This window comes from Carassius carassius, chromosome 35 (genome assembly GCF_963082965.1).
Source record: "Carassius carassius chromosome 35, fCarCar2.1, whole genome shotgun sequence".
Taxonomy (NCBI): domain Eukaryota; kingdom Metazoa; phylum Chordata; class Actinopteri; order Cypriniformes; family Cyprinidae; genus Carassius; species Carassius carassius.
The window spans coordinates 7,524,870-7,669,048 of record NC_081789.1 but is presented as its reverse complement, the minus strand read 5'-3'; the positions used below and the strand labels follow the sequence as shown (position 1 = coordinate 7,669,048).

At 37.1% G+C, this 144,179-nt stretch overlaps 3 protein-coding genes across 5 annotated transcripts; all 3 read left to right on the top strand.

Annotated features, from left to right (window-relative positions):
- Window positions 1-14,761: 14,761 nt before the first annotated feature.
- LOC132115940 (adenosine 3'-phospho 5'-phosphosulfate transporter 2-like) lies at window positions 14,762-22,021 on the top strand. 3 transcript variants are annotated; one of them, XM_059524378.1, is made up of 10 exons: window positions 14,762-14,894; window positions 15,894-16,118; window positions 16,242-16,363; window positions 16,625-16,779; window positions 18,720-18,827; window positions 18,970-19,067; window positions 19,157-19,249; window positions 20,834-20,945; window positions 21,070-21,139; window positions 21,342-22,021. In XM_059524378.1, the coding sequence occupies exons 2-10, from the start codon at window positions 15,906-15,908 to the stop codon at window positions 21,490-21,492; spliced, it is 1,122 nt and encodes a 373-aa protein (XP_059380361.1). In that variant the 5' UTR covers window positions 14,762-14,894; window positions 15,894-15,905; the 3' UTR covers window positions 21,493-22,021. The 3 variants fall into 3 exon arrangements, with proteins under 3 accessions (XP_059380361.1, XP_059380362.1, XP_059380360.1); XM_059524377.1 differs by having other exon boundaries at window positions 14,764-15,267; XM_059524379.1 differs by lacking the exon at window positions 18,720-18,827 and having other exon boundaries at window positions 14,763-15,267.
- An 81,063-nt stretch (window positions 22,022-103,084) lies between these two features.
- On the top strand, window positions 103,085-117,492 carry eef1e1 (eukaryotic translation elongation factor 1 epsilon 1). The gene is made up of 4 exons (XM_059524376.1): window positions 103,085-103,228; window positions 104,242-104,439; window positions 114,043-114,138; window positions 117,301-117,492. The coding sequence occupies exons 1-4, from the start codon at window positions 103,145-103,147 to the stop codon at window positions 117,442-117,444; spliced, it is 522 nt and encodes a 173-aa protein (XP_059380359.1). The 5' UTR covers window positions 103,085-103,144; the 3' UTR covers window positions 117,445-117,492.
- A 20,559-nt stretch (window positions 117,493-138,051) lies between these two features.
- On the top strand, window positions 138,052-142,973 carry bloc1s5 (biogenesis of lysosomal organelles complex-1, subunit 5, muted). The gene is made up of 5 exons (XM_059524375.1): window positions 138,052-138,181; window positions 138,539-138,621; window positions 138,907-139,036; window positions 141,664-141,722; window positions 142,686-142,973. The coding sequence occupies exons 1-5, from the start codon at window positions 138,160-138,162 to the stop codon at window positions 142,857-142,859; spliced, it is 468 nt and encodes a 155-aa protein (XP_059380358.1). The 5' UTR covers window positions 138,052-138,159; the 3' UTR covers window positions 142,860-142,973.
- Window positions 142,974-144,179: the final 1,206 nt, after the last annotated feature.

Here is a 144,179-nt window from a genome sequence, read left to right as displayed (position 1 = left end):
CTGATCAGCATCTTTATACACTATCAGCCCTGGGCTGCAATTTCTGCAGGATGCTTTTATAAATGAACATAATCAGAGGTGAGCCGGCACTCTCTGATTGCAGCAGGAAACAGAGCTGAGAAACTTTACTGGATTATGATGCCACTTGAGAACTGAGCGCGCGCACATGTGCTACTGCTGGCCTACAATGCAGTCCTTTTGCTATTGGCATTCTGCGCCTGCACTTTGTCTTATTTCACTAAAATAATATAATTGTCCCTCATTTTATTGCTTGTAAAGCCATCTCCTTTCCGCAGGCTATGTAGGTGATCAATGTACCGTCTAAATGAATCAATTCTTGCAGGAATACTGTTTGTTTGGAAAATGATCCTGACCAGGACAGGGGGGACGATTGTGCTTGTATTAGTTTAGTGGCTTGGGTTTTCATGTTCGCCCACAATGCATCGGGAATGACTCCATTTTTCATGTTATGAGTATTTTATACAGCAGCCTCTCCGTGTAATACACTATATAAGTCATTACTTAAATAGAATAAATAGACGTGTTTGTTAGTCTTGGCGTGCCACGAGCCCATCGGCCTTCACTTGAGCTATGAGAGGAAATAAGAACTCAGTGAACTAGCAGCACTGAAGTGCCATCAGCTTCACACATACACGCTTATCGGAGCGATTGTAATGGTGACACGCAGACTGATGCTTTATCTTGTCTTAATTCTGTGGGTTATATGGAGGTAATCCATCATGATCGGACTACGCAAACTGAAAAAGCCATGTTTTAATACTTAAATGTGCATTTGGAGTGTGTACAAGTAATGAATAGACTAATAAATGTATGTATGTATGCATGTGATATCAAACGATTAATTGCGATTAATTGCATCCAAAATAAACGTTTTTGTTTACATAAAATGTGTGTGTACTGTGCATATTTATTTTGTATATATAAATACACACACATGCATGTATATATTTAAGAAACATGTTATATTTGTGTATTAAATATATTTATATATAATTTAAATTATATAAATATAAATATATACATGTTAATATTTTCAAAACATTTACTGTATGAGTGTGTATTTATATATACATAATAAATATACACAGTACACACACATGTATGTAAACAAAAACTATTATTTTGGATGCGATTTGGAAAAGCACTAAAGAGGCCCACTACTTGTGGTTTTCCAGTGGCTTCTTGTGGAGTGGCGATGGCTGATATAGTGATACCTGCTACAATTTAATTGTATTAATTTAGATATTTGCTGAAATTAAACAAATAGGTTTTACTCAAATCCCTAAAAATGTTTAAGAAGAGAAATCAGTCAAAGGGGAAATCAGATATTGGCTGTTGCTAATAATCTCTAAATGGTCAAATATCAGCTGATTATTTAACCTGTCAGAATATTTTTGTTGTTGCTGTTTCTTTTATATTTGCCATTTGTTAATCAAGTGTCTTCAGAATTAATACATTCTAAACTTTCTATTATATATTTATATACGTACATACAGTATGAAAGTGCACACACATAGTAAATTAAATCGAATTAAAAAAATTACATTTATGCATTTAGCAGACGCTTTTATCCAAAGCGACTTACAGTGCATTCAGGCTATCAATTGTTACCTATCATGTGTTCCCGAGGAATCGAACCCCCAACCTTGATATACCAATGCTCTACCAATTGAGCACTACAATACACAAGTATTCTCACCTCATTTTAAGCACATTTTATGTTACATTTGTATTGTATGCAGTGTGTTTGAGTTGTGTTATCACTTGATTTTCAGTGTAAAATGTCTCCTCGAAAGACGTCACTTTGGATAAAAGCGTTTGCAAAATGACTAAATGTAAATGTAAATACTGCAATAGAGCATGTCAAATTCTTTAAGCCTTATCAACTTATCCAATTCAAATCACTAAATGCACAAAAATGACTGGAGAAATTAAAGTTATTGATTTGCTCTTGTGTTGGTGATTGCTCATTACCTTCAGAATGACTTTAAGTGTGTTTTATTCAAACAGTCATACAAACCCTGTACTATATTGTTGTTGTACATGATGTTATACATTTCCCTTGTTTATAAAGTTATATATCCTCACCCTCTCTCCATCGCATTGTGCCGTCCACTCGCTCTTGGAGTAGCACAGGAAGTGAAACTGTAACTCAGAGTTCACATGTAATTGGTTACGGTCACGCTACCCAAACAGGAAGGAATCTGTAACTGATTAGAATTCTTCCTCCTGCAATAATAGTCCCAAAATTAATTATACTCCGGCTCTATTCCCACTATTTCTTTTCCTGTTTTGAAGCTGCTTCATAGAGCACAAATCCCAAGACTGCAAGGCCAACAGACAGACATCTGTCACCAGAACAGACAGACGGACAATCTGCATTCAGCCAAAAAGCACTCAACACTCTCATGTAACACGCTTGGCTCATGGGTTAGTTCATGTTATGCTTATGTTATGAAGCTGTATTCATGAGAAGTTAAAATACTGGATCAATTTGATTTCAGAAAGTGCATTTATCATAAAGGAATAGCATTAAATAAACTGGTAAGCACTTGTGTCTTGAGTTATTGTGTGAGCAGGAATAGCCAGCTGTGTCAGTAGATTGTCAAATCACAAACTCTGACTGTTATACAGTAAAACATATTATGCACATAGTATATTAAATATGCTACAGAGTCAATCGATCATTTTTTTGTATATATATATATATATATATATATATATATATTTTGAGAATTGTGACCTGAGATTATTCTATTGTTCTCACATCCTGGCTGCAGTAATCGGATTGCGATGGAAATGCAAACAAGATTTATGATGACAGGCTGGTTTGGGGATGTGGAATTGCTATTAGAATGTTTTTCCTTATATGTTATTTCTCGTATTAAGGTTCTTTTGGTCCTCAAAGACATAAAGAGTCAATGTGGACATGTTTTACACAGTCAAATGGTAAATCAAATTCAAATTTGGGAAAATATCAGCTATTACACAAAACAGAACAGCTAGTGTAAGGAAATGTGTACAATATGCATGTACAATATACACTTGGTCTTATATAATATTAAGATTTTGAAAATTATATTGAGTAAAACAGTGTTATAATTGCACATAAAAATAAACTATAAAAAAGTATTACCCACATGAGATTTGACATAAAATACAATTTACATCATGAGGTTATACAACCAAAATGTAGAAGAAAAAAACCACCAACAAAACATAGAATTGCTAATTGCCTCCTTTATTGTGTTAGTTTCATTTTACATTTCATTATACAGGTGTTCAAATGAATAAAATACAATTAATTAAAGCCTCATCATAATTAAACCCTCATTTATTTAGTTTATATTTTTTTCATAAATGTTTAAGCGTCTTGCTATAAATAAAATAAAATATTACAGATGTATTATCATTTGTACCATGTCAAAAAAATATTTTATGTTTTACTGTTTATTTTTTGCTTAATAAACAAAAACACTATAAAATGTTAGCAGTAACAAAACAAATCAAATCACGTGGAGTATTTATATCACTGTAGCTGTTCTTAATGTTTAAAAAAGCACTTATGTTTAACATATGTGTAAACATCTGCAAACATCTCAACGGTCTACATATTTAAGCGGCGCATGTAACGTAAGTCAGATTGTCAGAGATAACCGGTTATTTCAGCTGATGTATACTGACTTTACAAAAACAGACCATCAAGTTTCCATTTCCTGTATATTACAGAAGCATTTATGTTAACAAAATAAAATCAAATAAATAAATAATTCAATCTCACACAACATTGAAAATCATCACTTACTGATGCTTTACTTTACCTAAACAGCTCTTTCAGCATGTGTTGTCTGTCATTGGGGTTGAAAATTGGAGAATGGCTTGGAAATTGGAACCATCTCGAATGCAGTCCTGGAGAGAGGAAAACAAACTTAAATGAGATCATGCCTGCCAAGACGCATTTCACCAAAGGGCAGAGAGGAAGTAGGAGATAACGCAAAGGAGAAGCCAATTAATGCTGATCTGTTAAGATTGTTTTGTATACGATATGTGTGTGTGTGTGTGTGTGTGTGTGTGTGCTTCAGAGCATACAAATAAAAAGTACTTTTGATTAATGTTTTCGCTCTCTAAAAAAGCCCCTATATCAGTCTCTGTATTTTGTTCTTCTTTCCTTTTTCTTAACTATTACTCTGTGAGAAAATAAAATGAGTAAATCTGAGAAGGTTTTAAGTGTCTGCTGTTGATATTTGTGTGTCAAGAGCTGATATTCAATAGCCGATCTATCATAATGTGTTTTAGATGTGGTATACCACAAATCCATTACTCATGAGCTATTCAGAGTATTGAATTTCATTGAGGAATCTTAACAAGCTCAACTTTTACTTCAAAGAAAGTCTTATTAGGGAGATGTGATGATATGATGTTATATTAACAATAAAAGACTAAATTACAATCAACACTGAATGTGAACTAGGGTCAGCAGATGACTTCTCTCTATATATCATGGAAAATGCAGGGGGGCGGGGTATAAAGCTGTATTAAACTTTATTGTTTTGATGCTTCAAATAATTTTCTGTCTTTTGTGACCCATAAGACCACATCCATGGTTCCCAGATATTCTGGTCTGTATATGGCTTGGGTTACTCCTTTAATGCAAGTCAATAGATTATGCAAGTATTTATTTATTTATTTTTTATTCCTTTAATTAACAATAAAACTAAATTCAGATGAGAAACTGAAGTGATTTGTCGCAGTGTCTGTTTTTCTGAATTTATACAGTTCTGTAACTGACTTCAAAGTCTTCAAAGAATTCACAAATTCGGTTTACGTACAGTACATCTTCCTAGAGTGTGGATCCACCTGCACAAGAATCCACAACGTTCAGTAATAAAAGAGAGCGATTCTCCGAGTTCACATTGGCGGTGAAGAAAATGTGGACGGGTAAGAGTAGATGTGTCTGCTGATGTTGATTCAGTTTAACTTACTTTTACCCTCGCAGGTATTTAACCCAGTGAAAGTTACTGAAAGACTGTGATCAAGATATGCACTGCACGCCAGAGGATGAACACAGATGGGAACATGAGAACAAATGGAGCTACCAGCACCTGTCAGGAAGGAAGCATGTGCCCTACAGAGAAGAAAGACAAGATAGACAGGCCTTCCGACTAACACACACACACACACACACACACACACACACATACACACACTATTCTATTGCCAGCTACCCTTCGTCAAATTTTGACACCAAAGGGTTCTTGTGTCAGACCTTCATTGCAAACACACTGTTCTCCCACAATTCTCTATTTTCAGAGATCTGACACTTTGACTTAGATTTGAAATGCATTACTTTATACTGACAACATTTATTCTGCAGAAATATGTTAATAACCACAAATTGGCATTCCTTTTAATTGTATTTAGCATGTTTTAAATGGTCACAATGTTTTTTTGTTTAAAATCAAACAGTATTTTTAAGGTTTGTTGTATTAAATATAAAAAAATATCAAGACTTGTTTCTGAATATGATCAACAGAGTTTGTTTTATGTATTAATAAAAAAAGAAAAGAAAAGAAAAGATCAAGAAAGCAAAACCTTAAATCATCTTTGATTCAGTAGATTTTATTACATACAGGACTTGACAAATAGAATGTGTCAACAATTGCATAAAGTTTATTAATATTATTAATGGAAATAATTCAGTGCTAACAATACAATCTAGCATTTTAAGATTATGGTACTGTAGATTTCTAGTTTGCCACTCCCAGTATACCAGAGCCACAAAAATCATAATAATATTATAACTACCGACAGTCTGTTGCAAGTCCAAAAATAATGAAATATTGAGGCCTTTTTGAAAAGTAGAAAGAATACAATATTTATTGCAATATGTGACCCTGGACCACAAAACCAGTCATAAGTGTCAATTTTTCAAAATTGAGATTTATACATTATCTGAAAGCTGAATAAATAAGCTTTCCGTTGATGTATGGTTTATTGGGGTCGGACAATATTTGGCCGAGATACAACTATTTGAAAATCTGAAATCTGAGATTTTTGCAAAAAAAAAAAAAAAAAAAAAATCTAAATATTGAGAAAATCACCTTTAAAGTTGTCCAAATGAAGTCCTTAACAATGCATATTACTGATCAAAAATTACGTTTTATTAAATTTATGGTAAGACATTTACAAAATATGTTCATGGAACACATGATACAATGATTTTTGGCATAAATGAAAAATGTATAATTTTTACCCATACAATGTATTTTTGGCTATTGCTACAATTATACCCCAGAGACTTAAGACTGGTTTTGTGGTCCAGGGTCACATATAATTATATCCAGTATCCACTGATAATCAAAATAAATGCATTTAAATAAAGTACAAACTACTGAAATAAGAATAAAAGACAGGGGAAAAACATACAGCATTCATCAATGTTAAATTAAATGTTTATATTCAGTCATTTGTCAAGATTACAGTTCATCTTTGAAAATTGTCTTTTATAAAATGTCAATACAATTAAATTCACAAAATGCATCAGAATGATGCCAATGTTTGCCTAGCTGCTGCATGAATCAATAATTAATCAATCAATAAAGAAATACATAATATAATGCATATAAAAAGCTTAATCATTACATAAAAATGATTTATTTATTTGTTGTATGTTTTTTTTTTTCAATAATCAACCAGTATCAGGGGATATTGTAATAAAATAATCCTGAGAATTTAAACACAGTACTGAATGCATTAATGTATTATTAATATTTAAACTAAAATCATCAGAGTCTGTCATTAGAACTCATAAAATCTATAAGAATCATCTCACAGAGTTTGTAGTGTTTTAAGTGATAATTATAATAAATTATTTATGATTTCATATGGATTCACTGCAGTAGCATACTGGATCATTTACAGTTTCTTAGAAGTGGTTAGGACTAAAATTTACACACATAAAATGATTCTGAATATTTTTCCACATTGTGATACCGTGTGTGTGTGTGTGTGTGTGTGTGTAGATGGCTCTCCGTGCTGATGTCCCACCGTGAGATGGAGAAGGCTTTAAAATACTGTCTGTGTGAAATGTAAAATTTATGAATCCCCCCCATGTCCCTTCTTGATTTATGTGAAATAATAATACACTATTTAATGCTTAAACATGGCTGCGAGCAATCTCTGGCTATCAAGATGTACAATGGAGTAATGGCTGCAAAAGACAAATCACCCTGTGCACTGAGGATGCTTGTTTAAAGGTGCACGGCAGATATATTAAACTATATGTAATTGTACACTAACTCCACGCTGTAGGCAGAGAGAGACAGAGAGATGCAGATGGTCATTAATATAGTGAGAGTGAGACAAGGGGGTGGACACATCTCAGATGGGCTCATCTCTCACGATGCCGTCTACAGACGTCTGTTTACTCTTAGTGAGGAAACTCTACTTGTAAAAAAAACAAAAATAACCCTTTTTACGTCAATAAGAACCATTGTTGGGGGAGGGGGTATATAAACATATATAATATGAATTTTTACAATAAGTCTGAGCATTCTGGATGATTTAAGAGCAGAAATTAAACCTTATTATGAAATCTTACTTTAAAAACTTTTTTACATTGTCATATTGTGGTGCGTCTACTTTTCTAGGCATGAGAAGTTGGTATTGCATTAAGATTATGGCTACTTTCTGAAAAGCTAAAAGATAGATGCATAATACCTGCACAGAATTTAGCATTCATTTCAATGGCAGCTGCTCGGCTGACGCAGGCCCCTCCGGATGGATGCGATCTGACATCTAACATTTTTGCTTAAACAAAACATAATATAATATAATATAATATAATATAATATAATATAATATAATAATATATAATATAATATAATATAATATAATATAATATAATATAATATAATATAATATAATATAATATAATATAATATAATATAATATAATATAATATAATATAAGAATACGTTTTGTGGACAGCTAATATACTTGGGACAATTGACCCATGTTAACCAGAAACACTTGATATGCACATGTTAGTTATGTAATGACCCTTTCTGATATCATTGTGCATATTGTGCAAAAGTTACCAAGTTTATCATCTTTACTCTATTTTCTGAGTTTAAATGTTGGGTAGAACTTAGTAAAGTCTAAGTATGTGACTTTCAATTCACCATTGTAAGTGCAGTGCTGTAAACATTATGTTTATCTTTTTACAGACCAAGGGATGTCATATTTTATTTTATTTTTTCTTCATCATAACTGACAGCATGCCATATATGCTGTACAAAAGTTGCATTGAACCCAGCTCAGCGTTTAAAACAAATGCCCCAACTAAAGTATTAGCACAGCCTAATTCAAAAATCTGAAAAACAAAACAAGAGAAACATACATTAACCATAAAAATGACATGACTAGAGGAATATAAACAAAGAATTATTCATACTATATTTTCCTAGTGCTGGGGAAAGAAGAAGACAACACAAAAGCGCTAAATAAAGAACAATAGAAATGTGAAATTACACCACATCAAAATGTATTCTAATCTGAAATCTGATACTGATTTATGGATCTGTTGTGCTTAATTAAACATCATTACAGTTAGCAGCTCCCCACAGATTTGGACTTATAAAGAGTTTAGGCACTTTGTTGTGCAGTTTGTGGGACAGTTTATCAGACCTCAGGAAAGTAAACAGTGCAATTATGAGCCCATATGAAACCACAGACAGAACTCTGAGCACTTTGTGATTATACACAAACACAGGTGATACACACAAGGGCTCTGTTCCAAAAAACTATGCTGGCATTTCAAGACATCATAGTCACACTATCCAATGAGGGGAAAATAAGCTCAATGCAGTACCAAAATAGATACCAAAAAAAGATATTTTACCCAATATTAAGGTTAGCTGTAAATTAATAAATAAAACTAATATTTTTGGAAATTGGAAATATGTGTATATATATATATGGGTTGCACAATCAAAACTCAATATATCAAAAATTATCCATATAAATTATATTAAGGTAGCGGCCTATTTAGACAGCATACAGCATGGAAGCCCACTAGGTTTTAGATTAGAGCCTATGTGTTCCTGATCCTCCCTGGTGTGTCTTTCCTTCTTCTTTCTCTGTTTTTCTGTCTTTATTTCTCCGTGTCTCTACCTGTCCATGCCAAGACAAACCTGCTAAAACTGGTGATTGAAGTGCAGCTCTGACTCCAGTAAACCACAGGTGCTGAACTCTTTTGGCAAGTCATAAAACATCATATGCATGTTTTGTGCTGTCAGTGAGCTCTTTAATTTCACCCCCCCCCCCCCCCCCCCATATCCTTCCTGACCACACGATTCATTCTGATATGTTTATGAGGTGGAGACATCCAGAGTGTCTTTCATGAAATCAGTCGTCTTCAAGCTCTGAGGTCCCGCTGTGCCAGCTGAGGGGACCCGCCCCCATACACCCTCCAGCCCAAAATGCCAATCCTCAAGCTGTCAATCAAAGCCACATTAAAGCAGCGTGACGTCACACAGCTGAGCGTTCTAGTCACCGGGAACACAGAGATGGCCCGGGGCAAAACTAAACAAACTTCCATTTGCCACTTTGAACAGTTTAACAATGTGTCATTGTGTGGATAATCCCTGGGCTGTGGATAAGTGTATTATATTTTGATTTTAGAATAAGCATGAGTAAAAACATTGTGATACTTACTATTGTGTTTGTACAAGAGTATAAGTAACACACGCACAAATTTCAACATATTTAGCAGTGTTTGCTTAGGCAGACTTTTTCCCAAATATTGAACTTACTGATGAAAATGTCAGGAAAGTCACCTCATACTGTTTGTGCTACATATATGAATTATAGCTCAAACTGTGCAGCTTGCCTTATATTACATTTGTAAGCAACTTGAAGTTCAAAAAAAAAAAAAAAAAAGAAAAAGGAAAATCCTTGAAACGTACACTGAGAAACGACATGAATCATATCTAGAGACAGCTGTTTCGGCTCGACCTAGTAAGCAACTCGCCAAAAACATCCTAGCATTGCACTAAAAATACTTAGCAATTATGCAGCACCACAATCACTCCCAAAATCCTAGCATTATGACTTTTGCATGTGCAGGAAGAAAATAAATCATTAATATAATAGTCATTTTATCAAATATTTAACCATTTGATATCTAAACAATGACAACAAAAGTTTCAAAATTTCTAATTTAGGTAACTAGATGAAGTACTTTATAAATCAAACTTTAACAGATACACACAAATTACAGTATGTGAGGTATACATAACATTCTGTATATTATTTTTGAAATATAACTTTTAATGTCTTTTGGGGCTCGTTTAAATTTAAATCACATTAAAGCATGTAAGTCATTGGTAAAAGGAATGTCTGCATGTGATATTATTCAATAACGTTAAAAGAGTTTTGTTCTGAATATTATTCCCCTGGCTGCCATCATCTCAAATTTCATCTTTAATTGCTCTTTATTTTTGCAGCATTGAGCATTCAGCAGAAGTCTGCTTCCCCCTCCTGGTTGTTCTCAAGAAACAGTTCACAGCAACAGAAGCTGCGAGCTGGATTTCATTTTGTTTTATGATGCAGCCGAACGGGGAGCATTTGATGTTGAGTATTTGTTAAGTTCCGTCTAAAAGTCTTAAAGAAAAGACGGGGGTTATCAGCAGAGCTCTAGAGGTTCGTATGACATATGACAGGTGTCTATGCAGAGAGAATGTTATTGCGTTGTGTTTTGGTGAATGAATCCATGTCCACGAATCCCTTAGTGCCAAGAGACTACAACAACATAGAGCATCTTTCAGAACACTCACTGGTGGTTTGGCGACTAGGTTAGTGGTTTAAGATCCTCAATATTTTCAGGCACAGTAAACTGTCATACAGTATTGCACTTTTAAATAAAAAAAAATGTTTTTAGAAATATGTTGTAATTATATATATATATATATATATATATATATATATATATATATTTTTTTTTTTTTTTTTTTTTTTTATGGTACCTTTAAACTGAGGGGGAATAAATCATAATAGTCTGTATTGCACCAGGAAAAATGTCAATCTAGACATCTCAGAAAAAGTATTTCATTGTTGTCTAGGATATGCTGTCATTTCCTCTTTTGATCAAAAAGACATCAAATATACATTGTCAATACAGTCCATCTTAGAAGAGCTATATCAACACGGCCGAGCTTTCCTATTTGAGTGAGTGCTGACCTCAAATAGTTAAGAGTAAGAGAGAAGGACAGAGAGGCTTGCAAAAAAAAAGAAAAAAGTGAGAGTAGAAGCCCAGCAGTTCAAAGAAAACAACATGAGAGAGGATATGAGCACTTTGAGAAGTAATATTGGGCCGATACCATCTGTTTCAAAGTCATGCAGCAGGATTCAGACAAGCACAGGAAGAGGACAACAGAGACGGCCCTTTAGCCCTGGATAACACAGCCAAAATAGCTTATTAAGAAACTTCCAATTTAATATGAGATTGGGCAACATTAAAGGGTTCCTGCTGCAAAGGACCTTTCTCCCCAGTTGTTGAGAAGAGAAGCGTTATATAACAAATAAATTTGAGGATTATTTCATAAAAGGGGCGCCAGTGTAATTTCTCCTTTGGTATTTTCAATTTTGAAGGTGGCACAGTTAGAATGGCCAGAGATGTATGAGGTGATTTCACTCTTCATGTGGGAAAGTGAGTTAGAGACGGGGAGAGGAGCGGCTGCTCTGACCGTATGCTCCAAATCTTTTATTAGTAGCTGTATTGTGAAGAAACAAACTATATAGATTCTACACTTAATTTGGTCTTTTTTTCTGACTGTTTTTCTTTGTTTGCTTATTTGTTTGTATGTCTACTGCTATCGTAATATAATATAATATAATATAATATAATATAATATAATATAATATAATATAATATAATATAATATAATATAATATAATATAATATAATATAATATAATATAATATAATATAATATAATACAAGGTATATTAAAATAAGATAATACTAATAACACACACAGACACACACACACATATAAAATATATTTAAAAAAAAACACTGAATTTAGTGTCACATTCTGTTGTACATGCATTATAGGAGAACATGGCGCATAAACATTAACGCTCAGATTTTTGCATTATATATAGCTATACAACTTTATCTGCATGGTGCATTCACATTATTATATCTGCTTTACAACAAATCTTAACTTCATTATTGCTTGTATACATCATAACATATATATTATATTATTGCCCAGCTATAACATGCTAAAGATTACTAGAGGACTTTTCTGTGAAGCTTCTGTGAAACAGTTTGTATTGTGAAAAGTGCTATGCAAATAAATTTGACGACTTCAATTATTAGGAGAACTATTCCTTTAAAACATTGGTGCTTTCCTTAATAATGTCTTGCTCCTCACATTTGTTGCAGACTCATCCATGATCCCAACAGTCATTAGGTCATCTGAATTCTAATCAGATCCATGCACAGATTCACTCAACCATTCAACTTTCCCAGAAGATCCTACTGATTTGCTGAGCTATACAGGCCTCATTGGATCCAGATTTTGGTCTTTGAAAAGCCACCGCATTCCCTTCCGCATGCAATGTTTTATGTATTACTGGTTATTTGATCTGGTCCAAGACCATTATGGGAATATGTACCTTTCTGAATAATCAATAAATAGCCATTTTATTATTTAGAAGGATCTGGTGTGAAAGGCTGCAAAAAGTAAAAGTCATTACACAAATCCGTCATTGTTGATAAATGAGATCACTTGTAAAGTTAGATGGGTGGCATGCATGTGGACGGTTCTGTGCATTGCTGAATACTATTAGCGGGCAGTAAATATTGCACAGGCCTCTCCACGGGACTATGATTCGGCAAATGGGTGGCAGAGAATGGGCAGTAAATTCGGAGATTAATTAACCCATTGAATTCTGGACATTTCCAGGTCTCCATTCTGGTGACCTGTGGACGTAAATGGGACGAGCCTGTCCTCGGCAGAGAGCAGAGAGTGAGGGCTCTCGTCCGGAAGAATGAGTTATTAGGAGATTTTTTTGAATAGATGGAAAAATTGTAGCCTGGCTATTTAGTGTCATAAAGTGCAGCCAAGCCAGCGCAGGGGCTCCTCGGGACAGAAGGCAATAGCATTCCAATCAAATCTCAGACGGATGAGAGATGGGCCTGTCCACTCTGAATTTTTATATTGTGGAAGGGGCTGGAAAGAAATAATGCTGTCCGTGAGTGAATTAACCTCTCGCGGTGGATGGAAAGGCCTCTGTCATCTATAGGGGAAGCAGAGGAAATGAATGGGCAGAATAGAGGCTGGGCGGACTGGGGGGAGGGGTAGATAGGATCATAACCCCTCACCAGAGATGGACCGTCCGTGGCTGTGGCTCGGTCACATCATGGGTTGTAGACGAGAGTGAGCATGTAGTTTACTGCTTGAGCTTTTTGTTGATATCAGTGATCAAAATCACTTTGTTTGATTTTTGCATGACATTCATTCACCTACATGCAAAACTAGGATGTAAATACACCAAACGCACTCTCCTGTCAGTCTGGACAAACAGGTTAAACAGTTCAGCCAGGAAAACTTTAGCAGAACGCACGTTGTGTAGCTCTCTCTATATATATAATCAATGAAACCAACACATGAAATAAAGCAGGTATGAAATTATCAATTGTTCATCTGCTTTATTGACAAAACTGATCTTTATTTCAGAGATCGGTGAGAATCGTTCAGAAAATTAATGCTTCAAATGTTTTCTACCTGAGTGGATTTTCTTGTTTTACGTCCTGATTTGCATGCTTATATACTATGCATTAAAAGTATGTGCTTCTTTGGTGATGGGAAAGTAGGCTACATCCCTCTGGGTGTGGGGAAAGATAGTGCACCAGCGCTTTGATATACTACCAGGTCATAAAATTGCATCTAGATAACAGAACTCGTTGTAACATGCTGTTTGTGGTTGAATGTTAGCTTTAGCATCTAGCGAATGTCCATCCAGTTACCTTGAATTTCATTACTTAATGTTAATGTACAATTTTTAAAAAAAGGGAAGAAAATTTACATTCAGTGTGAAATTTGGAATGCATAAAATCTTGCACTCATAAGGTGTGCTAAATTTTTCTGGGTTATAAGCACAGCTGGTACAGACAGCACCACCCTTAGGAAAATTAACCATGGTTTTACTACAAAAAATACATAAATAAAAAAACACTTGGTTTATTATATTTCAATCATGGTAACCACAAATTAATCATGGTTTCGCAACACTAACCATACAATAGTTGAACCATGGTAAAGTAAAACTGTGGTTATACAAGTGGTGATCAATATACCAAAATAATAATAATAATAATAATAATAATAATAATAATAATAATAATAAATAAAAAAACATGGTTTCCATAGTTTAACTATAATAAAACCATGGTTAATGTGTGGTTGTGTGTTTATGACTTGACTCCTAATTAAAAATGCATTGTAGTTTTATTATTATTATATTTTGCTTATCTACAGTAACAATTCAGCCAGAAAACAGCCCTCTCCAAAGAAAGAAAGAAAGAAAGAAAGAAAGAAAGAAAGAAAGAAAGAAAGAAAGAAAGAAAGAAAGAAAAAGTTCATATTTATTGCTATATAAATAATTTTTCATTCTTTATGAAAGAATAACCTCAAATCTGTCAGTGCTGGATGTTCAGAATGACACGTGTGTGTTCAGTGACGTGTCTTGAGGTCAGAGTTCACCGGAAGCTGTTGGCTGGTGCCGGGAGACAGAAAAACACAAAAACCTTTAGAATCATCGTATAGTTTGCACGTTGACATACGTCTTTATGGATGAAGGGTTTGTTTTGTGTTCCGTTCGATTGTATCGATGTGAGGATGTCTGTATCACCTTGAGACGAACGCTTAAAACTGCTTTTAAACCCGGAAGTGGAGCAGAGCAGCATGTTTTAGCTTAGCCGCAAACAGTTTTTATCTCTTCTACATTCCATATGAGAGAGCGATTTTGTTTTTAAACACTGATCTCACGCTCATTCTGCACGTTAAAGCCACAAATCGAGCCTGTCATGCGTGCCAGTGCTGAGACGCGTCGTTTATCGGGCTGTGAGATCAGTGCGATACACTCGTTCAGATGTCAGATACTCATCACTCTCACTCATCAATGTGATTCTCATTAAACTGTTAATTACTCTGATCTTCTCTGGGTCATTCGGGTAAGATTGTTCTTTTTTTTTAATAATTCAGTGTACTGTGAATTCTGGATATGTTTTAGCTCAATGGTATATTAATTTTATAATATGTGTATATACACATCACTCAATAACAGGTGTATATTAAATGTGATAAAATAGTTGTGTCATGCTACCACTACTTCATATAAGGGTATTTGTCCCTTATCTAAATGCTTATGTTGTGTTTAGGTGAACAACAACAAAAAAATTAAAAGCTTTGCTCTGCATTGTTTATATGCGCAAAAAAACTTTGCATTTAAAAAAAAATGTTGATGCAAACTAAGTCATGATGTACTAAATACTGTTTACTGGTCTAAGCTTCCACTTCATTTTTTAGTACAAACATTTATTAGCACTATTCATTTATAGCACAGCTTTAAAGCAATACTTAACGCAAAAATGAAATTTACTCACCCTCAGGCCATCCAAGATGTAAATCAATGGGTGCCGTTGGAATGAGTATGAGAAACAAATAAAATACATAAATGTACAAGTTAATGGCTACCATCATCTATTTGGTTACCCACATTCTATAAAATACTTTAATAGTAGACAGCGAATTTAAAATCTGTAATTTCAGATTGTGGATGAATTGTTTTGAATTTCAGGAGCCTGCAGACATGAGTGGTAAATTTGGGCTTGGGAATTACAGCTCGAGGAAGCACATCTCCATATCCATGCCCTCATCCACAGAGGTCATGTCACCTCATATCAAATCTGTGGAGGAGCTCAGAGTGCTGGGCATCAACCTGAACAGCTTCAACACACCGACACAGTTCTTCATCTGTGTGGCCGGCGTCTTCCTCTTTTACCTCATCTACGGCTACCTGCAGGTGAAATTCTGTCCCATCGATCTATTTGTGATTGTTGACTTACTTTATATTTGTGTCTGCAGTGATGCTAAACTCGTGTTTTCCTTCGTGGAATTGCTAACTTGTGAGTCTCTTTGTTTTCAGGAGCTGATATTCTCATTGGAGGGATTTAAGCCATTTGGCTGGTATCTGACTTTAGTGCAGTTTGGATTGTACTCCTTGTTTGGTTTAGTGGAGTTGCAGCTTACTCAGGATAAAAGGAGGAGGTAATTTTTGGGGCTGTCGATAAATTAAAAAATAACCTTGTTATAATAGAAAACTAGCTTTGGGTTTTGCAACCAGCTGCAGTATTACTGATACCTCTACTAAATATATATTATATAACATTTTTGGGGGGATAAAATGTTATTTATTAGCAATTGCAGAACTTTAAAGTTATACCAACTTTCAATCACGTTTTATCATAAAACTAGTATTCACATAATTAAGAAAAAATAAACTTAATAGAATGCTTCTTCTTTTTTCAGGATACCATGCAAAACCTACATGATCATCGCTTTTTTAACAGTTGGGACCATGGGCCTATCCAACACTTCTTTAGGATACTTGAACTACCCGACACAAGTCATATTTAAGTGCTGCAAACTCATTCCTGTCATGATCGGAGGAGTTTTTATTCAAGGTACATCAGATCATATACTAGATTGTTATGCTGCGTTCAAGTCCTCCTGGGAAGTTCGTACACATGAGGTGGGAGGTCGTGCTTACGACGGCATGTGCGTTCAAGTCACTTTCGTCGGAGCAAGATGGAGGAGTACTTTCTCTTAATTAATAACACAAAAATACAGCAAAGAAAGAAATGTGCATTAGGTATACTTCATTTTTTAATGTTTTAAATTAAATTATGAAGCCACTGCCAACTTTGTTTTGATCATATTATGCGTCGTCGATTAACTTACTGCGCTGTAAATAGAAAAGCCTGACAATATCACAGCTAAATACCTTTTAGTATTGTATATTCCGCCCCCCACTCGTACAGATCAGGGCTTAAAGAAAATCCCGAGCTCCCCACTGGTATTTACGATATTGTGGTGGCGTTCATGTGCATTCAACTCGTAAATACGATCTATACGAGATGACTTGAACACACCATTAGTCTTTCGATGTCTTCACATTCAGTGCAAACTGAAAATGTGACTAACTATATTTATATTGTAAAAAATAAAAAAAGTATATCAAACAAATGTTGTTCATTTAAACATTTTAAAACAAAAAACAACAGTTGTAAACATTAATAACAAGAAGAAATGTTTCTTGAGCACCAAATCAGTTTATCAGAACAATTTTTTGGAGGATCATGTGACACTAAAGCATGGAGTAATGCTTGCTGAAGATTCAGCTTTGCCATCACAAAAAAAAAGTGTAATATACTTAAATATAGTATAAAATATACTAAAATTAAACCAATATAGAAACTGTAATGATATTTCACAATATAACTGTTTTTACTATAGGAATTACTGTACTCCATAAAAAAGCAAATATAATTTATTATAATCAGTGCATCGGTGTACACCAGACGTGTTTCTTCCATGGAACACAAACTGATAATTTTTAACAGCTCATTGAAAATGTAGTGATCAAGCTCCAAAAGGGACAAAAAAGAAGTATGATTAAAGGAGTTTGTATGAGTTTTGGACTATTATTACAAGTCACCTGCGACTATATGATGCCAGTAGTTAGCATATGATTATTCAGAAATATTAAGTAGGAGATTTTAAATCTTCAACAGAGAAGTTATTATGAGTGAATAATGACTAAAATTTCAGACTAAACTTGAAATATAGGGTAACACTTTATTTTGATGGTCCCCTTTAAAAGTTCTGTTGACTCAACACAATAAGGTTTACTAATTTGTGAGTAAAATAAAGGTTTTACATTTTCTGTGAACAAGTTCCTTGTTCTTATGCTATTCCTTTCATTGGCCAGTGTTGTTTTGGAGTTCTTCACTTTTCTTATGCAACAACTGGATTGGAGTTTTGATATCCTGAACAAGAAAGAATGAAACCCTCTCTTTTTATGGGGATATTTAGATTTTTTTCTGTCTCTCTGGCATCATGGACCTTGCGTCCCCCGAGGCTGGTGCGTAAGATCAGCGGGACGTTGGTTGAGGATGCGCTCAAGATGCCAACCCATCAAAGCTGGATGGAATCAAAGTGATGCACAGCAACCTGCTGCATCACCTCCAACCCCACGGCTACTACCTGTTTGAGAAAACTCTTCGGCCTTTCTTATGTCGTCTTTTTTCTCAGTCTTTGCATTTTCACGTCCAACCTCAAACTCATGCTTGCTTGTGATGAGTTGAAGAGTCCAGCAGAAAAAGACAAAACTCCATCTCTCTCTTCAACATCACTTCCCCATTGAACTTGTTCAAAGATCTTTGTAAAGCCAACCTGCAGCCAGTGTCAAACCTGCAGCCAGAACTCAAAGGACCCAGACAATAAGGCCCTCAGCTTAGCAGAAGATCAGATGCATGTTTATGCGGCTTTTGTGATGTGTGTGAGTTGATCCATGTCAGAGTTTCTTGGTTTGATAGAGCTTGTTGATGTTGTGTGTTTTTAGGGAAACGCTACAATGTTGCAGACGTGTCTGCTGCTCTCTGCATGAGTCTGGGTCTGATCTGGTTTACACTGGCAGACAGCAAGATTGCCCCAAACTTCAATGTAACGGGTACAGGACTGCTTCTTCTTCAGTCTGTTGACTATGAGAAACAAACTTTGCTCAAATCTATTCAGCTGTCTTAAGAATAATCTACTGTCTGCATTTTTAATTGAATGAAACTTTTAGAATGTTATTCTTGTTTTGTTTCTAGGGGTAATTTTTATATCTCTGGCCCTCTGTGCGGATGCAGCTATTGGAAATGTGCAGGAAAAAGCCATGAAACTTCATAATGGGACCAATTCAGAGATGGTACAAGTTATTTAGAATTAAGCCCATCATAATATGGTTTGTCTCTCTTGTGTGCAGGAATATTATTCATCGTTGTCCATGTGTTGCAGGTTTTATATTCCTATTCTATTGGTTTTGTGTATATTTTGCTGGGGCTGCTGTCTTTTGGGGGGCTTGGACCTGCTGTTTCCTTCTGCTCTCAGGTGGGTTTTAACACACACATATTTTACAGTAAAATACACATTCATTTTGAATAATAATTAAAAATAAAATGTCCACATATCGTAGTAATTAGATTTTTGCACCAAAAACATGGCAGTTTTTCCACCCTTCTTCTGACTCTTAGAATTTACCTGGGTGTATATGGGTGATGTACCCTTAAGGCTATTGTATGTAAATAAAATCTTTTGTGATTGGTTTGCTATGTATAGTTAATGCTATTAGAATCAGACATTAAGGATATTTGCACCTGGAATTGATTTTCAGGGGTATTTTTGACCTTCTAAATGACAATGTTTTAAATGCATCTTTGTTGTCTTTTGTGTCATATACCTGCATTTAACCAATTACTTTAATACAAAAACTACCAATTTTATTTTATTATCAATACAATTTTATTAACATCAACAAAAGTCATCTTTACACTGGAGCAGAAGCTGACATGGTATGTTTATTTACAACTAAATGTAATATCCAATCTACACTTCTACTACATTCTTTTACAAATTTCACTTCCGTCACGAAAGTCATAATCAATTTACATTATCCAGAGGCATATTTTTTCCCCACCTGTTTTGAATTTGTTGAGCATTTTTGTTAATTTTCAACAAAGCAAACAGGACAAATACAATATATTAAATAAAAAATTAAATTTAAATTAAATTACATTTATGCATTTAGCAGACGCTTTTATCCAAAGCGACTTACAGTGCATTCAGGCTATAAATTTTTACCTATCAATATATCAAATCGTTATCGTGAAATTTTAGTCATATAGTCCACCACTAAAATGTAATAGAAAATGCCTATTTATTATTTATTTTTATGTTCGATTTTATTATATATATATATATATATATATATATATATATATATATATATATATATACACAGTGCAGTAGTATCTTTAAAATAGTAGTGTATTTCTAATTTCTACTTTTTTTTTATAAACACAATAAAAAATCACAATACATAAAAAGATTGTTTTATCATTATAAATCATAAATATCACAATGAAATGATTTATTGGTTTTATTGAATGCTTGATTTTTACTGTTCTGTGGCGTTATTACAATATAATGCTCATATTTATTATTATCATTATATAATGTTTGATTTTTACTGTACTGTGGTATTATTACAATAGCAGTACACTTCATGTTTATTTATTAATCACTGTAAATATCAAAACAATTACCATTTTACAGTTATTTTGAATCTCCCATAAACAGCAGAAATAAGGCCTATGAGGAATTTGGTTCAATTTTTTTATTTTTTATTTTTATGTGTTATATGATATATATATAAATGTGAATGTAAATTTTAAAACTCATGGTTGTAATTGCTTTTCTAATTTTCTAATTGGTGCATCCCTTGCAGCAACAATATTTTCATATTTATTGGTTCATATTAACTGACCCAAATGAAACTAACCACAAAACTGGCATACAAATCTAAACAATGTTTACACAAGCACAAGACTCATTAATTTCAAAGGATCAGGAACTAGAAGTTTTACATGACATGAGCCTGCAAATCACTGTATTTTTAATGTTTTACTCACTCAGCATCCAGTGACGACATACGGTTACGCATTCTTATTTTCACTGACGGGATATTTTGGCATTTCATTTGTCCTGGCTCTGATAAAGCTGTTTGGAGCACTGGTTGCTGTCACAGGTAAGATGAGCCCTCTCTTTTGAAAGTATTTTTGGGATGGTCATTCAAATTTAGTGAATAAAAGAAAGTGAATTAATGGCCTAACTTAACCTTTTTATTTATTTATTTATTTTTATCTCGCCAGTGACTACGGGAAGGAAAGCCATGACTATTGTGTTGTCATTTCTGTTCTTTTCAAAACCTTTCACTTTCCAGTAAGTGAATCAGAATATCTGCTTTCATAACTTATTGTGGTGTGTTTCCAAATGAAACAATGCTGAGCAAATAATGTAAGATGAGATTTTATTTTATCCATCAGGTTTTGATTGGGTCAGTTTTTTAATGTCACGTTGAGTGTTGGTAATATTAATGTCATATTTCTGTTTTGTTGAGAATGACACACTTGTTCTTTCACAGGTACGTCTGGGGTGGTCTTCTAGTGGTGTTTGGCATCTTCCTTAATGTATACAGTAAAAATAGAGACCAAATGAAACTTCCCTCCTTAGCAGAGCTCAGAAAACTAGTGCTTAGCAGGAGGAAGGTGCGCCTGCTGTCTCAGGACGTGTAGGAGGAAAAACTTGAAAATTTAATTCATGTGCTTCTCCTACATTCTACATCAGCTGATGCACAGGTGTCCTTTGGAGTCTGAGATGGGTCAGATGACCTCACAGAGTCGAATCGGCGCACATGGAGCATGGGGATCTGTTTGAATCAAAGGGACCATAAACTAGAGCCAAAAAAGCAAAGATTTGCACTGGACAAAGGTGGAGCCTCAAGGTGGAAACGGTTTCAGTAGAACATTACTTTTTTTTAACAAATCATGTCCATATGAATGTTGCCCTGATGGGAGCCAGTGACATTTTAAGTGAATAAATGTCACCTGTATGTGCCGTAAAAAACAGCAGCAGTTGACAAACAAGTCAGGACTCTGTTTTTTGAGTTAACTGCAACTGCACAGGTGAAAAGAACTCAATGATTCTGTCTGTTTAAAGGGCTGACATTCAGAAAAGGATCAACTCATCAGCTGCCATATTCGCTAACTGTTTGTTTGGTGAAAGGGTGGCTGTTTTTACATTAAAAACAAACTAGGAAGTTGATTCAGACAGTCTGGAGTGTTTTCATGAATAATGGCGTCTCTTATCCATTGGCTCCAGCATGGAGAGTTGAAAGGCTGCCAAGCACTTCCTCAGATGTTTGGCCCTGCGATCGCCCAGGGCCTGTTTGATTAGTAATCCTGGAATAAGATAGCACCAGAAAGAAAACAAACACTGTGCACAGGGCTTGGCTTTAGACCTAATTTAGTTGAGCAGAACGTAACACATTCTTGTGTGTGTTTGTGTGCACGCATATGTGGTTTGTGCGGGTTTGTGTGTGCCAAGTGTGCGACACTTTCAAAGCCTCAGGGAAATGATTATTGTGCAGTTGTTGCCACCCTCTCCCTTAGAGACACTGCCAGTTATAAAACACAGCATTAGCACAGATACACAAAAGGACTAGCTGCTGTCTGACTCGTTTGGATTTCCTGAGCAGAAAGTCATTACATTTTTAAAACTGACCATACAAACTTATCACAAAGCTTGAAATGTTACAAGATTATATTAATCAGGGTTTTTATTATTATTATTTATTTATTAGCTTTTTAAATAATGAAAACATCATTGGATGTAACAATATACTTTTTAAATATTTAAATTAAAAGAAAAGTAAGAAATTAATGCATGTTCTGAAGCAGTCATTATTTTGTGACTACATTTGTTATATAGAGGAACATAAATGACTGCAACTCTAAATAAACTCTAATGGGTTAATTCATACACACACACACACACACAAAATTACATTTTTGTCATTCTGACTGTTTTACACATTTTCATGTCCATATTCTAAGTCGGTGCTTTAAACTTTTCTGTGGAACGTGAAATCATGTTTAGCAGAGTGTCTAAGCTGCTCATTTCTTTTCAGTTAAAGCTTCCATTTGCTTCTACCAGCTTTAAGTAACCAGTTGTGTAAATGAGCATGAATTTACGTTAGTAAACTCATGTACAGTAATTTGTATGTAGCTAGAGCAGTCTGAGAGAGTTTGTTCTTTGTCACTGTTTGTGCATGCCAACTTTCTTCTAGCTCACACAAATGTTCTTTACAACACAATCCATTTTATTAGTCCATTTAGTTTTTATTCACTGGCCTTGATTTTCTTTTAGATACAGTCATTGAATATTATGTGTATATTGAAATATACAAATCAGTAAATAAAAATATTTCATTTCACAGTAACATAAAGAAATAATAATAATAATAATAAAAAATAATTTTAACACAATACGCAAATTTTAAGGCTGCTTATTTAAATTCATATTAAGCAGTAGCATAACTGTGCGCCTTCAGGACAAATGATTTAACCCATTTAAGTAACAAGTTACAGAATTTACTAGTAGGGGACATATATTTGTGAAACCCTTTATATGGGCCGTCGAGCTGCAAAAAAAAAAAAGGACAATAAAAGTATATTAAAATAGTCCACGTTCTAAGTAGTCATGTGTTCTAAATTTGAAATCCAAAACAGAAAAGCAAAAAGTTTAAATGTCACTCATGTTTTCATAAATTGAAAAAATCCAAGAAACATAAGAACCAGTGGTGTTGGAGTTGAAGAAAGATTTTCTCTAAAGTTGACATGATTCCATGGTTGTTTTTGACATGTTGTTTGTCATACAGTTTCTGTTCCAGTAGGATCTGTATGACTAAAAAGAAGATGCCTAGAGGTGTTGCCAAGATGGCTGTCTTGTCCACTTTTACTGATGAGGGTCATCTGGCACTGAAGATGAACATCTGTGAGAACATCTCTCCTTGTTGTCATCTGCTGATGTCCAGCTGGCAGTGGAGCTTCTCTGGGTCATTCTATAGTACTCCAGCTGACGGGCGCAACTGCATGTTTTCTGTCTTTGAATTCTGCGTTTCAGTCAACAATCTAATGATGGACAACCACAATGATGTTAAAATGCTCAATTCTAGAGTACGATTAGTAATTCATAATTCCACAAAGCTGACTTGTTTCAAATCAGCACATCTAGGGTTGTATAATGTAAAACACACACAATTTTACCCAGTATTCTTCAACCTGTTCAGTATAAACTAGATTTATGCTTGTATTGCCTTGTGGCCTATGTGGTCCTGTGTGCAAAATTCAATAAATACAGAAAACATTTACGTTAAAAGTGAAACATTTAAACATCAGTTATAAACTGGAAGAGAGTTGTTACCTCTCTTCATTTTAAATCAAACCCATTTTAAATGCAGCCTGTTTGTCAAAGATAGATCGTGTCTAAAGGTCCATTTAGATCGTAGTACGTTAAGAAGCCCCAGCTGACCACAGCTAAAAGAACCATTTATCTTATGAAGAGAAACACTAGCACATTGAACAATGAAGCCTTAAACCCATTTGAAGTGTGAGAGTTTCATTCATCAAACAAAGTCTTTGACCCTGTATACACTCAGAACACACAGAGTACAAACCATTTAGTGGCCTCCTCCATTTCTTTACATCGGGTTTTGCTTCAGTATTTATTTACTTGTATTGGGCCCAACATGGTACTGAAATACTTTGTAAAACATAAAATCTAAATTAAACATTTAAATTTATTCAAATTGTCATGATCCACTTTGGCCCAATGATGATGTTGTATATATAAACAAAGTTGGGTTTGCCAACAATTCTCTTATTTTAATATCTTGCTCTCCCTTCAAAGCACAATTATAGGATTAGTTGCATTTCATTATTTGCATTTAGCATTGTTTTTCTCCCCTGCTGTCCCTGTCAGAACAAGACCTGCAAATACCAAACAAATGCACTGAAATTAGCATATTAATGTAAACCAGTTTGCATGGGGTGTGTTTATATATAGCCTGTATACAAGAGTATTCTCTCTACCTTTCTATCTTCTGTTGCTCTTTTGCTCTCGCATAAACTGAGATGTCCGCCCAGCTCTTATTAATGTATCGAGTCTACCTGGGTTCAGTGACCTCTGCCCCCTCTCCACTGGCCTCCCTTCATAAATAATGGGGGACGTCTGCAGCTCATCACCTCAGTAAATAGGCTGCTGTATAACTCCATATAACCCAGCCACTCCAATAGCCCAGCAGGTCCCGCTGGCAGCCCATCCATTACCAAAGGGCCATGGATGTATTGTCCTTGGGCCGGGGCCTGACTGGGCCAGCCGGGTGAGAAAGAGTGGCTATGAGCTTGTAAAAAAGGATAAAGGGGGGAAATAAAGTGGTGGCTGGGTAGAAATGGACTAAAGTAGGTCACAGGACTGCTTCAGAATTGAAGGTAAGTGGGGTACCAGTGTGTGATATCAACACAGTTAAAGTGCATCAAACCTGAGAGATGGAGATGAGTCAGATTATTTGAGACGGGATGGAGACATTAATTTAAATCAGTATAACTACTTGAATTACTTGGTGTCAGAAGGTAATAGAAATATGTAACATAATACAGGGACAAATTATTTAATACTTTAATACAAATTATTTAGTACAAAATCCTTTGTTGTTAATGACAGCTTCAAGATGCCTCCTGTATGGAGAAACTAGTCGCATGGATTGTTCAGGCGTGATTTTGGCCCATTCTTCCACAAAACTGTATTCAAATCTTGAAGGTTCTGTGGGCCTCTTCTATGAACTCTGATCTTTAGTTCTTATGTTCTATTTGATTCAAGTCAGGTGATTGGGTGAGCCATTCTAGCAGCTTTATTTTCTTTTTCTGAAACCAATTGAGAGGCTATGTGTTTGGGATCATTGTCTTGCTGAAATATATATATATAAAGAGAGAGAGAGAGACTTTACAATACTTATTTCACAAACTAAAAAAAAAAAATTTCTTACTGACCCTAAACTTTGAATTTGTGTTAGTTTTACACATACATAGATTTATATATATATATATATATATATATAAATCTAAGTCAAATCTATGTCATATCAATCATAACGGTTTTGCCATTGGTTTTAGATACATAGAAAATAATTGCTTCAACTTCAATGTATATTATAAACTTTTCTAGAAAAAATTGCTCCCATCACAACAACTGTAAATATTAATCTCATGAATTCTGGCCTGTGTAAACTGCCTGCTTTCGCATGAACGCTTTAGTGTGCGTGTGTGTGTGTGTGAGAGAGAGAGAGAGAAAGAGAGAGAGAGCAAGACAATATTCACATGATGTATCTTGCAGATTTGCCGTGTCAGCAGCTGCGTTACAGGAATGATCTGCACACACTTCACTCCTGACAGGACTCAAAGTGCCAGAGCCGGGAGAATATTCTGCTCTCTCTCACTGAGAGGAATTCTTAATAATAAATATCGCACTAATAATGAATGGACCAGTGGCTGCAGTTGTCTTGGGGGCATAATATCTAATTTCCTCTCTCTGTTTCATATCTCCACTCCTTCATGTCAGTACAGTCTGTCATTAAAGCAGCGCAGGTCTGTATCGCTCTTATTTATTTTTCAAATCAGTGTGTAAATCTCAGCCAGGCCCTTGTTACAGATGAGTTCCAATAAATTATGACAGACCGACCGACAAATCCAGAATTTCAAACAGCTCTGCCATAAACGGGGTGGCAGACGCTCAACCTGGTTAGAAAATCCTTCATAACACTTCAATTATATTCCCTCTAAATGAATCGTGATGCATCTAATATTCTCCAGCACACTGGAATCCCAGACATATGGTAAAGCTTTTTTGTTTAGCAGAGATCTGAGACCTTGAAGTAATTTGGTGCTGTACAGGATTCATATTTAGTTGTTTTATAAAGAGTATCTCCATTGCCAAATTTGTCTCAGCGATGTGTATAAGACATACACAGATGAGTATTATTTATAGAAACAAATCAGTACAATTTGATATATAAAACTGAAAATGTATATAATTACATAAGCAATACAATACATGGAGCTATTATTAATGTCCTCAATTCTGGTCCTTAGGCAATTTTGTATACTATATCATTCTGAATGTGGTTTGATAATGGTAATCACAGGTAAAATGGGTCTTCATTAACATGCTGGATAAAAATTAAGTTTTCATTAAACTTTAATGAACTAGACTTTAAAAGAAATATAGAAAGCACAATAAATGGAAGTGACATAGGTTATTAAACTCATAGGTGAAAAATAATGTACCTTTAATTTACCTCATTTTATCCTTTTATGTTATGGGAAAAATCTACATAAATATTCCTTAAACATTGCTACTTTTCTGTTTCACTGAAAATAACAGCATATAGTTTTGAAACCACACAAGCATGAGTTTTCAAATGAATTTAGATTTTCCACATGATTATCCCTTTGAGAAAATTACATTTTAGATAACTCTTGAACCAATGTCTACAGAGATATGACACGTGCAAAAAGAGCACAACAAATTCAGAGAAATAACTAGTGGGAAAATCGAATCTCAAGCTTTGTTGACCCTCACAAGCTCATCTGCCATCTCGTATTGTTCCTGACAGTGTGTTGTAAAGTCCTCTCCTGGGCAGATCACCACACACGTGCGTTTAAGCAAGCCTGGTACCTGAGCATGGAAATGGCTGCCATCAACACGGAATATGTTGCTATCAGAGCCCATAACATCAGTGCTCACCTCTAGCCTGACACAGCCTGACACACATATGTGCCACAGCAGGGTCAGCGCTTGCTGTGGCAGCTTTGAGGCCAAGCTCATCAGACAGCACGCAGGGGAAGGTGCTCCAGTGCGTTACAGACAGAAACAACAAAGCAGGTATGGAGAAACGTGAAGATGCATGTTGTTAGAAAAGCAGAAGAAATGATGATAAACAAATGGCAACAGCAGCGCTGGTGTGCACAGAGTTTTCTGTTAGCACAGATTTGCCCTGACAGCGCATGTAAACAAAGCAGAGGCCCAGTGAGGCCGAAAGAAACTACAGTATACTAAAACAAACCGCACAGCCTTCACAGAATGCATTTTTTTAGTTTTAGCAAAAATTTAATTTACTGTCCAATAAATATAACTGCTGTCATTTACTTATTATTTTCTCAGCCTCATGTCATTCAAAACATACAGCTATGAAAACAAAATTAAGAGAAAATTCCTTCTCTGGATTTACTTGCCATGGGTCTGTTTTATTCTCTAACATTTCTAATAAAATTTAACATTTTAACAAGGTAAAATTTCTTCAAAATTTCAAATAAAACAAAGTCATTTAGAGGTTTTTTTTTGTTTGTTTGTTTTTTTTTCATAGAAAACAACAATTGATAAAAATAATGGTCAAAATGACGTCAGCTATATGTTGATTGATTGATTGATTGATTGATTGATTGATTGATTGATTGATCCGCCATACCTTTAAATTCTCAAATCATTCATATGCATATTCAGACTGCATATTGCATTAATTCAGAAGTCATGCAAGAATCATTGTGTTGTTTGGTCTCTGACATCAAACATAGCGCAGCACGACTTAAACCATTTTCGTTTGCAGTAATGTAAAAAAAAAAAACATCCAGTCAAAATTTCAATTAAAAAAGTTAAATAAAAAACATGTGTCTTGAATTGTTCTAGGTCAGTCACATAAACAACAAATGCCATATGTATTGCTGATTTCTTATCTGCCAATGCAGACATGCATGCTATAAAAATATTTCTTCATAAGTTCTGTAATATAACAAAGGAAACCACCTTTGTATAATATAAGGCCAACGAATCGCTTTAATAAGAAATAACAAATAATCTGGTTGTCTTCAGCGGCGAACGGAAAGCAATTTAACGCATCAGTGGCGGTTGGCTATTAATTTGCGTAGAGATGGAGAGGGGACTCTGGGAGCAGGGATTCGAGGGACAACATGGTTGCTTTATGTATCATTCCGACTGCAAACAAGCAATGTGCACGCACAGTCTTTTTTTAATTATAGAGCCATTTCTCTACAATGTAAATGCTAGCATGGGAGAGGTATATTATGGTGAATTAATAAAAGGCTCTGAGATAGGGGCCCATATGGCCTGTCCTTGGGGCAATGCATCAATAATGGCTGCCCTCGGGCTGGTTTGCACGCAGCACCACCGACTGAATGTGAAATATGTGTATACAGTAATTGGTTACAAAGATTGTGAACCCCACCCCCACCACCCACTTCCTCCTCAATACCTTTATCTTAGAGAGGAGGTGCTCATGCCATCAGACTGCTTTTATTTTTCCCCCACGTCATCACCATTACATCATTAGACTTAGAATTTTGTTCATTGACAAAGACCAGAATTCAACTCTAGCTATACCATGAACAGGAAGACTTTTTGACATCAGAGAATCCTGAACATTGGCATTAATTCACAGATGATGGGGGCCGGAATAGAAAAAATCTTATTGTTTGGAACAGTAAATGTTTAGTGAAGTCAAGATCCCCCCCATAATAAATTATGGATAGTTCACCCAAAAATGGAAAATATGTCATTAATTACTCACCCTCATGACGTTTCAAACCCGTTCATCTTCGGAACACAGTTTAAGATATTTTAGATTTTAGTCCGAGAGCTTTCTGTCCCTCCATTGAAACTGTGTGTACGGTATACTGTCAATGTCCAGAAAGGTAATAAAAACATCTTCAAAGTAGTTCATGTGACATCAGCGGGTCAGTTAGAATTTCTTGAAGCATCGAAAATACATTTTGGTCGAAAAATAGCATAAACTACGACTTTATTCAGCATTGTCTTCTCTTCTGGGTCTGTTGTGAGTGCGTTTACTGCAGTGTAGTGATATCTGGTTCGCAAACAAATCATTCGATGTAACCGGATCTTATTGAACCAGTTCACCAAATCGAACTGAATCATTTGAAATGTTTCGCATCTCCAATAAGCATTAATCCACAAATGACTTAAGCTGTTAACTTTTTTAATGTGGCTCACACTCCCTCTGAGTTCAAATAAACCAATATCCTGGAGTAATTCATGTACTTAAACAGTACACTGACTGAATTCTGTGAAGAGAGAACTGAAGATGACCACCGAGCCGAGCCAGATAATGAACGAAAAATGACTCGTTCTCGACTCAAGAACCATTTCTGTCGGACGCGTCCAATTCGAGAACCGAGGAGCTGATGATACTGCGCATGTGTGATTCAGCATGAAGCAGATGACACACAGAGGATCTGAACGGAACTGGTTCTTTTGGTGATTGATTCTGAACTGATTCTGTGCTAATGTTATGAGTGCGGGGAAACCGAAGGCTTGAATGAAGGGCAATCATCGCCAATGATGGCATTAAGTCGAGCGCAAAAGAACTGGTGAACAGTTTTTTTTTCAACCGGTTTATTGAATCGAACAGTCCGAAACGACCGGTTCGCAGAAAAGAACCAAACTTCTCATCACTACTGGTGATCCGAAAACCGGTGCAACCTTTTTATGACTCGAGTCAATCTACTCTGGGATATTGGTTTGTTTGAACTCAGAGGGAGTGTCAGCCACATTAAAAAAGTTAACAGCTTAAGTAATTTGTGGATTAATGCTTGTTGGAGACGCGAAACATTTCAAACGATTCAGTTCGATTTGGTGAACTGGTTCAACCGGTTCACTAAGAAGAACCGGTTAAATCGAATGATTCGTTCGCGAACTGGATATCACTACACTGCAGTGAACGCGCTCACAACAGACCCGGAAGAGAAGACAATGCTGAATAAAGTCGTAGTTTATGCTATTTTTCGACCAAAATGTATTTTCGATGCTTCAAGAAATTCTAACTGACCCTCTGATGTCACATGGACTACTTTGATGATGTTTTTATTACCTTTCTGCACATGGACAGTATACCGTACAGACACTTTCAATGGAGGGACAGAAAGCTCTTGAACTAAATCTAAAATATCTTAAACTGTGTTCCGAAGATGAACGGAGGTCTTACGGGTTTGGAACGACATGAGGGTGAGTCATTAATGACATAATTTTCGGGTGAACTATCCCTTTAACCATAACCATTATTTTTCTTCTCTTAAAGGAGTAGGACTTTTTAGGAATCATTATTAATTACAGACTGGTATTTCTTCCAGGATCCACAGTTTAAAGTTATTTCATGCAAACATGCAGCTTTTCACTTCACAAGACATTAATTGGAATACTTGTGGATTATTGTGACACTTTTATCAGTTGTTTGAACTGTCAGAATAATCAAACAAATCAATGATCAAACAAATAAAAATACCAGTAGTGAATATGACTCACTATATATCAAGTATTCCAAGTTATTCATAGGAAATTAACAATTCCATTAAGCAAAGTCTCCATTTGGATTCATGGAGAAACAGATATCTTTTTTTTAATTCTTCTTTCCGACAGGTTCTACTTAACTAGGGATGTCATGTATAGTTAAGGTATACATATGGCTATGCGATACATATTAGTGTTATCTGTGATCATAGCTTTATTGTCAAGGGAAAATCTCACAATGAGGCTCCTTGGGGTTGTAATGTGCACACACTCGATTTTTCTTCCCTTTTCTATTCCTCCTTCTTTCTTTCTCTCTCTTTTGGGGAATAATCTGCCCTATAGACATTACGTCTGTGTTTTCCTGCAATTAATTAATGCATCCCCAGCTAGTTAGCGGTAGCACTTGTTCCAGGACGATGATGGAAGGAGGGCAAAGGGCCACCACGAGACTCTGCTGCATAGCTGCAGGCCTTCGCTTCCCAGCCACTGCGCCTGGACTATTTTTACCAGAATCCTTTTAAGAAGAGATATTCTGATTTTATGCAAGAGGATTCTCCAGGGTTTCAATTAACTAGAGGTCATGTTGCAGATCCACTGAAAAAAAAAGACAGAGCTTGAGATAAAGAGTGATTCTTTTAATTAATATGGCCTAATTAAACATTTGTAAAATGCATTTGCAGAAAAGCTCTTGTTTTAAGATGGCAAGTTTGCTCTAATTGTGTGTTTGCCACATTTTAAGACTATTTTGTCATTGCAACATTTTAATGCAATTTTTACTAACAACTGCAACTGGATTTTTATTGTATACCTAAGTTCACTGTTATCCCACCAGTCACTATTGTGACCATCAAGATGTTTACTCATTCTGTGATGACAAACAACAAAACTGAATATATGTGAATTCATATATTAATACTAGACACCCTAAAGATTTTGTGTGCTGAAAATCTTTGTCATATCTTTATTTTAACATAACTTACTAGTCTTTCATTTTGGAATCTTTGATGCAGCCATCATCTTCTCAAGATGGGGGGGGGGGGGTTAAGCCAATTGTAAGGCCCAATGATGAAGGGGGAACGCGATTTCTACCGAGGGGAACGCAATCACGATTTCTACTGAGGGGGATCCCCCGGAACGCAATTTACAGAGAGGAATAACAGAGGATTTACCAAGAAGAATGCAGAACGCTATCTGTACGGACTGCGATCGCGATTCCTTATGATGGGGGGCGCTGAAATGACCACGAAGGTCCCAACTGAATTGTCTGTTTATACTGAACAGTCTGCCTGGAAATATCTGTCTACACCTAAACTTTTTGCCTATACTATAGTGACCAAGTAGGTCATTCCCCTGTCGCTGTTGCTCACAGTCCTGGAACTGGCCTTATGGTGTGTGTGGGCTGCACACACCGTCCCTTATCCCCTTGAGCATCCTGAACTCCCACCCAGTCTCCCTCTCCCACCACCTCTGTACCAGTCCTCACCATTGCAAAGCTGTCTCCTGACAGCCCCTCAGCTCACCATCTGTGTGGTGAGATCGCGAGTCAGTCTACTGGCGTCATGGCTGGAGAATCCCTTGTCTCCACCTCCATCCTCTGAGTCTTGGACTCCACTTCAGCCCCTCGACCCAGTGGCTCTACCATGGCTCCTAGCTCCCTCCTCTCCGCTGTGGCCCATCAGTCCACCAGCTCTACCAGGCTCCATCATCCCTCCAGCTCCGCCTTGGCCTGTCGTCAACCATACACCCCCTTGGGACTCCACTCCTCCAGCTACACCTCATCTCTCTGGCTCTGTCAGGCTCCTTCTTTCCTCCGGCTCCACCTTCGTCCTTTGTAGCTCCGGCTCCACAACGGCCTTCCAGATCCCCACCTCCACCTCGGCCACCGGAGCAATCTGCTTTGCCTTGGCCCTTCGGGACCGTCTCTCTGCCTCGGGCTCCACCACCACCTGCACCCCCACCGTATGTTGGCCCCCTGGAGCCATTAGCCCTTCCTCCACCATGGCATTTCCCTCGGTCGGCTCCACCATGGGCCACCATCATGGGTGTGGCCTGGGTCCCGGCCGGCTCCTCCAAGTCCCTCTTGTCTCCTCCCTGGTTCCCTCATCCATCTGATCCGCCCTGGTCCCTTTTGCCTCCAAATTGGCACTTTCCTCCATCTGATCTGGTCTACTATGTCCCTACGTGTGAACTTGCCTGTCCATCCAGGTTTTTTTTTTTTTTTTTTCAATTGTGGATTATTAAAGACTATTTGCATTTATCGTAATCTTCTTCATGCATTTATCTCACCGTAGCATGTCACTCTCTGGGTCAGCCTGTGACAGTAGCCACGCCCTAAACTCTAACTATTGGCTGGGCAGAGATATGCAAATACATAAGTTGAGAGGCAGGTATTACATCCTATCATTGCATTCAGACAGAACATTGTATTTTGTTTTACTTCCACAGAAGATATATTAATAGATATTTATATTTAGACCACTTTAATTGATTGATATCAGGATGTGAAGAGACTCTTCACTACAACTAGAATAAGAAAAATGTTTCTGGAAAATTTGCCATAGCACTACACCTACAGGCCTCTACTGGTTTTAGAAAGCTTCAACCACATGAAGTGAAGTGGTAGATGTTGATTGACTCTTGTTGACATCACCAATTATTTTAGTTAAATATTAAATATGCATAAATGGCATGTAGGCTAGCATTATTTTTCCTTGCCTCAGAACAAGACTATTTAACTATTGAAGTCTTCTGAGATACTTTGAAAACTCAATTCACCACTAAGTGAGACTTAAATACATCAGTTGGACCCTGAGTATTTGGTATATATTTCAGACAGTAGAATTGCTCTGGCATGCATAGAAAACAGAGTGAGTCTATTTGTAATGGTAAAATCATACATAAAGCACAGGCCACTGAGCATGACAGCTGATAGAGCTGGGCCATATGTCAGTCAAAGAAGGGGCTGCTGGGAAATTTCAAAGCGATTAAGGAATGTTTGGTCAAAATGGCATGCCATGATGTGTGGCTTTCTTTCATGTTCAGTGAACATTATTCCACGAGCTCTCATTGTAATGCTACCCACAGGGCAAGTCTAATGCAGCGCCCAACACAGGTTAGAGACATTTTCGCTCCATTTTATGAGTGGTGTGTGTGTGTGATAGGAGAATGTGTTGCATTTTTCACAGTTAGCTCCAATTTGTGTTCACGTCTGTTTATATGTTGTCCGACAGAAGTGAACTGTGGGTAAAGAGGAATTGGTTGCATTACAGTTGCCTTTTATTGTTTTCCTTCTAATGAAGACAAAATAAATGGCACGTTTATTAGAATTTCCAGGAGGAGTTTAGGATCTATGAGCCTAAAGCTACTTATGTACAAATCATGCAAACATGGCATACAGAAGATGTACATATTTAATAATAAGCCTTTTAAATAAAACCACAAGCCTGGCCAAAAACATTAATTTTGTCAATCAGTTTGAAGCAGTTGTTTTAGTTAGAAAGTAATTCAAGAAACTCAATAACTGTTCTGAGCATTTTCTAAGGCATTTCTAGGCAGTTACTTGGGTCAAATGTGTTACTATGTGGTTCCTAGGCTGTTCCTGGTAGTTAGGGTGTTGCTGTGTGAATACTGGGTGTTCTGGGTGGTTGCTAGGATATCTATAGGTTGTTCGTATTGTTACGTGCCACGCACATCGAGAGCGACACCAAAGAAAAGGGTGCCGCCCGAAGTTCAATCTCCTGCTTCCACAAACACACCAGCACACAACCCAGAAGTCAAGAAAAGTAGTATTTATTCGTTTACATTGGGATGAGACATAGTCAAAATGAGGACTAACTTAGGCTGAGAGGGTTTCAGACGGCCAAAACAATAAACGAAAGGAGGGGTTTTCTAACTATATTTTAGATCCTCTTCCCTGGAATTAATTAAACAATAAATAAAATACAAATCCTTACCTCCCTTGCTGACCATTACACAGGAGAAAACTATAAGAAAGGAAATAAAAGGGCCAATTACCTCAGGTTACTTTAAATAAATGATGATTAGATGATACAGTTACCGGCCTAATACCACTACCAGTTCTAACTCCTCACCAGAGTTTTACATGAACTGGGACACAGCACCATTTTAAGCAGCAGTCGTACACATACGATCTACCAAGGAAGCAGGAGGGTGAGCTCGACGAACAGACAATCCCCACTGCTTATATCCACGCGTTGAGACGCTTCAGCTGCAGCCACTTAACAGCTGTACCTGTTGCTCTAATGAGCGGGGAGCGTGAGAGAGAGTGAAAAGAAAACACACACACACACCACTCACCTGTTAACACACTTGTAAAACTACTATTACGTTCTAACACGTAAAACTATGCAGTCACTATAGTGTTCATATTTTATAGAATGTTGCAAGATGGTTGTTCTCTGTTACTACTGTATGTGGTTGCTGGGATGTTCTCTGTAATTATTTAGGATGTTGCTAAGCAGATGCTAGGGTGTTTTGTGTTGTTATGTGGTTGCTTGGGTGTTCTTGGTAGTTAGGGTGTTCTGGGTGGTTACTAGGATGCTGCTAGGTAGGTAGTATCTGTTACTATAATGTTCAGGTGGTTTCTAGACTGTTGCAAGATGGTAGAAAGGTGTTATATGTTGCTATGTGGTTGCTACAGGTGTGTTCAGGGGTGTTATGCTGATGGTAGAGTGTTCTGTTTGGTTGCTAGGATGTTGCTAGGTGGTTAGTGGTTAACAGCTACTATAGTGTTTAGCTCGTTTATAGAAAGCTGCTAGATACTGTAGCAAGTGTGTTCTGTCGTTTTAAAAAGTGTCACTATGTGGATGCAAGGATGTTCTGGGTGGTTGGTATGTGGTTATTATGGTTTTCTGGTTGTTTGCTGGGATGTGACAAGATGGCTCCTAGGGCCCTCTTTTTTATTGTTAGAAGGTTGTTTATGTGGTAGTTCAGTATCTCAGTAGTTATTAGAGTGATGCTAGGGCATTCTGGGTGGTTGCTAGGGTATTTGCCAAGTGGTTAATGTGTGCTTACTATGGTGTCCTGGTTATTTACTAGGATGTTGCAAGATGGTTGCTTGGGTGTTTCTTTGTTGCTGTCACAAGGTTGCTAATGTATTCTCAGTAGTTGTTTGGCCATTGCTATGTGGATGATATGGTTGTTCTAGGTAGTTACTAAGGTGTTGCTATGCAATTACTAGTGTGTTATGGGTGGTTTCTAGAGTGTTGTTATGTGGTGGCTAGGGTGGTGTTTTTCAGTTGCCAGTGTGTTCTGTGTGGTTGCTAGGGTGCTGCTATGCAGTTGCTAGGGTGTTTTGGGTGATTGTCAGGAGATTGCAGGTAGATGCATTAGGTGCAAAATCCCGCTCAATGCTATTGTACATTAAACACCAAGTCTATTCTGGTTGGATCTGATTGCAACATATTTTCATTATGGTGTTCATTATGGTATTTTTCACATTCACAATTTGTCACATAAAAAAAAAAAAAAAACCTTGGGACTGTATATCTCAGATCTGTTTGACCAATCCAATGCATACAGTTTATGGATTATGTGGTGGTGTGTCTGTGTGTGTGTGTGTGTGTGTGTGTGTGTGTGTGTGTGTGTGTGTGTGTGTGTGCTTGTGTAATTGATGGTATGTGTTGTGAGTGCTTCTTTACCTTTCATTATGGCTTTGCCTCCATCACTCTTTGACAGAGAGAGATAGCAGAGAGGGGGAGATAGGAGGAGGACAATTTTGGATGACCTTGACTGCAACATGCGGCAGTGTCAGATGTGTGCATGTTCACACACACACACACACACACACACACAGTGCTCATAAAAGAGAAGATGTCTTGATAATCTTTTATTCTAGATTATCATTCTAGAATTCTGATGGTAAATCACAACTAAAAAATGAGTCTCAGATTTGGTGGAGAACAGCAGAAAATCAATAAAAACAATAAAAAAATACTAACTGTATTGTTATGCAAGCAGGTTTAACATCAGGAAGAAGAAAATGCTTCATTTGTATTTTTTTTTATTTTTTGGGGGGATCTCAAAAGCTGAACGTCCAATCATTGTCGATGTTTTAACAAATCAACATTTTATTTGTTAAAAGCAAGTCAAGCTAAACAAATGTCAGTATTATTTTAACGCCCTCATCCTCAAAAACCATGAATAACCATATAACCCAGATTACATTAATTACATCTTTACTTGCACAGTTTGTGTCAACCATTGCACTTTAACATTAGCCTAATTAATAATAAATTTCAGCATTTTATTTTTAAAGGCATTTTGGGTAGTTTTGAATCGCCACTTGAAGTCCAGTGTGAATCCTTAAGCAAATCCAGTTGAGAACCACTGGTCCTAATCTATGTGTGTGTGTGTGTGTGTGTGTAAGGTTGTCATCTCAGAGTCTCGTGTGCCCTAAGCAGTCAGTGTGTGTTGTGGGGAGGCAGTGCTCACTAATTAGATGATCGCTATCCTCAGTGCCATAATCATGTGCATCTGGGTCCAGCAATTACTTAATATGATATATTAACATATTCCTAGCAGGCGCGTCAGAGGAGGCCGCTCGTAGGAGACAAATTATCCAAATTAATTTCTAATTTAAAATCCTCTGCCTTTTATTATAAGCTGTGGGCGCCCCTCCATATAAAAAATGAAAGAAGAGAGAGAGTGAAGGATATTCGGGGAGGTTTTAATGATCTGGGCTGGTCTCTGCCCACAAACCAAATGAATAAACAGGAGGAAGAACAAGAGGAAGATAAAGACACAGAACTGTGCATGGATGGATGGATGAGCGGTTTGGAGCTGTTCACTCGTGTGTAAAAAACAAATGACGGGGAATTAATTATATGTTCAGAAAAAGACATGCAAAAATTCACCAATTAGGGCTGAGAAAAATGCACAGAATGTTATGCATGTTCTTCTTAATTTTTACCAAAGGTTAAAAAGCCCAACAACTCTGCTATAGGTCAATCTGAGAGGAAGTTTCAGTTCAAAAATGACTTTCACAAGAGCCAAAGGGGATCAGACTGCTTTTACTATAACATGAAAATGTGGCTTGCTAAGAGAAGACAGAGTGATATCTTTAAAACTGAGGCTGGATGGATGGATGGATGGATGGATGGATGGATGGATGGAAGGATGGATGGATGGATGGATGGATGGATGGATGGATGGATAGATAGATAGATAGATAGATAGATAGATAGATAGATAGATAGATAGATAGATAGATAGATAGATAGATAGATAGATAGATAGATAGATAGATAGATAGATAGATAGATGACACCTACACAGCTAAACTAAATGCCAAGTTTCATGTGCTTAAACGCTAAAGAGTTAAATGCAACATGGAAAAATCAAACAAAATGAATTGTATGAGTTAATATGTCTCTGGTGATCGCAGGAGTTCAGGAATGTGTGTAGAATTTGTGTATGAACATTGAGCACGAGTGAGTGTAGCTTGCGTAGAGCAGTAATTAACAGTAAATGGTGTTGTGTAGCCTAGATGAGACCTGCTTGTTAGTGTGGTTAGCTGGAGGTACAGAGTCCTAATGAGAAATAAACTGTAATGAGAAGCATAACTGCCATGGCAATGAAACATACATTATGTGTTTAATGAGAATGTGGTCAACATGCCCAGTCTAATATAGCAGAGAACTGCCTAAAACAAGTTACAGCATTCAGCAACTAATATAAATATAAATAACAGTACAGTACAGTAGATCACATCTACAACTGAGCTCCAGAAAAAAAAAAAAAACTTTCAGACATTTTTTTGGACATATATCTATGCATATAGTTTAAGTGGGTGTTTTGTATAGAATGTCCATGTTATGTTAAACAGAATTGCACTGCAGTTATATTCAATGTCATATTAGTTTTAAGGGTAACTGAGTGTGTGATGATATCCATATTTAGTTATCTCTGGACAGAGGAAAGAATGGATAAAACGGATAGAAAAGTGTGATTTACTAGGAGATAAAGCCTTGTGATGATTAGGATAAATGCATAGATAAATATAGTAGATAGATTTTTTTTTTCCCACAACACTCACCAATTAAATATTAAATATTTTGCAACATTATACATGTTTACTGCATTATGTACTTTTACAGTTTAATGTTCTTGCTGAATAAAAATATACATTTTAGTAACACTAAGTTTACTTTTGTTAATCAACTACATTAGTTATTATTAAATAACACCAAACTACTTCTAAAGCATTTAATAATCTTATGAAATGTTAAATTGAACATTTACTAACATTTACATGATTATGTCATGACTAGTGCTGTCAAAAGATTGCAATTAATTGCTTCCAAAATAAAGGTTTTTGTTTACATAATTTATGTGTGTGTAATTATGTACATAATCACACACAAACATATACAATATATATTTAGAAAATATTTACATGGATTTACATATATATTTATATTTATATAATGTATGTTATATTTGTTATATTATTATTATGTTATGTTTATTATATAAACATAACATATTTTTCTTAATTATATACATGCATGTGTGTTTATATATACATAATAAATATACAAAGTACACACATATATCTTGTAAAATAAAAATAAAATTGGATGTGATTAATCATTTGACAGCACTAGTCATATTGCAACATTTATATTGTTAAAATCAAAGGGTTTTGGTATTATTTATGTTACTATGTCAATATTATTTGATGGTCCTGAGCTAACATGAATTAACATTAAACATTTTTTTTTTTTTATACCAATATTCACAAAAAAATATAAATATGAGCAATGGTTAAAAATAAAATATAATGTGTATATGTATTTAATGGTGACAAGTTATCATTTCAGAAATAAAATTATTGCTTCATTTCAATTATTTCACCAAAGGAAGAGAGAGTAAAATGAATTAAATGTCAGATTAGATAATGAGATGTTAAAAATAGTTGCATTTGATATTTGTTTTTGTTCATTCAACCCAGTGGCCAAGGTCAAAGCAAATGTGTTGCATTGAGGGTATACCATATACCGTACTGTATTCTGTGACATACTGTACTGCACAAATGTAGACATACTGTACTGTATTTGCCAAATGTAGTAGGCAATCTTAGATTTGATATACAGTACAGACAATTTACATACATACTATACATGAACAAATCCACTATATGTGAAGCTAACAGACTTAATAGCTTTATATGTAAAAGGTTTAAAGAAACTAAGAAAGAAACATGGTTTTAAACTACATACTGTAGAAAAAAGAGAGGATCCTAAAATATATATATATATATATGGATTGTGTGATAAAAAAATAAAAAAAATAAACTGCATTTGAGATTTGAGCTAGCCAATGGCTCTCACCCCGTGACACACCAGTGATATGGTATTCATCAGACTCTGAGCTCATATCTCACCAAAGGAAGAGAGAGACAGAGAGAGAGACAGAGGCCCTGAGGGCAGAGAGCTCAGAGAGATAGACGGCATGCGTGTGACTGTCAGGCACAGTCACACAGGTATATTGTGATATGATTTAATGTGATAATAACCTCCACTTTGCCAGACAGATGATGTTTCCTCACACTGGCCGAGACTTAATGAATGATACATTAGTAAACACTGCCGAAAACGTTATTAGAGCGGAAGTCGGCGCGGCTCCGTACAGCAGGGGTGAGCCACTGAAAAGATGAGTACGCAAATGTGTCTTCCATGGCCCTCATCTGTTTTGTCGGCCTCCTCCACTGAGCAGCGTTGAATAAAAGATGAAAGCAGAAGAGAGAAAGACAGAGAGAGGGAGAGATAGAGAGAGAGAAATTTGCACACCGTATTTAAAGTGGCTTTACACGGCTGAGGAGAAAGCTGCAGGAATCAGGAATCACACAAACTCTAAACAAACAAAGAACTGCTGCTTTTTACCAACCCCCCCCCCCCTCCTTTTATTATTTTGTTTACAGATTTGGTGTATATTATTTCAAAGAGCATTATTATTATTTTCAAATCCTTCTATCCTTAAAAATAATCTTGATTCTTTAGACTTCTTACCGGTTGTACCAACTACTTACTCCAAATAAAATGAAGACTTTCTAAAATAGTTAATGCAGAAATAAAAAAATGTAATTAAATTTTTAAGGGTATAGTGATATGAAATGTCATTAATTACTCACCATTGTGTCATTCCAAGCCTGCAAGACCTTCGTTCATTTTTGGAACACAAATATTTTAACCTAATCTGAGAGCAATGTAACTGAAATTTTCCCGGGCCCAGAAATGTACTGAAGTAATTTTAAAATTTTACATTTGAATTCAGTGGTTCAACTGCAATTATACGAAGCTACGAGAATACTTTTTATGCACAAAGAAATCTAAAATAATGACTTTATTTAACAATTATACTCTTCTGTGTCACCTGCCTCATTATCGAGAGTACCACAATACATGCATTTATTATTCTCGTAACTTCATAAAATACAGATGTATGACTGATGTCACATGGACTATTTAACAATATCCTTAATATGTTTATGGGTCTGGGAACATTTCAGGTAGACTGCTGTCTATGGAAGGTCAGAAAGCTCTTGGATTTCATCAAAAATATCTAAATTTGTGACACAAGGGTGAGTAACTGACAGAATTTTCATTTTTGGGTGAACTGTTCCTTTAAGTGCAGTTAATTTGAATAATTTTGAAGGATGTCATCCGAACCTTGGTGCGACTCAAACCAACACTTCGTTGGCCAAAGAAACGTAAACAATTCAAAGGTAGGTTCTGTAATTGTACGATGAGTGAAGTAAAAATTGTGTGAATGCTAAGCGGACTAGGAATAAATGCATGGTCCGAACCAAAAGAACCAAGACAAACTAACTAAATCCTGTCAGTGAATGTAAACGTATAATTGCTTCTTTTTTTTGTTGTTGAAATTATTTTGCTGAGCCTTTAGTTTAAGTTATTATTTTTTTTTAACCCCAAGTAGTCCTTTTAAATTTTTTATGTCTCAGCAAAGTACACAAGCATTTTGGACAACAACATCTCAATTTTCCATCAAGTAAGCAAGAAATCCCTTTAAATTAGTGTTTGTGATGTCTCTCTGGCATTATGTATACGGGAAATTGCACACACATTGCATCACAAACAGCCACAAAGTCAGCAAACTGAGAGTATCAGGTCAGCTGTAGTGAAAGCTATTACATCCCAACCAGGACAAAATGAAGTGAGTGAGGATGTGCTCACCTTCATCTGAGGGAAAGAAAGAGGCAGAGCATTTTGAGCTGGTGAGGAGCTAAAGGCCACATGATAGCTTCTATATTAAGTTGGGACAAAGAGTACAACAAGGACAAATAAGAGATCCAGAAACAGAGTAGTGCAAAATAACTGCCGGTGTGAACATACATGGTCAAAATACTACAGTGTTACACATATTTCTGACCCTGTACATATATATGCTGACATGATCACAGGGTGTGTGTGATTGGCTCACAGAAGCTTCTGTTTCTGTTTTAGTGGATAAGTCCCTCACATTAAAACTGCTATTAAGTATGTTTTCTACAAGATGACAGATACTACTGAAATTGGTGTGATGATAATTTATTTTCCTCAGGTGATTGGGACTAATAATAAGTGAAAGTCTGCTGTAGAGCAAGCACTGAGACAACATGGTGCTGTGAGCATGTAAAGTGACCTGACATACAGCCAAGTATGGTGACCCATACTCAGAATTTGTGCTCTGCATTTAACCCATCCAAAGTGCACACACACAGCAGTGAACACACACACACACACACACACCCAGAGCAGTGGGCAGCCATTTATGCTGCAGCACCCGTGGAGCAGTTAGGGATTCGGTGCCTTGCTCAAGGGCACTTCAGTCATGGTATTGCTGGTCCAAGACTCAAACCTACAACCTTAGGGTTAGGAGTTAAACTATCTAACCACTAGGCCACGACTTCCCCAATGTAAGAAATACTGCTGCTGCAAATAAAACATACAGAATGAGTTAGACCTATTGGACTGCGCCATCTAGAGTTTCATGCCAGAACTCTGTATTTGAATGACATTTCTGATGAAATTCAATATCAAATATTTGTAATTACACATTTTAATGATGAAGTTGCAATTCAATAAATGTAAAATATATAAAGTCAATATATTAACTAAATAAAATATTGAATAATATTATATTTTAATTGCAATTATACTCAAGTTATTTACATGTTCATACATAACAATGAACATAACAATTATGTACATAAAGAAATATTTTGAAATAGTTTGAAACCTATTAATATATTTTGGAAGATGTAGCATGATATTTAGGTGTAAATACCCTTTAAAACCCTTGAGTCAATTCTCTAAAATTAAACTAGACTTTAAAACAGCATTCTCAACACAGCAAGACCAAAAATGGTGATTTATCATTTCACTATTCATTAGAGAAAGTAGTATGCTATTTGATAGATTCACTGTTTTGAAAACAGATACTTTTAGTTGGTTACTACTCAGCACACAATTACAAAATCTTTCACCGTGTTATTATTCAATTCCTTTAAATCCATCGTTTCTGACCGCTCTCACTCAGGTTGGAATAAAGAGCAAGCCATCTAATTTTTCGAGATAGATGTAGCATTTTGCCTGGGATCAAAGGGACATTATGTCCTTAATAGCGAGTGCATTCCATTTGCTATTTGATGTGTATGGGTGCGGCGCAGGCCTGTCATTCTGCGGCAGAATGAGCCCGGGCTAAAGAGATAATATTTCAATAACACAGTGGCCTGATCATAAAGTAACTCAATGGAAATGTGTAAAAGCCTCAGGCTACTCAGCAGGACAGTCAGCAGTCAAATCATTTCACTTCCCTGTCTCTCTCTCTCTCTCTCCATCCTGCTATCTGTCTATGCATTTCTCTCTTTTCACATTTTCACTCTAACCCCCCATTCTCTTGCCTTTATTTCTGATCATCTCTCTTCCATGCACACATACACACACATATATATTCACATGTATTCCATGCAAAAAAAATAAAAAATAAAAATGCCCTACATTATTGAAAATGAGCCTCACATCTTCATACCTTTGACCAAGATAAAATTGTAATGTCTGAGAGCATAATTAGGCCAGAAACATACTCATAGACTCAAATCCTTAACCAGTGTTGTTTTTGACTACTGTTCGCCTGTTGTGGTCACTAGGGCTGGGTGATATTTTGTGCTTATTTCGACAAAAACATAAAATTGCATTGTCCATATTGCAATAATTAGCTTTTTTATTTAGTCTTCTTTATTTAGTTTTAGTTCACTTTAAATTGTTCATTCATTGATTTATTTAAACCATTTTATTTGTTTTATTTATCAAGGGCGTCACTCAGAAATGCAAAAGGATTCAGGCATAATTTTTCATGTATTAAAATAATTGAGATGTATACTGAATATTGTCAACAGGCTAAAAAAATATAACTATACATTTTAGTTTAAGTATATATCGCAGTTCTACTGATCACAAATGGAAATAATTTTCAGCTGTCAAATCTTAAAAAAAAAGGCAATTTTTTACCACACACACTAGAAAACAGAGGCTTTACTGAGTGACTTACAGCTGACAAACTGTAAATGAGGGGATGCCTTTTGTTACTCCTGTCTTAAACATCATCCAGCTCCTTACATATCATCTAGTTACAGCCTTTTTGGTTCATTCTCCTTATCAGACAAGCTTAAAGTCAGGGTGTGTGACTTTAAAAGGGGTGAGACATCTAATGAGGCTTTGTGGCAAAGCTGCGGGCACCTATGTTTGGAATCAGACGTGTTTTTGGACAGCTATGATGATGCCGCTCGAAGCCTTGCCCAGGTAATGCTGCTCTTTAAAGAGCGGATTTGCCTAATGAAACCTGAGCTTGTCAATCAGAATTCCTGCTACAAAGCGCTCAACTCAAACATAGCTGGATTTTCTTTTTTTTCCCCTTTCTTTTTTTTCTTTAATTGGTGCTTATAGACGACAGAAAACTGAACCAGAAAGCGGAAACAACAAAGATGATGGGCGTGTCACTTAATTCAGAACTGTGCTGCTAACATTCTGCTGATATGAAAAGTCAGCAGGTACAAATTAGGATGCCTTAGACCAAAAGCTACTGGCATCTAAAAACAGTGGCATTATTAGCAGGTTCTAGTCCATGTAAACTCTTGTGTAAAAAATGTTTTCTCAACTGCACTGAATTTGCATTCTATGTAAAGTACTTCAAGTATTATTATATTTAGCAGATTATATTAAGGAAACAAAAGGCCACTTAAGTGAACTTTGTAATAATGTCAAATTAAGCTTTACTTCAAAGTACATAATATTGTTTTAATATTATAAATATTTATTTTGAAGTGTTTACTTAAAGTAAAACATGTAATTGTACTTGATTATACAGTAATTTTAACTGAAGTGTGTTATTGGATATTACATTACATTGTTGTTATATTTTAAGTGTACTAAATTGCAACATATTTAAATATATGACATACAAGTTTAAATAGAAATGACATTACATATATTTTAGTTTACTTTAAATATCAGTATTTTTTTGGCAGGACACTTTAACTACATTTCAAAGAAAATTCTGTAGAAGCTATGAAATTAATACTAATTACTACTAATTATTTAAAATATGATACTTTTTATATTAATTTCAATTAGCATGCAGTTAAGTGTACAATTACATTCATAACATATAAAACCCTGGCAGAAAATTAAGATTTTTTTTTTTCTTTCTGGGAAATGAAAAGACAAACTTTAAGTCAGCTTAAAGACATCTGTGACAATGTGTCACAAATCAATAGTTCATACAGTGTGACTCAAATATTCCATTTGTGTCGGAAATTAAGTTAATAATCACTGAAAACACAGGTGTGTAAAAAATGTATTTCAAAAGTTTAAATCTATAAACTGTTGCAGCGTGCGATTTCATTCTTTGGATATGTTTAGGTGCTAATTTAACATGCCAACCATTTTAATTAATAACTAAGAGAAAAATCTAATTTGGCACACAGACAATGACAGTTGTCGACAGACACAGTTAGAAGAACTGGAGAGATAGTTTTGCTGTTTTTTCTCTTTCTCCCGAACACAACTCTTCCCCACTGTCTCTCTTTTTCACACCATGAGTCCCTGCTGAAGCTTTTATGGGCTGTGCAGCCTCACAGAGCCGCTGGATGAATTGTTTTATAGCCCAGGGCATGACGATGAGAGAGGGGCCGTAAATAGGATTGAAGTTTAAATGGAATAATATGACCGGGGAAAACGGAGGGATAGAGAGTGAGAGAGAAGGCTAAGGATGAAGAGGTAAGAATGAGGTGAGAAGTTCGTGCAGAAAGCTGCTCTCTCATTTACAGTGAGTTTAGTTCAGGTCAACAATCCTGGAATAAATAAATAAATAAATCAATAAATAAATAACCAAGTAGTCTAGTTTATTCTGGATGCATTAGCTGGAAATGAGATCTGATTTATTTGATTAGTATAAATAAACTGATAACTTTAACAATAGTTTAGCCTGCAGGCATATTGTGAGGTAGTCTCTTGTCTAAAATCCCTAATTAATGCTAATGGAAATACTGTCATAAATCAGGAATCCCAATCCTAACATGGAACAAGAATAGTCCTATTAAATTTATTTTCTTTCAGAACTGCAGTTTATCCAGTTGGTTCTTGTTTGATTATATATGGTCAAGGGTGAGTGGATGTGTACGTGCTCTCACATTAAGAACAGTTCTGTCTCATTGATTTGTCTTGCAAAGTGACACCTGCATGCTGAAGATTAATTGACTGGATCGAGCAGACATCACACCAGCAGCGCCGACTGTCCTTGTCACAGCATTGATGTAAACTGAAAGTCATTGAAACTAGAATATATGCTGAAATCTGAATTTACTAGAAAAGACATAGCATCTTGATAATATTAGCTCAAACTGACGACATATAGGAACAATATACATTTGCAAGGTGTTTATTTGCTGACTGCTAGCCATTATTACAGCACTCTTGGTTGTGTGATATTGTTTAAATGGCAGATGCCAACTGTAAAAATATTTTTATCAAATTGTAAATTAAACAAAGATTATTGGAGGATGTTTTACAAGAAAATACTTTTTTCTACTTCTTTTAGTCAGTGTAGTCAGTGTGCTACTTGTCATTTCTTTGTAATTATTTGTGAAATTTACTAGCAATTTCTAAGTGAAACCATTTGTGTATGTATTTATTGATATATACATTTTCCGAAACACATTATCAAATTTATTTTAATTTAAATAAAAAGTAAAAAAAATTTTACTGAAAAACTGTTAACCCTTTTACTGTCAACTAAAATTTTCATAACCAGCACAATTCCATTTCTTAACATTTAAATAATTTTATCGCGAAAAAAATAAAATAAAAAAAAATAAAACTTTTACTAGACAACAAGACAAAGATGCTCTGATTACACAGACTGTGTCCCATATTCCAGTTACACCCAAATGAACCTCATTACATGGGGCACGTCCTTTGCTTTTTGGCCAATTATGCTCATTCTTCTGAATAACCTTGTAGGTATGTGCTGGACTGCAGCACATTTTTAACACCACTGATCTGTAGCCCCATCTTCTCTGCTATTAATATAGCATTGCATGGATCTCGTAAGCATCATTAGGGAAGTCCCCAAACATCTCCAACCTCAGATAAACTTCACAGTAAATTAGCCACAATTAGCAAACACGACATCAGCGCTAGAGCCTGCTAATGCCATTATAAACCCACCCAATCATAACTTACAGTCTACTGGATCATTTCTCAAATCAATGATCTTAGTAAGTACTTGTAAGAGGGCCCTATTGCCAAATCAGCTGGATACGTCCAATTAAAAAGGAATGGAGGAGAAGGAGGCAGCCCAGCGTTGATTAGCACTTAGCTTCAGGGCACCAGCGTTATTATGCAGAGAATGCAGCTCCGTTAGAGTCAGGTTAAATGCTTTTAATTCACAAAACCTCCCACTGGCTCTCAAAAAGGCTTGAGTGATAATGATCACCGTAGGTAGAACAGCCACAAGACATCCAGTGTGTCGGTGTATTCTGGTAATTCACCCAAATGTCTTATGTGTTTCTGCAATGTCTTATGTGTTTCTGTTTTATTTGTTTATTTTTAATCAGATAAAAAGGGGTTTATTTCAATAGCATCAATCTTTTTAGCAGAGCACAGAGTGGAATATACTTCGTAAGAGTATAACTGGGAGTGTGAAATTAATGTAATGGAGCATTTCTGAACCATTATTTGCATTTTATTTACAATGAAATTAAAGTATATTACCATTTTAAATTATATCAAATGCAAAATGATTTAAGTATATTTGCAGTTCATCTGTAATTCCATAATTACTTCTGAAGTGTGCAGCCAAATCTGACAAGCATGATAAACAATGGTAAACGGCTTTGTTTATGTACGAAAGGTCCATGGAATGTGCCACAACCTGAACCCCGTCACAACCCTGTAGCATTGCAAATGTTGAAGTGGCCATGTGTCAGACAAATTCTATTCAGGGTTCATAACCGTCCCAAAGCCCCAACTGATCTTGGTGCCTGCAGGGACCAAAGGTGAGTGCATCGCTGGTGGAGAGAGTCAAGCCACTGTTCCTACAACAGAAAATCTTTTCTTAAGAGAAAGGATTTCGACCTTTGTGAAATGTGCTTCATGCCTTTCCTGTTGTTTACAGCTTGGCAATAACGATGGGGAAGCTTGCCTTCCAGAGAAGGGTGATACGGAGACCACATCCTGTCCATAGGGAGGTAACGTGTGGAGACACTGATATGGACTGACCCAGGCCTGGGGCAATGCTACAGTACATATGGAATGTGTCTCTGAGGCAGGTCCTACCTAGGAGTAGGGAGGAACGGAAAAAGCCATATGGACACATAGCCCAGTAAAGGGGCTAACCGGAAACCTGGGCAAGCTAACACCGATACTGAGCCTGGCATCAGACTGCTCCGCCCAGTCTGATTGCCAGAGATGCTGGAGGATACTCAACCAGGGTTCACCATCCAGGGAACTTACTGGAAGAGCAAAAGGCACTTGCATCCCCGGGTGAGAAGAAATGGTCCAGCAAGTGTGACACCACTCAGCTCTAGCCTGACTGATCGTGTTTACCAACGCCAGTGACAGATCAATTAATTCTGCCATGTCCCATCCCGGAGCCACACATGGAGGTCCAGGGATCTGGATGCCAGTGCCATATGGTGTCGAGACCCTAAGAAATGGGGTCCTTCCTCAGAGGGATGTACCAGGGAGGGGCTGTTGCGAGGACCATGGGTTCTAAAAACCAGATCTGGGTGGGCCAGTAAGACACAATCACCAAGACCTGTTCCTCGTCCTCCCTGACCTTGCACAGTGTTTGTGTGAGAAGGCTCACTGGAGGTAATGCATACTTCAGTAGAACCCGAGGCCAGCTGTGTGCCAGTGCATCTATGCTGAGGGGGGCCTTGGTCAGGGAGTAATACAGCTGGCAGTGGGAGGACTCATGTTAAGCAAACAGGTCTACCTGGTCTTCCCCGAATCGCCATTCTCCAGGGAATGTGAGCTGTCGTAAGAGCTTGTTGGCTGCATTATTGAGCTCCCCTGGAATGTGAACAGCATGTATGAGTTGATGGCCAAGTGACATGCGATGTGATCATAGACCACCCTGCTGGTTGATGTATGAGACAGCCGCAGTGTTGTCCATGCGGACTAACACATGCTTGTCTTGCAGCAATGGCTGGAACTGCCACAAACAGATGCACTGACAACAGCTCTAGGCAGTTGATGTGCCAAAGCGGTCAAGGCACTGTCCAGAGCCCCGAGGCTGCCTGAACACAGCACGTAGCACCCCAATCCATACTGGAGGCAAGGTCTGTCAAGGGCCTGAATAGGCGGCAAAACTCCAGTGTGATGGTTAAATGAAGTGTACCGTGATGCCATGTCCATCTCATTCAGAGTGTAACCCGTGGTCTCATATGAAGCAATCCAAGTGGAACATGTTATATGCCCCAGGCGACCCTGAAAGTGTTTCAGAGATACCACGTTCCTGCCTCTGAAAGAATTCAGTCAGTTCAGCACTGACTGTGCACGCTCGTTGGTGAAACACGCTGTCATACTCACAGAGTCTAACTCCATACTAAGAAAACTGCTCTCAGGCCATGATGAGCCAGTAGTCAAGGTAGTTGAGGATCTTCAGGTTGACTGCTGCAAACCAATCCTGGGGCTGGATGCATCTGATGATGTGCTTCTGTGTCAACCTCTGGCATGGGAGCTTGTAAAGGCCCCAATTCATGATTTCCAGATCCAGGATTTGCCGAAGGCCACCACCTTTCTCGGGCATGATGAAGTAAGGGCTGTAAAACCCTGACTTATCTCAGGTCGAGGGACAAGCCCGATTGCGTCCTTCGCCAAAAGGACAGCAATCTCGTTGTGCAGGACAGGGGCATCTCGAGCTGCTAACGAAGTCTTGAGAATACTGCTGAACCTGGGAGGTTGCCTGGCGAACTGAATCATGTAGCCGAGTCTAACTGGCCAAAAAAGGGGCCGTCCACAACTTCGTCAGCTCCTCATGCACCTCCAGGAAAAAAGTCACCGGCGCACGGCAAGGTTGTGAGCCATGCCCTGTGTCGAGAAACCAACCATCCTGCCACAAGGGGGCGGGACTGGGAGGCGGGCTGCCCTGGAAAGCACAACTGTCACTTCCGAGTCCAATTCACCCTGCCAAATTTTCATCCATGGAGGACGATAGCCCATCCCCCAATGCTGCGATAGACATTCGATCCTCCAGCGGTGCACCGAAGGAAACGCTGGGACCGTCACAAGCTAGACCAGAGAAATCACTCCGGAGACACATGGAACATTCACTGCGGGAGGAGTGAGAGGTCTGCAGGGACATGCCTGGTGGAGACCTCACTGTGACCCTCAGATCTCCCAGGGATATAGCCAGTGGTCCCCTGCTCATGACAGGGCACCAAGGGGAATCGCTGAATCAACAGGGACACCACTGTTTGAGCCATCACGATAAACCAGGAACATCTTATTTCTTCCAGTCAAAACAAAAAGGCTTTGTTAAGAACAAATCATTCACCCATCGGCTCCAAAGCAAGGTCAATGAGTCGATGCACCTGTCACCTATTTATACCTGTATGCACAGGGGGTGGCTCAGGTATGCAAAATCAACTAGCTAAAATTCATTGGCATTTTCTCTAAAAGTCAGAGCAGATTGAGGCTCTCAGATAATGTCGTCACGACATAACTCGTAGTGACCAACAGATAGGGAACTAGTATATTGTAATGTCACCTTATTAAACTTGTCATGTATTTTAAATATATTTGTAATTACACATTTGTAATGATGAAGCTACAATTTAGAACTTTTATATTTTAACTTGAAATGTAATATAAAAAACATTACAGTTAAAATTATAGTATTATCATATTATTATTATTATTATTATTATATAATATGATTATTATTATATTATAATCATATAATCAGTCAACATTAAAATGTTTACTTGAGATCATGACATAAAGATTATTTATTGTCACGGAGATGAACCCCGTGATTCCCTCTACTGGCCAGCAGAGGGCACCCTCACCTGAAAAGTGACACACACGCATCCACTCATTCATTTACACTGACTACACTACATTTCCCTCAAGCCCCGTCCTTGGACTCTGATCACCATCACAGGTGCTACTCATCAGGACTGTGTATATAAGCTGGACTATTACAACAGTTCTACGCAAAGTCTTGATTTGCTGTGTCTGTCATTTCTGAGCGTTTCTACCCGTGTTTGTTTTCCTGTTACCGACCCTGTTTGATCTCCTCTATGTACCTTTGCTGCCTACCTACCGACCCTTGCTTGTTTACTGGATTTTGATTCTCTGTTCTCCCTACTTTGCTGATATTGCTGGTATTGACCATTGCCTGTACAACTACGTGTTTCTGCAATAAAGCCTGCATATGGATCCCATGTCGAGTTCTGGATCATTACAGAAGACTTCACCAACACGAGATCCAGCGGCTTATGAAGGTCTGCATACCACCATGGCGGCCCAAGCCAGTCAGATCGCTGCTAATCAGTTTCAGCTGAATCGACTGACGTCTATCACCGAGGAACTCATCAAAGCCGTTCAGAATCTCCATACAGCGCCCGCATCCACACCAACGCCGGAAGCGTCCGCCATTGCCCACACTGCAGGGACGCCACCCCAGGTGAATCCCCGTCTCGCTTTCCCGGAGAAATTCAACGGTGACACCAACAAGTGTAAGGGCTTTCTATTACAATGCTCATTGTTTGTGGAACAGCAACCCACGCTGTATACTACTGATACTGGGAAGATCGCCTTTGTTTGTTCACTGCTAACTGAGAAAGCCCTGGAATGGATTACTGCTGTATGGGGCTCCGATGGATCTGCATTCTCTTCCTTTCATGATTTCCTACAACAGTTCAGAGCAGTGTTCGATCATCCTAAGGAGGGAAAGGGAGCTGGAGATCGCTTATTGGAGTTATCTCAAGGCAGAATGACGGCGGCTGATTATGCCCTACGATTTCGCACTCTGGCGGCACAAACCAACTGGGTGAACGACACATTAAAGGTACTCTTCCGCAAGGGTCTGAATTATGATCTTCAAGCTGAGCTAGCATGCAGAGACGAGGGCAGAGATCTTAATAGCTTCATTGAACTTACCATTTCCATTGACAATCTGCAACGTGCCCGACGAACCAGTTCTCGTCGCACTGACCACCTAGTTTTCTTGCCATCTAATGAACCTACTGAACCCATGCAGATCAACACTTACCATCTGTCTGTTGAGGAGAGAGATCGACGCATCTATAACAGACTATGCATGTACTGTTGCTTACCTGGCCATCAATGGAACAACTGCCCCACTCGTGCATCTACCTCCTCACTATGCTCGGTGAGTACTCCTCTCACTTCCATGTGTGATACCCAGTGTGTAAGCATTCCCGTTGAATTATGGATAAACGACAAACAAGTTTATTACCTCTGCTTTACTTGATTCTGGGGCTGCTGGCAACTTCATTTCTGAAGGGTTCGAGATATGACATTCAACTGATTCCATGCTCTACCTCTCTCTCCGTGGAGACAATAGATGGTCGACCATTGGGTTCTGGATCCATTACTCACCTCACTCAAAAAATCTTGATAGCAGCTGGTTTACTTCACAAGGAGAGGATTCAATTCTACGTTCTCCCCACATCTCACACTCCCGTGATTCTTGGATTACCCTGGTTACGTCTGCATAATCCACAGATTTCCTGGAGAGAGGGCCAAGTTGTGAAATGGAGCACTCATTGTCAACAGAACTGTCTTTCTCTGGTCAAACCAATTCCTGTCTTTTCCGTGTCACTCTCTCCAGCACGAGAGTCCATTCTCGACCTTCCAGAGGAATATGCTGATCTTATGGAGGCTTTCAGTAAGGAGCAAGCCAACACCTTACCTCCTCACCGTAAATATGTGCAATCGATTTTCTGCCAGGGCATTCTCCCCCAAAGGGTCGCATCTTCCCATTGTCTCAACCTGACTCCAAAGCCATGAAGGATTACATCAATGAAGAACTCCAGAAAGGTTTCATCAGACCGTCCACATCCCCTGCTTCGTCTGGGTTCTTCGTCATGAAAAAGAAGGATGGTGGTCTTCGTCCTTGCATTGATTATCGTGGACCAAACGAAATGACTGTGAAATTCAGATACCCACTTCTGTTGGTTCCTTCAGCCCTCGAACAGCTTCGCACTGCCCAGTACTACACCAAACTGGATCTGAGGTGCGCATACAATCTCATTCGCATTAGAGAGGGAGATGAATGGAAGACCGCCTTCTCCACCACCACTGGGCACTATGAATATCTTGTGATGCCGTTCGGACTGGGTCAGTGTTTCAGTCATTTATTAATGAGGTCTTCAGAGACATGCTGAACATATCTGTGATCGTGTATATTGATGACATACTCATCTACTCCAACACACTTCCTGAACATGTACAACACGTCCGAGCAGTCCTTCAACGCCTCATCAAATACCAGTTATACGCCAAGGCTGAGAAATGCGAATTCCACACGACCTCCACCACATTCCTAGGGGTACATAATCAGTCCCGGAAAGGTGGCCATGGACGAGAAGAAGGTCAACGCCGTTCTTAACTGGCCTGAACACACAACCTTCAAGGAATTACAGCGATTTCTAGGATTCGCTAACTTCTACAGGAGATTCATTAGGAACTTCAGTACGGTGGTCGCTCCACTCACCTCAATGGTCAAGAGAGGAACTCACCGACTACAATGGTCAGAATCCACTCACAAAGCATTTCAGACCCTGAAGCAACGATTCAGCAACGTGCCCATCCTCTGTCACCCTGACCCCTCATTAGCCTTCATTGTCGAGGTTGACGCATCAAACACAGGTATCGGTGCTATCCTGTCCCAACGTCCAGACCCCACCGCTAAACTTCATCCCTGTGCCTTTTATTCAAGGAAGCTCAACTCAGCGGAACGTATCTACAGTGTCGGGGACCGGGAACTCCTTGCCATTAAGGCAGCCTTCGAGCAACACATCCGTTTACAGTACTGACAGATCACAAGAACCTGGAATACTTACGCACTGCCAAACGCCTTAATCCTCGTCAAGCTAGATGGTCCTTGTTCTTCACTCGATTCGACTTCTCAGTAACTTATCGACCCAGCTCCAAGAACACCAAGGCGGATGCTCTCTCACGTCAATTCGAGGAGGAGGACATTCCACTAGATCCAGAACCCATTCTGCCGTTTCATGTAGTAGTTGCCTCCATTCAATGGGACATCATGACTCTGCTTCAACAATACAGGGAGCAGAACGAAACCCCAGTGGCCTGCCCAGTCGACAGAATCTTTGTCCCTGAACATCTTCGTGACCAGGTCATAAGTCAAGTTCACTGCCATCCATCATCCAGTCACCCAGGTATCACAGCCACCATTAATCAGCTGGAGAACCGCTTTTGGTGGGAATCACTGCACAAGGACACAACCAACTACATACAGCAATGCAACAACTGTACCATTAACAAATCTTCCAAGCAATCTCCCGCCGGTCTCCTGCAACCAATTCCCATTCCACAACGACCCTGGTCTCACATTGCCATTGACTTTATTACGGATCTTCCCAGTTCCCAAGGCCACACTACCATACTTACTATCATAGATCGATTCTCCAAGGCTTGTAGATTCATTCCACTACCCAAACTACCTACAGCTCTCCAGAGGACCGAGGACCTCAAGTCACCTCTCAATTATGGTCAGCCTTCTTCAAAGCCCTGAACGTCAATGTCAGCCTCACCTCTGGTTCTCATCCCCAGGCAAACGGACAAGTAGAGAGGCTCAACTAAGAATTAAATCGCTTCCTCAGAACCTATTGCAATCAGAATCAGGACGATTGGGCTCGATACTTACTATGGGCAGAATATGCGCAGAACTCCCTTCTCAAACCCTCAACTGGTCTGACTACCTTTAAATGTGTACTGGGGTTCCAACCACCAATGTTCCCATGGTCAGGGGATCCAACTGACATGCCGGCTGTGAACGATTGGATGGCGCGCAGTGAGGAGGCTTGGAATCGGGCTCATGTTCACCTTCAACACGATGTTCGAAGGAAAAAGGAGCAAGCGGACCGCAGAAGACGCCCAGGTCCCAACTACCAGCCGGGTCAATGGGTGTGGCTATCAACACGGGATCTCCGTCTCTGACTTCCATGCCGCAAATTGAGTCCAAGGTACGTGGGTCCATTCCAGATCACTAGACAGATAACCCCAGTTTCCTTCTGGCTGGCACTTCCTAACACATATCGTATTTCTCCTACCTTTCATGTATCCCTGCTCAAGCCCACTGCTGGTCCCAGAGACGAGGGAGAGGGGAGGTCCCGTGCACAGGCCCCTCAACCCATCACCATAGAGGGCGAGGAGGCTTACCAAGTCCAGGAATTACTCGATTCCAGACGTCGGGGAAGAATTCTACAGTATCTGGTCGACTGGGAGGGGTACGGTCCAGAGGAATGCTCTTGGGTAAATTCTGAGGATATTCTAGACCCCAATCTCATCGATGAATTTCATCGCTTACATCCTGGACTAATAAGCTGGACTATTACAACAGTTCTACGCAAAGTCTTGATTTGCTGTGTCTGTCACTTCTGAGCGTTACTACAGGTGTTTGTTTTCCTGTTAGATCTCCTCTACGTACCTTTGCTGCCTACCTACCGACCCTTGCTTGTTTACAGGATTTTGATTCTCTGTTCTCCCTACGTTGCTGATATTGCTGGTATTGACCATTGCCTGTACAACTACGTGTTTCTGCAATAAAGCCTGCATATGGATCCCATGTCGAGTTCTTGATCATTACAATTTATAATGTGCTTTAATGTAAAGCATTTAATTTTACAATATTACCATGTGCACTAAAAATTTTTTAACTTAAGTGTGATTTTCAGCTTAATTTAAGATTTTCTTTAGATAGTAGATGGCAATAGATGGTAAAGCTTGTCCAGGTAAAATAATATTTACATTTACATTTATTCATTTAGCAGACACTTTTATCCAAAGCGACTTACAGATGAGGACAGTGGAAGCAATCAAAAACAACAAAAAGAGCAATGATATATAAGTGCTATAACAAGTCTCAGTTAGGTTAACACAGTACACGTAGCATGGGATTAAAAAAAAAAAAAATATATATATATATATATATATATCATACAATTGCATAATAAATGAAAAGAAAATAGAATACAAAAAGATTAGAAAGGTAGTTAGATTTTTTTAAAGAATAGAATTAGAATAGTGAGTGTTAAAGTTAGAGGGTCAAATAAAGATGGAAGAGATGTGTTTTAAGCCGATTCTTGAAGATGGCTAAGGACTCGGCTGCTCGGATTGAGTTGGGGAGGTCATTCCACCAGGAGGGAACATTTAATTTAAAAGTCAGTAAAAGTGACTTTGTGCTTCTTTGGGATGGCACAATCAAGCGACGTTCACTTGCAGAACGCAAGCTTCTAGAGGGCACATAAGTCTGAAGTAACAAATTTAGGTAAATGGGTGCAGAGCCAGTGGTAGTTTTGCAGGCAAACATTAATGCCTTGAATTTTATGCGAGCAGCTATTGGAAGCCAGTGCAAATTGATAAACAGAGGTGTGACGTGTATTCTTTTTGGCTCATTAAAAATTAATCTTGCTGCCGTGTTCTGAATTATTTGTAAAGGTTTGATAGAATTGGCTGGAAGACCTGCCAAGAGGGCATTGCAATAGTCCAGCCTGGATAGAACAAGAGCTTGAACAAGGAGTTGTGCAGCATGTTTCGAAAGAAAGGGCTTCAGGGGCGTCGCACCCGTGGGGGATGTGGGTGTTTTAACACCCACACTTTTCCCGGTGAGAGGCTTCAACACCCGCACGTTTTCTGCAGTTTTGCACAAACGCCTTACTACAGTCGCTCCTCCGTTTCTCTGGCCGCTCTCTGTCTGCGCTCGCTGCGGCTGCCTCCTCCCCGCCCAAAGATGCAAACAGTTTAGGGGAAGGAAGTGAAGATGAAATCATTGCAGATAGCCGGGAGGGTGAAAGTGTGCGTAGGTTACGTTGAAAGATGACATGTGGAGGGATAAGTGATGTGGCAGGGACCATGTTGAGGTTAAGAGTGAGGAGGAAGTGATCCGACGTGTGCAGTGGAGTAACCAGAACATGATCAGTAGAGCAGTGTCGTGTATAAATAAGGTCCAGTTGGTTGCCTGATTTGTCGGTTGAGATCAAAATAGGTAAGCAGAGTGTGGAAATCAGCAAACAGAGGTTTATCTAGATGGATGTTGAAATCTCCAAGCATAACTAGGGGAGTACTATCCTCAGAAAAGTCTAATTCATCCAAAAAGTTACCCAGTGGTCCTGGGGGTCGTAGACAACTACAAAATGTATTTTAGGGGTAGGTAACAGTAACTAAATGAGATTCAAAGGAGCTGTTGATACCCAAAGATGGTAAATAATTAAATTTTCAATCATTAGAGATGAGCATACCAGTACCTCCACCTCTTCCAGTCAAACGGGGGGAGTGGGAAAATGAGAAATTATTGGAGAGTGCTGCAGGTGTAGTCTCTGTTAGGGCCATGTGATTAAGCTTTGAATGACTAATAATAGAAGTAATGAAATCGGCTTTGTTTACAGCAGACTGGCAATTCCAGAGACCAATTGAAAATGAAAGTAGTGTATTAGCAGATATAGGCAAAGTGTGCAGATTGTTAAGATTGCGCTGTCTACATTGTGTGATGTGTGGTTTGTGAGTGGTGGTGACAGTAGGGATCTGGAAACACATAGTAAGATTTGGTTATAAACAAAAAACAACTGAAATAGAAATGAAACAAGGAGAAGGAAAAAGAGATTAATCAAAACAATACTTATATTCCCTGCCCGGTGGAGTCGCACGGTAGAGTCAATGGTCTTTACACTCTTCGGTCTTCACACGAGGAGGGCTTAACTGGAGGGCTGCCGCGGTATACTAATCTTTTTTAAACCCGACAAAACGGAAATTGAATTCAGCTGAACGCACTTTACTGTTTATCACAACAAAGGTCTAACCAAGCGCACAACACTGACAACGTATGCGATTGTCACAGTAACAACACAGTAAACAAACAAGTGTCTCCTAGCAACGACAACTGCGCTAAATACTAATGAGACAAGAAATAAATACACTTATGATCTGCTTTTAACTCCCGCTGATTTAACTGCTTCTCACAAAGGGTATTTCTTTACACTCTCTTGGCTGGCGCTTGAATGCACTTTACTGTTTATCACAACAAAGGTCTAAGCAAGCGCACAACACTGACAACGTATGCGATAGAGTACGAGACCAAACGCAGCACGTCTCAACACAGTAAACAAACAAGTGTCTCCTAGCAACGACAACTGCGCTAAATACTAATGAGACAAGAAATAAATACACTTACGATCTGCTTTTAACTCTTTAAATAATAATAATAATAACAACAACAATAATAATGAATGTATGGTAAATCCTACAGTACATGTTTATTTTAGAAGGTCTATCACATCTGTATGTTAAATTAACTCTTATATTATCCCTTCCAGCTGTTATTTAGAAATGGGATCAAAATGCTTCAAAACGGGAGATAAAACTGCTCTACCCGACCAAGTCCAGATAGATCCTCACTGATAATTTTGACAGTATTAGTGTAAAATATTCCTAATAATATTATCAGAAATGTAAACACAGCTGTTTGTAAGTGAAGTAAAAAAGAAGAATGTGATGCATTTTTAGATCTATGGGATTCGCAATGTGCATGCAGCCTTTGTGCTCATTAGATGCCGAGACATCTGTGAAAGATTGCATCATCTGGAAACTGTAGCACTCTGTTCATCATATTGAGTTCAAACATCTGATAAACATCTGAAAAGAACAAATTGAAACACTCATTCTACACGTAAATTCATCTGTAAAATGTAATTTTAACATTTAACATAGCAATTAATGGCTTTATATACTGTATGATGAAACGTGTGATCTGTTTTTACCCTAACTTTTGTTGTTGTGTTGTGCCAATTAAATTGTTACTGTATTGATTTTCTAGTTCATGAGTTAAATGGAAGCCAGTTTTTAAAATAGTGTACTGTAATATAATGAAAGTTTATTCAGCCAGCTCATGCTGTGTGGCATCTTTTATTCATTGCAGGTACTTTTTAAAGCCTATTGGTAATCTAAATATGAGAGCCCTTGTGTGTTTTATTGTTTAAAGTAGTCCAAAGATCCATGACACCTCTCTGTTACCTGCATTGCAGTACAATACAATAACAGCAGTGTCGCATAAACCCATAATGGCATCTCACTGTTATCACACGTTCTCATTATGCATGTAGACAGAGTGTCTCAACGCACATGACTGGTTCTCCACAGGCCCACGGCCTCACGGGGGATTTAATACATGTCATAGTCTCCACTCCACCAACCCACCACAGCACCAGGTAGCACCTCCATGAAATTAAGCAGAAAACACAGATTAGCTTTCAAAAAGCGAACTAATGTAGCATGAAATGCTGCAGCCATGCTCTAGCAATCAGACGTTCCTCTCCATGACCTATTTTTACATTGCTCTCCTCTCTCACGTGCACGGCTTTTATCCCCAATCCATTCCCATCTCAACATCTGGATACTGAGAACATTTAGCTGGTAATTGGTTTGGGCTTTTTATTATTCTAGTAGTGCTGTGAATTGGTGGAGGAATGAGCGACGCATCAATGATAGTGGATATCATGAATTAGGCTGACAAAGAAATCATTCAGAGACAGACAAAAATAATGAATACAGTGCAGGGGTTGGTGGTATGACCAGATTATAGTTATAGTTATAATTATAGTTATTTCTGCAAAAAAAAAAAAAACATTTTAAATAAAAATTTGAATCAATTAAAAATCTCCATTAAATTTGTTACATGACATGGAAATTAATAAAATTAATTACAATTTAATATATCAAAAGTTTCAATCTTTCTTAATTGTAGATTATGTACACATGCAGACCTTGGCAGTAATATTTTCACTGTTCTGTTCTTTTTTTTTTTTTTTCAGGGTGTAGCCCTATTTTTTTCTGGTAATGTCTATTTAATCCAGTGATTTAAATAACTTTAAGTAACATTTAAAGTAGTGATTTAAGTAACTTGATAAGTGAAATGACAAATTAATCTTGTTTTGAAATTTGACGGATGAAAAAGAAAAGATTATTCATGACTAAGTCTGGCATCAGTAAAAAAGAAAAGAAAAAGAGCTTCACATGCAAAACATAAAAAAAAAAAAACTCACAACAGTGAAACTAATATGGGTATATGCACACCTGTGACTGCAGTTGAATTTGCATCAATCACACTAAACTGTGCTAAAGTAGTGATGTTGCTTGGTGACGGTAAACAATTACATTCTGTTTTGCATTAATGCTAACAACCCCTTAATGGCAAGTCCTTCCTCATCTTGACTTGTTTGGGAAACTTCCCGCTCTGTTTCACGCTTACATATATAATATGAAGCAGTCCTGTCCAATGAACACCAAACATCTACCATGATATAAACGATACACACATTTTCTAATGGTTGACAGATATTTATCATGACATGTTGCATATGCTATATAGTAACATCTTAAACCCATTCTTAATAATATAGTGTAGGCTGTGCTCAGCATGCAAAAAAAATAAAAATAATTCTGTATGCATGAAATACCCAGATGACCTTATACATTTGCTAAAATGTGCATTATACAGAATACACACTGTGTGATACTGTACCTCATATAAAGCAACATGCATAACTTGACCTTTCATTTTCAGTGTGGTGAATGAACCATAAGTAATTACAGTCGTGATTTTCCAAAATGACATCCTTGACTTATTATTTGATCAGACTACGAAGACATTTATAAAAGTGAAATGTAACCTGAAAAAAAAAGTAAATGAAGCTTTGCAATACAGCTAATGATCTACATTTAAGACACTTTGTATAAATGAAACCTGAAGGAACAGAAACAGATTCAAAGCTCTTTTGAGGTATTTTCTTAATACCACCCTTGCAAAGTATAAATATAAATGTATGTGTATATATATATATATATATATATATATATATATATATATATATATATATATATATATATGCACTTTGTAATATCAAATTAAAAGTTGACTTTAAAGTACATTTTAAATTACCATGTTTCAATAATCATAGTTATTAGTTAGTTACTACAGGACATGTACAGTATTTGAATATAATTTTAAGAGTATGCATTTTAAATATAACATTTAGTTTACAGTTCATCTTAATAATACTTCATCATTACAAATGTGTAATTACACATTTAAATATGTGACATACCAGTTTCAATATAAATGTCAGTAACACTCTAGAATAGGTAATATATATTCACTATTAACTGCAATACGACTTTTACCTCAATAAATTCCTAATTTGCTGCTTATTAATAGTTAGTAAGGCAGTTGTTGAGTTTGGGCATTGAGTGGGATTAGGGATGTAGAATAAGACCATGTTGAATAAGGCATTAATATGTGCTTAATTAGTAGTAATAAATGGCTAATATTCTAGTAATATGCTTGTTAATAAGCAACTACTTAAGAGACCCTAAAATAAAGTGTTGCCGAAATGTCATTACAGTATTTTATTTTACCATAAATTCAGTACATCATAGCCACACTTTCATCATAATGCAATGAAGTAATTATGAAATTACATAAACAGTTGTACATAAGTCCTATTTAAGTTGGTCTAGCACTCTAAAGCACTCTCTATGTTGTCTAATTGTATTTAATAAAAAAAGGAAGCTATAATACATTTTAATTTAAATGTTGTTTAATAGATTGAAAACAACATTATGTTTGCACTTAGTTACTTTTAATTTTGTTTTGAGAATAAGTACTTTTTTAAGTATGCTAAAGTGTACTTCTTTTCCACAAGGGCTGCTTTATACAGTTAGCAACTTTCTGCGACTACCTTAATATTTTAAGGTGGCTTGACGTTAGTAGACACCATGACGTTCAGCTGTTATGACACTAAATGCCACTGGCTGTCTATAGTTAAAAGGTCAAAGAGTAACGGGGCATTAGCCACAAGGAATTGCTTGAAATTCTGGATAATTTACTTTGTGGTGTCAAAAAGTGAATTCACAAACCACTACAAAATGCATACTGTTTTTTAGAACTGTAAAAAGAAGACAAAGTATGTGTGGCATGCCTTCTATTTATTTCCATCTCGATCAGGAGACGGCCATACGCTGTCTCCCGTCACATGCAAGGAATGGGACACAGCTCAGCGAGAGCAAATGATTTGAGGCATATGTCAAGATCTTACAGACTCTAAACAACGGTGTGTCAGGATGGCGGGCAGCAGAGAGCGCGGGAACAGAGAGCCATCCGCTCCAATCGCAGCCTGCAGACTGTGGTGCATGCTGTGCTCTGAAAGGCTGAGGGATGTTTGCCTGCGAGCAAGAAAGAGTCCAGGAGACTGGGAGACGCAGTCCACTTCTATTACACAGATAGAGACAGAGCCGAAGAGGGGAATGAAGGCCGCACAGAGATAAAGGAAAATGATGAAAGATACACCTATGCACATGTAACAAAGCATATTTGAATGCATACTCATTTATATATGAAGGCAGGAGTATCTGAAAGAGCTTCTACATGATTCAAAGCTTTCAAGCTTCTCTGTACAACATATGTAATTTACTGCTTAATTCACCACAGATTTAATGAAAGTGAAAACATTAAACATTAAAAAAAATGACAGAATTTGTATTGTATACTGTAATATGGCATTTTTAATAAAACAGGATGTTCAATCAAAAAATGTTGGGTGGGACTTTTATTTATCAGTAATTAATTTGAATGGTGGCAGTGGTGATAGAACTTGCTTTGTGAAAAAGAAGTGTGCTTAATTGTATTGAATTACACTGATATTATTGATTGCACTTGCAGTGTTTTAAAAATATATTCTTAAAAACTGTACTCTCAGATCATATAATATTATTAATTAATATTTTTACTTCTAAGTACATTTTTAAATATTTATGTTTGAATGTTTTGTCATGGTTTAAAGAAGTACACTTGTTTTCATGTATTGATGATTTTCATATTCATGTAAAATACTTGATTATAATGTGAAATGTAGTGTGTTATTCAATATTACATTTAAAGTTAATACATTTTAAATATATAAATTGTAAATTTGTCCTCACAAATGTGTGGCAAATACATGGCATACAATTTTCTAAATTGGAAATTCCAAAAGTACAACATACAAATATTTTAGTTTACCATAAACGCTTTTCAGGACATTCGGTTGTATATTTTAACCCCATTGCAAAGAAAATAGAAACAATTATAAAATGACATATTAAAATAGACTTAAGTCCTACTTAAGTGGGTCAAAAAAAAGTTCAACTAATTGAATATTTTAAAAATTTCCATTTACAGTTAAGTGTCTGAAAAAAAATGCAAGTATATTGTTTTCATAATAGGTTACCTTTTTCAAAAGATGCTACAGTGGGATTATTTCTTTATATCTCTTAAAACAAAACTTGAAAACTAGAGTAAATTATTATTATTATTATTATTATTATTTTAAAGGTCCCGTTTTTCACGCTTTTTTGAAGCTTTGATTGTGTTTACAGTGTGCAGTATGTGCAACATGTGTTCATGTTTCGCGTGTAAAAAAAACACAGTATTTTTCACACAATTCACCTATCTGTATACCACTGTTTTCACTGTCATAAAAACGGGCTGATGACTTCCTTGTTCTATGAAGTCCCTCCTTCAGAAATATGTAACAAGTTCTGATTGTGCCAGCGGTTCCTGTGTTGTGGTTCGACAGCAGCTGAGCGCAGGCTGACCTCCTGGAAACGCGATTGGACTAGTTTTGAGAAGCAAGTGGGCAGGAGCATGTGCTGGAGATGTACTTATAATCACAGGAGCGTTTTTACTGACTTTTTTTGCACAGCCCTAACATCTAGTTAGTTAACAAAGCTAAACAGCGTTGCCCTTTGTGTAATAAGTTACAGAAACTATTAAACGCACCAACTTAAATAATAAAATACACTTACCAGTTGTAGTCCATAAACAACGCCTTCTCCAGACAAAGAGGGAACTGCTCCATCTTTCAAGAATAATCTTTGTGCGAATCCAGCATTAAACTGATTGAGATTGAGGAAGATGTCCTCAGCAAAATGTGCTGCACATAGTTTTACATGTGGATTATAATTTTCGGGAACCGAGTTAAACATAAATTGTAACCATTAATCTCCAAGTACAGCATCCCTGGGAAGGTCAAACAAAGGTGATTGGACTCCGAGATGAAAATAACAGCGTTTCGACGACATGGCGACAAACACAAACGCAACTCTTCCTCTTCTCCTTCGGAGCGCAACAAGACCACGCCCCCCTTTTTGTGTATTCATGTGGGCGGAGGTTAGTCAAAAAACTGTTTTAGTGACGTCATTACTGCAGGAACTAGAGGGATGTAGTCCAAACGGGTCGTTTTTTGTAGGCGAATTCTTTTGAACTTTGAGCTTTAGAATTTTTACAGATATTATTTACTCTAACAACAACATTACACACTAACTAAAGTTTAAAACATGGGATCACGAAGAACGGGACCTTTAAGATGCATAAAGTCGCTTATTTAAGGTGTAAGAATTTTTTTTTATTACATTTACCTTTATAGTTAAAACATGTGACATGTTTCAGAAAAAAATAATTTTATACCCTTCTTTAAAAATGCATGAAAATATTCAAAACTTCTAAAAATTGTAAAGTCATGAATGTGTATTAACAAAATCCCCCTGTTTGTTTTTCAAATGAAAAAATAACAGCATGGAGTTTATAATGTAAATAAAATATTTTAATCTTCAAAACTACTGAAAACTCTTTAAACTATTCTTTCAAGCACTTACAAATAATTTAAGATTTTATCCAGTTTATTGCTCTTCAAGTGAATGTCAGTGAATATTAGTGCTGATATCTGGAAATAGCAGAATGGGGGTGTAGTACTGTCTAGTACATAGTCTCATATGTCTAGTACATCTATATGTTATTAAGAGTCTGATACATGGATAGTCTGTCTATGTGGCAAACAAAATAGCGAAATAAGATTTTATGTAGTTTGCTTCAGGGCAGTGTTAGACTCTGGGGTTTGCCCTCTATGTAGTTTGCTGGCCTCAATAATCATAATCCAATATAACAAATATTAGGACTCTGTAAAGTAAGCCAGGGATATTAGCCTTTATTATTTCCCATCTGGATACATTTACTTCTTACACAACCATATTAGCTGCATATTTACTTGACAGGCATATGGAGCATCATCCACACTGTAATTAAGAAGGTTTGTGTTCTTAGTCCGTTAACTAATAGGAAATGATCTGCCGTGTTTCACTGAAGCTAATGGAAATAATGTAGCATGGCATTTTCAGAAACTCTGTGTTCTCAGACTCACTGACCCTCATTGTAGGACAAATAATGCAATGAAATAAAAAAGTAAACAGTAGGCGCTTCATCTTAGTTCTGTGTTTGAACTCTGTAACTTTTAAAAATGCTCTTGTATTTTAAGTAACAGAACTACAATCACTTTGACTTAAGTCATTATAACTTGATTGTTTACACAGTGACTATAAAATAAACATGCCTTATGTCTCACATAGGACGAAGAGGATTAAGTAAAGTATTGTATATATAAAATGAATTGTGACGACTGGGTGAAGGAGAAGCTATACCAAACAAACAAACTGGAACACTGGGAAGAAGATACAGTCCGAGATGGTGGAAGGAGGTGATGAATCCAGATGGCGGTGGTTAGTTGGCAGCAGGAGAGGGTGGCACAGGAACTGCAGGGAATCGAGCCGAAGGTAAGTTGTGATGCTTGTGGTGGTTGCGAAGAGTGGACGAAGTTCCGGGGAAAGACACGGACATCCAAAACGCAGAACACAACAGAAAGCAAAGCACGGTTAACCAACATGAAACAACACTCTCACAAACACAAGACGTAAGACAAGCCATTATAGAGAGAGGGTAATGATGCTGCTGATGACAATTAACGGAGACGCCCACAAACTAATCAGTGCAGACGCGTAACACACAGACTTCACCCACAAAGTGCAAAACCCAGAGATCACGGTTTACCAACCGTGACATGAATATGATTCCGAAAAGGATGTTCATAAAGAGACAGACAATTAACTTCCATAAGGACATCAGCTTGATGTTTATTTCAATATTTTAATAGAAAGAAAGTCATACCAGTATTACAGTATTACAGTCAAACAGTATTTTTTCTATTTTTTTTTTTTTTTTGGTTGGGGGAGTAGTCACTTTAAATAAATCTATGCATAGGTAAATATCAAATAACATTCTCTTTTTATCATTACTAGATTGTAGTAGAAGTAGAAATTTCTCATTAAAGTTTCTTGCATTGGTTTGATATTAATGGAAGTATTTTTTAACGTGGACCACTGACTTTATAAGGTGGCGGGTCTTCGACACAACTGCTTTAATCGTATTCCAATGCAAATGATGCTAAAGAGCGTAAACAGCCTCTAACGTATCTCTCCGCAGGCTGTCGTATACTTTCTCAAATGCTATTGCTTTCTCCTTTATAAACAGACCACACTAATGATGTTCTTCCACAAGCTACCAGTTTGTAGGTCCGATGATGAATGGGATGAGTTGGGCAGTACGCCAGGGTTTCTGAAAGAGCACAGTGAAGTCACTTTAAGTCAGTCTGGGGCACTCAAATGACATCCACAGTAAATGATGATAAACACTTTATTTTTCTCGACCAGCGACTGCACATTACCTAATGATGTTCAATGGCTGGGCTAAGTGGTAAAGACAACAAATACATTATAGCCGTGCATTGTAAATGGGAGTCCCCAAGGAAAGTGATCTGAATTTTAAATTTTTGTCGCTATCCACATTTTTCATATGGAAAATCATGTGGTGAGGCTCACTTCAAACAACTGCGCACTTAATGTGCAGTTTTCCGTATTCTTGATGTGGCTACTTAGGTATATGTGTATTTATTCACAAAAAATGTGCAATCGACCACACATGAGCCATGATTAATAACAATGTTCGGGAAGCTACAAGCTCCTTGTAATTTAAAGTAGTAAAACGACTGTCAAGCTCATGCATTCAAAATGATGCAAAAAAAAAAAACTGCTGCTGGGGTGTAAAAAATCCATAAATTGGTGCTCTTTAGATCCGGGATTCTTTTGTATCATCAAAATACTCATACATTTTAGGCACTCGAGTAGTGTGAAAAAATTTAAAAGCTTTTATACATATGGCTTTAAAATTTAAAAACAACACATTTGTGCACCGACGCATTATGGCTAACACCTTCATCAGGGTGTCAATTAACAAACACACTTAGAGTTCATTTAAACAACCAGTTTGTCACATTACACAGTCACTGGAACAGGTATCAACAATAAGAGAGTTAATTATAATTATAATAATTCCCAATAAATTCAAAACAATTCAAGACTGTATGTATATATATATACACTTCACTCTGGGTGACCAAATGATGTCTAATATTAGCCAATGGCTAATCAATTCTCAAATTTTACTCACCAGTGTGTGAGTTGGAGGCTAAGCATAAGTTTAGAACATATAAGTTATACTTTAACTCGCCGAACACTCTGACTGAGCGCTTCAGAGTTTCACTCTCCATTAAGCGATCTGTGCTGTTTTTCAGTTCATCTGAATGGATGTGCAATGCACCTGTATTTGACGTACTGTAAACTCTAGTGTGAAGGCACATGACTCGCCTCCACACACGCAGAAAGAGAGAGAGAAAGAGAGAGACTTTACGTGTTTTTCTTTCAAAATAACAAAGTTCCTTTGGAATTCTTCAGCTTTTAAGAACTGCCTGATTTTCCGTAGTGGGCGGGGCTTATGCGAAATTGGCTGGTGCTCACCTATTATCATCCCTGTTTTGATTTAATCAAATCAGTTCGAGCAAACACACAAAAACTAATTAATATTCATGAATCCAGCAGCTCATAAAAACTTAGTCAATTTTTGTGGGTTTTATAGTTTCTCAGTCTGGCGAGTAAACTAAAACATGTACTAGCCAATGTCAATGTTAATTGCCTAGGTGTACATAGAGGGTTGAGAGCTGGTGAAGCTTGCTTCAGAAACCCTCCACCTTCCCCAGCTCCACCTGTGTAGATCTGCTATGAAGTGATTCATGCATGCTATATGGGGGTTATTTCATGTATGTTATATTTGCAGCAGCAATATTTATCACACACTCGAAACATGCATGTTGTGGATGAATTGGCAGTAGCCAGTCTTTGTACTTGCTCTGCAGCAGCAGCGTAACAGATCTATTCCGCCAAGACAAAATACATTAACATTGTCATGTACATTCCCATGTCAATCCCTCAGAGAGTTATCATGACAGAAATATACACTCACTGGCCACTTTATTAGGTACACCTGTTCAAGTGCTTGGTAACACAAATTGCTGATGAGCAAATCACATGGCAGCAAGTGAAGACGACTTGCTGAGGTTCAAACCAAGCATCAGAATGGGGAAGAAAGGGTTTTTAAGTGACTTTGAATGTGGAATGGTTGTTGGTGCCAGACGGGCTGGTCTGAGTATTTCAAAAACTGCTGATCTACTGAGATATCCACGCACAACCATTTCTAGGGTTTACAGAGAATTGTCCGAAAAAGAGAAAATATCCAGAAAATGCCTTGTTGATGTCAGAGGTCAGAGGAGAATTAGCAGACTGGTTGGAGATGATAGAAAGGCAATAGTAGCTCAAATAACCACTCGTTACAAGCAACTTATTCAGAATACCATCTCTGAATGCACAACACATCGAACCCTAAAGCACATGGACTACACAAGCAGAAGACCACACTGTGTGCTGTCCTGTAAGCTAAGAACAAGAAACGGAGGCTTCAATTCAACACAGGCTCACCAAAATTGGAAAATAGAAGATTGAAAAAAAAAAGTTTCCTGGCCTGATGAGTCTAGATTTCTGCTGTAACATTCAGATGGTAGGGTCAGAATTTGGTGTAAAGAACATGTAAGCATGGATCCATCCTGCCTTATCTAAACGGTTCAGGCTGGTGGTGGTGGTGTAATGGTGTGGGGGATATTTTTTCTTGGCACACTTTGGGCACCTTAATACCAATTGAGCATTGTTTAAATGCCACAGCCCTACCTGAGTATTTTTGCTGACCATGTCCATCCTTTATGACTATAGTGTACGCATCTTCTTATGGCTACTTCCAACAGGATAATGCATCATGTCACAAAGCTCAAATCATCTCAAAATTATTTCTTGAACAAGACAATGAGTTCACTTTACTCAAATGACATCCACAGTCACCAGATCTCAATCCAATAAACCACCTTTAGGATGTGGTGGAACGGGAGATTCGCATCATGGATGTGCAGCCGACAAATCTGCAACAAAGGGTGATGCTATCATATCAGTATGGACCAAAATCTCTGAGTAATGTTTCCAACACCTTGTTGAATCTATATGCTATGAAGAATTAAGGCAGTTCTGAAGGCAAAAGGGGGTCCAACCCAGTACTAGCAAGGTGTACCTAATAAATCTCAAAGTAATATCATAAAATACAAGAATCATATTTGCAGATTGAAGACAAATGTGACGAGTGAGGCGGGGCCGAGAGATATGGGAACAGAGCGAGGCTTTGGAGTGGAGTGATTGGAGATGAGAGACACCTGCTTGACCCACCGGTCTCGAGTCCCACGGAGGAGATGGAAGGATATAAAACCAGATGATTATGAAGGTTTTATCGTTACAGTGGTGCCGAAACCCGGGAAGAAGGAGACGCGCACAAATAAAAATCTAAACACAAACTAAAACCCAGGCCTGGTCATCTCTCTTCCTTCACTGTCGTCGCTCCAGTTTTATATCCTTCCATCTTCTCCGTGGGACTCGAGACCGGTGGGTCGAGCAGGTGTCGCTCATCTCCAATCACTCCACCGGCCTCGCTCCGTTCCCACGTCTCTTGGCCCCGCCCCACTCATCACAACAAATTAAAAGATGACCTGGAGCAACTCACTAAAACAGAAAAAGTAGTGAAAAAAGAAAAAAGGGGAAATGAGAAGCTGGCAAAATTCGGAAGAGATTAATTTAATTATAAGGAGCATAAGGTGTATTTATGGCATTAAAATAATGAAAGATTTCAGTTTAAGAGAAGGAGATTGTGTCTTTTAATTCACCAAGCAGTGACGATGATCAGTCAGTATCTGAGACATCACCCAAAAGTGATTTTTTAGAAAACAACTCAAGCAAATATTAGAGATTCAGATTCACCCTTCACAAGGAGTGTAAGTCACAAAAATTAATTGCCAATAAGCTGGCTGTTCACAGAGTGGTGTATCCAAGCATGTGGAATGAAAAAGTGTGGAAGAAAAAGATGCACAACCAACCGAGAGAACCACAGCCTAATGAGGATTGTTAAGCAAACTGGATTCAAGAATTTTAGAGAACTTCACAAGGAATGCACTGAGGCTGGGGTCAAGGCATCAAGAGCCACTACACACAGAAGTGTCAAGGAATTTGTCTACAGTTGTCGTATTCCTCTTGTTAAGCCACTCCTGTAGCAAAGACAACATAAGAGGCATCTTACCTGGGCTAAGGAGAAAAGGAAATGGACGGTTGCCATTGGTCCAAAGTCCTTTTTTATTTTTTAGATGATAGCATGTTTTGTATTACATTTGGAAATCAAGGTCCTAGAGTCTGGAGGAAGAGTAGAGAAGCTCATAGCCCAAGTTGCTTGAAGTCCAGTGTTAAGTTTCCACAGTCTGTGATGATTTGTGGTGCTGGTGTTGATCCATTGTGTTTTTTGAAAACCAAAGTCACTGCACCTGTTTACCAAGAAATCTTGGAGCACTTCATGCTTCCTTCTGCTGACCAGCTTTTTGATGATGCTGATTTCATTTCCCAGAAGGATTTGGCACCTACCCACACTGCCAAAAGCACCAAAAGTTGGTTAAATTACCATAGTGTTGGTGTGCTTGATTGGCCAGCAAACTCACCAGACCTGAACCCCATAGGGAATCTATTGGCTATTGTCAAGAAGAAAATGAGAAACAAGAGACCAAAAAAATGCAGATGAGATGAAGGCCACTGTCAAAGAACCTGGGATTCTATACCACCTCAGCAGTGCCACAAACTGATCACTTCCATGCCACGCTGAATTAAAGCAAAAGGAGCACCTACCATATATTGAGTACATGTACAGTAAATTAACATACTTTCCAGTAGGCCCACAATTCACTAAACGTTTTTTTTTTTATGAAGTATTCTAATTTGTTGAATTGGTGTTGTTGTAAAATGTGAGCCAAAATCATCACAATTAAAAGTACCAAAGACTTAAACTACTTCAGTCTTTGTGCATTGAATTTATTACATGAGTTTCACAATTTGAGTTGAATCACTGAAATAAACTTTTCCTCAACATTCTAATTTACTGAGAAGCACCTGTATGTAAGTTTCATCGGAACTGTCAATTAAAAGTCTGGTACCATAAAATGGAAGCATCAATATGTACTTATGATAAGAAGGGATTTTAAGCCCAAGTCCACATTTATTCCTTGTGTTTCAAATTCAATGTTGAATTTGTTTTATAAAAAGTAACGTGTGAAACTGATAAGATTTTTGCTTCTAAAAGAAGAAAACAATATAATTAATTAAAAAGAAGAAGCTGAAGCTTAGGATTGGCTTTTAAACAGTGGTGATCTTGTAATAAAAAGAGTGGATAAGGGAGGTGCTGTTGTGGCATGGGGCAGAGATCAGTATATCGAAGAGGCCTTGCGACAACTTCAGAATTGTAAGTGTTATCAGCTCCTGAAATTTGATCCGACTGAAAGGATTTTAACGTGTTTTTTTTTTTTTTTTTTGTAAAAAGTCTAGAATTCCTACTTTTTAAAAGTTGCCTAAAATACATAAACAATAAGGAAGTCCACAGGGGAGACCTATAATAAGTTGGAATGGGTCTATTATAGAACCAACTTTATAAAACCAATGGTTAGTGAACTGCATTCCTATATTCAAGATAAAACGTGTGTATTAGATATTATTAAGGAAATTAAAAATACAGAAACCTCTATATTGGCTACTGTGGATTTGGAATCACTATTTATAAATATGGATCACAAAGAAGGTGTTGAAGCATTATCACATTATTTAGAAATGAGAGTACCTTTAGAGAAACCACCGATTAGTTTTATTTTACAACTTGCATAATGGATATTGAAAAATAATGTTATTTTTTTTTTATTTATTTTTTTTCCAAGATCAGTTATATAAACAAATTAGGGGTACAGCAATGGGCTCCTCCTTAAACCGCCACCTTATAATGGTGGATGGGTACCCAAATGATCCTAAGAGCTATGTTGTCCGGGGCTATATTCCCCCGGTAGGGTCTCCCAAGGCAAACAGGTCCTAGGTGATGGGTCAGACTAAGAGCGGTTCAGAAGCCCTTTATGAAGCCCATAAAAACAAGGACCTCCCTGGAGTCAGGCCCGGGGCTGGGGCTCAAATGTGAACGCCTGGTGGCTGGGCCTCCCCTTACAGGGCCCAGCCGGGCTTAGCCCAAAAGAACAATGCAGGGCGACCTCCCGTGGACCCACCATCTGTGGGAGGAATTGTAAGGGGCTGGTGCATTGTGAATCGGGCAGCGGCCGAAGGCAGTGTCCCCGACAACCCGATCTCTGGACACAGAAACTGGCCTTAGGTATGTGGAATGTCACCTCGCTGGCAGGGAAGGAGCTTTAGCTTTTGTGGGAGGATGAGAGTTACCGACTGAAGATAGTTGAGCTCACCTCCAAGCACAGCTTGGGTACAAGAACCTCGCCCCTTGAGAGAGGCTGCACTCTCTACCACTCTGGGGCTGGTTTGGGGTTGCTCAGCCGCCACGTGTTGGAGTTTACCCCAGTAAACTAGAGGGTCGCTTCCCTGCGCTTTCGGGTCAGGGATAGGTCTTTCACTATCCTTTGGGTCTCAGGGTCTCCATCAGTGCAGGTGGCACCAGGACAACGTAGGCTGGAGGTCGATGATTAACTTTGTGGTCATTTGTCTGACCTCCGGCTGTATGTCTTGGACAATTGGGTAAAGAGAGAGGTGGAGCTGTCAACTGATCACCACCTCACCACCTGGTGGTAAGTTGGATCCGATTGCGAGGGAGGAAGCTCAACAGACTGGGTGGACTCAAAAGTATTGTGAGATCTTCAACTCCCACATCTGGCAGAGCTTCGGCCAGATCTCGAGAGAGGCTGGAGACATTAAGTCCGATGTGGACCATGTTCTCCACCTCCATTGTACATGCGGCCACTCTGAGCTGTGGCCGTAAGGTCACCGGTGCCTGTCGAGGTGGCAATCCCCAACCCGGTGGTTGACACCAGAAGTAAGGGATGCCATCAAGCTGAAGAAGGAGTCCTACCAGGCCTAGCTGGCATGTGGGACTCCTGAGGCAGCTGATGGGTACCAGAAGGCCAAGTGTGGTTGTTGAGGCAAAAAAACCGGTCTGGGAGGAGTATGGTGAGGCCATTGAGAAAGACTATCAGTTGGCCTCGAAGAAGATCTGACGAACCTGTACGGCACCTCACTAAGGGGAAGCAGTGCCCTGCCAGCACTGTTTACAGTGGAGGTGGCCAGCTGTTGACCTCAACAGGGGATATCATCAGACGGTGGAAGCAATACTTCGAGGATCTCCTCAACCGCAATGACATGTCATCCATTGTGGAAGCAGGGGCCGAGAGCTTGGAGGTGGATTTGTCCATCACCCAATCTGAAGTCACAGAGGTATGTTAAAAGCTTCTCAGTGACAAGGCACCGGGGATGCATGAGATCCGCCCTGAGTACCTCAAGTTCCTGGATGTTGTGGGGCTGTCTTGGCTGACATGCCTCTGCAGCATTGCGTGGCAGTCGAGGACAGTGCCTCTGGAATGGCAGACCAGGGTGGTGGTCACTCGTTGGAAGAAGGGGGACTGGAGGGTGTGTTCCAACTACAGGGGGATCACACTCCTCAGCCTTCCCTGGAAAGTCTATGCCAGGGTACTGGGGAGGAGAATTCGGCTGATAGTCAAACCTTGGATTCATTAGAAACAATGTGGTTAACGTCCCAGTCGTGGAACACTGGACCAGCTCTATACCCTCTCCAGGGTGCTGGAGAATTCATGGGAGTTTGCCCAACCAATCCACATGTGCTTTGTGGATTTGGAGAAGGCATTCAACCATGTCCCTCGCGGCATACTGGGAATGGAAGAGCTGGAGGAAGTGTCTAGGGAGAGGGAAGCCTGGGCATCTCTGCTTAGACTTCTGCCCCCGTGACCCAGCCCCGGACAAGTGGAAGAAGAAGAAGATAATGGGCAATTGTTTTGCCCCTAATTATGCTAATTAATTTATAGGACTTTGGGAAAATAGATTTGTATTTTCATATTCCAATCCATACTTGAAGAGCATTGTGTGGTGGGGAAGATTTATAGATGATGTTATTTTGATATGGCCTTTCTCTGAGGTAGATTTGTTGGCTTTTCATTCATACCTGTTTACTAATATACTAATTACTAATATACATTTGAAGCTCAGTTTGGATTTTTCTTTTCTTTTTTTTTATTAACCCTTAATAAATTCTGAAGTAGGGTTTACGTTTTTGGTCCTTGGGGTCAGATAGAGTAATTGCATTGCTGTTTTTTGGATATTTGATCGTTTTTTATCTATTAAACGCACAGTTAGTCAACAAGGCCATAAATTGGCTTATGAAAAAGCCCTGTACACCTATGTCACACCTGTGTATGTGTGTGTGTAAGTGTGTAAGCGTGTGTGTGTGTGACACACTTGTTCCATGTTGCATTTGTGCTTTAGTACCACCAGTCCTTCATTTATGAGTGGAAATTCTCGGATGTATGCCAAATTTGTTAATTTTATATGCCAATTTCTATAAAAATGCACTCTATTGTAGTCGTGTAGTGTGTGTGTGTTTGTGTGCGTGTGCGCATGCGCATGAGATAGAATGTTCATTCCAATTTCCATTTGTGCTCTATTTCCAGCCCTTTACAAAAATTTTAAACATTTCAGATTCATACTGGATTTACTTCTTTTTTTATTATTATTGACAAATGAAAAAAAAAAAGTCTTTCACTTTTCCCATTCATTTTCAATGTGGGGTCAATCTGACAGTGGGGTATTTTTTTTTTTTTTTTTTTTTTTTTTACGCACCTTTACAACAACCAAATCATGTCCAGATTTTGTGTGTGTGTGTGTGTGTGTGTGTGTGTGTGTGTTTAGATAGATTATTAAGGAAAAGTCACAGAGTCTCATGCCCCTAAAATGAAGGGAACACTTTTAAAAAATGAAGGAATCTCTCAGCTGGTCAGCTGGACCCCAAGGACTTGTTAAGGGATAAATAAAGGATAATAAAGGAAAACTGCAAACAACTATTTTCAGAAAAGAAACGGACAGGAATACTATCCTAAGAGCAGACAGTTTTCATCTATTAAGGATGACTGATAGCATCCCTATGGACAATTTCAAAGGTTAAAAAGAATTTGTGATAAGGAGGAGGATTTCAACATAAGGGCACAAGATGTGATTCAAAGATTTAAAGAACAGGGATATAAAAACAGTGTGATTCATAAAGTATACAATGAAGCTAGCATAAGTAGAGATGAGCTATTGGTAAAAAGAAAACAGTAAAGTCATTCTGAAAATTCAGTTTACTTTATTACAAAATACAGTACATACAGTTCATAAATACATACATAAACTAATTGGGAAATCTTGGAATCTTGATGAGTGATTATCAGCTTGGGGAAGTTCTACCAGAATCTCCTTCCATTTTGTTTTTTACAGCTCCAGCTTTTAAAGATAAACTGGTGACAAGTCATCTTTCCTCTAGAAGGTCAAGCACTTGGTTATGTTCAAATGTGTGAAATTAAAGATGTGGTAATTGCAATCATTGTGAGAATATACGACGGATATATTTATTGATATAACATCAGACCGTAAGTTTAAGGTAAATTAATTTATCAATTGCAATACTTCATTCGTGGTGTATAGGTTGGAGTGTCCATGTGGTTGTTTTCACATAAGGACGACTAAAAGGAAATCACATTTTACATTAGAGATAAAAATCATGGTAACACCAGTACATTTAAAATAGTGAGTAAAGAGCATATTCTGTGGTCAATAAGGAGAGGAGACAGGACTTGAATTTATTGGGAATGATTATAATTAAAATGAACTCTCATATTGTTGCTTTGATACATGTTCTGGTGACTATGCCATGTGATGAACTGATTGTTTAAATGAACTTTGTTTGTAAATTGACACCCTGATAAAGGTGAGTTTAGCTGCAAGGCGTCGGGGCACAAATGTGTTGTTTTTAAATTTTAAAGCCATGTGAATAAAGGCTTTTACATTTTTCACTCTACTCGATTACCTTGGATTTTTGAGTATTTTGATAATACTGTCAAGCTCTCCTTTTGAAAAAATCTAGCTAGCTACACTAACATAATGACATAGAAGCTACCTAAGGGGAAAATATATTTTAAATTATTCTTCAAACCAATTCACACTGCACCGACAGATGCAGGAAAACACAACAGATATGCTGACAGTGTGTTATCAGTTTGCTACAACTGTCAACCTGTCACCCATCTGTTGGCTTTGGTCGGCGCTTGATAAACATGTCGAATCAGCATTTGTTGGGTATTTGATATTATTACAGATATATTCATTTATATATTATGTATACTGAATTGCAACTACATAATTACAAATGTGCAATTACAAATACACTTAAATTCATGACAAACTGTAAAAAAAAAAAATTGTTGTAAAAAACAAAAAAAATAACAATAATCTTTAAACATGTTGAACCAGCATTTGATAGTATATAAAATAATAATAATAATATGTATACTGAATTTCAACTGCTGTTTCTCTGTGACTCTATATATAATTTACTTGCAATTTCTGAGTGCAGGTTTTAGAAGCGGTGACATTAAAGTATATTGTTGTTTACCATAAATTATAATATTTCAAAGACAATAGAATCAAATTACATATAAAGATGTACTTAAGTCCTACTTAATAGTAAAAAGCACCCCAAAATTCAACAAATTGCATTTAATATAAATTTAAACTATATAAAACATTATAATTTCATTTTCAGGAGTCTGAAAAAACATTCTTGCATTTAGGTGTATTCTTAAGCATGTTGTTAAGCATTCTTTTTATTTTTTTACCATTAAGTATTCTTTTTAAAAGCATGCTAAAGTTACTTCTTTTTCAAAAGAGTCTACTCCACTGCATGATTAAAAAAAAAAAGTACATTAGTGGAAAATCAAAAAAATTAGTAAAAACAACATATGACATAGAAAAAACACCACTACAAGTTAAAGGTTTTCTGACTTTGCTTAGATACCCCTAAATGTGGCTTAATTCTCTTGAGCTTTGCGAGAGCACATCTTTTGAGAGTTCCTCACTTTGTACTTTATTCTATTAGTATGAATGGTTTTGAGAGGAATAGCAGCTTCAAAGAGATACTGCAAGCCTGAATTGCACTGATGGAATGAAAATCCCTAATTATCACATTTTTATGTATTAGTCAGGGGGAAGATAAATTGCCTTCATTTTTTATTGCATTATTTTAATATACTTAATCACAGAAAATTAACACATTGAAATGACAACGCTAATTAATATAAATGAATGTACAATGAAATGGTACTGAAATGTGCTATTTCATTTAGATTTGAAGGTAAACCTCTCTATTCAGTGGACAACAAAGGTTCTTTCATGATGCAGAGAGCTGGCCATTAAGGTACAACATTTGTGAGCCCTGATCCTCTTTATGAAAGAATAGCTGGCAGAGAGAAGCAGTGGAAAGAAATGAAGAACTATTTAAGGTCACGTTTATGTCCGCAGAGACACACGCTGAAGCCAGCAGTAGAACTGGAAATCCATTGTGTGATTAGGAATTAGGAAACAGAGAGGCCTGGCAGGTGTATCAGATCCAACTGGAGCGCTCTGGATGTGTGGAGAAAGGCTGGATTGAGGCTGCGACTCTGTATTTGTGTGTGTAGAAAAGGACTTCCTCTAGAAGACGAACTTTAAAAAGGAAAACAGGATCTGCTGTCAGAGAATTAAGGCTTCATACAGAACTCCATTGTTGTAGCACCTCCATAGTGCTGTCATCACCCTCCATTTAAAGCAGCACATCCAAACCTCCCGACGGAACACAGAGCTACTGAGAACCTGGAGAACGTAGACATGACAGATGTGGAAATACTTGCTTTTAACATATTCACTACTGGCAGTTGCACAAGTAATCAATAAAACAATATATTTGACTTAGGGAAGTGTTACATTTCGATTTATTGTGAGTCATTTTTCGGTTACGCTTTATTTTATGCAGCTGACTATATAAGAATCACAAAAGAGAGAGTGAAAGAGAAGAGAAAGTTTGTTATGATGTCATTTCGTTCTGCTATGGGGTACATTCAGGAGACATTTTATGATGAAAACGGACACGCTACTGATATTTCTTCCTCAAGTTTAAATGCTGGTTTTGCACAGAGAAACTGGACCATTTTTCTCAGAAAGAAAGTAGACCAGCTATAAATAAACAGTCTCAAGATCCGTTCCTCAAAATCTTACGTGAGTGCCGGACACATGAAAGTCAAGATACACACGCACACTCAAAACAATGTTTCTCAGGCTAATTAACTCAATTCTAATCTTCCAGAGGAATCATCATGAAAATTGAATTGAGATCAAGTAAAAGTGTTTTTTTTTTGCTTTGGTTGGAGTGCTGTGGCCGGCTCTTTCCTTGGGGACAGTCTCAGATACAGACTCGCCGTGCAAGGGTTCGCTGTCTCCCTGAGGTACAGCAAAACATATTACATTCTATATTTTTGCTCCATTGCTCTTTGGATTGTCCTTGATGCTGAAAGTGTGTCATAATGATATCGAGGGGATAGCTATTAATCTGTCACCGGGGAGGAACGGCAAGTCTAAAAACAGTCATCTGACATCAACAAGGCGTTCGCCAAAATGCCCTGTTCAAATGTGAAGCCTCTGTTTCCTTTCTTCTTTTGACAGCCGAGGCGAATGCAGGATGCAACACTGTCAGCACGCAAACATGCATTTTGGCACTGATGCTCACATGAATGCGTTACAATACATTTGTGTGGCCTGTATGATTAGAATTAGATCCAGTACATAGTAATTTGAAAATAGATGTCTGTATGGCTTACTGTTTCTAGTGGATATTCTAAGTGTACATTCACAGGTGTTTGTACTTACATTGGTGGCCAAAATTATGAGAACATTATTATTTTCACTGGATAATAAATGGTTTTAAGTCTCTGTTTGTTCTGTTTCTTGCATGAGGTATGCATGATTTGAACAGGTTGAACAAGTTGCATTTTACCAACAAGTCTCAAACGGCCTTAAACCTTAAACTTTGTTGTCTGCTGCATGACCTCTTCCACCACTTTCCTCTTTGTGTTCTCCAGCAGTTTGCATTTCCTCCCTTTACTTGTCTCTTCGCCATCTGTCTGTTCTCTGTTCTCCACAGCCTTCATTTGGGCTCTCAGTAGGACTGTGCTGAGTGTCTGTGAGTGGGGTACCAGTCATGTACGGCTCACACGGAGGCCGTAATTAGTGTGTTAGCTCTTGGCACTGCCTAAAGAGTCCCTCAACACTACAAACACTTTGCTTTCCTCTTGTTCTGGTTACTTTCAGAGGGTTCTTGGTTCAGCTTATGGCAGTTCTTTTTCAGTGGACTCTTCATGATGTGCTAATGAGAGACAAGAAGTGGTACTCTGGAGAATTCAAAATTTAGCACTGTTATATGATATGTTTACTCCTATTCATACGTTTTATGTTAAATAAAAACAGAAAATTTACTTTTTGTAACCTCAGTAAAAATACAGACCTAGAATGATAAATGATGAATGAAAATTAGCCTATACATTTAATTATTTACTCATATGTTGTTTCAAATCCAAAAAGGGACATGAAAACACCAATCACAGGTAGTCCAAGTGACTTGTACAATAAAATCTTCTGAAGCCATATCATTGATTTGTAGCTTTGTGTGAGCAACAGGCCCACATTTAGATCTTCATTTACTATTTTTTTTTTTTTTGCTACAACATGTGGAAACACACAAAATGTCAGCGGCTTTAGAAGTAAATTGCAGTTAAGCAGTTATCTCATAACACTTCTGTTTAAGAATTCACATAGCAGAAGCAAGCGCATTCTTCCTGATACTCTTTCCACAATGGTGAAACACCACTGCAGACGAGAGGAGGAGAAGAAGAATTGTTGGATAAAGATGTAATTTTTGTTTTCTTTGCACACAAAAAGTATTCTTGTAGCTTTGTAAAATTACGGTTGAACTCTGATGTAACATGGACTATTTTACCGATGTCCTTGCTACATTTCTGGACCTGGGAACATTGTAATTGTGTTGCTCAGAGTCAGAGAGCTCTCAGATTTCATCAGAAATATCTTAATATCTTTCTGAATATAGAAATATAGAAATATCTTGGGTTGCCATCTAGTAATTAGAATAACCTTGACATGGCATGACTGCACAATATAGAATTTTGATGATGGCACACCAGTGACAACAGAACTGGTTCGAGAATGTTCATGGTTCAACTGCAGAGTTTCCCATAAGCTTATATGACATCACTACTTATGGGCCAGGCCCTGTAAACAAGAAAAATCTATATATTTTTAGTGCTGTGTGTGTGTGTGTGTGTGTGTGTGTGTGTGCTAAAAACTCTCCTTATATTTAACATTATTCAAAATGTCATCTTGTGTTCCACAGAAAATAAATAAGTGAGGAAATGAACCAACAGGAGGTGACAGAATTAAACATTTTGGGTGACCTATTCCTTTAAGACTGGTCCGATCTAAATGGTCACTGTACCCATTTACTGGTGTTCAGTGGGGCTCTGTTAGTGTAAGTAAATGAGCTGAAATTTAGCATGAGGTCGGAGATCAGAGTAATCAGGGGATGAGGCTCGTCCCCTGCCAGTGGCCAATGGCCTCCAACTCTTTGCCGAGTGGCTGGCCCCAGACAACAGGGTCAGCCCTGTCACTGTGACAACCATGAGGGCTGCCATGGAGATGGAGACTGAGCAGGAATTGGGGACCACAATAGGAGCGTGAACTCTCACAATCAGGTCAGACATGGGGAGCAGGAGTGGGTGATGGGTAATATGGGGGGTGGAGAAATAGGCTGGGGATAACCTGGGAGTACATGGAGTGATGGAGAGATGGATGTGTGGAAGAAACGAGGGAGTGGACGGGCCGTCAAGCAGGCAGTGTTAATTGCAGAGGGACAAATGGAGTTAATGATGCATACTCACAGGTCAAGGATGAATTCACAGGGCTTTCTTTCTTCACTGCTCATTACGACACCATCACAAACCCACACAGACAGTGAGTCACATCAACCTAACATTGGCATGAAATAACTACCTTTATCATCTCAAATTGGAGAGTTTAAATGTGATGTGTGTAATTTTTATGATGTTAAAAACACTTTCTTCTACCACAGCTTAATATGCAAAGACAACTGTAAGCCATTTGTAGACACTGTGACTATCGAAACATTGCTCACTTCACTCGGTTTAAGTGTTTCAATTTAACTGATGGCATTTTTCAGCTGATGGCATTCAATGACTGACTGGTGTGAAAGGACCTTTAGAGTACGATCAGACAGTTGGAAGACGAGGGCCACGCATGGAAAAATGAATAGGAGAAATTAAAAAGGAAAATATGGATATATTTTTGAATAAAATAAATAAATATATAATAATACTTTTGGTAATAATACTTTAACACTAGTGTTTAGTGTTCCTGTAGCTCAATTGGTAGAGCACTGCGCTATCAAGCGCAAATTTGGGGGTTTGATTCCCTGGGAACACATGATAGGTAAAAATTGATAGCCTGAATGCACTGTAAGTCGCTTTGGATAAAAGTGTCTGCTAAATGCATAAATTTAACTTAATTAATTTATTTTAATTTTAACACCAAACTCTGTTGGAATCAGTTGTGTGTTTCAGGTCATAATTTAATTCCAGAAGGCAGATGCATATGCAGATAGCAGAGAGCTACTTTTATGTTATTTCTGTCTGACTTCAAATAAAGAAATGGAGCAGCACAATTAATCGAAATGAATACAAAATCATCTGTCTTATCAAATCGCTATTATGAAATCACAGGATATGATTAAAAATAAATAAATGTTGTGCTGCATGTTTCAAAGTGAAGAGCAGCACTGTGTTCATTTACAGACTGGCATGGTTCATGTTAAATACTGCTTCCCCAGTGCTCTGCAATATAATATATTTGTTATATTTATGTATTTATTTAAATGTCTAATATATTATAATTAATATATTAATATATTAAGTTGACCACATATAGAATTGTTATCTGTGTGAACGCACAGTATTTGAATTCAATTATATTCCCTTTTTACACTGCAGATGGAATTCATGTGGATTCCTAAGCTTTATATATAGAGTATACGTTCATTATCGTGTGAATCAAATGTCTCTAAAAACAACAGGAGCCAGAGGGGTTTTCAGTAGCAGCTATGCTAAGTGGTGCTCAGTCAATGTATTTGTCATCTATGCCTTAAAGTCAACAGTCTCAAATACGCATGCACAAATGCATGCATATAAACACCACAGGGCCGAGTGCAGGTAAACTACTTCTGACCCAGACAAAGCCCTGGGTAAAATACATTCACTGTGAAAAAAATTAAAAAGATAAGCGCATATCATTTCAGCCCCTGGTCTGGCGTTTATTTAGAGGGAGTTAGGTGTGCCACTGTATGTGAAAGAGACCTCCAATTACAGGCAAGCACAGGGCCGTATGGGCCTGTGGGCAGGTGATTATCACCGCAGATATTCCACATGATCTGAATGGGTTTACAAGGGATGACAGTGGCCGCTGGTGGCCCTTCATCTGAGCAAAAACACAACGCTTGTTTACAGCTCCTGTATCACTCTGCATTTGTTATGGACTGTTTTTTCTGGACTTCTGCTGGACGGACATCATAGACTCAGTGGTCTCCTGACATTCTTGGGGGCAAATATTAAATCACTCATCCGATGCCATCAGTAATTAGCTTTGTAGGACTTACTATGTTGCTCTTGTTTCCTCGTTGTTCCTTAATTGCTCAAGGCCTTTTTTTTCTAAACTTTACTCCTTCCTTTCAATCTCCTCCATAGTTGTTTCACATGCAAAGAAAGAACAGTCTGTATTAGTTTTCTCTTTTGGTTCAAAGATAAAAGGACAAAAGCAGCAGGATGGAGGTAGAGACAGTGGTCCCGCTGTGTAATAAACTTGAGGAGTAAAGCTTTTTTCACACTGTGAATCTGTGAAAGAGATTCCACTACATTCACTGCATTTCTAGCTTAACATCTTGACTAGACAAGTACCACTTTTTTAGGCCACATTCACACAGCAGCAGAATACAGCATTTAGTCCTGTATTTGAGTCATTACGGTTATGTTCACACACAGTAAAGTGACAACTGCATTCTTTAACCGAACTCACACCTGAAAATTTTCAGGACTCACAAAACGGATTCTCAGAAAACTTGCCCTGTGTGAATGAATCCGTCAGAGTCAGAGATGCAGAAATAAAATGTGTGTCATCTGAAGGTTTTAGACCCAGTCACTGTTCACCACCAGAGCTGCTCCCATCAGATTTTGATTCTATGCGAGACTCACATGCTCTGCTCTCCACCCAAATAACATAAAAGGTGCTGTTGGTTAATGAAGATTTGATGGAACTTGTGCCTTGTTTGAGATCTTGTCATATCAAAAGGTGGGCTTGACTCCCATTAACGGAATTTAGACAGTATTTGAGATGCTTTGAACTGCTGTGTGTACAGGGCATTTCAAGACTCGTAAGTTAATGCAGTTGTCAATCCCAAAAAACTGATATTGTGTGAACATAGCATTAGTTTCAGCACAGTGTTGGATATTGTATTTATGTATTGTATTTATGGATGAGGGTTTGTTACTGTAGGCCACATTTCTACCCTCACATCTTCTCCAGATATACAAGCACAATTCTCTCTCTTCAGATAAACGAGTGTATCAGTGACAAACAGAGAATGCTGTCCCTCTGCCCCTCAGCCCTTGGCACTGGACAGCTCACTGGTCATCTGCGCTAGCAGAATAAAGCAGAGAGATGCATTTGAGACACAACATATGTTATTCGCCTTTCCAATAGCCACGATGCCTCGCAGGGAAAACTCCACCATCGCATTATGACACGTAAAATAAAAGAGCCAAGACTGCGCCTGGAGACGCACTCACACTAGCCAGAAATAATATCTTCCATGCAGACATCTCCTTCTGGTGACAGTTAGACTGGGCACTTCACAAACAATACGACGAGCTTACGTTTCAGACCTAATATGTGATATTGCAGTCCTTGTTGGGTTTTTTCTAGAAACTCTTTTCTAAAGGACTTCAGTTCCTCATTGCTTTAATCCAATTGTCATTTTCAATTTATAATGTAACGATTAGAAAAACTACATATGACTGTAGCAGGAGGAGGCGGATGAGATGTTTTTTGATGGGATGGTAAAAGGCCCGGAGCTAAAGATCTGTGATCTCCACTGTAGACTGTCATTCTATCCTATTTTTAGAGTTCATATTCAAGAAAGAAAAGCACAAATAAATAGACACAGTCCCATAATTTAAATTATAGTGCTGTTATATGACAAGCGCAAACAGCGTGTCAGACTGCATATCATTTGTAAATACATGGATGTGTTTACAAAAAAACATTATAATGCTACTTTAATGATTGTTTACCTCTCTTCTCTTTGTGTGTAATTTCCTGCGGTTCAATCATTGATGCGAACTCCACACAGCCAAAATAAATTAATACTAACATACTATAAAGCGTGCATTATGGAAATATATTATAATATATATTATAATATTATAATACATTTTCGTAGTCCTGATACTTTGTTTTGTATAGTTGAGTGTGAAAGTAGTTTTCAAACACTGCTGATCTTTTGGCATCTCCAAAATCTCCATGTTCTTTAAAGAGAAAACTAATATAAATCTTGGTTAGTAGTATTATGTAACATAGAATTAAAAACACATTAATGGTCATCAAATTTAATTTTATTTTAATGGCCATAAAATGATTAGTTTTTGCATTTTTATCCTTTTTACAAGATATAATCTCATCAAATAAATAATCTCATCGCATTTTTAAAATTTTTCTTACATATTTTAGTGTTTGCTTGTCAAGTCATTCATCCCACACATAAGCAAAGTTATGTTAAAATATAATTATAAAACATATATTTTAACTTTAATTCATGTGAAATATACAAACTAACTTTAGGCTGGGCCTTACTGAACAATAAAATAATTAAAGTGAAGCCAGCAGCCAGGAACAGTGGTGTGTTTTATTTTATTAGAAGCTTTACAACAGAATCTTTTTTTTTTTTTTTATAACTTAAAATAAGAAGAAAAATAAGAAGAAGAATAGTAACAAAATCATAAATCAGCATTTAAAGCTTCTTTTTATTTCGACTATTATATATATGGCAAACTTAATTAACACCCTGTGCTGTTACAAAAATCTAAATAAAAATGTTATGTTAAATACTGTTTTGTATTCATTGAAAGTGATATTTGCCCTTTGTCGAATACACATTCCCTTAAGATATCAGATGTGCTTCTGACTGACAGAGAGAGACAGACAAACTGAGAGAAAGACACAAATGAAAACCAGGGGGAGAGAGATGCAGATATAGTCAGACAGACAGAGATACGGGGTGTATCCTTCTCCTGTCAGAGGTACATCCTACATGGAGGGACATAACAACTCTAATCGCAGTAAATGAGGTGGAGTTGGCGTACAGAGAGGAAGTGGTAGCGGTGTAGTGTTGGTGATGGATGAGACTGAAGGGGTGACACTAACAACGCCAGGATCTCCGGGTGCTTCAAGACCCCCCATGAAGACCCATCATTACCGGATAATGACCCTTCTAGAGAGACAAAGAGAGGGTAAACTACAAAAGTGAGAGGATTTCTTGAGAATCCAGGATGTAACTGGTGGTCGTTACTGCACGGTGAATGTGCTTGGATGTTAAAGTGTGTTAAGATGCTTGTGTATGAAATATTTCAAGTTTTTCTCAGGTAATTGGTTCAAATAATGTATCTGGGAATGCAAATAGATAGCTATCTTCAGATATTATAGACCTCCCTACGTTGAATATATATTTAACAAATGTTCTTGCATTAAACTGAAGTAAACTTAAGTTTTGATGTGTATACTTACCGTATACCTACACCCAAAAGCATAGCCTTTCAAACAACAGTATATTCCATTTGACATTGCCGCAAACACAGACGCTCAACACATTCACACTAGAAAGTTTCATACTCTTTTAAACTTAAGTAGTATTATCTCCTAACACCATCACAAAATGCTTGCTCTGTCTGTCATGGGTCTTTTTTGAATTGGAAAGAAAGCAATAGGTGAGTGTTGCCACCTTGTGCAAATAACAGCTGAGCATACAGATTATGTGTGGTTCGAAAAATTGTGCTATTTGTGACTATGTATACAATACCAGCATGCAGTGCTGATGACAAAATTTCTGCCACACATAAATCCAAAGTATACATTGAGATTTATTATGACCATAAGTATATAGTAACAGTTGTCATTTTTATCAGCGATCCTTTCACTGATTCTATTCAAATTGTAGCAAGTTGGCCTGAAGAGTTTAAGTATATGTTGTCTATATAGCACCCCTTGTGGCAACGCTTAGAATGCAACATGTACTTAAGTTGTAAACTGCGTTCGGTCACAATTCAAAACAGCTTGCGTAGCTGGAGGAGTTCATGTCTGCCTACAGTACTTGTATACTGTATGTTTCAGGCAGTGTTGGAAAGTAACCAGTTACATGTAATGAAATTGCGTCATTTAATTACAAAAAAATTATAATAATTATAATTGTAATCAGTTACAAGTTGTAATTAAATTACAGTTACTTATGAAAATGTTAAGAATTACTAAAGCCCCTTTCACACTGCACGTCGAACCCGGTATATTGCCGGAACATTGCCGGGTCGCCTTCTGTGTGAAATCAAACACGTCCCGCGATTAATTCCGGCATTGAACCCGGGTTGGGGACCTAGTAACATTGCCGGGTTCAATCCCGGGATGAGCGCTGTGTGAACAAAAGCCAGATCTACGTGATGACGCACGTTATCGCGCGACTCTTTTACCGGCTGTTTTGAAGGAAGATCAAGGCTCGCAAACTGTAATGAAACTGTAATGCAAACTGTAATGAAACAGAGATCAGTTAGTTCCTCACTTTCCGCGCTGACGCCGAGATCGTTTGCTTGCTTCAGTGAAAGTATAACGTGCCTAACGTTTTCGACTCGTACATTACACGTCACGCCCTGATGTCACGTGTCGTTACGGGATCTTTACGGGTTGTGTGTGAAAGCACGCACATATCCCGGGTAATCACTGGCAGTGTGAAAGTGCAAAATCGAGCGACCCGGGAACAATTGACGGAACACTTTACCCGTGTATTTGCCGGAATGGCAACTATTATATACATATAACAGCACTATTTCAGGGTTTATAACATGCTTATTCGATAACTACTTTATGTACTATATGGGTTTATGTATATGCTTTATTGTTTTTAAGATTAACATTTTTTTCAAGGCACTGTTAGATTCCAGTGTTTTCTGTTGTAGCTATGCAATGATTTGATTTCAAAAACAGTATCATAGTTATTATTTATTGTTAAGATTTTAAATCTATAAGTCTACAAGTCTATAAATCTACAAGTATAATGATCTAAAAGTAAGTCTGATTTTGTGGTGGGTGTGCTTGAAAGGGAAACATCGGATGCCCATTATCCACAAGTTGTTGATTCTTTAGGATCATCTCAGTGGTTTTGAATAACAATGTCCTTTTTACCTTGTCAAAAACAGCTCTGTTCACAGCGACTTGTTTTTGTGCATATCTCTTTACATGCTAATGAGCTCTGCTCACCCCACCCTTTTCTTCCATGGAAGAGCAAAGGCGATTTGCAAAAAAAATCTTAAAAAATATAAAGTGTGAGATTTACTTCTTCTGGAGGTGCAGCTGGATCACAACAATGGGTACTGAGCCAACCTTGAGATTTAGCGTTTTAACAAAACCTGCCTTGAATAATCCCTTGTTCAGAAAGCAGTCAGGAGTAAAATGATTTGTGCAGACATAAACAGATTTAGGTGTATTCGGTGGTGCATTACCATCAAAATCAAAAACTAATCTGAGTGCGGAAAAATGCTAATATGGGACAGTACGTCAGCGGTTGTGGGAGGGGCCTGAGCAATATGACATCATAGTGCTCAGAAAATCCAAATGGCTTGAAAATTGAGACTGTTTAGGTTTTTGGAGGATTTTTTTAAAAAGAGTTAATGGATTTAAGGCACATTTATATGCAAATGTAGATATTTTGGACCCAATGTCTCCTTTAAAATTTAAATATTATTCAAGTGATGAAGGATTTCAAAAGTCCGACAGTAATCTGTGTTCAGTACTACTGCAAGGTTAACCCTGCCTGGTTAACATGTTTGAAAATTATTAACAGTTGAAACCATTAGAAATTTAGAAAAGTGATCAGTTACATTAATGTGATCAGTTACATTATTTAAATCAAGTAATTGAAAAGTTACACTACTTATTACATTTTAAGTAGGGTAACTTGTAATCTGTAACCTACTACATTTCCAAAGTAACCTTCCCGACACTGGATTCAGGCCTAAGTATCTGGGTTCAATTGCCAACTGGAATGATACCATCAGATCTGATTGGCTGTGACAGAAGCTGGACGAGTAATTGCTCTAACCACGTTTCCTGGTCCACTCAATCTCAGGATGGGTGGGCCAAGGTGCTTCACTGATTCCACCTCCTTCTTGAACTGACATTTCTATTGCGCCCTGGCCCTCCGCCCTCCCTCTTTTCTCCATGTCTCAGACCAGGAGAGACTCATCCACTTGCATCTGCACCCTCATTAGCGCAACAAGCATCCTGACGATGTGCGCAGGTCCGACCGCAGCCGCTGCCATGTGCAGTTGGTGGAAAAAAATGATCTGATCAGTGCGACAGACAGACAGATAGAGCAGAGAATGTGCCTCTGCCTTTGAAGGAACCTATAAAACAGGGTCAGTGTACAACTAAATGGAAAGAGAGACAGAGAGAGAGAGAGAGAGACAGGGACAGAGGTGCTTGTATCAGGGGATGTATAGGTATATTACTGTGTCAGCTCCACTCAGAGGTAGCGCAGTACTCAGACAGTATAATGATATGTGTGTTGTCAGGAGGTTCAGGCTGGGCAGGACTCAGGGAGAGTGTAGTTACAGAGATTGAGGCTCTGATCAGATAACTGTGACAGAAATAAAGACTAGCTGAGCCAATACTGGACACTTGAGCCCTGACACACAGACAGACAAAGACCCTTTCTAAGAAAATGGGATGCTTCTATTTGTGTGCTTGCAGATTTATAATTCAAACACCTATAATGATACTCATCATGTCAACATTTTATTTTTGATTTTCACGTATTTTCTTTAATTAAAAAAATGTAAATACAGAGGGATATATATATATATATATATATATATATATATATATATATATATATATATATATATATATATTTTTTTTTTTTTTTTTTTTTTTTTTTACTTTTTTTTTTTACTTTTTTTTCAAATTACTTCTGAATCTTTGTTAAATTGTTACATTTGTTAAATATTTACTAATCCTCTAATTCTTATCTAACATATTTCAACTTACTATTATATTAATCATTACATATTACATTAATATTAACAATGTTATGAATTATTCTTCATGATGTTATGGGGTTGAATGGTATGGGGTTGACCAGTGCATGTGTAATTAGCAAATATCATTGCGCAACACCTATAACAGTCAGTAATGTTATTGTCACAGCATAACATGGTCAAACAGAAAGTGCAAGGACAATGACATTTTCTGCATTTTCTCTGAAAAAACAAAACTAAATAATAATAATAATAATTTATTAAACTGAATTATATTTTAATGGTGCATACAAATTCCTATATTTGTACATTACAAAACTAGAGAAATAATAATAATAATAATTTATCACTACAGTCAGTATCCTGTTTATTACATCAGTAGTAAGCCATGGGTACTCAACTGACATTGTTTCTGAGATGCTTCTTTGCTTTTTAAAAATTATTATGAAAATGTTGTAGGTAATACTGTTGATCACAGCATGAAACTGTTGATATTAAAGACCACATACATCCACTTACACCAGTGAAAAAGGAATTTACACTTCACTGAAATTAATGGCATGTGCTTTAGTATCACTCATATATTCACAGTGATTATGGTCTTCCCTGGAGAGCATTATGAGTAACAGTGTAAGTATTTGAATGAAAATGGCGTCCATTTCTCTTGATGACTGACAGGTCTGATAGCTGGCCACAACACTATGTCATGAACAATCGTTTCCAGGAAGTAGGAGTCCATGAGATATGCATCATTGTGGTTCCTTACTTTAAGTGGATAATATCAATAGGAAATAAGTAGATAGGATCTACCTAAATGCATATGGCTGCTTTTAAAATGGATGGTCTCTGTGTGCCCTCAGGGTAAAGGAGAGAGGCACAATAAAGGCTTTGAACAACATCTTTGAATCTCAGTTGTTCTTCTTGCTAATTCTTTCACACAACAGTGAACTTCCTCCCCAAATATCTTAACTGTCTTGCAAACTTTATGCTATATTGGGGGTTTGTTTGTAGTAGTCAGAGAGTCTCGCTGTGCTCGGTAAGAGGAAGCTTCATGTAATTGAGTTAACTAAGAACACTAACTCACATCTGTAACAGAGGAACAGATGAACATTTCAAGCAGAAAGATGAAAATGCAGAGCTGTGTTGCTTTTTATTCCCCTTTCCTTTAAATGTTTTACATTCTAACTGAATCATTGAACTCAGCACTGAATAACCATGGACAATAAGATCCTATAATATTCTACTGTGTCACAGCCAGAGCAGTATAAACAATAAATTTCAAGAGACATTTCACGCAAAAATGAAAATGGACTTTGCCTTCATATGTGTATCACTACTGTATGTTTCACTTTCTTGGCGAAATGGCGATATTTTAAAGAATGTCTATGCTCTTTTCCATACAATAAAAGTGGATTATGATTTATACCAGGCCTGACACCACAAGATTCCAGAAAGAAGCAATTTTTCTGTCCACAAAGAAAGTGCATGTTGAGCGAAATAACCAACAGTCACTCATAGCAGTGCATGGATGAGTTCTCTTTCTTTGTGCACGCTCTAACACAGCACAGCTGAAAAAAACAAGTAATTTCATGACAGTCTTGTGATGCATCTCCAGATGGTATCTATTTTATAATTTTCTTTTTGGAGCTTGCAGCATTTGGCACAAAACAAGTTAACAGGTTATATGTTGGTCTTTTTTCACACAATTATTTAGAAAAGTAGGAAAGAGTAGTACTTGAATGGTGTTTCTATGCTTTTTGGACATGGGCTTTCTTTGTAAAAGATCTGTTTGAACTAAGTTCTACATTTTTCCTTTGAAATCAAAGAAAAAAAAGAATGTCATATAAGTTTGGAATGGCACTGGGGTCAGTAAAATAGGAAAATGTCATACTCCATACTGAATTTTTTCCTGTACTAACTTCCCAAATTAAATCCTGTTTGGAGGTTGGCTGATGCATATTTATTTTTCTCCAAGGCATTTGATTTCACACAAAATTCAGTTCTTCCACTATCTTTAACTAGCATTTGTACTGAACAGAGGTGAAATACCTCACATCTCAGCACTTAACTGAGACTAGTCCTGACAACATGCATTAGATGGCTGTTTACTATACTTTGCTGAGCTAACCTCAGGTAATATAATAGTGGGTAATGACTCTCATACGTACATACATACATGGGGTAGATGTATGCGGTTTTGTGTGAGCGTGTATGACGTTGACATTGATAGAGCTAAATGAATGGGGCACCGTTAGTTCTGGGTCATTACACCGCTAAACTGGGGTTTCATTGGAGAGAGAGCAGAAAAGAACGCGGTGGTCGACTGCCGCTTTTGTGGTTCATGGCTGCCATTGTTGTCATCACTGTCATTTCAAATAAGAGGCAAATGTCTAAGTGTTGTTAGAAATGCAGCAAAATGTGAAAGTTTTTTTTTTTTTTTTGTCAAATTTGGATGTCCTCTTTAACAAAAATGAATCTTCACAAGGAGGATTCAGTTATTATGGACATAAATGTGGGGCAAAGATGTTCATGCAAGTGAGAAATAACAGTCTATTCCCAAGGCTAGAACATGAAGGGGTTCAAAAAAACAAAAAGTGGCCAGACGGGGCTAAAATTCCCTCCTCTTTTCCGCCTCTCTCTCCCTGATACAATTACGCCAGCCGTTTCCCTCCTGTCGGTATAACCCCTTCAGCAGACCGCTCTTCAAAAGCGGCTCTGACTCAATCAGCAACACTCAACATTAACACACGCTAATTATTCATGAGGCTGGAGTCACAGTGGCCAAAGAGAAAACCGCACCGCATCTCCTAATTAATCTATACATTTCTATCCAGCATCCCTCAATCCATGCCAAGACATCCAACGCAATCAAAGCCATGTTAAACCAGGTTTACATCTGGTCAGGGGAAAGCAATTCTACTCTTTTATGTAATCAATGAAATATGTCTGTCGTTTACTGTTGGAAATGTGATTACCTGCCCGTCTGGCTGTGGCTACAGTAACAAGAGCGCTGTTAACATCGTCACAGTAACGCTCCGGGAAAGGTATTGCCTGTCAGTGCCCAGTGAGGACGGAGTTTATTCCTCCTTAATAGGCTTTGGGCTGAGTTCCCACCGGAGAGTTTGGTTGACAATCTGACAAAGTTATCTGGAGATAAATGGGTTATGAAGCGGAGAGAAAGGGCCGGAGAGAGAGAGTGAGTGAGTGAAAATGTCTCAGATTTGATGGAGGTTTGATGGAGGATGTGGCCAGGGGTCCAGAGGTCTAGGCAAGTACGGATGCACTAGACTCTACCATAAAAACATACAGAGTCTCATATGATGGACCGTTTCTAAATGTTTGGTCATGCACAATTAACACTGCTTTCAAACCAAACTCAAATACCAAAATATTAGTTAAGTTACAACACCTATGAGCTATCTTGACACCATTTTAAGGAATTAAATACACTCTCCAGACAAAAGGGCTGTTCCAAAAGGATAAGAAGCGATATTACACTGTATTTTTCAGAATTTCTAACTCTTGTAAAAATATGTACACTTTTTAACCTTTAGAAAGAGTACAGTATGTAATATGGTAATAATGTACTTTAAAACAACATACTTAAGTGTGAATTGAATTAAATGTCTCCGGACACTTATGTTATTTACTTATTTATTTGCATGTTATTTGCAAATAAATGAAAGTTTATTGCAGTTTAAATTTATGTTAAATAAAATTAGTTGAACATTGGACCCCACTTAAGTATGACTTAAGTACATATTTTTTATGTAATTTTTATAATTACTTTTATTGTCTTTAAAGTATAGATGACAAAATACTATTAATACATAATGTTTTAAAAAATTTACTTTAATAGAAAGTTTGAAAAAATAAAAAAATAAAAATAAATTATGTACACTTATCTCGTATTTGGAAAGACAAGTTTAGATCAACGTCTAATAAAAATGTGTTTATATTTCATTCATCACTGAAAGTTATCAGTTACTAAAATTCAATCTAAATAAAATGAACTATTTTTAACTTAATATTTGTCTGTGCTCTGCATTTTTGTGCTTATTAGGGTATCATGTTGTTAGTGTAGCAACATGCTAACATCAAACTTTGTTGAAAAATTGCCACTATGTAGACTGTTACAAACATATTCCAGCATGCAACCTTAAAATGTTGATGTAGATAGTAAACAGCAAGGCTGTTTGCTGGGTTTGGAGCTAATTTTATTATTATTCTTTTTTTTACAGTTGTACAGTGCACAAATAAATGTTAACGCTATCAGTAAAAGACTCTAATTTTTATACATGGTTCATCTGATGTGTGTGCCTGTCACCTCATTTTATGGCAACGGCCTTCATGACTGGAGAGAGAATGAGGCCTTTAAATGTCATGATAGCAGCATCTGATCAGCCTAATTAGAAAGAGAGAGAGAGAGAGACCACATCATGGACCTAATCAAGGGGATACGACAATTATACACACACTCTCAAAAAGCCCAAGTAAGCTGCTTTCTAGATAGTAAATCCTAAACTAAAAGGCTGTACAAATGCAGAAAATTATTTGTACAGTAGGCAGCAACTGTATGTGTGTCAAAACTAGCTCTCAACGTGAAGTGCACAGGAGACACAATTGATTCCTATGCCATTTGATGTTAGCATGTTGCTAAGCTAATGACACAACAATACATCAGCATTAAATAAACACTGGGCACATTGTCCAACACAGGAAGCTACTTTTATAAATACTCTTTGGTACTGAATGAATGATGTTTATAATCAATATTTTTCTCGACTTGTCTGCCATCTTGAGTGAATTTTTTTCACTCAAGATTTCATTTGCCATGAAATCACTCTGATCTTGTTCAGGTCAGCGCTGTAAACTGTTGACTTGATCACTTAGTGCTTGGAAGGATAAAAACACAAAATGTTTTGCATTTGCAGCACAGTCATCCAGTTCAGATGTGACAGTGTTGTAAACAGAGAACATGAGTGTGTGTGTGTTTGTGTGTGAATTGATTTCGCCCAGTGAGACAGACTCTGCTAATGGCGCCTTGGCCTGACTGAAACATATACCAAAGTGATTATTCATTACAGGGCCATTTCATGGTGTTCATCACTACAGAAGCTTCTGTCTCTCAAACCAGCCGTGCTGGAATAGCCTGAGGAGGCACTGTCAAATCTGTGAGAGTGTGGCGGTCCTGCTAGCTCACTGAGACTTCCCCCAGCGTGCTTCACACAGGGAAAAAAAAGAAGAATATGTTAAGGAGGGCCGCCTCAAATGCGGTCAGACTTGAGAATAATGTTTTAAAAAATGAGTTCATTACTATGATGTTGTATGGATGCTTTTTTTTGTATTATTATGAATTTTATATGCAAATCTGTACATTAACCATGTATATAACTGTAAGCATGTGTAGCTTGCTGCACTGTTTTATGCATGTGCTGCAAACCCCTTTTTGTATCATTTTATAACTGACATCTCAGTAAATCTGCAAATCAACAAATGGAGAGTTTTAGAAGCGACCATAGAATTGTCCAGAAGAGACTGCAAAAATGCTTACATTTGTCAAAATACCAAAGTTCGCAAGTCAGACATTTCAATAGAGTGCTGCATGGGGGTTTATTTTTGTAGGTCACAACCCCAGAAACAAGTTAGCATTTTAGCACTTAGTGTGTCCTCAAGTCATCATCCTCAAGTCGTCAAGTTTCTTTATTTTTTTATTTATGTGGTTTTGGTTACCTGAAATAAGGAGAAGGTATCAGTGTGAAGCTAACTTCTAGTTTTGCCTACAAAAATACATAATCACAACATTATTCTTTGTGAATTCAGTTTCTCACTATTCTCCCAAGACTAAAGTGTCTGAGCTATGTTATCCATATTAGCAAGTCACAGTAGCCTGGCTAGATATTATATGGCTCTTCATGAATAAAGCTGAGGGTATATTTACTATTGCTCTGCACATTTTCAAGGTCAAAATTGAGTACTTTCAATAAGGACATTGTGCAGTATTGCAAGTATCTCCTGTGCCATCTGCAGTACTGCAAGAGGGTGAATATGCACCCACATAGATTTTGCTCCAGTTAAAGTTGGTCACCCGAATTCATTGCATTGACCAGCAGATACCTGCTTGATTCTTTAGGTTTGTATGGCAACAAATGGTTGTAATTTTTTTCTTCTTATAGGAAAGGTATATGAGACAATGTGGACATTTAAATTAAACATAAATGAGTGCTCCCTTAAGTCACATGAGCTCTGAAAGAGCAACCTCTGAGCAATAAAAGATTCCTCTGGGTGCACATGTGTTGAAATGTGTACAGTCCCTTTGTGGACATGCCTGTCTGCCCTGAGACCTTTATTTCCTCTTTGTTGTGTGTGTGTGTGTGTGTGTGTGTGTGTGTGTGTGTGTGTGTGTGTGTGTGTGTGTGTGTGTGTGTGTGTGTGTGTGTGTGTGTGTGTGTGTGTGTGTTTATGATGTTCAGAGCCTCAGCTGTCCCAAAGCTGAAATTGGCAATAAAGTTGAGCTCATATAGATCAACTGAGTGGGCTAAGGGTGGACCTGTCACCTGGGCCATCTTCTGTCTCTCACTCCCACACACACACACACACACACACACACACATACACACTTGTTCCCTCTGCAACACAAACACACAGTTTAACAGGAAACACACTATGTTTATCACAGTGATATTTATGCATTTTACATGCATAATATTTGGCAGGGGTAAGAGTCAGTTGTAGGTCCAGATTTCTTTTTTTTTCTTTTTTTGGAAATCTGTAAAATACTTTTAAATAATAACAATAATAATAATAAATACTACACTTTATTTTATTGGTTGCTAGAAGCATTAGCAAACTAGGCAAAATATTTAATTATCAAATGCACAAGGGTTGGCAGATGTGTTGATTTTTCTAAAAGAAAGGAATTTCAATTATACACAAAGTTAGTTCTGTGAGAGCAAATTATATACAGTATGTTCCTGGTTATAAGACAAAAATAATTTGTTTTTTAATACAGCATTGCAGATACGTATTAAAGAAAAAAAATCTGGACCAAAATACATAATTGTTAAAACACACACACGTGCATTAAAAATCCACCAAAATTATTGCAGTAGGCCTATTGCATTGCAATTGCTAGAGTGTTCTGGGTGTTCATGATTATATTTTATGAATTATTTTTTTCAGACGCCATCTTAAATTGCATGCCAATAAATCAACATATGTGTTCCTAATAGATACAAATTGTTGATGTATTTTTTATTTTATTTTTTATGCTCTTTTTGGTCAGGTTAAATCACATAACGGGCATTTTCCCTTTCCGTTCGTGATGTGTTTCTGTCATTTAGTAGGCTGTGAGCCACTCTGCAGCCTGTCTTTGCCTTTCACAGAAGTTTTTGCATGTTAAACGTATTGTGTTCTATCACAGTCGCAGGCCTGTAACTGGCTGTTTGAAAGACCCACAGTGCTCCCTGCTGGATCTGCTGAAAAAAATCACCTAGTTCATTGGTTTAAGGATGACTGGTCAAAAATCCTGCTTTCTTCGGTGATGTAATTGTGTGTATGAGTGTTCTGCACAATGTATGTTCAACAGTGTCTGTCACACCGATATGTGTGTGCATGTTTAATTACTCAGACGGGCAATGCAAAAAAGTATGACTTTATAGAATTCCTCCAAGAATTTGTCTCGTTCGCGGACAACCTGCATGGCCAGTGGGCACCAGCAACAAAGATGAATTGACTTTTCAGAATATATAACAATCAACATCTTCCCTGTAGATGTTTTCCCTCATGGCTGGAGGAAAACGATTTCACAGCGTAATTAAAACTCATAAATGAGTGGCGCTGGGTGTGAGCGACGGTCTGGGATCCAAGGCCCCTAGCGTGACCCTCGGCCTTTGGCTGCTCTGCGTGTTGTGAAACAGAGGAACTGTGCTGTCAGTTGCATTCGGTTTTCCTGCATTCTCTGTGTCTCCAGGGCTCACCCTCTGTCGGGTGGACATGTTAATATTGTGTCACAAAAGAGAAAGAAAGGATGAGAGATGCCAACAAATTTCCGTCATCTTTCCATTATTCCTGTCACCAGCCATTTTACTCCCTCCTTGCAGTGCATTTGCATGTGTTGCATCACACATGCATGTGTAATGCATGTGCATCTTTGCCAAAGGTTCTCTGTGTTCACACAACAATAGCTTGTTCCTTGCACTTCAAAGCCAACACAATTTTTACTTTCCTAATGCATGTTTCTGTACATGATTTATTTGCAATAATTTGTACATTTACTATTTTATTGTTTCGTGATCTTTCGTGGAAATAGCATACTGCATTGTTGTGATGTTGACACTCAGAGGTGCAAAAGCATCGCTAGCTCACTATGGTGGTAAGTTCCACTGGTAATGACGGAACTTGCGACCATAGTCGCTTACAAGGACAGTTGCTAGTGACTGTTCTGCAATCAGCCAATCAGCATTGTCAGGACGAAAATTTCTCTAACCTTTCAGCTCAGATGACTGACTCACAAAAATCTGTTGGTGGAACTGGACACCAATGTGCTGTGCATATTTTAAATTGTGTGTACCTGTAGTTCATGCTCCATCAGAGCAACTGAGTACAAGAGGGAATAGCTCTCCTCATACCGAAACCAATTTTATCAAAATTAATAAAATCAAAAACCTGGTTATTTCATGTTCATGTACATTTCAAAAGTCTTTAAGGTTCTAAATTTTCTGCTGATATGTTTAGGGAATCATGCAAAGTTTTACCAAAATGCAAAAAGAATAGCCTATACATACTTTATGTGTTTATAATTATATATATATATATATATATATATATATATATATATATATATATATATATATTACACCAAGATTTCATTGACGCAAAAACAGCCATGTTCTTTTTTTTTTAAGATCTCCCGTTTACCTACTCTCCCCTCTCGAGCTCTGTGGTGTGATGTGCCGTGCAAATCTGCGGATTACCGGCGACAGAAAGAGATACGGAGCAATCACAAACATGCGGCCGCCGCAGCTGATATGTGCCTCTTGTGGCGTCAGGCCTGCGTTTCTCCTTCCTGTCACACAGTCGTTCCGAGTCCCGCCCCGAGACACGATCTGCCCGATGCCTCCTGACAGGCAGCACGTCTGCTACCGCTGCCCATCTGACTGCGCCCGATCCCGCTGTACGTTTAAATATACAGCCGCTGCACTTACAGGTTATGAGAGGTAGCAGTGCAGACAGTTATGCACGAGACACGCGGCTCAACTAGACAAATCATGATAACGGGAAGGAAATAAAGAAAGAGGGGTATAGTGGGAGCGCGGAATAGCCCCACAGGCACCATCGATGACCCCACAATATTTCTAACTAATGTGACCCCGCATTGTGTATCGCAATTGGCATTGGAAAACTCCCACAGGCTACGGATTGTTCCCGGGAGTGGGGATCGCTGTCCTGCATGCCGGCTCATACTGGATGTGGCAGCTCCGGGCACTGCGCAGCAGCAGCGTTCTGAGCGGCGCTGCCGGCGTGCATTCATGATAGTGCTACGGGCGAAAACTGTCTGACGTACCGCGACGCGCAAACAAAAGCAGAGGCAGAAAACAAGAGAATTAGTCTTACCTTGTTCCTGAGCACCTAATCGTTTGTGATAGTTTGTGTATCATATGTGCTCATTATGCGTGTTATTAGGCCAGCTGTTTTGATTTTCATTCGTTTCCATAAACAATTTTTAGAATGGAGAGAGAGAGAGAAATAGAATGACATATGTAAAGGGCTGTTTAAATATAGGCATATCTAGTGTGAAGCTTATATATCCGCAATTTCTGTCAAAGTATGATTATGATTGGACTGTGGATATACACTTGCATATTCCTGAAACAAGACACAACATCACAGAAGGGCTTTGTGTTTCTGTTTAGGATCTGTGGGTTAGGATTAGATTCTGTCATATTGTTTTAAACCCTATTGTGCTCAAGAACTGGGTAGGCCTAGAAGATTCATGTAAAAACAGAAAACCCCTAGCTTGCCAGGACTATAACATATAAAAAAAATTAATAAAAATAGGTGAATTGTTATAATTACCTTTCTTTTGAATTTCATTTTTTTGTTTGACAAGCTACAATAATTGAACTTTCTTTCTTTCTTTCTTTCTTTCTTTCTTTCTTTCTTTCTTTCTTTCTTTCTTTTCTTTTTCATTACTCTTTGTTATTCAAAGTGTTGAGTTTTGACCAATTGCATAGCAACCAATGGAGGTAAATGATGGGGTAAAAAATAAATAAATAAAATGCATGACCCTTAAATGAAAAAAAAAAAAATGCTCAAAAAATTTCAAGATTTCACCTTGACTAAATTACCAGTATTTTGAGCAGGTTAAAATGTAGTCAAATTGACCGGTAGGTAAAGAAGCACCATCAGAAGCATTTTCTGCATGTTGTCTTCCTCAAATAAAAAATAAAAAAATAAATAAAAATAAAAAGTCTCAACCAAAATCTGTGACAGAGAGTGATTTGACTGATGGATGCACGAGAAGCATGCAATACTTTCAAAGCTGCACTCGCTTTCCATGATGTCACCCACACCTGGACCTTATAGAGTTAATGAGGCCGGTTTGATTGATAGCTGACATTTCATTATGGAGGAGTCATACAGTGATTGTGTAAATCCAAACAGACACGCCGCATGGAGGACGAGCAGGAGGATGCTGGGAAACAGACAGCCAAGTGAAGCAGAGGGAAACTTGCTGCAGGACTCGGGAAACTCTAAACCCTTGCTGTCATTTTGATTTAAATTTCTAGGATTTAGATGAAAAACAATGAGTAAATACATATATGCTACTATAAACTGCACTGCAACTTTTTCATTTGCTGTACAGTTGGGCCTGAGATGACTGATGGCAAGATCACAGGCATTTTTTTTTCTTCTTAAATCTCCATCAAGAAGATACTTATGATTGCATGAAAACAAACATGGGAAAATTGTGTTTACAATACATCCATACAGGATCTAAAAACCAGTCTGGATTCTGTGTCGGTGGGTTCTTCCTGTGAAGTCAGCATCTCTTTGATCTGTATGATGGGTCTTGTTTCAGTGAACACTCATACAAGTTACAAATCCTAACTGTGGTTGGAACAATAAAAGAACAAAGACTCGCTCAAGAATTTGCTGATTGAGTGGGTCCATTGTGAATTCAAATGTATGTATTCTCAGTAGCCTAAATCTCAATAAACTGCAAAATAAATAAAAAAATACAGTGGAATGAATCCATGAGTTGTCTACAAATGCAAAGATGTTTACTAATTTAATTTTAACAATGCATAAGTAATAGTAACAATAATAAAAATAATTATGTATGTATGTAGCCTACTTACATATTAAGTACGTTGTATGCTTCACTGGGAAGATAATTCCAAAATGCATGAATTGGCAAATTTGACAAATTGTCAAACAGTATTGCTGAGTAGGACTGTAGTTTATCCTTTGTGGCTGACCACAAATTAAGAAGGGGAGGCATCTTTTAAACTTTGCCCTTAGAAATAATGATGTCAGTAATATAATTTTGTGTTAATTCTAAAAAATAAAAAAGTGTTTTCTTTACCAAGAAAGTGGCAAGATGAAAATCGCTATGTTTCAAACTTTCACATAGCGTCTTTAGGTTATAATAAGAAAAATAATTAATCCAGATTTTGGTTTTCAAGATTTATTATAAAAAAATAAAAACTGATAATTTTTTTCCCAAAATGCAATAAACCCATTGAATCAATATAAATAACAGCCTCTGAACTTAGCTTGTTTCTTCCCCACCGCAGAAACCACCACAGGTTCATCAATGCCGGCAATCTGTTTTTATTTTTAATTTTTTTAGGGCTGCACAATAATTCGCATGCGACTGTGATGCACATCTAGTCTGTCAAGCCAGAACACCGGTTCTGTGATTAGTATTAACCTAAATCTCCATCACATGCTTTCAGTTGGAGCGGCATTTAATACACAGACCTGTAGATCACTGACAAGCAACGTGATTCATTTGCGATTATGAAAAGTGATATTGCTTAGCTTGTCAGCCACTATTACAATGCGTGGATTGGTGCGCTGTGATTGGTTGAGCGGATGTATGGCATTCCGCAGAGAAGGGAGACTGGCGTTTTTAACGGTTTGGAAAGATAGGGAGAAAACATGACAGAATAACACGGATATCGCATGTTGCGTAAAATTAAAAATGGACTTTCAATACAGATCAGATTAAATACTGATTTTGGCGGAAACTCAATAAAAATCTAATAAATAAATAAATAAATAAAAAAGGCTTTTATCGCATTTTGGAATCGAACTCTTCAAATATAATATTTTAATTAATTATATTTATTGAATTGGAAGTCGTATTGTGTCAAGTTTTTCCGCATGAAAACTTATAAAAAGAAAAATGTGCTAGAAAAAATAATAAAATCATATAAACAAGACATGTCTCTTCTGTCCATCATGACGTAAGCGAGGCGCGACTGGAGCATCTCCACCAATCAGCGAGCGCTTTATGTGTCCGCTTTGTTTCCGGTGTGATCAAGATGGCGTTAAGGGAGCTAAGCTCGTTGGAGAGATTTCTAGGATTAAAAAAGCCAAATAAATACAGCACGCAAGGAGGGAAAAAGGTGAATCAATCAATGAATGTCATATACGTGGAGTTACGAGGCTGTAATAAATTTTACAGATGCGTTTGTGTGTGGTGTGACCTATTAGAGATCGTATGAATCAATGACTGGTGTAAAATCAATGGGGATTTATTTCAGATTTGTATTAAGCAGGATTTTGACATGAGTGTTTCATAAGTTCATAAATTCTGATGATTTATTATTATTATTATTATTTATTTAAACAAGCGATCATGTGTTAGTTGTAGTCTTACTGTCAGATCTGTGTTAGTGTGAGCTGTGGCTGTGATCTGAAGCACCGAAAACAAGAAAGCACCATGTGGAAAAAATAAAAGAACAGTTTCATTTATAAGCTGTTTCAGATAACATGTAAGAGAGCATTCGGAACATAAAATATACTGGGTGATTTTTACAGATGCACATAAAAACACACACACATGGCCATTGTAGCAATTTAAAGTGTTAGTTCACCCAAAAATGAAAATTCTGTCATTAATAGCTGTCTGATACTCCATTGTCTAGTTATCTCAATTGTGTTCTGAAGATGAATGAATATATATATATATACGAAACGAAATCTCTGCAGCCGTGACACAAATAAAATGACATAAAATGTGTTATGTATAATATCCATGGTAATATCAATGTTAATATTAGTCTTAGGATTGAAAACTGAGTGTGATTGGTCATCACTGTACATCAATATGAAGTTAATGAAATTAATTTAGCAAATTCTGAAATGTTTAAGTGATAAATCTCTTCATCAACCTGAAAACCTGTACAAACTTTAGCCTAGTTCTTTAATATGAATTTGATGAAACACTTGCCAATTTCTTGACAGCTAAACCTACCACTTGCATTTTTTTTTTTATATATTTAAATCAGCTTTTTTTTTTCTCCGCACTTCCAGCATTGCTTTGACTTAACACAGACATTTAATGAATAGATCTACCCCTGCTGATTGCTTTCAGGTAGATTTTTAACCTTTATTTTTTTTTTTTGTCCATTTGTAGGTCCCTGTTCTCCAAAACAATAATGGGCCAGCATTGATTGGTCTAGTCACTATAGCGTCCCATCTGGTCCATGAGGCTGAGAGATCTGAGCTGTTAGGAGACAGCGCTGAACGGAGAGCTGTGGTCCAGCAATGGCTCGAACACCGAGTAACACGACTAGATAACTGTTCTAAAGAAGAAGTCAAAGTTATTTTGAAGGTAAGATGTGACAATGATTTGGGGTTAAAGAGTACACATTGTACTGCACTGTTTTATGTCCAACAATGCTTCAGACAACATTAAGATTAAATGTGAAATAACTGTGAGATATTCATATTAAAAGTCACCTTGACATTAAAATAGGCAATGATTATTTTTTATGGAATATTGCTGTATTTATTATTAATGATTTATCCATGCACATATTTTTTTAAACTTATTGTGCCCTTGTATTCTTTAATACAATCTCAACCTACTGTTTTGTTCAAGAAGCAAATGTTTATTTGACACAGAACTTTTTCACAAACATATCATGATTTACTAAAAACTTTTGTACAAAAATGTATTCTAAATGCACAAAAAATAAAATGTTTATTTATGCACACAATTGAATAGGATATTTTTTTTTTACCAGTAATAAAAATGCACATAAACTACAATGGAAACACTTTAATTGAATAAATTCCACCATGCACATTAAAAGTCATGTGATTTTGCACGATGTGACTGGATAACTTGACTAACCAGCAGGCTGATCTCATTGCACAGCATCTGAAGTGCTGTTTTGATATTTCTGAAATGCCTGAGCAATGTCTGTCAATAAATTATTTCTGTATATTTGTTTTACATGACTACTAGAGATGTCACAGTATGAACATTTATTTTCACAGTTTTATAGTGACCAAAATTATCATGGTTATCAGTATTATCACTGTATTTTTAAAATGTACTGAAAATGTTCAAAAGGTACTAACACACAAATCATTTCACCAAGTTTTATATTTAAAATCAATAAACGACAAATAAATGACTTTTTGTTTGCATAAAGACTAAAACAATACAATGACCAATGATGTCTTGATTTTACAGTTTATCTAATAAGATGTGCAAAATAAAACTTTCAAAAGGTTTCATAAAACGGTAAACATCACATTTCTGCTTTTAAATAAAGAAGGATTAGGTCAAAATGGTAATTGATTACTAAATGATTATATGTATTTTATCTGCTCCATAAATAATTCTAGATACCTTATCCAAATTGTTTATATGTGTAGAATCCACGTAAGCTAGTTTTTCATTAACCGGTCAAAATTTACAGCAGGGCATGCAGATCCGTTATGTGGGAAGACAAAAACTGTGCACAGGCTGTTTGTAAAAGGGGTCATATGATGTTGCTAAAAAGAACATTATTTTGTGTATTTGGTGTTATAAATGTGTTTATGCAGTTTAAGGTAAAAAAAAATATTTTTTTCCACATAATGTACATTATTGTTTCTCCTCTATGCCCCGCCTTTCTGAAACTTGTTGATTTTTACAAAGCTCATCGTTAAAAGTAAAAAGCGTGAAAAGCGAGGTGTGCTCTGATTGGCCAGCTATCCAGTGTGTTGTTATTGGCCGAATGCCTCAAGCTTGTGACAGAAATGTTACGCCCCTTGCCATACTGTGATGCGTATCCTGGTCAGAACACCGACGCGACAAGACAAAAACAATAAAACCCATTACAAAAGAACCATTTGTTGCATCCAGTGGGGACATAATTACAGATTATAATTACTTATACTGTCTTTTTACGCATAAACGTAAAACCATGTCTGCATTTGTGATTGGAGAAATGACAAACGACAAGCGCTACTCTAAACTGCTTAAAACTCACATTTGAATCATCAGTGGCAAATCCTTTACATATGTAAACCTACTTAGAGACTCTGAGTCACAACAGCCAGGATTGTAGTCTTCTCTCCAAGGATCAGGAAACAGTCTTCCATAAAATGTGCTGCACATACCTGAATATTTGGGCTGAACTCTTCTGAGACATCTTAACCACTGATTTCTAGTTGGGTCCTTTTTTGGAAGGCCAAACAAAGTAGCTTCGCTTTCACAAAGAAATAGCATATTCACAACATGGCCCTGGCAGCAACAGTGATAATCAAAGTTATGCCGAATTAGAATTAGCCGTTTTAGGGGGGCAGATTTGAGACTTTAGTCACAAGCGCTGCTTCCGAAATCTCATACTGAAAGGAATCAGCAGTGTTTTGATTTGAGGGCGCGGGCAATCGTAAAGAGAACGTCGTGGCGTGTGTCCATTGCAAGATAGAGCTGTTATACCACAACTAGGGCCCTATGATTTCCTCGATGCAGAAAACGCGGAGGGAATCGCGGAATCCAGTCATAAAAACAGAATTTACAGTTTAACGCGGAATGGCACGGAATTTGCCAAATTTTGAATGAATTAATCAAAAATAGGTCATTGCACTTACAACCCGAATTCCGGAAAAGTTGGGACGTTTTTTAAATTTTAATAAAATGAAAACTAAAAGACTTTCAAATCACATGAGCCAATATTTTATTCACAATAGAACATAGATAACATAGCAAATGTTTAAACTGAGAAAGTTTACAATTTTATGCACAAAATGAGCTCATTTCAATTTTGATTTCTGCTACAGGTCTCAAAATAGTTGGGACGGGGCATGTTTACCATGGTGTAGCATCTCCTTTTCTTTTCAAAACAGTTTGAAGACGTCTGGGCATTGAGGCTATGAGTTGCTGGAGTTTTGCTGTTGGAATTTGGTCCCATTCTTGCCTTATATAGATTTCCAGCTGCTGAAGAGTTCGTGGTCGTCTTTGACGTATTTTTCGTTTAATGATGCGCCAAATGTTCTCTATAGGTGAAAGATCTGGACTGCAGGCAGCCCAGGTTAGCACCCGGACTCTTCTACGACGAAGCCATGCTGTTGTTATAGCTGCAGTATGTGGTTTTGCATTGTCCTGCTGAAATAAACAAGGCCTTCCCTGAAATAGACGTTGTTTGGAGGGAAGCATATGTTGCTCTAAAACCTTTATATACCTTTCAGCATTCACAGAGCCTTCCAAAACATGCAAGCTGCCCATACCGTATGCACTTATGCACCCCCATACCATCAGAGATGCTGGCTTTTGAACTGAACGCTGATAACATGCTGGAAGGTCTCCCTCCTCTTTAGCCCGGAGGACACGGCGTCCGTGATTTCCAACAAGAATGTCAAATTTGGACTCGTCTGACCATCAAACACTATTCCACTTTGAAATAGTCCATTTTAAATGAGCCTTGGCCCACAGGACACGACGGCGCTTCTGGACCATGTTCACATATAGCTTCCTTTTTGCATGATAGAGCTTTAGTTGGCATCTGCTGATGGCACGGCGGATTGTGTTTACCGACAGTGGTTTCTGAAAGTATTCCTGGGCCCATTTAGTAATGTCATTGACACAATCATGCCGATGAGTGATGCAGTGTCGTCTGAGAGCCCGAAGACCACGGGCATCCAATAAAGGTCTCCGGCCTTGTCCCTTACGCACAGAAATTTCTCCAGTTTCTCTGAATCTTTTGATGATGTTATGCACTGTAGATGATGAGATTTGCAAAGCCTTTGCAATTTGACGTTGAGGAACATTGTTTTTAAAGTTTTCCACAATTTTTTTACGCAGTCTTTCACAGATTGGAGAGCCTCTGCCCATCTTTACTTCTGAGAGACTCTGCTTCTCTAAGACAAAGCTTTTATAGCTAATCATGTTACAGACCTGATATCAATTAACTTAATTAATCACTAGATGTTCTCCCAGCTGAATCTTTTCAAAACTGCTTGCTTTTTTAGCCATTTGTTGCCCCCGTGCCAACTTTTTTGAGACCTGTAGCAGGCATTAAATTTTAAATGAGCTAATTAAGTGGATAAAAGTGTAAAATTTCTCAGTTTAAACATTTGCAACGTTATCTATGTTCTATTGTGAATAAAATATTGGCTCATGTGATTTGAAATTCCTTTAGTTTTCATTTTATTAAAATTAAAAAAACGTCCCAACTTTTCTGGAATTCGGGTTGTACATCAAATCACGATATGGACTAATATCTGTAAATATTATGCCGGAACAGTCTATTTAAATATGAATCCTGCATGTTCTGCGTGTCTCTGTTAATGAATGGAGCAGAACGCATCTTCCTTTATTAACACACACTGAAGCGCGCGTGACGCTCGCGGTACTTTCAGCTCGGGGTGTAGGTGGATGCGATGGGTCAGGTATTGGTAAACATAATGATCGCTCACCGCTGTCAACCTTTTTTTGTATTTTTGTAACGTCAATTGCCTTTGAATCATGTCGTCATGTCACTCCGCAAGTAGTCCAATAATTTGTCATGATTGAAGTTCAAAGGCGCACCGTTCTGAATGCGCACACACCCAACCATCTACTCACGTGAACAGCTTCAGTTGACTGATGAAGACCGTGAACACGGGTGATTCATGTAAGCAAATGTAAGACCTTCATGTAAGACCTCATTTTTCAGGTCTAGTAAAATTTAACCAATCAATTGATCACTTTTGTCATGATTCCATAACATTAATGTTAAACGATTCTGGGCTAACTTAGCAAAGTAACGGCATGTTGGTTATTGCTTACTTTTAGCTAGAAAGTTTAGCAGCTTCTACAAGGCTCGAAATTGCCAACATTTTTGTCGCATATGCTCCTGAAATGTAATCTGTGCGACCTAAAAATATATTTGGGAGTAACGTTATATGCGCGGAGCTTATGAGCATATCTGTCCACTAATGACTCGTCCGATTTGCGAACTAATGACTCCTTTGAACCGATTCACTTTAATGAATGCTTAAATCTGATCTGGGTCGAGTTTCCCGATAACAATGTATCTTAGCTCTGAAGAGCGCTCTCAACGTGCAAGCCAGGTTATAAACGCTCGCCACAATTCCACGCGCTTTTCCCAAAAACTTTACTTGACATGAACGCGTTCTACGTGCTACTTAAGAGTCGCTGTCTATTCACGAAATTCGTGCTGAAATATAACCTATGGAATTGTATTCTGAACGTTCAACCTAATAATCATCTTCTGTGATCAACTTAGATGTGTATTTAAATTTTTCTTCCCTTTTTTAATTATTTAATGTATAAATTAATTTAAACAAAAAACAAGTACAATATTTTGTATTAATTTATTATTAATAATATTACTAATAATAATAAGCACTGTGTGCGTGTGGTGGGGGGGGGGGGGATGTAAGTGCACCGTATAGTTTCCTGCTTTTTTTCCTTTGTCGATCACACCTATGAGAAGAGCAAGAATATTACACATACCTGAAAAATAGACCAGACAAAAATGTAAAATCACCCATTTCAAAATTTAGCATATCACAGTAGTCAGTACACTAAGGAAAATAAAAAAGTTTTTAGCAAGGACTTAAAAATAGACAAGGAAGGGGCCAGTCTAATCTCTAAAGGCAGGGTATTCCAGAGTCGTGGCCCAACCACCGCTAATGCACGCTCCCCTCTACGCTTTAGCCTAACGCGAGGGACCACCAACAGGGCCTGGTCACAGGATCGTAGGCTTCTTGATGGAGTATAAGGATGAAGAAGTTTAGATAAATAGACAGGAGCTTTGTTATGAAGGGATTTATAAATGAAGAGGATAATTTTAAAGTCTATTCTCTGAGAAATTGGCAACCAGTGAAGGGATCTAAGAATTGGAGTGATGTGTTCATGTTTACGACAGTTTAAAAGAAGTCTGGCTGCAGCATTTTGGACAAGCTGAAGTCGTGCAATTTGAGATTTAGATATACCGCGATATAAATAATTGCAGTAATCTAGACGCGATGTAACAAATGCATGAACAGCCATGTCTAGAGTTTTTGGAGTGAGAAAGTTTTTAATTTTAGACAGTAAACGAAGCTTATAGAAACTGGATCCAATAACAGAAGAGATATGTCTATCAAATTTTAAGTGTTGGTCAATAATAATACCTAGGTTCTGCACCCGAGAGGATCTAAAAACGGACAAACTTTCTAGCTCAGGGCTTATACACTGAGAGTTCTCTAGGACGTGAACACATGAACAACATCTCCAGAACTGATCTGACAGTCACTTCATGAGCATTTGACTTGGAGTAAAATTAGCGTCACATCACATACACAGAACTGTAAAGGTACGTCAACCCGTCAAAATAAAAGTCCGGTTAAAGACTATTGTTCCGCGGAATGTACATAGCCTACCACTAAAAAAAGAAATCAAACATTATTATTTTTTTTTTAAGGTTTAATCACACAACATTTCTTCCATGTTTTATTTTTAATAGTAAATCCCCTTTGTTTACCAAAAAGTTAAGTTAATTTTCAATAATTAAAGATAAATTAAATTAATGTTTTATGTGTTTAATGTTTAATGTGCATCTCAGAAAATGCTCTATTTAAAACCCCAACTGAATGGCACTTAAATGCACTTAATTCATCTGTCAACTTTCTTGTCATTGTTCACAGTTCAAGTACAGACAGAGGAACAATGGGTAATAATTAAATGTTTATTTTTGATGTATGCATTGCATTCTATGCATTTAAAAAATAAAAATATTTTTTTTCTAAAAAAGGAAACTTAGTTGTCCATTTTAAGAGACCTGTGACGGTCACGGAGGGACCGCACGTTCAACATGGACGTTAATATGCACACATACGCACAAACACACACCGAGACTGTTTGGTGATACAAGAGTTTATTGTAATTATTGGTCAGAGAGTGAATAAAATACCTGCAACCCTCAGGCCACACTCTCCACTGCAGAAACAAACACAGACTACCTTCCATTACAAAGACATTCACATTTATACTGGTGGCCACATACATATGTGGAGGGACAAACTCACAGAAAACACTTTACACGTTCCCTTAAATATACAGAGTCTGAAAGAAACATATTGGCATGATGTTCTACTTCATAGATCTACTTTGATGTCATTAATTCGTTCACATTAAACAGGAAATAACAGCAACAACTCGGCCACGTTGCCCCTGACACACCCACGCTCAATTAATACATGGTAGATTCCCACCCTAAGCGGAACCAATAATTCCTGCCATTGTTTCTTACCAGGACTCTGAAAATCACGGGACAAACGCTACACGGGAAAAATACACATAGTTTACAGGTATTTCATTCACTCTCTGATCAATAATTACAATAAACTCTTGTATCACCAAACAGTCTCGGTGTGTGTTTGTGCGTATGTGTGCATATTAACGTCCATGTTGAACGTGCGGTCCCTCCGTCGACCGTCACAAGACCCAGGAGTCTTATTTTCTCTTGCATAATTAATATTGCACTTTAATTAAGCAAAAACACATTTTATCCGATTACTCGATCAATCGATGGAATTTTTGGTAGAATACTCGATTACTGAAATATTCAATAGCTACAGCCCTAATTAAGAACACTACTTTATAAGGTATTACATGGAGCAAAGATGAAAGCAAAATGGCATTGAGTCTTTTCTGAAGACAGTCAGAACTTTAATTTAATTTAAAAATTGGATTTAATAATAATTAAAACATGAAACGGTAATACAAACCATTTAAACTTCAGTAGATCGTCTTGACCACTGTCTGACTGCACTCAGTAAGGCAGGATCACAACATTTAAAGCAGGAGAGTCCTGCAGCTGACAGGAATCAACACCAGAGTAATGACGAGAGTCATCAACGACCACAATAGATCTCATCCTGGAAGAATGTAACAGATGAATCACCTGTAAGAGAGAGCTTTGTTTCAGAGTAAAACTTTAAGGTGTGTGAAATTATAGTCTTCTATATTAGGCGATTCGTTATTTCAGCAAAGACAAAAAAAATCTTCAAAAATATTTTATTTTAGGATATAAATCTGGAGTCCCATTAACATTAATGACATTTTTTGTGCACCTTAGATACTGTAGTTCACAAAAATGTAAATTGTAAATATGAATTGAGTGGTTGAACACATGTCTTCTATAGAGACACGATCGATTTAAATGATGAACAGATTTCAACTGTACTTGCTTTTCATAAAAAAAAAAAAAGCTGCCCAGCCACTCTTCCTTGAACAAAGCAAGAGTGAATTTCATGTAAAACTTTCTAAAGCCTAAATACTGTAGCAGGGGTGGTGTGTATGTGTGTGTGTCTGTACAGGTCTCAGGGGACAGGAGCATCTTCAGCACTTGTGCACAATACAGCACATTGTCTTGAGGGCTAATGGAGGCAGTGAACAGTGTTCAGATGAAACACACTTTACACACACTCAGACAAGCACACACACTTGTACTATGCCTGCACTCCATCAATCAGATAACCAATAATACTACAACATATTACAATTCATTTGGTCACACTTTATTTTAAGGTCCATTTTAAGTAGTACTGCAGCAATATGAATAAGCAACTAATTGGTCCCTGAAATAGTGTTACTATTAATTTAACAGTCACTGATGTATTCGAATACCTCCAAGCTTTAGGTCCTTCATTCTCAAGAGGCCTTTAACAATACAGATAGTTTGAGCTGTAAAAGCAGATGAATTAAGGTGATCAAAAAAGCAACAAGCAGTGATTTTACCACAGAAAGTGGGTGTTCTTAAGCACAATGTAAAATGGACCTTATTGCACTAGGCCTTATTGTTTTTATCAAATGGTGGCAACAGCAATGGAAAAAAAATACACCTATATTTAATATATGCACTAGCGTTCAAAGGTTTGAGTCTGTAAAATCTGTTTTAAAGAAATTATTACTTTTATCCCACAGGGATTGATTAAATTGATGGATAAAATATTAAATTTATCAAAAGTGATCATAAAGACATGTATAATTACAAAAGACTTTTATTTCACACTAATAAAATAATTGTGATTTCGGTGATTTCGGAAGGATCATGTGATTAAGTGATTTCGGAAGGATCATGTGACACACTGAATCTAGGAGTAATGGCTGCTGAAAATTCAGCTTGGCCATTACAGAAATAAATTACATCTTAAAATATAATAAGATTGAAAAAAAAAAATTGTAATAATATTTCACAATGTTGATGTTTTTACTGTATGTCTGATCAAATAATAAAATAAAATCAAATATTCAAATATGCTTGATTAGCATAAGAGACTTTTTTAAAACATGAATGGCTTTGGAATGCCATTTATTATGTGTCATAAGAACAATTAGACATTAATAATAATAAGACTGATGTAAGTTTCAAAAACGAAAGGGCAACATCTCAGGTTCTCGGGTTAATTTCACATAAGACGTAAATGGAAGAATAACTTGCAGTACATGGAGACCAAGACTGACTTACTTTATCATGGGTTACTTTGTGTGTTTTTTGCATATGGTAAGCAAAGCAAACAAAGAATCCATATAGCAGTGAAAGAAACACTTGCATGTGGTTTAAATATTCAATTAACAAACATCATACTGATGCAAAGGAGCTAGTGGTGATTATATTGTCAGTTGGTGAAAAGTGTAGTATGTGCTTATTCTATTCTCAGTCTGGAGCCCTGTTATACTGCCAGTAGCTGTGATCTCTTAAACAGCAGTAAATGGAACAAAAGTGTTCTAACAGTAAACTATTCGTGAAACAATTTCATTGTTGGTGTACCATATAATGTGCTTTGTTTAAAGCAGGCTTTGAATCTGTTCATGTTCAATGCATCTGAAGATTTATTTCTTTTATTCTTAAGAATGGCTTTTTAGACGTCCCATTAACCCTCCAAAATTCCCATTGTTGGCAGCACAGCAGACCCAGAGTGACGTCCTTTTATACTTCCCTTGCAGGATCTTAACCAGTACCTTGAGGACAAAGTTTACCTGGCTGGGAACGTCTTCACCCTGGCAGACATCCTCATGTATTACGGCATTCACCACATTGTTGTAAGTCCCTCAGCGGTGAACTTCAATTCGTTTGAGAGAAGTGATGCAGGGCGCCCAATTAAAGCAGTAAGATGCTTAAAGCACAGGAGAAACCTGACACGGCAGAAAAGATGAGACATGTAGTGATGTCATTTCCCAGGACAGCAGCCAAGGAAGTTTAAGGAGCCTGAAGGAGCCCATTGAGAAAGGAAGAAAGGGATTAAATGAGAATTAGAGAGAAAGAGAATAGAAGATCAAATCTCTCCATTTCAGTGTTTCTAATTCACTGACTAAATGACTGACAGACAGTTGTCATTACCCAGAAGGCATTAGTGTGTCACTCAGTTTAAATCTCCTGAAGATAAGGTCAGTTAGACATACAGTTTCTAAAAAAAATTAAATATTCACCCGCTGGTAATATGTATATATATATATATATATATATATATATATATATATATATATATATATATATATGGTCCCACTTTATATTAAGTTGCCTTAACTACTATGTACTTACATCAAAAAATAAATACAATGTACTTATTGTGTTCATATTGTATTGCAACTTTTTTTGTTTTGCTGCTATGGAGGTGGGAAACAGGTAAGGTTAGGGACAGATATGGTGGTATGGGTAAGTTTAAGGGTGTGTTAAGGTCTAAGGGATGGGTCAACGTGTAATTATACATGTAATTACAGAAATTAATTACAGTTGTAATTATGTGCAGATATTTTTCAGATATAAGTACAATGTAAAAACATGTATGTGCACAATAAGTGCATTTTACCAAATTAATAATTAAAATTTAACTACATAGTAGTTAAGGCCACTTAATATAAAGTGGGTCCTTCTTTATTTTCATGATTATGAAAATTGTAGATTCACACTGAAGGCATCAAAACTATGAATTAACACATGTGGAATTATATATGGAATTATATACATAACAAAAAAGTGTGAAACAACTGAAAATATATGTCATATTCTAGGTTCTTCAAAGTAGCCACCTTTTGCTTTGATTACTGCTTTGCACACTCTTGGCATTCTCTTGATGAGCTTCAAGAGGTAGTCACCTGAAATGGTCTTCCAACAGTCTTGAAGGAGTTCCCAGAGAGATGCTTAGCACTTGTTGGCCCTTTTGCCTTCTGTCTGCGGTCCAGCTCACCCCTAAACCATCTCAATTGGGTTCAGGTCCGGTGACTGTGGAGGCCAGGTCATCTGGCGCAGCACCCCATCGCTCTCCTTCTTGGTCAAATAGCCCTTGATGCCTTCAGTGTGACTCTACAATTTTCATAGTCATGAAAATAAAGAAAACTCTTTGAATGAGAAGGTGTGTCCAAACTTTTGGTCTGTACTGTATATATGTGTGTGTGTGTGTGTGTGTGTGTGTGTGTGTGTGTGTGTGTGTGTGTCCTTTTTTGCTGTATGTTGCACAGTGTTTGGCTTTTGACAAACATGGTGTTTTGTCTGATGGACAGAAAGTGCTACTTCCGCAACTGTTTATCCAAGTTGTAGAGCCAGTTGCATCACTGTGACAAATAAAAGTTTCCTAGAGTCTTTTTTTCCTTTGTCACCCTATAATGGAACAAGCTGAGCAAATCAAATTTTACCTTTATTCTGCATTCACATGAAAACTGATGGTCCATTCATGAGTTCATTCTTGCTAGTTTTTTGGGGAAATCTCATTAAAGCCAAACGGTATAGGAGATATTTAGTCAATATCCAACAGTTTTTAAATTAGAGCCATATAAATGTACTGCTGGCTGAAGATTTCTAAATTTCATTCAAATAAATACTTTTTTTTTTGCTTTGTTCAATAATGCAATAAGCATAAAATGGTCATGTATGCAAATATTCATGACTAACTTATCAATGTAACTTGCAGACTAGGAAACTGGTATTTATGATAATTACAATAGCATGTGAAGGCAGCATTAGATCACACCCCCGGAGGTGCTGCTGTTGCACAAAATAGTGAGATATAAAACTGACATAAACTGAAGTGTAAATATAGAATAAAAGTATTTTTTAACAGTATATAACAGCATTCATAGAAATGCAACATTCTTTGTTTCCCCATCCTTTTCTCTTTTCTCAAGAATAGGGTGTACCCAATAACACCATCTATTTATTTTCCTTTTTTCATTTAATAAAAACTCAACTTCTGCTTTTGGTAAAGAAATCCATTTTCTTTGTACACTTTCAGAATCAAATCACAGAGGGTGCTTCTGTACTGTAGTGAGGGGTGATCTAGACTTAAAGGGTTAGTTCACCCAAAAAAGAAAATTTTCCTGGCAATTCTAAGCTCTGTCATTTCAGTGGACGGGTGTTTCTGTTCAACACTCTAAAACATGTTAAATAAAGTGTGCGCATCCATAATAAAACGTACCTCACATGGCTCCAGGAGGTGAATAAAGACCTCCTGTAGGGAATCCAAGCTAGAAAAATATCCATATTTCAAATGTAATAAACCCTTTTCTATGACTTCCGCCATCTGCCATATGCGGAATCAGTATGTAGGATGTTGTGTTGCATGATTAGTGACGAATGCGGAGAGAGATCAAAACGCAGGTCATGAATTAGGAGTTGAATTAGAAAAATGACAGACTGGTTTTCCTTTGCTAAAGTAAGGAAACTTTGCTTCTGTAAACAAACTTGTGTGACTAGCGTATCTCATAGTCTCGCGCATGCAGTGCATACGTCCTACGTCATCTGCCGGAACAGCTTCTGCGCACACCAGTCAGCAGAAGTGAGAGAAAAGTGTTTATTATGTTTTAAATAAGTATATTTTTCTTACAAAAACGCATGTAATCTCTACAGGAGGCCTTTATTCATGCCCCGGAGCAGTGTAAGGGACGTTTTATTATGGATGTGCACTATATTTAACGTAATTTGGACTTTTAAAGAGAAACACCCACCCACTGCAATAATAACGCTTGGAATATCCAAGACAATTTATATATATATATATATATATATATATATATATATATATATATATATTGTAATAGGTCAATATTATCTTAATTTAGATAAATGCTGTAAAAATGCATTTATTGATTAATAAAGCCTAAGAAGGCAAATACTTCTTGTAGATATTATATTGGATGCCTCTAGTGTTATATACATTTCATTATCCCTTTAATGTTCACATTGTCATGTTTGTCCTCACTTTTTCTAAGGTGGAATTGGCTGTACAGGAGAAAGAGCGATATCTGAATATCACCAGGTGGTTTGATCATATCCAGCACTATCCAGGCGTACGACACCATTTACCTCCTGTGGTGGTTTTGAGGAACAGAGTTTACCCAAGTGGTCACCACTGAAAGCCTTGATAACTAGTTGTGATTGTCAAATAATCCTGAACTAATGATCACAATATGCAATGTTTTACACCACAACCCTAATGTTAACCCAAACAGTCAGAAGACGAAATATATATATATATTTTTTTTTTTTTTGTGTGAGCAAGTTCATGTCCATTAGCTGTGTTCTTTTTGTGTGTTAGGAATGAGTGTAGTTTGTGAAAGGTTTATTCAAATAATGTGGATTAGAGGACCTCAGAATCAACAATGAGAATAGTGGCTGCAGTTGAATAAAACTTTTGCAAATGGAAAAGCAGTTAATTTAAATAATAACCTTAATACAAAACAAGTAAATCTATTAATATCTCTTTCTTATAAGGTAGTCATTATTTAAGATAACATGGATATCCCTCATTTCAAGCCACACATATCTTTTCTCATTTGGCATTTTCGTTTGCCTCTTTCTCCTAGTCTTGGCGCTGGTGTGAGCAGTACTCTGAGGTTTGACAGGATGTCATGTTCTTCCTCTGGGGCAGTGGGCAAACTACCAGCTATAGCTGCACAGACAGCACTGGTGTGTTCTGATTTTCATGTACTTTTCAATCCATCAGTGTGTAATTTTCCCCAAAATCCCCTTATTTGATAGCTTAGATTTTTTTAGACAGTTAAAGTATTCAATCGCTTAATCCACTTCTGTTATATAAATCACTGGCTGCGTCAAAGGTTTTCAATCATTATTTCAATCATATTGTTGAATCAGGCATTGTTGAAGATCCGTTCTTGTGTTTTCTTGGCACAAAATTTAAAGCATTTTTTTTTTATAAATGGTTCAAGACAAAAAAAAAAAAACAGCTTTTCCAGTTCCAAGAGACTTGTTCCTGAGAACATGGCAGCTTTATTAATCATAAAAGGTTGACTTAAAACATCTTTCAAGAAACCAAATGCTTCATGCAGCATACAACATGTGGCCAATCTGGTTTGGAGCTGCTCTGTCCATAGCCTTTATGGTGGAAAATCCTCTTCTTATGAAAGGGAGATGTGTTTTTGCACGTTTACTTATCTGCTGTGCATATGCTGACAAAAAGATCTCTGTTCTTTTTATTATACTTCCTTTCCTGTAAGCCTTCTTTATGAAATGTCTGCTGTTCTTAAGCTCAAGTTTGTGTTCTTTAATGTCAACAGAATGTTGTCCTGTGCCAATAAATGAAAAAGGGAAAACAGAACTATCAGTGTACTTTTTTATGAGTCCTCTTTCTGGATATATGACACAACCCATTTTTTTTGCAGAATTCGAAAAATTTTCATCTGACATTCAGTGTGTTCATAGAGGAACCACAGCGGAACAAAGCAACGTGTGTTTGTGGGATAGCAAACTGAAGAAGCGACAGAAATCTTGCAGTCATCAGAACAGGCCTTGTGACCAGATAATGGAGATATCCACAGTGGAGTCTCTGTCGGCCTGTTTATTTCTGTCTCTAGATTTAATTGGGCGGTTAATCTAAAAGAGGATTCCCTCATCAAAATGAAATGTATTGCCTTGCAAAAGATGACCAAACCACATGTAGCAGATGTTCCTAAATGGAGGTCTTTAAGGAGATTATAACTAAAGTTTTCCACATTTTTTAAACATCAGTTCAGGTGTCATGGGGTCACTATTGCTTTAGCTTGAAGTTAAGGAAAATTAAAGATGTCACAAAATAAGTCACAAAAGATCCACAGCAGGAGGTAAAGGACACTCCAATTATTTTGGGCCTTTGCCATCTATGCAGAGTTAGAGGAGATTCACTCTTCATGGGTGGACTTCTTTTATTTCAATCGCGATGTTGCTCATTCATTGAATTCTGCCAAATAATTTGCTTTGCAGTTCTAAAGAAGTCAAAGTTCGAGAGGTTTGGGGCACTGGATCTCACATGGCAGCATGCCACAAGGTCAGCAAACCACCTATTGCTTTCCCAAAAGGCTGCAGGGACTTTAAGAAGAGCAAGAAGTAGCAACCTTAAGTCATCTAGGATATGCACTCTGACACAATTATGCCTTTCTTTTGATGCAGCAGGATCTTGGTGAAAAAACTTTAAGGCTGACAACTGTGCAGCACTTCTGGAAAGTTAAGTGCTCCAAAGGAAGAACATGAATTCCTGGTTCCACTAGAATGGAACAGACTTGCATCATCGACACAGCTACAGACTACAATGGATAGATGTATACACATTGACTTTGCCAGGCTGCGCTCGCATTTTGTTTCATCATGTCCCCTGAAGTGCCTTAAGTTTTCACCAACTGTTCATTATGTCTCGTTAACAAGATAAAGAGCTGCATGCCAAGCTAGATGTGAAGCTGGGAAAACAGAAGACCCTGATTGATTCAATGAAACTATCAGCGCTGCATGGGGCGCATTAGCGCAGGGTAAGTGGTTGTGACAGCTCCCGTGTTATCTGCACCCAACATGAAGTGACAGTTCTACCATGCGCCCATAAAGCAGGCATCTGATTGTCTACTGCAATTACATGACTGAAGCAAAACAGGAAGAGGAAAAAAGTTATGCAGTGGTAACGGATCCACATGCAATTAAAAGCTTTACTTTAGAATGGCGAGAAGCAAATTTAGGTGGAAATGCTCCACTTGAGGCAGTGTAATTGTCAAAAACATTTGTGAGTCTGCGAATTAATATGTCTTCAAGGCAAAAGTGTTTTACAGATGCAGCTACGCATATTATCATGGAATGAGGTATTCTGAGCTAAACACTAACATCAAAGGCCTGTCACTCTTACTTAGTGATTGAAATATGCAATGGTTTAGAAAAGAGAGTCAAGCATTGCCTTTGTATCACCCTCTTACTTGTGTATAACATTGGTCTTGCAATAAGATGGTAGGATCGCAGGTGTGGGTCTGTGCACAGAGTCTTCGAGATGCCCCTTGCTCACTTCATCAATCACAGAGACTGTCTGATTTTAAAGGTGCTAAAGTACATGTGTGTGACCCCAGGCACCGTGATGGCACCTTAACATTGACACGGATGACAGAATTTTCCAGAAATAGACTCTCTGCTGCACGGAACCTTGTCCCAGCTGCACAAAACGCACTCCTGAGAGGGATATGTGGGCCTTGTGCACCATGTGTGCGTTGAGACTTTCATTTAAGGGGTTATGGATTTGGCTTGAGGGTAACAGAGGTTTAGGAAGTTTGGGGGGAGTTAAAGACATGAAAATGTCCTCCTGGATCTCAAGAGATTATTGGCCAAGCATAGAAGGTGCATAGGCATGTAACTGTTCTTTAGTAAGGGAGTCCCTTACAACTATGTAGTAACATGTTCTGTGAGATCTGGTACTTACACTGAGGAGCGACTACCATGCTAAATTTGGGATCTGTCTTTTTATGCCCTTCTAACGCCTCTAAAGCCATGGTCACACTAGACTTTGAGCATGCAAAATTAGTTTGAACGGTGCTCCGAAAAGGGAGGGGAGCAGGATATGACCTCACACACCAAGGTTTTCACAGTACACACAACTCGTCATAATTCTATTCTATTTAAGTGATTACAATCAGTCACAAGTATAGTTAATCAAGTATGCACACATATAAATCTCATGCAATAAAAACATCACATAAAATTTTTATATTATTTTTGTAATCTTTTAAGGTTTAGTTGTATAAAACAGGATGCCACAACAATGCTAAAATTAGAGATCCCTCTAAGTTTAGAGGTCACTTTGTGATGTTTTGATCATCTATTGGTGTCACGCATTCACGTCATGTAAATTTGCAGGTCAGAGTTCACCAAGCTTGAACTTTGCTTTGCAGCGAAATGTGAAAATATCTTTGCATGGGTTTGCGTCTCCGGTCTGATGCATTCGCATGTGTATGAATAGAAGTAAATGGAACGAAAAGTCTAGTGTGACCACGGCTTAAGTCACTAAGTTCCTCATCTAGTATACTGTAGCATACTCTAATTATGTTTATTTGTTGTTTGTTGCTGGTCCTGTGTAGTTTAGTGATGGCCCAGGTAGTACATGAACAAATTTGAAGGTAAGAATGACAAATTGTGCCATAAATATGTTTTATATAAACATGGTTATTGTCATTTTAACTAGGCCCAAAGATTTTCTGTGCAGTTTAGGAACAACACCACATACCGGTAAAAAAAAAAAAAAAAATAAAAAAACCTTAATTGCTGTGTGGATTACAATGATCCCCATCTTTACATGGTCTGCTTTTGTGCATCAAATCTGCTTATAACATTTGAATTTACATTTGTACTTATACAATTTTTGGGGTTACACGTGGTGTTTCCTTGCTTTGGCCCCATAATATGGAAGCAGGCACGTGCGGGGGTGGGTTGGTTTTTTGGGTGGTTCTTGAGCACCTGCCCCTTTTCCCCTTGATACCCAAAGTGCCGTTTTGTCAACACTTTAAAAAAAAATTTTTTTTATTAAACACCCTTTTGTGAAGGCCTGTCCAATAGAACTATTAGTAAAATTAACTAATTATAATTTAGCTGTATATAGAATGATCCACACTTGACAGTCTCATCCGGGATGATCCCTCGCTTAAGTAATTTAGCACACTACACGTCTGCGTGGACTTCTCAGTGGAGCGGTGTGCTTGAATACTTATATTATTGTAGAATTGTATAAACTTGTTAAATAATCTAAACCAACAACATGTATGTTAGTCCCTATTCCATCTAAGCTTCTAAAAGAGGTGCTTCCAGAAGTCATAGATCTTCTTCTGACTATTATTAATTCCTCATTGTCATTAGGTTATGTACCAAACACCTTCAAACTGGCTGTTATTAAGCCTCTCATCAAAAAACCACAACTTGCCCACAACATTCTTTTGCACAGACTTCAACACTTTGTTGGCATTAATGGAAGTGCATTAGCATGGTTTAAATCATACTTACATGACCGTCATCAATTCGTAGTAGTGAATGAAGAAGTATCATATCGATCACAAGTGCAGTATGGAGTACCTCAAGGCTCAGTACTAGGGCCATTACTCTTCACACTTTACATGTTATCCTTGGGAGATATCATCAGGAAACACGGTGTTAACTTTCACTGTTATGCTGATGCTTTATATTTCTTCTCGGCCCGGCGAAACATACCAATTTGAAAAACGAACCGAATGCATAATCGATATAAAAACCTGGATGACGAGAAATTTCTTACTGCTAAATTCAGAAAAAGCAGGTTTGTTAATAATAGGACCTAAAAACTCTGCATGTAATAATCTAGAACGCTGTCTAAAACTTGATGGCTGCTCTGCCAATTCTTCGTCATCTGTTAAGGAACCTAGGTGTGCTATTTGATAGCAATCTTTCCGTAGAAAGCCACATTTCTAGCATTTGTAAAACTAAATTTTTCCAACTCAAAAATGTATCTGTAAGAATGTAAATGTAAGAAAAGGCAGATCCTTTTCTTATTTGGTACCTAAACTCTAGAATAACCTACCTAACATTGTTCGGGAGGCAGACACACTCTTGCAGTTTAAATCTAGATTAAAGACCCATCTCTTTAACCTGGCTTACACATAACACACTAATATGCTTCTAATATCCAAATCCGTTAAAGGATTTTTAGGCTGCATTAATTAGGTTAACCGGAACCGGAAACACTTCCCATAACACCCGATGTACTGGCTACATCATTAGAAGAATGGCATCTACACTAATATTAGTCTGTTTCTCTCTTATTCTGAGGTCACCGTAGCCACCAGATCCAGTCTGTATCCAGATCAGAGGGTCACTGCAGCCACCCGGATCCAGTACGTATCCAGACCAGATGGTGGATCAGCACCTAGAAAGGACCTCTACATCCCCGAGATTTCTCCATTCTGTCACCGATGGAGTTTTTGTTCCTTGCCGCTGTCGCCTCTGGCTTGCTTAGTTGGGGTCACTTCATCTACAGCGATATCACTGACTTGATTGCAAATGATTGCAAAGACACTATTTAAAGTGGACTGAGATGATAACATCACTGAATTCAATGATGAACTGCCTTAAACTGCCATTTTGCATTATTGACACACTGTTTTCCTAATAAATGTTGTTCAGTTGCTTTGACGCAATCCTTTTGTTTAAAGCGCTATATAAATAAAGGTGACTTGACTTGACTTATTAAATTATTATTATACAAGTTATTGTGTTATTATTATACACATGAATAGAGCATGTACATCTGTTGTTTACATTGCTTTGTGTAGCCTGTGGAAGTATTGTTACCGGCAGCAAGGGGCTGAAACAAGTTTTTTTTTTTTTTTTTTTTTTTTTTTCTAATGACAATTTTATGATTGGTTTAAAAAGGCTACTATGAACACCTTTTCCCATTTTTATCACAAAGTAAGGCAGGAGATATATTTTATAGTTTCTATACTATAAATGATATGTCAGTCAGTACTGCATTCATATAGCTAAGGCTATTTATTTATTACCTGGAGATAACTTGGAAAAAACACAGTAAAAACGTTTCTGCTTTTTATTCAGCTCAGCTAAAGGCAAAAGCCAGATGCTTTTGTCCTTATTATGGATTTACTGCAAGTCATAAATTATTACTTCTGTTAAGACTGTCTTGGACTTTAATTAATAATAATTCAGTCTCTGAATCCAGAGTAATTAAGAGGTGCAAAGAAAATAAATTAATCTTAAAATGGTCTTTTCTGTTCGTTTTCTTTTCGTGTTCCAGGTGCCCCTTTTATACTTTGAGCACCTGCCCCTCCAAAGGTCTCTACACGGCCCTGACACGGGGGAACGAGTAACAGCGATGATGTTGAAATAAACGTAAACACAATCATTTTTTCTGCATATTTATACTGGTCCTGATAATCATAACTTCTACCGCTAGCACCATTTCTGCACATCAGTTTTTGTTAAATTAATGACTTACTACTGGTTGTTTTGATCTTCATCAACAGCCGCTTGCGCCAACTGCTGGTGAGTGACTGACAGCAGCTGGAGATCATGCATCAATGCTCAACGGCTATTCCTACAGCTCCTTGATCTGCAATTGTAAATTTTCTGTCGAATTTCAATCACTGAATTTGTGGAAACTAATTTGTTAAGTGAAATAAAATGGATCGAATTTTTTTTACAATTTTTTTTGACAGATTGAATATTTCGTAAGTGAATTCTGGAAGGTGAATATGAATAATTGAATTTGTAATTAAGTTAGTGCAGTTCAACATATTTTTTTTTTTTTTTTGTTTCAAAGACGTGTCATTGACAGAATGTTTCCTCTATCATAGGAGGGTGTAGGAGGAAAGTTGTAAAATGTAAAACACTGATTAGGAGGGGCCTGAATTTTCCCTTGAGCAGGATAGGAGTCTGCTTGTCAAAATCTTTATCGCAACCATTATGTGTTTTTCCCTCCTTTTTTTTTTCATATTCATCATCATTTCCTATCAAAATACTTGCAACGGATGCAAAAATGCTGCAAATCAAGTCAAATTTTATTTTTTATTTATGAATTTATTTATTGTGACGGACTAAAGTTTTGGAGGCAGCTTGTAATTGTCATTGACAACGCAAGGCCGTATTTATTTTTTAATGTGCAAAAATTCACTCAGTGTGCAAAAAGCTTTACTCTTTTCTTTTGCTTCTAGCTTTGCTTTGGTCCTTTTACACAAATCCTTGCATGTAACCAATGAAAGAAAACCAAAACAAAAAAAACCAACAACAAGATTAAAATGAGAGAACGAATTCAAAAAGTGGCCACTAATCGTAATTAGTGGCCATGATATCCATTTTATCTTTTGCATGTTTTGTGCAGGCCTCTGTTTAGGAATCATCTGGGTGTGAAAGATATGACCACAGGTTGATCTAATACATTTTAATGTATGTGGTTTGCACAAGTGGCAACTTGTTGCCCCCATTTGCATAATTTCTACTGTTCCAACTGAACAAATCAAATCAAAGAGTATGACCTGATATCAGGGCTCAATTTACAGTCCATAAAAATAATTAATAATAATAACAATAATACAGTTGAAATTGCACCGCTTCTCTGTTATCTTCACAAACAAGAGGGTATCTTATCTCATCTATACACCACCTCCTCTGGTTGCCCCATTGCCCCACAGGTCTTGCCAGGGAACTTTATTAAGACCTCCTGTGTTAATGTCTTCTGATAGGATGTCTCGAGGGGGCTGTGAGAAGTGATACTAAAAGTAATTCCATCTGAAATGGCACGACAAAGAGAATACTTTTATGAGCTCCAAAGGCATAAGGCTGATAGACTGGAGTCCAGCCTGCAGTTGTTTATCCGGGTTCATGTGTCAGGGGCAGTGCTGTGCCCTCGACTACCCTCCTAATGGCCACTGGTCAGATAACACTCAAATAACATCTCATATCATATCTTCTGTTCAAATCTGCATATTTGTCACACCGGTTGTGACTTTTTAATTTGTGCTTCATTATAATGCAGGTTTTAATTCATCCTGACTAATTTATTTAAACCTGGAGTGAAATTAAGAGTTTTTCCTCAAAGCCACGATTTACTTTTTCTCATCATATTTCTGTAATGAACACAGAAATGCAGAAATCATCTAGATTTAACAAAACAAATAAACATGAGTTGAAATTATTAAAAATGATGAAACCTAACCATTTTATAAAAAAAATACATATAAATCACATATCTTTTCTGTCTGTTATAAAGTAAAATATTGATTTTACCACTTAATATAATTATTATAACTTCAGAGCATACATAATAAAGCTACATGTATTTCACTTACCAAAATATTTTCAATAATCTGGCTAATTATATCTATTTTGTATATCAAGAAATAAAAAAGGAATTAAACTCTATATTAGTAGCAGATATGGTGGCTAATTGTTGATATTTGAGCATGTTTATTTTAAACATTCTTTTAATTTCAGTGTGATTGTGTTTATATCTTTTACTGGCTTCATTAATCTCTAGATATCAGTATTGGCCATTAGTATGAAGAACACAAATCGTTGCTGATACTTCTGATCAGTAATAAAGAGTCATACAGAATGCGCTGCCCAGAACATCTTCCCATCTCTGTGTAAGATGTTTCCTGTATTCAGTGGGGATACAGTGGCCAGAGCAGCGGCTGGCAGTCAGACGGCCCGTCTCTAATGGATTAACCTTGACAGGACATGCTTATGAACCAGAAATGTACCTTTTAGTCCTGCATGACTGTGTCCCTGCAGCACGGCCTTCACTGCTCACTGGCTGCGTGTTTGTCTGCAGGCATGAGGCTGTGGCTCTTAGCGCTCTCTCAACAAACACCGGCCAAATACAAGCTTTGACCAATCAAACCCCTACCCTGTGGTATTCAATAACAAGACTACCTGAAAGACCAGACGGACCAGACATTAACAAAAAACATTTGGGGCAGTGTTTTTTTTTTTTTTAAGTCTCATTCTGCAAGTATACTGTATACTTACTACATTTATTACAATAATTGGCTAATTAGTATGTTCTAACCCTTAAGCCAACCCTAAACTTAATCCATGTAGTTACTTTTTCAGGACTTTCTAGACTAAGTGCACATATTGTAAAATAAAGTGCATCGGGAGTTCTTAAATTTAATAGAGATTTGGAAGTTGGCTTTATGACTTAGCAGTGCAACTCTCTGTAGCCACATGGTTTTCTGCTACAAACTACCATGACAGGGAGCTCCACTGTGGTTCAAGTGTGACTCATGCTTGCCATGTCTACAGGACACACATGCATATTTGTGCATTTCGTCATGATGGAATTTAACAAGAATATATTATTGCTTAGGGGTTGCGTCAGAAAACTTCCATGAAATGCATTTAATATATATATTTTTTTTTCATTGCTTAAGGAGAATAGCTTTGCAATAAACTCAAAACACCCTATATTACAGTAACGTGTTCTGCACAGGCAAACACACTTGTTTCTGAAAATGTATACATTTATTTATATAACAATACAGGCCTCCCTATTTAGCCTTTTCCGATTTCTTCCTTCCCCCTTTCCCCATCACATATCAACTCAGAGATGTGTTGATTTTCAAAATAAAATATATATTTGTAGCACATTATATATTATACACAGGTGAAAATAGTATCTGCAATTATTTGCACTAAATGGCATCTATTTACACTTAGTGTAAATGGAACTTACTGCAAATAGCTTTTGTCAAAAAGTACATTTGACAAATTAGTACCAGTCTTGTTACTTAAATCTAAATGCAGCTGAAGGTTTTACTCAAAACTTATTTCTGAGACTTTTATTTTTTTTCTTGTGTTTTGGTGATTTTTTTATATATGTATTAAACCAATAACCACCCTAAAAAAAAAAAACTTTTAAAAAATGTAAGGTAAGCGGATGCAATCAATTTATTTTAGCCTCATTTAAATAAACAAATTTAGCTGACTAACTTTCAGCAAAATGTGTTTATTTAAATGTAGCTAAAATTAATTGCAACCACTTACCTTAAAAATATTGAGTAAATTCAATTAATCTTTTTTATTTTTTGTTTCTCAACCAAATTTCACAATCTTTGTCTTAATTTTTAACAATAGATCTGTTGATTTATTTTTTTTATTTATTTTTTTTATTTATTTTGATTTAGTTATATCTGTTATAATATAACTTCTTATAAGCTGCAAGTGTTTATCAGGAAAAGGACTATTCAAATTAAATATGAGAAAGTAGCACTTGATTGCTGTTAAATGCCGTCATAAAATGCAGTGACACAAACATTTCAACTGTGACCTGTGTCCAAATTTTTCTTGTGGCTACTGTATGTTGCACATATCATTAAGAGGGAATATATGTGTGTGTGTGTGTGTGTGTGTGTGTGTGTGTGTGAGAGAGAGAGAGAGAGAGAGAGAGAGAGAGAGAGAGAGAGAGAGAGAGAGAGAGAGAGAGAGAGAGAGAGAGAGAGAGCGCAAAAAAATAAAAAAAAAATAACACCCTTGTTGTTAATTGCCATACTATGACATTAGTTACATCTGATTTTAGAAACACCAACAGTGACTTGAGAAATGTGCAGCGCTGTAGGGTTCAGGAGAGGAAGTGTTCACTTTCCACTCAGAGGAAGACCTGTGGGCCGTCTGGATCCATGACTGAGGATGCTTCATCCTGTACAGCCCTTCAGTTATTCAGCTCAAGGGAATCATATCCTACGATGAGCCATCATCCGCTTGTTAGAGACTCACTTGTAGAGCTTCATTTTTCAGGCTATATTTAAGCGCACATGACAAACTGCTGATTCTTGGCCCTTTGAAAACACATACGCTCGAGGCTGGCGTGAAATCGACATTTGCACCCGTCTGCAGGGCGTGAGGACGCGGGACAAAGCTGCCGTTATTGCACTGCGGCATAATCTCTTGTTCTCCTCATCACTCTCCTTAACTCCCCTCATCATCACCACAGTTGTTATTGGGCTGCTCTCCTCAACGCTTCCATTCCTGAGCTTAAAGTGTTTGAACTGGAAGCGCTGTGGCCCCTGAGGGCCCCGAACTGCTCCATAATCAAAGATATTTGCGATGAGTTTGCTGCGGGTGGAAAGGTTATAGCTGTGTTTTATGGCGCTAACTCAACACACCAGCACAATGAAGCTACAGTCACCCATATCAGCTTTGAGACAGCCAAGATGTGAATAACTGCAATATTCCTGTTTACTGATTGATTTTGCTTTGTGATTTTTATTTCTTCACCTCTCATCTTGTGACTGACCTACCAGGACTCTTTTGCCCTAGCCACACACTCACAGATAAACATGTGACATTCTCTTTGGTGCTTGATAACATGGCCCTTGACTTAATGTGAAAATGTTATTGTCTTTAATATAATTTCATGGTGTGTTTCTCTGTAAATAAACAGATGATTTGGTGTGTTGCTAGACACCAAATAGAGGTGTGATAACTCACCCAAACTAGAGCCATAATCTCTTTTTCTGTAATCAAATTTCTATAATCCCTTATCACTATGGGATAAACCCAAGAACACAGTAATGATGTTTGACAAAATGTTGTTGAGCTGCACAAAACAGGAATTGGCTTTATTAAAATCACTAAACAACTGTATATGTCCATTTGTACTAACAGAGCAATACTGAGATGTTCAAAACTATTGGGAAAGGATTTGTCATCAATGTCCTCACACACATTGAGTAGGATAATTTAATTGGCTGCTTAAGGATCAGAGCTAAATAATTGCAGACGCTAGCTGAGTGTACATAACCATAATTTGTTTGGGAAAGTTACCATTAAAAGCCTTTGATGACATCAAAGAACAAAAAATCAAGTATACAGTTTCCCAAGGTACTAGATCTTTCCATTCTGCGTTCCACGGTCAAACAAGACCAAAATAGAGAAACAAGCATTGTTTTTGGTACAGAATCACATAAATACTGATCACATATGTGGTGCAATGATATTTGATAATATACAAAAATTGGTCTCAACCTACAAATAATAATAATAATAATAATAACAGAGATGTTTGTTTGTTGGCTTTTTGTATTAGAATTAAATTCGGGTTGAAAAAAAAATTACTGCTTTAGGGTTAGAGGAAATAATTACTACTGGTAGTTCGCAAGACTCCTAATGACACAACACATATCTAACTGACCGTGATCTTCATTTTCTGCTGGGTGTATGTGTATTTGTGTTTACATACATTTTGCAATTCATTCCCCTCCAGACTTCCCTCAAGAGGTTCAAGTTTTATCGGTATCATAAAGAGATTTTGCCAAACCATTATTAACATATGCTGAAAATGTGAAGGTAGGCTATGCATTTACTTTGGTTTAAAATCTTTGTGGTTTGTTAAGTGGGAAAAGAAAGTGATTTTGCTTTGTGTGGAATGAGGGAATGAGGGCATTAGGTCAAGAGCTGTAGTCGTGTTCTCACTTTCTACATTTTTGTTTCTATTTGTGTATTTTTTATAATATAATGTTTAATTTTGCGATCTCTTTCTCTCGAGTCATATACTTTGTTATATTGCTTTGTTCTTTTTTTTATTTTCCATCAATGACATATAAAAATGTTTAGAACTAAGGTTCAGTCACATTAAGACAAGATTTTTGCAGGTCATTTTTCTGTTGACATGAATGTTTCAATTTATTAAGCAAAGCTCTCACAGTAACTTTCAAACCAAGCAGCTTTTTCTTGCCGTGCAGTAAATCTGTGTGGAAATCATTCCTGTCATTCCTAGTGAAATTACTGGATTTTGTCCACAAAAGTTTACTAAACAGCTCTAAATGGCACTGCACCTTTAGGCCTGTTTTTCTTGCAAGTGATTTTCAACATTTTGAGATCTATTACCTTTAAAATACTATAAAACTGGTGAATTCTCATTTAAAAAAAGTATTTTTCCTTAACACATTTCCCAGGTGACTGCAGAGCAATAGACAATGATTTTAAAGCACCACAGGCTTCAGCAGCGTGCATACTGAAAGTCTGTACACACTCGCTCATGCTGATATGAATGTTTGCCTTTCGGTGTCCACTGAACATGTGTATGTGGTATTTTTCTTTTTTTACCATTTCATTATGTTATATATTTTTAATTTATAAGCAGAGGAGGCAACCGCGAATTAAAGCACTTTATAGTGGCCCCTGTTGAGTATGTGGGGACACATCGCTTCCATCTTTCCAGATCTGTGAGTTAATTTGACAGCTCACGGGGTGTTGTGGAGTCTCCTCTGTGAGACAGGTACCCTAGGGCGAGCCAGCTGGATTGTGGATGCTTACAGAATTGGCTTCAGCTTCCTGCTGGGTGTCATCTGTCTGCATGCTCTGCCGCTGCATGGCTAGATTTTTTTTTCCCGTCCTCCTGACATCATGTGGTTGAGCAGTTTGTGCCTGGCAGGGTTTGTCTTTCCAGGTCTGCCATCAAACTCAGCCAGCGAGTTCCTAATCCGGCACGGCACCGCTCCCAACGCCGGCACCCCTGGGCACCCCCGGCATCCCACGCGGGAAACCGTAGGCCGCTAAAACTTCCACAAGCGTCAGAGGAGATCGCTGCACTCCTACACTCGGTTGCGGAGGGGAGGAGAGAGGTGGCGGGGGGAGTCGCTGCCAGCGGACTTGTTTTGCTCACACACAGAGAATGTCCCCACTTCCACCGCCGGCCTGTCACTTCGATTGTGTGCTTCCACAGGTTCGGGAATCTCTTCGCTTGTTGCCGGCAGTTTGACTCGGACACCGACGCAAATCCGCAGGGGGAAGTGACAGCGACGAGTCTGTGCAAACTCACGTGCCCATCCGTAGGCCTATTCTCTGGCCCTCAGATCTGCCGTGAACATTGATTGTGAAAGACACAACGATTCCACCCATAGAGCTTTACAGTTTAGCATCGCCAGACAGGCCTGACAGGGTTGCTGGGGTTTCCAGAAAAGCACATGATGATAAGTGCATATGTTGATTCTCAGACTACAGGAGGGGTCCGGTGGACTCCATTCAGCCCCTGAGAGAATGCAAAGACAAACTCCGACACCGGCCGTGATGGCTGTTTTCCTCTCTGTGCTGCTGGACTCTCAGGGGGTAAAACGGTACCAGGATTGGTGACCTGCTCTTTTGCCCAGGGTTGGATCTGACTGACGGAGAGAGAGGCAGAGCAAGAGAGTCAGGCAGGTTGGTCAGCCCCAGGATGAGAGCTCTCGCCAGGGCTTCGGGTCACGAGAGATCCTCCACCTGTTCCGTGCCACCACCAGCCTGCCGAGTCCCTGCAGCCACCTCCGCGGCGAGAAAAGGAAGATAAAAGACAGTGAGAGCGAGTAAACAAGAGAATGAGAGGAGAGGGAGAGAGAGAAGCCATTCACTGTAAAATAATGATACCCATTGGGTAATGTGAGCTCCGTGGCCTGAGATGGCAAGGAGGGGGAAACGTGTGTGTGTGTGAGTGAGTGAGTGAGTGAGTGTGTGTGCTTGAGTTGACCCTGGTGGGTATGTTTTGTAAAGCTTATCTCAGACCTCCTACTAAACACTTTGTGTTCGCTTACCGCTCCAGGAGTCAAGAGCTCATCTACAGTCAGCGCACCAAACAAGATCTGCACATTATTCAATTCAGTTTTTGTGAAAGCCAAGCTTTAAGTTTAATTTAAAAATTTAAAGATTTAATTAAACCTTAGGGTCAGTTGCCTGGATAGACTAAAAACTTAAAGCAAGAAACAGGTACCACAGTTTTTTCATGCACTGGTCACTTTTAAGATGTTGGCTTATTTTGCTTCCATGTTTTCTTTCAGACTAAACAAAAGAAAGCAAACAAAATAGCTACAGATTAAAGTGTTAATTTTATTACACTTTATCTGTCTGTGTCTATAGTTTACAATAAATATATTTAAAGGCCATTTTCTTAAAATGAGCAAATATTCATTTCAGTAGCTCTTACATTTACCAAACATTCCAGTATTAATATTATCTATATTCTGAAGGGTTGTACTATGAAGGGCCAAACAGGAAATAATTACATAAAATCTGAATATATAAATGCAAACTGTGAACATATAGAGTGTTTTGAAAACATATTTGCATATCGAAATATATAAATGTTGATAATTTGTGCTGTCAAACAGTAAATCACATCCAAAATAAAAGTTATTGTTTACATAATATGTTTGTGTGGTGTATATTTGTTATATATACATACACACACATGCATGTATATATTTAAGAAAATATGCTGTTTATATATAAAATTTTATATTTATATATACATTCTAGGAATTTACAGTCAAACCACAATTTATTACGACACATTCAACATTTCTCACATTATCACAGTTTATTCGTGGTGTAAAACATTCACATTAATTTGAATAATTGTTGGTCCCACATTTTTATCAATGTTACTGGTAGTCCACTGTATGAAGAATACTTGAGTATGATAAATCACAGTTTACTTTATCCTCATTTACATGAATTATAGTTCCCTGCTCCCACTAGTAAGAAGATATCCAAAAATGCATCTGTCTGAATAATTTTTAGTTTGACTGTAAATATATACATTTAAATATTTTCAAAATTATATTCTGTATGTTTGTGTATTTATATACATAATAATAAATATACAAAATATATAAACAGAAACTTTTATTTTGGATGCGATTAATCGCAATTAACAACGTTTGACAGCATTATACTCATAATATATCATTCACCTGATATATATCTGACATTTTTTCTAATACTGAAAACTAAAATCAAGTTAACACAGCCATCACATTTTTCCCCTAAGTAGATTTTCATGATTTAATGCAAATTGCGTACATCATTTTGTCATAACACTACACGCTAATTTCTCTAATCCAGGGTTCAAACATTAGCACAGACATCTACGATAAAGTTGTGCTCTCAAATTCTCATGGCATGTTGTCAGATGGCATCATATTGAGTTCTGCTGGGTTTGCAATACACACAGCACAGAAAATGCTATTTAATAAATTATTCACACAACTATCATGATTTTGTTGTGTGTAAAAAGGGTCCTCAGTCAAAACCAGAAATGGGGACCCTGGAGAAGGACTTAAGGAAAGATCAAGAGCAGATAATTTAAGAAAAGGGAGCTGAGTAAAGCCACAGATGAGACGAGACGTACTCGAATTGACCATATTATTTATCACGATCTCTCACTGAGAGACGCTGGATGGTGGCTAACTATAATGTGAAAAACTCTACAGTGGTTTAAATGTCAAAGATAAAGGTGTAAAACATAGGAATGTCTCATGTGAGTGTGTTACAATCAAAGTTGATGGACAAAAAGGTTTAGGCTGTTATTTGGAGTTGATCAAGAGCAAAGGGAAGGATTTGGATTACAGTATATGTTTGAAAACAGAATAGAAAACCACTGCTAGAGAAGACAAACATCTGTGTAATTGAACTTTTGACTCAAAACCATCTTGCTGTTGAGATCTAGGCCCTGTGACAACTAGCCCCACTGTATAGATACCTTTCATTACCTTTTTAAATTATACTTTTATTCAGCAAGGATTCATTAAATTGATCAAAGTAAAGACATATAGAATGTTACAAATTATTTCTATTTCCAATATAAATCAACACTCTATTTTATACTCTCAAAGAAAGATTATCCAGCAAAAGAATTATTAGAAAGATCACGTGACACTGAGGACTGGAGCAATGGCTGCTGAAAATTCATCTTTGACATCACAGGAGTACATTAGATTTTAATATATAGGCTACACAAATAGAAAATTGATGTTTTGATGGCTTATATTTGCTGTATATCTGATGTGTGAGCATAGAATACTTATTTTAAAAACATTAGTAAAAATCTTACCTTACCACAAATTTTTAACTTTTTATCTAAATAAAGACGATTTATATGAAAATGACATCTGTGGTGTTGCATTCTAAATAAGAAAATATTTTATTTTCTAATATATCATGTTTTTAATAACATTTTATTATACAAATTGATTATATAAATGTTATGTGTCAAAGGTATTATTTCAAAAATATTATTTTAACCCCTTAACTGTCACTCACGTTTTTGAAGATAGACTTGAATGTGCATGATACAAACCTAAATTTTTATAATTCATGACTGAAAACATTTTGTAACATGATTTTGATGTGCCATTTACATGGTAATGCAATGTCTGATTTTAAAATGGGTTTTAAAGGATGAATTTTGAGATTTTATGTTTTCAAGTGATATATAACTTCTGATGATTTCTAAAACATGATAGAGAAAAAGGCAACGAGGAAGTCTTTTTTTTAAACAAAGGTCAAAACTCATTTTGTAATGTAGATTTCTGAGGGTGCACTCTTGTCATAAATTAATCTATTACTTTTCCTACATAATTTTTAACAAATAATATTGGAAAAATATATATTTGGGAGTCTTGAACCTTTCCAACGATATATAGTTTGTCAGGATTAGATTAGATTTGATTGTAATATAGTATAGTCAACGTAGGCGTCCCGTATACGGGACGGGGTGACAGTTAACAGGTTAATACTAAAGAGTCATTTTAAATCAAAGCACGATTAGAGATGCCTTTTTGCATCACTGAGCAAAAAACTAAAATATGGCTTCATTAGGAACAAATAAAGTTATGCTTCCATACCTTTTCAGTATATATTTTCTTTGTTCGGTAAAAGCTTATTATTTTATTAAACCTTATGTTCTATTTGTTGTCTGGGAATAATTAACAGCTCAACTCATCGATGACTAAATTTCATTGTTATGACTTCTCCTAATCCTAATCAGAATTTTATAAACAAGATTGTAATCTTGTTTATTCATCTAACATTCTCCAATGATTTTTTTTTTAAACACACAAACACACACACACAACAACAACAACAGATTCTGTGGGACCCCAAACAGTAAGAAATGAATGTCAGTCTCTACAATTGTAAATGTAGAGATCATGTATGTGCACTGACGCTGGTTTCATGGAGCTCAGCATTAACTCCAATAGAGATGATGATGCTCAGAGACACATTCTCATTACAGCAATAACAGTCCAGTCCTCTTCTCACACTCAACATGCTGAACCAACAGTTTACTATTTATAGGCTCATTAAAAAGAGAATATCATATCCCTATGATTTTCTGGTTCTTTCCTCTAGTCTTCTCTTTTTTGCTACTAAAGATTTAAAAGTTATTTTGTAATAAAACAAAATATTATACAAAATAAGTGCATGCATTAATTAAAAAGAAATTTGATTATTAGGATGTCAATATGTATTTTAAGTAAAAGGCAGATGAAGTGCTATGAGAAGATGAATCAGTAACATCATGGTGCATTTATGAATTTCAGCTGTATTAGACTTTTCTCTGTTAGAAGTTTCAGACGTGCATCATTGTGCATAAATAGGTAACACTTTACAGTAAGGTATTATTAGTTTTGTATTAGTTAATGCATTAACTATAAACTAACAATGAGCAATGTATTTTTTTTTTCTTTTTTACAGAATTTATTAACCAAAAATTATGATACAGAGTGTTTATTTAGTTTTTAAAGTTATTTGTCTCTCATGGTTTAGCTACCAGGTCACACAATTAAAGTAATCAAAATCATTCTCTCCATCTGAGCTTTAGAAGATTTCTTATAGCTAAAGTAATGCTTTGTCTCCATCTAGTGCCAGTGTACCTTAGTGTTTTTTTTTTTTTTTTTTTTTTAATGAAGGAGGCTTAAACATATACAGTAATAATATATAAATAAACAAATATGTGTCAGATATTTTTACAGTAGGTAGATAAAACACTGCCTGTAATGTGAGGTTTATGGGTTTTTGATACAGGAGCTTGTATAAAACGTTTTCTTGAAATCCAATTAAAAATCCGTAGAATACAACTCACAATGTACATTTGATGTCCTTATGCACAGATTGAATTACTATACAATAAGTATGTCAGAAGGAACAGCTGCTAAATTTAAAAAAACTAGAGTGTACTTACAGAGCACTGGGCTTGACCCGGCTGGAATTTATGGCCGGGCTGCTACTGCAAAATCACTTGAATTTAAGGCAATAGTTCAGAGACACATAACACAAGGAGAAAAACCTGGAAAAAGTAATATGTTCTGATGAATTATCCCACACCCTGCTTTGTAAAACAGAAAGTAGTCGAGACTGATTGATCACAGGCCAGCACTGTAGGGAGAAATCAGATACTTTGTGTGGGAATTGGAGGAAGGTCTGGTTTTATTATAACCTTTTATTCTGACACTTGCTATTAAAGTGAATAAATAAAATGCTGTAATAAAGTGTATGACTGCGTCAGAATTCCCATACTTTCAGAGTATGTATTGAATTCAATGAACTTTTCAACTCATGTGCCTTCTGCCAAACCTTTATGTCTGTTGGCAACTGTTAGGCTTTAGCAAATCTCTACATTCAGTCTCGGGTGTTTAATACATATCATGCGAGTTCTACCTCTTCAAACCCAAAAGTATTGTTCTATAACACATAAAGATGAAATAATATAAATAGCAGAATGTTAAATGTTATATAGATTGCTATGCATTTCTCTTTAATATATTTTTTGAATAATTAGCATAATAATAAAGCTAGAGTTAAAAAGTAGTATAAGTTAATAATAATAAACAGCTATCACAGCAGATGTGTCTCAGTGCCCAAGGTCCTGATCTTGATAATATTGGTACCATCACAATTAAACAGCTGTACTACTAACATTTTCATTAATTAATTATTAATATTGTTATTATTATTATTTATTTATTTTTATGTATTTTTGTAGGCTATATTAAAGAAGTAGTTAACCAAAAAAAAAAAAAAAAAACTAAATGTTGTTGTTATTTTCCATACACTGAAAGTCAGTGTTGTTTGGCCCTCAGTCACTGTTCTTCATAATCTATTATTTTTTGTTCTACAGAAGAAAGATATTTCATGATCTTGATGAGTTATTTTTTAAATAACACCAAAAATATGTGCAATTAATGTATACCTATATTTACGAATTATACTCACTGGTTTTCTCGAATTTCGAATTTGCTGAACGTGAAGAGACTTGTTTTATATAGCCACTTTTATTTTGAAGGTCACTTGGGCCTTTTATTTTGGAGTTATTTTATGTTATTGTTTGCGCGTGACTCGTTGAAGAACGTGACAACACAGTTCTGTAAAATTCTCCATAGGAACATTTCACTTATAGTATTTGACTCATTAACTTATAATATTATACTCAATAACATTTCTCAATCATCAGACGTAGCGGATTGGAAACATTTGGCGGAATATTAACGTTAACCTTACATATAATCGTGTAAGGCTGTGAGATTAACCAGCATCTCGTGATGATGGAGAAGATTGTTAAAGGTTGTTATGGTCATTTTCTTTTACGCATTAGACGCATTACGTTGCAGTTAATACAGCTAAAATTAATATAAAATGCTACTGACTGCACATCAAAATTGAAGTTTCAAGATCTTTTCTGACTGCAGTTTGCTTGAACTAATGATCGTTTAAATATTATCCACTAATTTAAGATAATGACATTTTTCAAATATTAAAGAAACATTTTTCATAGTAAAGACTATATTAGATATGTATATCTAACATAAACCTAGCATGTAAAGTAAGTAGTTTAAAGTACATCGGATAACTTATTTAAGTGTATACCTTTTTTATTTATTAATTGTGGTATTTAATGTCTCAGTATTTGTTTCTTCACAGATGTTGGTGACATTCAGTCGAGACTGATTGATCACAGGCCGGTCTTGCAAGGAGAAATTAGATACTTCATCAGGGAGTTTGAGGTTATTGCATAACTTTATTTTGATAATTGCATTTTAAATTAATTAAGAAAACATGTATGGTTGCATTTAAATTTTCACACTTAAAACTATGTATGCTATGAACTTGCCAACTGTGGATGCAGTGTGTTCTTTAGGTATACAGTTGTGTAGTTAGTATAAATACATTCCTCGGCATAGTGTACATCCAACATGGTGGCATTGATTGTCCTTTTACTTGTATGTTCTTTGACCCGTGACATATTAACAACAACCACATTTACACTAGAATTGTTTGTGTTCTCTCAGGAGAAGCGGGCTTTCAGAGAATGCCGTCTGCTTGAAAATCTGAATAAGATGACATCAGACACAAATGAACGTGATCTGCCGCAGTGTATTGAGAGTATGCAGGAGAAACTATGTGATGCTCTCACACGACGTAAGTCTCAGCATTTACAGTAAAGAGTGTACTGAAGTGTCAGACACAACATGAGGAGGAAATGGACATGCAGACAGGAAAGAAACTTATGTTGAATAAATCTTGTGTAATGTTTAATTTTGCTAGTATAGTTAAAAATAAATAAATTTTTTAAAAATGCATTTGTTGAAAAAAATGCATTAAAAGAAGAGTTTTCTTTTTCACCTGAAATGAAAATTAGCTGAAAATGTACTCACCCTTAAGCCATCCAAGATTTAGATGAGATTCTCAAAATAGATTTAGCATTGCATCATTTGCTCACCAGTGGATCCTATGCAGTGAATGGGTGCCAAACAGCTGATAAAACATCACAATATTCCATAAGTAATCAACACCACTTAAGTCAATTAATTAACATCTCGTTAATTAAAAAGCTGTGTGTTTGTGATATTAATAATACAGCTGCTGGTCATATAATTAGAATATCATCAAAAAGTTGATTTATTTCACTAATTCTATTCAAAAAGTGAAACTTGTATATTATATTTATTCATTACACACAGACTGATATATTTCAAATGTTTATTTCTTTTAATTTTGATGTTTATAACTGACAACTTTTTAGAAATCTTGGCCAACTAAAAAGTATAAAAATGAAAAGTATGAGCATGTACAGCACTCAATACTTAGTTTGGGCACCTTTTGCCTGAATTACTGCAGCAGTGCGGCGTGGCATGGAGTTGATCAGTCTGTGGCACTGCTCAGGTGTTATGAGAGCCCATGTTCCTCTGATAGTGGCCTTCAGCTCTTCTGCATTGTTGGGTCTGGCATATCGCATTGTCCTCTTCACAATACCCCATTCTATGGGGTTAAGGTCAGGCGAGTTTGCTGGCCAATTAAGAACAGGGATACCATGGTCCTTAAACCAGGTACTGGAATCTTTGGCACTGTGTGCAGGGGCCAAGTCCTGTTGGAAAATGAAATCTGCATCTCCATAAAGTTGGTCAGCAGCAGGAAGCATGAAGCACTCTAAAACTTCTTGGTATACAGCTGTGTTGACCTTTGACCTCAGAAAACACAGTGGACCAACAGCAGCAGATGACACGGCACCGCAAACCATCACTGACGGTGGAAACTTTACACTGGACCTCAAGAAACGTGGATTATTTGCCTCTCCTCTCTTCCTCCAGACTCTGGGACCCTGATATCCAAAGGAAATGCAAAATTTACTTTCATCAGAGCACATAACTTTGGACCACTCAGCAGCAGTTCAGTCCTTTTTGAAGCGAGATGCTTCTGACGCTGTCTGTTGTTCAAGAGTGGCTTGACACAAAGAATGCGACAGCTGAAACCCATGTCTTGCAACAAGAACAATGAAGGGTCTGTGCGTAGTAGTTCTTGAAGCACTGACTCCAGCTGCGGTCCACTCTTTGTGAATCTCCCCCACATTTTTTGAATGGGTTTTGTTTCACAATCCTCTCCAGGGTGCGGTTATCCCTATTGCTTGTACACTTTTTTTTCTACCACATCTTTTCCTTTCCTTTGCCTCTCTATTAATGTGCTTGGGCACAGAGCTCTGTGAACAGCCAGCCTTTTTTGCCATGACTTTTTGTGTCTTGCCCTCCTTGTGCAAGGTGTCAATGGTCGTCTTTTGGACAACTGTCAAGTCAGCAGTCTTCCCCATGGTTGTGTAGCCTACAGACTTAGAGACCATTTAAAGGCTTTGCAGGTGTTTTGAGTTAATTAGCTGATTAGAGTGTGGCATCAGGTGTCTTCAATATCGAACCTTTTCACAATATTCAAATTTTCTGAGATCATGAATTTGGGATTTTCCTTAGTTGTCAGTTATAAACACATAAACAAAATTAAAAGAAATAAACATTTGAAATATATCAGTCTGTTTGTAATGAATAAATATAATATACAAGTTTTACTTTTTGAATGGAATTAGTGAAATCAACTTTTTGATGATATTCTAATTATATGACCAGCACCTTTACATTTAAATAAAACATCTAAGACCATAAAAATGCTTCCTCCAGGGAAAAAATCCAAACTCTCACATCAACATACACCGACTTATTTGTTTATAACTTCTTTATAAATGGTGCTTGATCTGTGAATATTTCTCTCCTGATTCAGATGAGATAACATTTTCAATGGAGAAAGCAATATTATGAATGATGGACTCTTTTTTTTTTTTTTGGCATCACAAGACATTTACTGATGGACTGGAGGCGTGTGAATTATTGTTATGTGTTTATCAGCTGTTTGAACTCTCATTCTGATGGCACCCATTCACTGCAGAGGATCTATTGGTGAGCTAGTAATGTAATTCGAAATTCATCCAAATCTGCTCCAGTGAAGAAACAAACTCATTTAGTCATTTTAAAGAAGCGTAGGCAAAAATGTGAGACCACTGTGAAACAAGTAAAAAATTAATTTAAATTTATATTAATAAATGTTATATAAAGCACTGTAATTATTTTGACATACATTTTTAGATCTGTGTTATTTACTGTTGCTGCCAGTCAATTCCATAAGAATATTTATTTATTTAATTTTTTTTTTAACTTAATGTTAAATGTTAAAGCAAGATTAGTGTATTGATGGGAATATTGTATTGACATTTGCTTTTCTATTTGTAGTTGAAGCAGCAAATCATATGGCCCAGAGGATCCAGCAGAGGGAGCTAGAGGCTGAGCAGGTACATGAGGAGAATAGAACTGTGGATTCTATTCTAAAGACTTTATAAAGGTTCTCCACTAGTAGTAGATCTTGGTGAATCCACGAACTAGTGTCTATACAGTTTTTACCTGATCTTGAATCAGTTTTATAAATTTGTTGACGTTTTTAATGACATTTGTATGTTATTTGTATAATAAAAAGGAAGAACTGTAGTTAATAGTCTCTTACTGGCCAGATTAACCAAGCTCTCCATGTAACAAACAAAACAAGTCATAAAATGTAATAAAATATTACTAAACAGAGACTTCCTATATTTTAGATTGTGCTTTCAATAAAACATTTGCAATTGGTTTGTAAAAGGTGATTTTATGCATGTTTAGGTTATGCGTTTATGCTACATTTAAACCGTTCTGACCAGCAGGTATTACTAGTGTTTGGCATTTTGAGTGCTTTGAGATGATGAAACATTTCGCAAAGCAATTGGTTAAACGTATTTAAAGTTAAAAAAAAAGCATAATTTTTTTCCCATCACTAACTTTGACTACTAGTAATAATACATTAGCATTCCAAATGCTAATCGCACAATAAAATAATACATAATTTCAACATTTTGCTCCTTGATCTACTAGATTGCACATTTTAAATAATCACATAAAATCAAAAGCAAACAAGTCAAGTTTAGAAGAGTAGACTTTTTTGTATAGAGCACAAATTAAACTTGTACTAAAGTTGTACTTGCTGATTTAATCAATATGATGGGGAAATATGAATGCATATGAAACATTCTTTCATCTTTGTCTAAAGCATACTGTTTCACTATCTATTTTTATAAAAGAAAGGCATGCATTTTGTAGTATGCAATACGTAGTAGTCCATATAGCCATTACAGTTAGTTAGTATTTTAATGGTCAGATTTCAAACAGATTGTTATAAAAGCTAATAATAAGTAATTTGCATATTGTTTGTTGATGTGTGTGTTCAGAACACACATCTGCAGATGAGTGCGGAGAGGCGGAAGCAGGACTGGGAGGAATTCCTGAAGGAGCAGTCTCGGCTGAAGGAGGAGGTGGATGAGGAGCATGTTAAAGCTGTGGGCCGACTCAGTGCTCAATACAATGACATGAAAAAAGACCTGGCTAAATACAGCAGCTTCTGAACCCCGATGAATGTTTTACTTATAACATATCAGTGAAGTCCAGTTATGTTCTTTTTCCATTTTGTTGATGGTGTCGGGGATGGCATTAAAGAAATATTTTATACAAAATGAAAATTCTGTCATCACTGTCATCACACACACAGGCTTGATTTTATGCAGACTACAAGTGCACATTCAATATAATTAAGCATGGACAATATGCCAATGTTTTAAGAATCTTCACACTGTTAATTGTATTTATTTATTTTATGTTTTTACTTTTTTACAATGAAGTAATATCAATGTATGCTAAGCTTAAATGTTCAGGATGGATTTATTTTGAGCTTAAGTACTCCTCTGTGGCCTTGTTGCTTTTACAGAGGAGCTGAAGGTTTATCAAATATTATATTTACTTATTCTGAATGCATTAGTGAGTGCAAAGAGTTCAAGCCTGTAACATCTAATTATGAGTGTTTCAGTGTGTGTGTGTGTGTTACATTCATGAGACCTTTCAGTCTATGTAAAAACATCCATCATGGCACACATGTTCCTCTCACATCCTTTTAGTTCACATCTAATCATAGTCATTTCCACATAAGTTAAAAATTATAAATACCCTCTCGTATGACAGTTTTTTTTCCTACATTTGTTTGTACTGTCTCTTGAATTAAGCACAGCTGAATGTGTTTTAAGGCAGTCTGTGCACCTGCTTTAGATGGAAAGAGATCTTGGCCAGAAATCTGTCCTTTCTCCTCACATCTACCTATGTTTTCCATACTATAGTTAAAAAGTCAGACAGCACATTCAGTGACTCTGAGCTGCCTTTGACATGGGTGGAGCGATTGGACTGTCAAATTCTACACACGCTATGTCATGAGCATATACAAATTGCTAATGTTGCCACAAAATCTGTTTACCGTTAGTCAAGGTATTTCTCTGTGTGGATGCATCAGTGAAAGATATTATTTCAGATTTCTTTGAGATGCTGTTGGTCATGATGTGGCTTTTCCAGCTTCTGTCATGTTAACTAAAATAACATTTTGTTTGCTTCCAATCTGCCAACATTGAAGAATCAGTAAAAACTTTCAATAGCTAACAAAACATTCAGCCATTTATGATTTTACTACTACTGTCATGTGTCTGTCAAATAAATGGTTTGACCAAATATGAAATTCTATGTGATAGACAGACCACTTAAATAGCTATTTTACAAGATGGAAATATTAATTGACAAAAGACTTTAGGGAGTGAGCATGATGATCCACACATAACCTCACCACTAAACATAACTGTCACTCACTGGGTCATAAGCAGATCTCATTAAAATTTATGAAATAGCCA

Bases quoted from the DNA above. Each gene is read 5' to 3' on its own strand.
- LOC132115940 (XM_059524378.1), top strand. From the start codon at position 15,906: ATGAGTGGTAAATTTGGGCTTGGGAATTACAGCTCGAGGAAGCACATC. The intron at 16,119-16,241 runs GTGAAATTCTGT...CTTTGTTTTCAG, and splicing joins TCATCTACGGCTACCTGCAG to GAGCTGATATTCTCATTGGA. The intron at 21,140-21,341 runs GTAAGTGAATCA...GTTCTTTCACAG, and splicing joins TCAAAACCTTTCACTTTCCA to GTACGTCTGGGGTGGTCTTC.
- eef1e1 (XM_059524376.1), top strand. From the start codon at position 103,145: ATGGCGTTAAGGGAGCTAAGCTCGTTGGAGAGATTTCTAGGATTAAAA. The intron at 104,440-114,042 runs GTAAGATGTGAC...CTTCCCTTGCAG, and splicing joins AAGTCAAAGTTATTTTGAAG to GATCTTAACCAGTACCTTGA. The intron at 114,139-117,300 runs GTAAGTCCCTCA...ACTTTTTCTAAG, and splicing joins ACGGCATTCACCACATTGTT to GTGGAATTGGCTGTACAGGA.
- bloc1s5 (XM_059524375.1), top strand. From the start codon at position 138,160: ATGATGGAGAAGATTGTTAAAG. The intron at 138,182-138,538 runs GTTGTTATGGTC...GTTTCTTCACAG, and splicing joins GATGGAGAAGATTGTTAAAG to ATGTTGGTGACATTCAGTCG. The intron at 139,037-141,663 runs GTAAGTCTCAGC...TTCTATTTGTAG, and splicing joins ATGTGATGCTCTCACACGAC to TTGAAGCAGCAAATCATATG.